Source organism: Meles meles, chromosome 4 (assembly GCF_922984935.1).
Source record: "Meles meles chromosome 4, mMelMel3.1 paternal haplotype, whole genome shotgun sequence".
NCBI lineage: Eukaryota > Metazoa > Chordata > Mammalia > Carnivora > Mustelidae > Meles > Meles meles.
This window is the reverse complement of record NC_060069.1, coordinates 151933704-152077472: the sequence shown is the minus strand read 5'-3', so window position 1 is coordinate 152077472 and position 143769 is coordinate 151933704. Positions and strand designations below refer to the sequence as shown.

The following is a 143769-nucleotide window of genomic DNA, read 5'->3' as shown; positions in this document are numbered from 1 at the left end:
GTGAGAGAGCCCAAGCATCCCTTACCAAGATCATGCATACAAGAAGTGTGATACACTCACGCAATGGAACACTAAGTAACAACACATGAGTGCATCACCGCTACAAGCAGAAACACGATGTAAAGGACAGAAGCCAGCCTCAAAATAAGACCGATCTATTATGTGTAAGCAGGAACCCACAAGGTTAGAATTCAGGGTGGAAAAAAGGACACAGCAATCAGGAGGAAGCCTCAGATCCTGATAAATTTCCATTTCTTGACTTGGGCTCTGGTTGCACCAGTACATTCATTTGTGACGATTCACTGATTATATGTTTATGATGTTCATGTGTGTGATTTAAACTGTTGTGTCTGTAGGTTACATATCAAGGAAAAGGTTCTAAAAACCTTGAGGGAAGACCAGAAAAGCTCAGACATCCACCAACCCCCAGCCTCTGAAAAGCACCCTCAAAGGTCTAAAAATAATATTAATTACTGAGGAGGCAGAAATTGAAGGGCAATACAACTATTTATTTATTAATTTGACAGAGAGAGAGGGAGGGAGAGAGAGGGAGACAGCAAGCACAAGCAAAGGGAGCAGGACAGGGAGAAGCAGGCGCCCCACTAAGCAGCAAGCCTGATGTGCGGCTGGATCCCAGGACCCTGAGATCATGACCCAAGCAGAAGGCAGCCACCTGACTGACTGAGCCATCGAGGTGCCCAGGGAAATACAATTTCTAAAAAGAAATTCTAATTACACCTTTTTCTTTCTTCTTGCTGCATAATTTTGGGTAGTAGAAACAGCTCCCACAGGGAGACGGCGCTGGGAGTGGGGGGAGGTGTGGGAAAGGGGTAGATCTCCTCCCCGGCCCCCTGACCCCTTCCTTTTCTTACCTGACCTGCTCCTGGCCAAGAGGTGAGCTCGGGGCACCCACAGGCCTCCCTCTGGGAACACTGTCCACGGAACGGATGCCCATGTGCTGGTCCTTCTCCAAATTCACGCCGGGCCCTTCTCCGGCCTGCCCTGTGCCCCAGGCCGTGGACTCCCTGTCCCGAGCGTGGTGCCGCTCCTCCAGCGGTAAATGGGGGCACAGGAGGGGAGAGGGTGGGGCCCGGTTTTGGGTTCCTCCCATCTTTGCCTCCAGGATGACAGCTCCCCCTGGGCCCAGATGACACCACGTTCCCCTCCGGCCTCCAGGCCCCCAGGGCTGGGAACAGCTTCCCGGGTGGGCGGCTCGTGGTTGGGGGTCTCCCCAGACTCACTCCCCCCGCCCCACCCCTGCAGGCAGCTCCAGATCCGCCTTCAACACATTCTTCCTCTGCCCGCGTGCGAGAGAAGTTTCTTGTTGGACTGTCTGATCCATCAGCCCCCTCTCCTTCAGTGTGTCTGTGAGTTAGAGATCCTCTGTGTCAGCATGACTTTATGTATTTAAATAAAAAAAAAATGTCGCAGCTTTATTTTATACTATCCTCTGTTTCTGACCTACCAGCTGAGAGTGCCCGTGTCTGCTTTGTCTTTCGTGGACCTGCATGTTCTCCATCAAGGGAAAGTTGTTTACTGGGTAAAATTTTGAAACATCTAAACAACACACAATATCTTAAAACAAAAAGCTTTTTAAAAATACCAAAATCTAAAAGTTGGCTGCAAAATGTAAACTTTCCTAATCTATGAATTTAGGGATAATCTAATGTAAATATTAGGAAGTTGGAATGGGGTGCTGTTGTTTAGGGGTTTTTTAAATGTTTTTTAAAAATGAGTCGAAATTTGTCCAGGTAACTATTAAATTACTCCTACAGACTTCTCCTACTCACTCACGTGTTTCAATATGGTCCCTAGAAATGTCGCTGCTGGGCAGAAGCGGTCTTCTCTGCTGAGACCACATCCATGCCAGATTTCAGCAACAGCTCCAGTCGTGGTGGCCCTCTTCTTTAGGTCAAAATACAAGAATTCTAGGGCGCCTGGGTGGCTCAGTGGGTTAAGCCTCTGCCTTCAGCTCAGGTCATGATCTCAGGGTCCTGGGATCGAGCCCCGCATGGGGCTCTCTGCTCAGCGGGGAGCCTACTTCCTCCTGTCTCTCTGCCGCCTCTGCCTACTTGTGATCTCTCTCTCTCTGTCAAATAAATAAATAAAATCTTTAAAAAAAATACAAGAATTCTATCACCTAATTCTAGAGGATTGGCTGATGTGGACACAGGGAACACATGCACATGGTTGTGAATGTTTGGGACCTGCAGGTGACCCTTGATCCTGGAGCCCTCACAGTGTGATCTTCTTCCTTCCTGGTGGAAGGAATCCCCCGATGACCCCGGGGACCCCCGATACTTCTGGACCCCTTTGGGCGGCCGGTGGAGCAGCGGGAGCAAGAGGGCCCCTTGGAAAAGGCGGGTTGTTGGATTTGATGTTGGCCAGCAGGTGTCTGCGGAGATCACTTCTTAGCTCCTCGAGCTTTCTTTCAGTCAGCACCGTGGCCACCCAGGCTTCTGGAGCTCTCTTCTCACAAGAAGACCTCCCAGGGACAGTGGCAGGTGCTTCTCTCCAGCTCTCTGCCCAGGTCTTTGGCCGTTTTCCCATAGAGGTAGTGAATCTGACCCATGTAGCTTGTGGGTCTACACAGGCTGGCCGGTTTCTTCTCAACTGCCATGAGGGGCCCTTCCTCTTCCGAGGAAATTCAGGCAGATGTGTTCTCGATGCAATTCAGGCAGAATTTGAGTATTCAGCCACGGAATCTCACTTTCAAGCTGTGAATTTTCACGCTGCAAAGATGCATTCTCAGTTTGGAGACTGGTGACCTGTCTTGTAAGCTCTTTGTTCCTTTGCTTTTCTTCCCACGCTCGTCTGGCTATTTCCTAATGTCCCTGGTCACAACTCCAAGGGGACACATGGAAGCCAGCATCATCAGTGACACCCTTCAGATCAACTTGTGCCCGATGGGCAGGGTGATCGCCATTTCCTTCTTCCCTCTTTCGCTGGACTCCCCAGGTCCCAGCACTGGCGTCATCTGCAGGGAGGTCAGGCGGGGGGACAGCCTGCAGCCCAGGTCCTGCCCTGGACGGTGACTGGTAGGCTTGATCTTTTGTGACCGGCTCCGTGCGTGCCTTCGACGACTCCAGCCTTTCTTTCCCCGCCTTTTCCTTCCCTCTCTGCCTCCATCTCGAAACTTCTTGGTTGAGCAGTTCTAGTCATTCTGGAAAAGGAGTTGTTCTCATTAAGCCTGTGTTACATTCTTCCAAAGTCGTTCTCTATCCTTCTCTGATGCTCTTAAGATGGGTTTTTCACCAGGGACTTGGGAAAGTTTAGGAGACTGGCTCTTCCGTGCCTTTTTCAGAAAGTTAACAGTGTCCCGAAGTGACTACCTGCTCAGGTTTGTATTCACTGCGGACAAGCACGAGATCTGTAACCGGCCCCCACCCTGGGCAGCCTGAGGGCATCATTGGGTCGTGTCATCGGTCCAATGTTGTCACTCCTCAGACTTCACTGAAGACCTTTGTCCCAGCACCTTCGCTCGTCTTAGAGGGAGCGGTCTCTTCACGGGGGAAACCGGCAGCACAGTCCCTACCAGCGCCCCCCACCCCATGCCTGGGGAAACACAGGGACACTTGGGCTGTGTGTCCAGCTTCCAGAAATCACCAGCAGCACCCCCCACAGGTGCTGCAGGACCAGCTGGGAAGTTAATCCGGCGGTGCGCAGTAGGGCCCCACAGCTCTGCCTCTGAGTGCCAGCGTCCTGGGGCCACAACTGACCGCTCAGAACCCTATGGAAAGTTCCATCTCTGAGGTCAACAGGTGCCCAGCAACCAGGGAAGAGCAGCTGGGCTGGAGGAGAGGAGGCCTGCCAGGTTCTGGAAAACAGTTCTCCCTAACCGTGCTCTGAAGTAGAAAGTGATCTTACTTACACAAGCCGTGGTGGAGGTGGGAGGTGGGAAGCCCGATCCCAGCCTGAAGCTCGGCCACTCCAGGCCCACCTGGCCCTACAGCAAACCTAGGGGGTCAAAGCAGGGCCAGGTCATGTCCCATTCTGCGAGCAAGAGAAGTCAAGGCAGAGCGATAGAGCCCCTGTCCCTTGACAAGGCTCCTTCTCCTGGTTTAAAGTTTCCTTTTGCTCTAGGAACTCGTAGCTCTACCCACTAAGGTCCAGGATCTTCCTCTTCGGAAGTTCCATGTCTCCTTGTGTGTGGCCACTGTGGGCAGGCAGCGACCCGGGACTGAAAGGTCTCCCCAACTTAGGGACCCTTAACTAAGAGACCAGAATTCCCATCCCAACGAGTCAGGAGAAACCAATGGAATCTGGCAGCATCTTACAATTTCATGGGTTTTCTGTGAAGCCAGCAGGTCCCTGTGCAATCCTGGGGTTCCTGGAAGGCGGGGACACTCCAGCAGGGACCTGGAAACCCAGGCTCCTTCCCCCATGTGGCCCTCCGTCTTCCCAACATGCAGACACGGGGAGTGTCTGCATGTTATCTTCAGAAATGAGCCTCTGGGGAGGCGATCACTCTTCCTCCCAGCTCAATGGCCATCTCTTATTTCATTAAACCACATCTTGTTCTTCAAGCATCTCTCTGGGACACCCAGGCTCAGAGTCTCCGTGATACCCTTTGGAACTCTGTCACGAGCAACTCTTCCCCAGTCCCTTTACACAGAGAGAAACAGGGTAACTGTCAGCCAAAGGCCGTCTGGGGCTCCCAAGGGGTGCCAGGGCTCAAAGAGCGGAGATGCCATGGATGGAGAGAGCAGAGGCTCTGACCAGGCTGCTGGTGTGGAGGGCCAAGTGCCCACAGCAAGAGGTGTTGCTTTTTTCTTTTTAATTTTTCTCAAGATTTTTTTAAAGATTATTTTAAGATTTTTTAAAAGATTTTTTTAAGGTTTTTAAAAAAGGTTTATTTCTTGGGCGCCTGGGTGGTTCAGTTGATTAAGGGACTGCCTTCTGCTCAGGTCAAGATCCTGGAGTCCCAGGATCGAGTCCTGCATCGGGATCCTTGCTCAGTGGGGAGTCTGCTTCTCCCTCTGACCCTCCCCCATCTCATGCTCTCTCTCTCTCACTCATTCTCTCTCAAATAATAAAAATATCCTTAAAATAAAAAAAATTTAAATTAAAAAAATTTTTAAGAAGGTTTATTTCTTTTTAGAGTTTTGGAGCACGAGCCAGGGGGAGGGGTGGAGGGAGAGAATCTCAAGCAGACTCCCCACTGAGCAAGGAGCTCGCAGGGCTCAATCCCGCAACCCTGAGATCACGACCTGAGCCGAAACCAAGAGTCAGATGCTTAACCGACCGAGCCACCCAGGCACCCTGAGACTTTTTTTTCGTTAAGGTTTTATTTATTTGACAGAGAGAGAGAGACAGCGAGAGAGGGAACACAAGAGGGGGTCTAGGGGGAGAGGGAGAAGCCAGCTTCCCGCCGAGCAGGCAGCCCAATGCAAGACTCCATCCCAGGATCCTGGGATCATGACCTGAGCCGAAGGCAGATGCTTAACAGCTGAGTCACCCAGGTGCCCTGAGATGTTTTTAAGAGCAGTTTTAAGTTTAAAGAAAAATTGAGCAGAAAGTACAGAGAGTTCACATACACACCTTTGCCTTCCCCATGAAGGGTCCCCACCATTAATGTCTTGCTTCCATGTGGAGCATTTGCTAGGACTGGTGAGGGAATGTTGATACATTATTACCAACTAAAGCCAGAGTTGAGACAAGAGTTCACTCCTTGTGCCATGCAGTTCTGAGAGTTTTGACAAGTGCACAGTGTCATGTATCCACCATTACAGTATCGTACAGAATCATGTCACAGTCCTAAAACTCCCCTGTGCCCACCTAACCCCCTCCCTCTTTCCTCTGGAGCTGCTGGAAACCATTGGCAGTTTTCCTCTTTCTGATGTCTGCCTGGATATCAACATAGCTACTCTTGCTTTCTTCCCATTAGTGTTAGAGTGACATATCTTTCTCCATCCCTTCTCTTTTCATCTAATTAGGTGTTTAAAGTAGGCCTGTTGCAGACAGTGAATCACTGGCTGTTGTGTTTTGATCCACTCCAACAGTCCCTGTCTTTGAATTCTTATACCACTGATGTTCAAAGTGATCAGTGACACATTTGGACTAATGTTTATCCTGTATGTTCCTGTTTTCCGTTCACGGTCTTTTTCTTTTCTTATCTTTCACTCTTTTTTGCCTTCTCTGGTTTTAGTTGAACATTTTATATGATTCCATTTTGTCTCCTCTCTTAGCATATCATTTGCCTTAAAATAATTTTTTAGGGGCGCCTGGGTGGCTCAGTCATTAAGCATCTGCCTTCAGCTCGGGTCATGATCCGAGGGTCCTGGGATCGAGCCCGTACGAGGCTCCCTGCTCAGCGGGTAGTCTGCTTCTCCCTCTGCCTCTGCCCCTCCCCCTGCTTGTATTCCCTCTCTCGCTGTGTCTCTCTCTGTCAAATAAATAAAATATTTTTTAAAAAAAGAATTTTTTTTAGTAGTAGTCTTTGAGTTTGCAACATACGTTGACAAGCGATCCAGGTTTCTGATGGGTGGTGCAAACCCCTCCCAGCAACGCATTCCCCTTGCCTCCTCCCCATTTCTTCACACTGCTGTGGTCCCATCAATTGTGCATAAGCTGTAATCATACCATACACTGTCACTATGATGATTTGGACCAACCTGTTCTCCGCCAGCTCCATTGAGAATAAGAAAAAGAAAATATTTTATTTTACCTTCATTTATACCTTCTCTAATACTCTCCCCTTTTCATGCAAATCTGGGTTCCTAAACCCAGTCATCTTCCTTCCCTTCGAAGAAATTCTTTCAACAATTCTTGCAAGGCAGGTTTAACCAGGACAAGCTCCCTCAGCTTCTGTTTGTCTGAGAAAGTCTTGGTTTCCCCTTTGTGTTCAAAGAATAATTTGGTAGAGTACAGAATTCTTGGTTGGTGGGGGTTTTTTCTTTAACACTATAAATGTTTCCCTCCACTATCTTCTTCCTTGCCTGGTTTCTGAACAGAAATCCAATGTGATCTTTATCCTTTTTCCTCTCTAGGTAAGGGGTTCCTCACTCCCCACCTTGAAATCCTTTCAAGATGTTTTCCATGTCTCTGATTTCCTGCAGTTTGAGTATGATACACATAGAAGGAGTGAATGCTACTAACCAACGTGGAGAGCTTTATGATCACCGTGTTCCTACAGCACCAGAGTGAGGAATTCCTTTCCGACGCATGCGTGCGTGTACGTGCACGTGCACACACGAGCGCGTGCACACACACACACACACACATACCCCAAACTATGTCAAGAAATTCTAAATCAGAAAAATAAGAGGTTCCCTTGGCATCTGTAAATCTTCCATTTCATGGGAACAAGTTTCCAGACTCTATTTTATGGGATCCTGGAAACACAAGCCACAGTGACCCACGGGCATCCTGTCTATCCCTTGGCCTGGCAAATAAACAATTTGAGTTGTGCAACATGTCAGGTTTCCACTGCGATGCAAAGTTCGGGCCGGGGGCGGGGGGCACAGTCCCTGCCTTGAGGTTCAATAATTCTCTGGAAGGACTCATGGATTTCTGAAAGCCTTATACTTATGGTTATGGTTTATTGCAGGGAGAGGGTACAGATTAAAATCAGCCACAAGAAGAGGAACATAGGGGAAAGTTTAGGAAAGTTCCAAACACAGAGCTGACAGTTGCCCTCTCCTGGTGGAGTCAGGATAGCCTCACTCTCCCAGCGGATATGTGTGATGATCTGTAAAGATCAACCAGGAGCCAACCAGGAGAATTCTCCAGACCTTGGAGTCCTTATCAAAGCCCCTTCTCTTCACCCTGGTTGACCTCCGACATGGCTGACCTCAGCATCCAGCCCCTCGGGAAGTCAGCTGATACTGAGGGACTTGATGCCCCCACCCTAAATCACGTTATTGTTGTAGCTCAAAACCTCAAGGACTCCAGGCAAGCAAACACTCTCCCACCAGGCAAGATGTCCCAAGGGCTTAGCAATCCCCTCCCGGAAGCTGAGGACAAAGACCAGACCTCTCTCTTGGGCAAAGCTGAATTCTTCAGGATGCAGAAGATGAGGGTTCTCTCTCCTCTCAAAGGAACCACATCACACCTCCCATCCCCATCTCTTCACTGGGCCTATAAGTCTGGACAGACTCAATTCCTAGCCCTTTTGTCTTTTCTGGATCAGATATCACCTCCTCACCCTAAGCTAAATAAGTCCCTGAGGTCCGCCAGTGATGCAGGTGGGGGGCTGGTGAGAACTGGAGTTTTGGGTACCCCTCTAAAACCTTCCTTGTAGGTGATACCTAGATGCCTTAAGTATAAGACAAATCGGATTCACTTTTTTCTTTTTGTAATCTTGGGAATTTGTCGTCCAAGGTGTAAGTCATGAGCAGATATAACGTGAAATTTGTAATACTATTTGAGAATATTATACTCTGTTATAAAGGACAGGAAAACAAATGGAAGGGATGAACTTAATAAGGTGAAAGAGAATGAGGAGGCAAGCAGCTTGGGAGACATAAGCAGAATTTATAAGAAATGTTAAGTATAGCAAGAAGTTAGTAACCTGTAAGAAATGTTAGTGACTTAGAAGGAGGAGACAGAGAAGGAGGAGGAGGAGGATAGCCAGAGGGCTGCTTGGTCTTGGAAAGACCAGGTCAGTAGGTATGGGTCATGCCACCTCCAAGCTGATGGCTTTGCCCCTGCATCTCTCCAATAGAAGAAGCATACATGGACCGCAGGCGTCTCCCTCCTGCTGAACCCCTCTTCAACCGGGGCACCAAACCATCATGGTGGAAGGTTGGTTCAGGCCACAGAGAGAGAGAACATGTACGCGTCATGCAACCTGGATTTGGGTGGATGGCCTTTCCACCTCACCGGCCAACATCCTGACTGTGGTAGTGTCCCCAGCCCTTTCTCCCTGCTTCTTGCTGCGTGTTTTAAGTTGATTTAACAAACCAACAAAACCTTGAGAGGTGAGCATCTTAACTTGAGCTGTGCGTGTTCTGCGTCTGGGGAGCACTGGAACTGTTTCCAAGGCAGTGTCCACAAGACCAAGGTAATTTCCCCACCTGACAGCAGGGTTAAGGGTTACAAACGATTACAAGAGACAATTCGACACAGAGCTCAGGGGCAGACTCAGCATTTCACTGACCTTTGAGGAAGGAAAGAGGAAGCCATGGGCCATGCTCCCAAGGCTCTGAGGGCAGCATCTGTCCCCTCACAGCCCAGGGGACGAGCCTGGGTACTGTCATGAATAGTGAATCAGGCAACTCTCTGCCTTAGTGATTCCCACATAGGAGGGAAAAATCATGAAGCCAGGATTTGGGTATTTATTTTACCTCATATCAATTAAAATAGGAGTGTTTTACTTTTTAAAATGAGACAGGGTCACCCTGATCTGTGACTTGTCCTCAGAGAAGTTCCACTGGAGAAAGGTTCAGGATCCAGGACTAAATTTCCTCTCTGTCCAGGTGAAATGATTGAGAAGAAGGGCCTTGGGAGAATAAACGGTCTTAGAAGAGACAGCTCCCCTAAAGGGACTACACTCGGCCTTGAGGGAAACAGTGGGAAGGAAGAAGAGGCAATCTCGCCCTGGGGAAAAAGAGGGGATTGGTTGCTAGGGCTGGGGATTGGATTCGAGAACCTTCCTCCCCTCCTCTCCCCCCCTTCTGCTCCTCTCCATGCCATCCCCCACCACACATCTTTTCCTTAATGATCCCCAATAATTCTAAAATTCATCGTAGGAGAGAGTTCGGGAAATAGATGTGGCCAAAGTCTCTGGGAGAAATGTAAATGAGTAAAAAACTTAAGAAGCCCAACAACACTAGTAACTTCAGAAACAGGATTTTTAAAAAAATTTTATTTATTTATTTGTCAGAGAGAGAGAGTGCGCACAAGCAGGCAGAGGCCGAGAGAGAAGTAGACCCCCCGCCGAGCAAGGAGCCGGATGTGGGACTCGCTCCCAGGACCCAGGGATCAGGACCCAGCCGAAGGCATCGGCTCAACCGACTGAGCTACCCAGGCATCCCAAGAAATAGGAATTTAAAACAATACAATTCCTTTGGAGAGTTTGAAACAACTGAGCAAGATGGTCTCAAGTCTGTCCAAGTCTGGAGACCTTTCATAACTCCCTGGGTATGCCTCAAGATGTAAATGATTCTGATTTTAGACGTGTTTTTTTCTCGCCCCTATGCTAGTGAAATAATACTGTTATATCATCAAAAGTTGCAGGTATCTGGGATTTAATAAAAGCATGGTATCCAGGATTTATTGAAATCGTAACTCAAGGCAGTCTTGTGAGATGACAGTCTTAATTTTCTTTGCCATTGTTCATGTGGAGATTTCATTGGGAGAAATCAGATCCGAAAACCAGCACTGAGTTTTGCAAGAGGAAATGGTCCCATCTGCATGATGCCTGGAGCCTTCTCTTTCTTTCTTCCTTGGACTCTCGCCCCACCCCCCACCCCAGTCCTGCTCCCTCACCTGTCGGCTGGAGCCTGGGCTGCAGAACTAATAAACTACCAAGACCCAGTTACCTTCTTTGTTAACAGCTCCTCCTCTTTCCCTGTCCAGAGAAAATGGACGTTTGGAGGTTCAGCTAAAGAACTTTCTGGTTAGCTCCCCTCTGAAATAAAGCTGAAACTGCCTCGCATCATCTAGGAACAGAAATATACAAGATGGAACGACCACGTGTTTCTTCCACCCTTCACTTGTTGAAGGACAGATTTTTATTCCATATGCCAGAAGGAATTTCCTTTTCTCTTCCCTCTGTCTCCTCCTCTCCGCTAGGAAAGAAATTATCTGTTAAAAAGCAAAGCTCAATCTTCCAATGATGCCGAACTGCCATAAGGCATTTTCCTTGGGCTCTGGTCTATCTACATCCCACCTCCCCAAGGGACAGCTCTCCCAAATATCGGGGACACAGGTTGTGAGGGCCGATCCCTTGGAAAGTTCTGCCACATTCCCGACCCTATGAAGAGGGTGAAATTCTCGTGTTGTGATCATTAAAGGATTCTGGAACCACTTTCCGGGATTAGCACAGGACGATCCAGTAGGATTTCACTGACCGCCACTGTCGTGACCCTTGGGAAAATTCACCGAAATATTTAAATCAAATAGCAAGGCTGCTGGAAACAGAAATGCTGGTGAAACCTCCTGTTGGGGGATCTCTTTCAGGCCCTGTTCTAACCTGCAGTGGTGGTACGTTTTGCCTCAACCTTTGAAGCTAACAAGTGGGCCCCTAGAAGGACCACAGATGCGGGCTTTGAAATTCCTGGTTGTTGTTTTCTTTCTTTCTTTCTTTCTTTTTTTTTTTAAATTCTCGTTTGTATCCGCCCAGGAGCTGCTTGGCACCGCGTGGCTGGGAACGGGCGGGATGCCAGAGCCTCATGGCTGTTCCAATGGCAGATTAGGATGTCTGAGAGGCTGCTTCATTCACAGTTTGCCTGCCCTTGGCCAACGTGAACTCCTCCGGGAACCGCCCCACTGGTCACGTGGATAAGGGGCAATGCCCTGCCACTCACACTCCTGGCTCAGACTCAGTGCGGCTGCAGTCATCAGCCAAAGGGAGCCATCAGCCTGGGGGAAAAGCACGGGTGTAGGGGGCGGGGGGCCCTGGAAAGTCCCGTCCTCTCTGCTAGCAAGCCAGTTGCCTCTGCTGCAGCCAAGGCAAGGGTCCCCCATTATCCATGCAAGCACAGAGGCATCAGCTGGAGGGCAGGGGCAGGATTCTTGCCCAGCAAGGCTCTGGTAGGCTTGTGTGTTTTGTTAATGTCTCTGTAACTGGCCTTCACAGGGCATGTTATGCACTGAATTGTCATCCCCAAATTCTTCCGTTGGAGCCCCAGCCCCGCAATGTGACTGTATTTGGACGTCTGAGCCCAGGTAAATAAAGTTAAATGAGATCATAAGCGTGAGGCGTATAAGAAGAATTAAGTGTCGTTATAGGGAGAGACTCCAAAGATCTCTCTCTCTCTCTCTCTCTGCACTAGCACAGAGTAAAGCCCAGATGAGGGCACAACTAGAAGCTGGCTGTCTACAAGCCAGCACAAGAGGTCTCACTAGAAACACCCCGATGGCACCTTGACCTTGGACTTCCAGCCTCCAGAACCACAAGAAAGTAGTGTCTTCTACAAGCCACCCAGTCTATGGTATTTTGCCACGGCAGGCCGAACAGACGGCTGCAATAGATTTTCAGAGCCAAAACGGGGAAGTCCAGGGCAAACCAGGACACGGCCGTCACCCAACCTAGGGGTCCCGTATACCCCCCATTACCCTTCCTGGAAAGCACAAGGGTACATGCTGCCAGCCCCCCTCCCACCACGGGAAGGCCAGCACTCCTGGCATCATCTCCAAGGAGCTCCGATCAGCCCTGGACTCTGGGCGGCCCCAGGGGCCAGGAACTCCAGGGCACGTCCCCTCCAGGCCTCTGCGGATCCAGCAATGGGCCGCTGAAAGTCACAGGGACAAGCGGGTAGAAACAAAGCACCCAGAAGCTGGGAGATGCATGCACAGGGCAGATAAAAGGGTTCCCTGGATTGCTGGAAAGAACACATAAAGTGTCCCCGGGGAGGGGCCTCCTATCATCCCATTTCAGAGATGAAAAAAGTGAGGTCCAGGGAGATGAAGTGATTCGCCCAAGACTAGAGAGCTTTGGTTTGGGGCACCTTGATTTTAGAGTTCTGGCCTCCAGAACTTACGAGAACAAATGTTGGTTGTTCTCAGCCTCTTGCTCTGTAGCCCTTTTTTACCGCAGCTACAGGAAACTGAGCTGGGGGCGGGCGGCCGGTGGTGGTTAGGGGGTGGGGTGGGGGGAGGATCTGTGATCATGGCCTCGGGGGCATGGTTTTAAGGACCCTGGGCAGCTGAGGGGTGTTTAAATGAGTGGGGACCACAAGGAGAGCGACTGAGATCCCCAGGTCCAGCCTCTCCGGCTTCCTGAGAGCCTGGCCAGTCGCCCGCCGCAGCAACTCCCCGTGGGCCATCAGTCACTGTCAATGCGAACCTCCCCACGCAAACCGAGTCCAGCCCCCAACTGCTGTTTTCTTTTCTGAGCCTCAAGAACACATGTTAGAAATCAAGAGTTCCCTGCGGACCTCCTACCGTGGTATTTCCAAGGCTGGTGATTTACTACGCCCAAAAGCTGAACAGGAGCCAAGCGCACCCCGGGAGCGCCCGTTCTCCCACCGTGGGTCCTCAGGCTCAGGGAGTCGCTGCACCCCAAGGGGCCCACCCAGTGACCTGCCGACCTCGCAGCCTGGAAGTAGGGAGCACCCTCAGGCTGACCTTGAGCCCCTCCCCGCTCCTGGAGGGTCCTCTCGGGGCAGGGAAGCCTTGGCCCTCCTGCAGAGTAGGAAGCTGACAAAGAAAACGACATTTATGGAGAGGTTTCCCTTCTTTTGTTATGTATTTGCATTTTGTATTTTGTATTTGCAGCCAAGACCGCATATGCACTTAAAAAGAAAAAAAAGGCTTAAAGACGCCTGTTTTCTTGATAACGGTACTGCGGTTGCCGAATATCTCATCCCCGGCCCAGTCCCTAGGACGGCCATCCTCAAAAAGAAAACACACACAGCAAGGGCGGGCGACGATGCAGAGAAACTCTGGGCTTTGCTGGCGGGAGAGAAGCATGGGGCAATTCCTGGAAAACAGGACGGCGAGTCCTCAAAAAACTAAACCTAAAGTTATCATATGATCCAGCCATGCCCCTTCTGGGTGTATGTCTAGAAATAGCGGCAGTGGGGTCTTGAACCCATTTCGTGGTACACCCACGCTTCATTCACAATAGCCAAGGGACAGAGGCATCCCGTGTATGCATCAGCGAATGAGTGGGTGAGGCGAATGGGGTCTACCCCTCCGAGGACTGTGAGTCAGCCTTCAAAAGAAGGGGGTCCTGATACCTGCTGTGCCACGGAAGAACCTTCGGGGCATCACGTTACATGAGAGGAGCTAGTCACGAAGGGAGAACTCCTGTGCGACTCCGTTTATAGGAGGCGCCTGGAGGAGTCACGTTCGGAAACAGAAGGCAGAACGGTGGGTTCGTGCGTGCAGGGGAAATGGGGAGTCGGTGTGTAACGCGGAGAGAGCTTTAGTGTTGCAAAATGAAAAACGTTCCGGAGGGGTACGGTGGTGACAGGTGCAAAATCACGTGAACGTACTTATGTCACTGAGCTGCATGCTTAAAAAAGTCGAAATAGTAAATTTTATGTGATGTATATTTTTCCACGATTTAAAAAAAAATGAAAAAGATAATATCTGGGGAAACCGGGCGAAGGGGGCGCGGGAACTCTCGGTGCTAGTTTTGCAGCTTACATGAGCCTAAAACGATCTCAAAATAAAAAGTTAAAAAAAGTCCATTTAAAGAGTAGAGATGTCTTTATAAATGCACAGGAAAAATTCTGAGTACACATCAAATGTTGTTTTTAGGTCATGGGATTTGGAGGAAATTTTTTTTTCCCTTTTTTAAATTGTCTAGACTTGTTAAAATCCAATGGCATTATTTCAGTTGAGGGGAGAAGGAACCCTACTTTTAGAAAGTCCTTGGATACTCTTCTAGTTAAACAGAGAAATGTCTCTTTTGACATCCGAGGGCCAAAACAAGAGTCTTATTTTAAGATCCCCAGCCCCTCGCAAAATTTATTTATAAACACATATTTATAGATTTGTAAATCTATATTTATAGTCGTAAGTAAATTTCTGTTGAAGGAATTATAACCACCATCCCTCTAATCAGCAGTGAGATGAAAACAAGACAGACCAGCTACTAAATAAAGGAAACAGGCGTCAGCCACAGCCGAGGCGAGTGGCCGGATGCTACATCCTGAAGGGGAAAGAATGTCATTGCCACCAAAGGCTAGCGGTCTTGTCCGTGGTGATCAGGAAACTTTTCTATGAAGCTCCATCATGACATAGGGACATAGGGGCTCTGGCGTCTTCCATCATCAGGCCCCTTCAGCCTTTCCCACCTCCTCCTTCACTGGAAACCACCGCACAAAGTGCCAAGAAAAGTTTTCTTGGGGAAATTGGAGCCAAAATTCTCACCTCCTAGCTGACGAGCTGTTATAGGGTAAATAGTGCGTCCTTCTCCCCACCCCCCCAAAAAAGATACATTGGAATCCTAAAGCCCAGTACCTAGAATGTGACCTTATTTGGAGACAAGGTGTCTGTAGAGAGAACGAGGTTAAAAGGAGGTCACTAGGACATCGCTAAAGCAATACGACTGATATCCGTATAAGAAGGGGGATACAGAAGCGGACACGCTCAGAGGGAGGAAAGCGTGAGGACACGGAGAGAAGACCGCGGCCTTCAAGCCCAGGAACAAGCGAGGCTCCCGGAGGCTAGAGAGAGACCTGGGAAAGAGTCTCCTTCGCAGCCCTCAGAAGGACCCAAGCCTGCCAAAGCCTTGATCTTGGACTTGAATGCTCGGGAACCGTGAGATCAGGTGTTTTTGATGTCCGGCCTCCAGCCCGTGGCTTTGCTATGGCAGCTCTTGCGAGCAAATACACTGGCCTTCGCGGCACTTCCAAGCCCTCTGCTTTCCGAACAAGCCGTTCTCAGGCCACTGATGGGGAGGCTCTGCCCTGGACTCAGTCGCTGCTGGTTCAAGCCCCCTTTCCAGACCCACCGGCGTCTGAAGTGGCTGCTTTCCTGTTTGTACCGGAAAGGTACGAGCTGGTCCTCTTCGGCCCTGTTATTTTAGGCTGCTTGACAGACTGGATCCTAGCCCATCCCGAAGAACCCCTCTCTCCATTCTGCCTCACCGCAGCCCAGAACAGAGGGATGCGGGACCCAATGACCTTTGACACCCAAGACGCCAGCTACCCTGCGAGCCCCGAGGGCAGAAGGATGACGGGTTCCAACCAGCCGGTTATTCAGCCTTTCACGTCCCGGGTCGACAGGGAGAGTGGGCACAGCCTCAGATCAGGGTGCGTTTCCCACCCTGCAAGGACTGGATGGTGGCCACTTTTTACTTATTCAACCCACAGCTTGTGGGTTAGCCCGGAATGAAGGAAAAGCAGCAGCCCACGCGCCGCAGTGGGGAGGGTGGTTGGCGAGTTCAAACGGAGCTCCAACTCCGTGCGGTTTGGCAACATGAAGACCCAGCAATACTAACGTCCTCAAGCCTCAAACCTCCTCTGCGTGGGGAGGAGGGACCCTCAGAGAGCCTGCCCCACCCCAGTTCCGCAGGGCCTCCCTGCCTGTGCACCTCCGACCTGCGGCTCCCTGAAAGGGCCGGATGTGGCTCCTCTGGGCTTGGAAAGGGGGGCAGGGGCTCAAAGGGAGCCAACAACTTGCTGGGCCCTTTCTTCTCTGCACTAGCTACATTCTTGGGTGATCTCAGCCCACGTCAAGTCCAGCCAAACGTTAGATCTGAAAACCACAATAATGTCTCCATTTATATGACCATTCAACAAATGTTTGCTGAGCACCTCCTATGTTCGGGGCATGACTGGTACTGGGAATACAAGATGAGAAAGACGGGGTTCCTATGCTTAAAGAGCATGCAGTTGGAGGGAGAAGGGGGGAGGGGGAGAGAGATGCAGACATGTAAGTGACATATATAACCAGTTATGGGAGAATCAGAGAGCATCCTTGCGGTTGACTGAATGATGTCCCTGGGAAAGACAGTCACATCCTAATCCCCGGAACCTATAAGTGTTCTTTTTTATGGCAAAAGGAAACTTTGATCATAGATATGATGAAAAGGCTCTTGCTAGGGGGGAGATTCTCCTGGATTATCCAGATGGACTCCGTCTAATTGCAAAAGGCCTTATAAGAGGGAGGGTCAGGGGTCCAAGTCAGAAAAAAGAGGCATATGATAAAGGAAGCAAAGACGGGTGTGATGTGTGTTGAAGGGGTTCACACGCCCAGGAATGTAGGCAGCCTCTAGAAGCTGGAAAGGCAGGGAGACAGATTCGCCCTTCAGAGCCTCCAGAAAAGACCAGCGCTGACAACACCTTGATTTTAGCCCCGTCAGATCCATTTCAGACTTCCGATCTCCAAGGATGCGAGAGGATACATGGGCGTTGTTAAGCCATTAAGCGTGTGGTGATCCAGGACAGCAGCTACAGGCGGCTAACCCAGTCTCCGAGGTCTCGGGGGTGATTTCTCTTGGTAGGACCACACCTGACACTGTCTTACGAAACAGGCAGGAAAGGGGGCCCAGCAGAGAAGACAGCAGACGCACAGGGGCAAATCTTAGCAGTTGAGCATGGCCGAAGCACCAAGTCGTAGGCAAGAGACAGTGAGAAGTGAGTTGGGGGATGGGCAGGGACCATAGGGCACAGAGCCCTGCGTTCTTGCTGAAGAGTGGGGATTTGCGCTGATGGCCGTCAGGAAGCCAGGGACGGGCCCCAAGCACAGGAGTCACGTGGTCGGGGTTGCTATTAGGGAGAACAGGGGCCAGGCAGACACAGGGTGGATTTCGGGAGACCAGTTCCCCAGACGCTTGATGCAAAGGGGCTTGATGAGAGATGATCAGGGTCAGTGTATAAGCGACTGAAGGGTGGAAAAAGTTAGATCCTGACGTTGGTTGCACGTGGGAGCCGAAGCACGGAATTCTGGCCTGGAGGCCACAGACGGCAGAACAGAGGAGTGAGAGCAGATTCAGAGCGGGAAACTGGTAAGTCGGGCGTTGCAAGGATTGACTTTGAGGTGCCCATGGAGTATCTGACAGACGTCCTGCCAGAAAGGGACAGACACCCACATTTGAAGGTCAGGGAGCTCCAGATGGCGACAACTCTGGCTGGCAGAGAGAAGCTAAGACAATGAGGGGGAGTGGGATGGCGGGGGACGGGAGAGGGGGACACCGTTGTTTAGGAAGCAGGAAAGAGAGGAAGAAATCCAGAGGGCCACCGAGAAGCAGGAATCCGATAGAGAAGACGAGAGTGATGGAACCAGGGTAGGAAAGAGTTTCTGGAAGGAAAGTGTCTTAGCTTGTGCTTAAACAACAACCATTTCTTTTACCCCAGTTCCGGAGTCTGAAAGTTCCCAATCAAGGTGTCAGCAGGGTCAGTGTCTCCTGGCAGATGGCTGTCATCTCGCTGTATCTTCATGTGGCCTCTTCTCCGTCCCCTTCCTATAGGGTCATGGGTTCTATCCCATTGGGGACCACCTTTATGACCTCATTCAGCCTTCTTTACCTCCTTAAAGGCCCTCTCTCCAAATACAGTCACACTGGGGGTTTAGGGTTTTCACATATGGATTGGGGAAGGGGGGCAGAATTCAGTCCATAACAGAGATAGTCCAGGAAAATAAGCAAAAAATGTCCTCTAGAAGGCAGAGTTGGCGGCCTGTCAGTGTGGTTGTGGCAAATGGTCTCCATTCCAACAGCTTCCGCAGCCCGGGGCTGGCTGACTCGCGGCTCCCAGTGGGGATGCAGGGGACAAAAGAGAAAACCAAAAATGTCTAATACACTTGAGAATGAGAAAAGTCTTAACAATGCGGGAGAACAATTTCTGAGAGGCAGTGGGAGAAGATGCCAGAATGCGGTGGTCCGGCAAGGTGAATGGAACAACGTAAAGAGGCAGAGGCAACAAATGGGAGGACATCTATTTTGGGGGGGGGGGGCAGAGGGGGTGGAACAGAGAGACTCTCAAGCGGGATAACCCTGGGGCTCGATCTCACCACCCTGAGATCGTGACCTGGGCCCAAATCAGGTCAGACGCTTAGCCAACTGAGCCACCCAGGCGCCCTGTGAGGACATCTTTAATGATGGTGGATACGTTGGGATGAGAAGGGGAGAGGAGAAAACAGATTCAAGATGCGACCGTGTTGGGTCAAGACAGGGTAGGACTGACGCCTTAGTGTCGTTTATGGGGCTCTACAAAATAAAGCTTTGTGGGGAATTTAGGGGGGCTCCTAGCCAAGTGGCACATGGCCCTTCTCAGGTCGGTGTATTAGTTGGGGTTCTCCAGAGAAACAGAACCAATCAAAAATGTGTAGATATTACACATATACAATATCCATGTCTATGATGGACAGACAGATTTACTCTAAGACATTGTCTCATGAGATAAAGAGGCTGAAAAGCCCCACAGTCTGCCCACTGCAGGCTGACGGTCCAGGAAAGCTGGTGTTAGAATTTAGTCCAAGTTCAAAGACAGAAGAACCAGGGGAGCGTCTGATGTAAATCCCAGCTCAAAGGCCACAGAGGACGGGATGAGATGTCCCAGCTCAACGAGTGAGGCGGCAAAGAAAGGGGAGAATTTCTCCTTTCTCTACGTTTTGTTCTGTTCAGGCCCTCAAGGAACTGGGTGAGGCCCGTCTACACTGGGGAGGGAAATCTGGGTTCTGTGTCCTCCAATACGGTAATGCTAATCTCATCTGAGAAGGTGCTCACAGACCCAGGCCAATCTAACACATAACCTGACTGGCGCTCCCTGGCTAGTCAAGTTGACGGGTAAAATTCATCCTGACGGACAGAATAAACATTCCAACTCTGCCCCGTGAATACATCTGTCTGTCCACTGAAGTGGATTTCTGTGTGCTCCAAGAGGGGGCCTGCGAGGCTGATGGAAGTCAATGAGTCATCTTAAAAGGAATTTGCTCCAACCCGTCTATGCCTGGCGGCGGACGGACCCCCCACACCTGGCAGACAGGTCTGGGCCGGAGGCCTGAAGAGTGTTGCTTCATGCCTGAATGAAAATGGTTGTAGTTTTAAGAGCAAAGGATCTCAAAGTTTGTGTCAAGTGAAACAATGGGCAAGCTAGACATTTGACCTATTACAAAGAAGCATTTAGAGAAGCCAAGGACAGACGGCAAAGAGGAGAGGTCTGGGGTTGTCACGGAAGGCTGAAGGCAGGGAGGAGAGCCGGCTCAGCGACGGAGCACGAAGGAGTGGCCTTGTCACTCACAAGAGCAGTGGAAATGCTGAAAGGTCAGCATGTGGGACAATTCATTGTGAGCATGTTGGCTGATGTGTTACATTCACTTGGAAGAGAACTTGACCACCAGGGGAATTTCTGTGAAAACTTGCCAAGGATTCTGAATGATGAACTTAAAACTAAAAAGCCTGGTCATTTGCTCTGACTGTTCAAGGGTGTTGGGGTGGGGGTGGGGGGTGAAAACATTTTTAAAAGCACACGTTTTTGAGAAACATAGTAATAATCACCGAACATAGTGTTTCCATTATGATCCAGAAGCAAAGCCTGGTTTGTGGTGGAAAACTTCAACATCCCTAAGACTTAGAAGAAACACCCATTTCCAAAACAGAAGTAAAGAAAGTACTCATTTGTTTCTTTCACATCGGTGACGTTGTTCATGCTCGCAAAAGAAGAATTGACCGGATTTTTTTGTACGCATAAGCCACACGCAAATAGTGAATGCTTCCTTTGCGCGTACTTTGTACCAGAGTGTATGGGTGTCTTGTGTATATTAACTAATTCATCTCATTTACCCTATTACCCTCAAATTCCTATTTTGCAGATGGTTCTAGATTTGATGCATCTTCGATCGCACCATGCTAAATGGCAAGAGTGACAAAAGAAAGGGTTTCCTGCCTCCCATGTGGAGTTTGTACTGATAGCCCTGGCTAGCCCTTCATCTTTGGAGGATGGAACTAACAGGTGCTTTGTGAATGGACCAGATGTGGGAGGTGAGGGAAGAGTGTGGTCCACACTCTTCCTGAACCATGATGTTCAGGTTGGGGCATCTGAGATGCCCTTTACTACATTAGAGGGCATAGGAGAAGCTGGTCTGGGGCACGAGATTATTTGTTTTGAACACAGCGGGTTAGTGTGGACCTTCTGTGGGGCTCCATAAGCATACCTAAAACTCCAGAGAAGGTTCTGTTCCGAACAGAGAGTGGGTGAGTGACCTGGGTTTTGTGGAGAGTTACAGGTCCCATCAAGATTCCATAAACCGTGGGCACAGCATTCCTCAGTTGAGCACACCACCCCCCAGCTGTCCATCTATGAAAGTCTATGTCGGGAGGACACCAGGACGTCTACCTGCTTCAGGGTCTGCCTTCCTGGAATGGGCATGCCAGTCACTTTGTGCAGTCAGATATGGATTCCTCTCCACTCCGCCTCTAAGCATCCTGAAGTTTTCACCCAAAATGTCATCCTCTATTCTGGACATCACAAGATTTTGCAGAGTTGACTTCTCTGTCATGCCCAAGCCTTCGTGTCAAGTCCAGATTTGCCAGGCTTCCCGGAGCAATGAATAGCGTTTCCTCCAGAATTCACGTCCACCTGCAACTTCAGAACATGACCTCATGTGGAAATAGGTGTTTTGTGGATGTAATTAACTTAAGATGGCTCTAAGTTCAATGACTGATATCTTACTACAAACAGGCCACATGAAGGCACGAGGGAAGAAGGCCACATGAAGACGGAGCAGACAGCAAGGAGAATTGGACGCCAGAGCCGAAGAATGCCAAACTCTGCCTAGAACCACCGGAAGCTGGAAGAGGCAAGGAAGGATCCTCCCCTAGAATCTTCAGAGAGAGTATGGCCTGCTACACCTTGCTTTCAAACTTCCCTTCTCCGGAACCGTGAGGGAATTAATTTCTGTTGTTTGAAGGCACCGAGTTTCACCGCAGTCCTAAGAAACTAAGCCAGGTCAGTGGGGTGAAAAGACATCCCACGCCCCTGTGCGATACAGCATGTGCAAATGGACAGTGGCTGGAAGATGTGTGATGGCAGGACTCTGACCCACCACCTCTGCAGTAACCAGACTCTAAAGTCAAACCATAGCTTCGGCCACAATCAGCCCAAATGGTCAGGGCTTGGTCGGTGACTACCCCCAGTTTTGCCTCTCCTTCCAATTCAGAACCAACCAGAAAAAGCCAAATATGCTCCCCAAACAGGTCATGTAGGATGTCCCCCTTCTAGTTCGCCTGCTTCCGGCTTCCCCAGGACAACAGCAACCCAGCAGGGCACACTTGAACCCTCCCCTTGATCCCAATGTAAAGCTTTTCCACTCTGCCCGCTGCTGAGTCTCCGCTGAACCACAACGGATGGTTCTGACCCCTTCGCTGCAGTAAGCTCTGATAACTGCCTCTGTTCTCATCGGATGGTCTCTGTTATTTCCATACCTGCAATTTGTGGGCGTGGATTGCTGGGGCCGCCATAACAAAATGTCATGACCTTGACGATTTAAACCACAGAGATTTATTTTCTCACTGTTCTAGAGGCTGACGATCAAAGTACCGGCAGATCTGGGGACTCTCTCTTGGGCAGACAGATGGCAGCCATCTCGCTGTGCTCACGTGGTCTTTCCTCTGTGTCCTTGCATCCCTGGGGTCTCTCTGTGTCATCAAATCTCCCCTTCTTAGAAGGATACCATCAATCGGGTTAGGTTCCACCCTCCCAGCAGCCTCATTCTGAACTTAACCACGTTTTCAAAGGCCCTATCTCTGAATACATCTCCTGCAGTTCTGGGGGTTCAGGCCTCAATATATGGATTTGGGGAGAACTCAGTTCAACCCACAAGAATGGAGGAGGTCAGCTGGAGGGAGACAGGTGTTGAATGCCGTCCAGTCAGCCATATACCTGCCTCGTAAAAATGCCTTATTTGTGTGTAGCCTTTAGATGGTTTGTGCGCAATGAGGTTGGAAGCTTGTGGCAAGACATGAGTGAGGATATCGGCAGTTCAGAGTCGGCATTAGGACACAGAGAGGAGTCTGGGCCTCAGTGTCCTGGCCCCGTAGACGACTGTGAGGGAAAGAGCTGGGCTATGGAGCTGGCCCGGCTTCTCATATAGTTGCCTCACATTCTTGCCAAATCTAAGGTCACCAAGGGAAAATAGTCAAATGGGTGTACATGCATTTGTCAGATGAGGACAATGGCTTTGCCACACAACCAAGGTCCATGATTACTTGTTTCCAGGGTGGCGAATGGACTTAGAGTAGGGGGAGGCAGTGCTTTGGTTGCCACGTGTGAAGGATGTTGGTACCCAAAGTTCATGCCCTATTTATTTTCCAGGCCCTTCATTTTTATGTTTAAAAAGTATTTGAGGGTTCATGCCTGAATTAGGGCAGTACTTCCCTTTCCAGCCATCCACTAATCTAAGTTATTTAACTCCTTTTGGCATTTACCCTCAATCCTATTCATTCATCATTCTATCCACCACCCATCCATCCAACCTCCCACCCATTCACCACTGTCCATCTACCATCCACCACCCATCCATTCACCACCTACCCATCCACCCACTATCTACCATCTTCCAACCCATCTATTTGCCATCCATCCAACCACCCATCCATCTATCACCATCCATCTATCATCTATCCACTCATCCATTCATCTCCCCAATGACCCATCCATCCATCCACTATCTACCATCTACCAACCCATCTATTTACTATGCATCCAACCTCCCATCCATCTACCCCCATCCATCATGCACCCACTCGTCTGTTCATCTCTCCACCCACCTATCCATCCACTACCTACCACCCACCCATCCATCTACTATCTACCTTCCACACACCCATGCATTTACCATCCACCCAACCATCCATCCATTGACCACTATCCATCTATCATCCACCCACTCATCCATTCATCTCTCCATCCACCCACCCTCTCATCCATCCAACCATCCACATACCCACCACTATCCCTCTACCACCCATCCATCCACTGGCCTATTCATCCATTAATCCATTCATCTATGTGTTTAGATCACTGGGTATAAATACAAAGATGAGCGAGACAGTGTCCTAGAGCCCTGGAGGACAGAGCAATGTGTTGACAATTATTATAGTCAGTGCTCCAACGTGTATACCGAGGAGTACTCAAAGGAAGTCAAGACAACTTGGGCTTGGGAAGGTGGAAAGAGCACTATCTGTATCCTCTCCCTTCAAACACTCTTCACAGACTAATTTCCTTCTTTCTGTTATGATCATCACCATATCCACTCTGTGGACCAAAAATTTGAAAGGGGAGCAAGTAGACCCAACATCACGACATCCCCCAAGCATCCCCGCCTTCATTTAAATCTCGGCTCTTTGCCAGGGATGGTGGGAAGAAAACTGACCATGGAGGCAGACATTGCCACCAACAAATTGGGAGTTCTTCAATGCACCGTTTCTCCATTTTGGTGTCAGATACATCATGTAAATCAATGTAAAATGAGGGAGGTTGGCTCTGACTTCTACCTTTCAAAATTATTCCCAGAACTATCCAAAGAAGAGAAGACAAGGAGGGTTAGACTCGCAAGACTCACACTGATTTTGTATCTGAACACTTGACAGGTTAGTTGTAATTTTAAAAAAAAATTAAATTTAAATTAGAATTGAGTTATAGAAACTCTGCTCCATGAGGTTTCTTTGTGCTTATTCTAAGAACCCACATTTTTTTTGGTGCTCTTTGAGGACTGCCCCAAAATCCAGGAGACTGAGGCTAGGGTTGGGTGACCATCCCCCACCCGCCAGGTCCCTGTGATTCTGTGGCTCTGACCCGAATGTTCTAAAAGTGAGAATGGTTCACGTAATTGAAGCGGTCATGGGTGGGAAGGACTCTGAATGGGCTCTTTGGAACTGATTCAGATGACACGATTCATCTTTCATGAAAGAGGACACTTTCATGCCAACCTGTAGTGATACGGTATCATTCAGGTGTGAGTAATGGCAGTGATTCATCTATGAGACACCATCCTGCCTCACGTCTGCTCTAGATTTAGACTTGTTCTTTAGGACTTTCCGCAAGCTCTTTCTTTATCAGTCACGAGAACCCATTTTTGAGAGGCCATTCACAGAGAGAAAGGGGACATGGTTTGAATGGAAAAAATGATTTGCGCCCCAGAGCCATGCTCCGTTCCGCGTGGATGAAGGCAGGGATGAATCCGAGGGTGGGGACTCCATGGCAGGGGCAGACTCGTGACAGGGACGGCTCTCCCGAAGCACCACCAGGTCTGTGGACAGCAGCCATCCCTGAAAATCCACTCAGAGCAATACAGGGAGCAAGGCCAGAGTCTCTCCCCACCTCCAAATTCCCTTAGCTTACATCCTCACCCCAGGCCCTTTGCCCGGTTCCGTTACTATGAATGATGATGCCTTTTCAGCACCTGTGAGCCCAGATATCACAAAAGAATCTCTTTCTCCTTTCTATAGGTGGCTTGTTCCTAAAACGAGCGCCTGCAGTGTGTGGCTGAAATCCTGATTGTGTGAACTGAGTGTCTGAACGACCTAAACTTACCTCGTCTGAGACAACGCAGTCATTTACAAGGTTCTTGGGAAGGTACAGCAGGAGGCCTGAGGGCCCAAGTCTGCGGTGGCCTGTTTTTATGTGCCCACCAGGTAAGAATTGTTGTTGCATGTTTCAAGGGCCGTAAAGAAAACAAACACCAAACTACAAACCCAAAGATGAATATACAACAGAGTATAGTTCCCGCCTGGAGAAATATACTGGAGTATATTTATATAAATATACCGGGAGTATATTTACTACCTGGCCCTTTACAGAAAAGTTTGTGCATCTCTGGATTAAAAGAAGAAATCTACTTGGAACCTGTTGACGCAGGGCCTGGCACACAGGAGATACTTGGAAAGGTGGAATTTCACTGCCAAAAAAAAAAAAAAAAGATATTCCTGGAGTGATTTAGTTGTAAGAAAATGTAAATGGGATTCAGATACAAGAGAACGTTTGTCAGATTTGTGGAGCATATAAAAATGTTCCTATCTGGCCTCCCCACTGTTCTCTCCCCCACTTGGTTCTCTACGGTTGCCATGATGAAGGGCCGGAGTCCGGGCAGCTTAACAGAAACTTATTTCTCTTTAGTTCTAGAAGCTGGAAGTTCAGCTGTCGGGTTTGATTTCTCCTGAGGACTCTCTCCTTGGCTTGTGGATGGTTGTCTTCTTGCTGTGTCTCTCTCGTGGTCTTTCCTCTGTCTGGTGTCCCTGTACGTGTCCAGATTTCTTCTCCTTGTAAGGACACCAGTCAGATTGGACTAGAACTAGGTCTCACCCAAACGGTGGCCTTATTTTCACTCACCTCTTTAAAGGCCCTATCTCCAAAGACAACCACATATTGAAGTCCTGGGAGTGAAGGCTCTCATATATGAATTTTGGGGAAGATAACAATTCAGCCCACAACACCCCCTCTTAAATTAAAGGAAGCATTACTAATTAACAATGCTTTTTCCTTTGTTTGGAACAAATAACCCGTACATACTAAGAGGTGCCATAATTGGGTAATGGAAAGGGAATGGCCAGTCTAGTTTGCGGGGCAGACATCTTTACCTTCCCTGCGACAGAAACAGTGACTGTACCCCAAATATCCATATGTGCCCCCACATCTCTCAGCCTCTGGCTCACAGGAGGGCCACGGCACTATTTGCAGCCCTCAGAGAACCGGCAAGGGCAGAGGAAGGCCTCCACTTCATGCTCTCTCTGCCACAGCAGCCACAAAACCATGTTGGGTGGATGGAGCCCTGGGCCAGAAGCAGCCTGAATCCCTGAGTCACCACAGGGAAGATGGCTGCCCTGGCGTCAGCCAAACTGCCTACAAATTTGTGTGAGAAATAACCTTTATTGGGCAAGTCACAGAGATTCGGGTTTTGTTATCAGAGCAAAGCCTCCTCTATCTAACACATTGGGTCACCAAAGAAGAAGTGAACCCTGACGAAGGGGTCACAGAAGGCATTCTCTCAGACCTGCCATGAATTCACAGTCCAACTTTGGGCGAGCAGCCTTGTTCGTGACATGGGCTCCCTTCCTGCCCTCTTCACCTGGCTCCAGTAATGAGGCCGGTACAGAATCCTTTTTGTTACTCCTGAGGGTTTCTAATACCAGCCAGAGACCTTTCTTTCAAAATAGCTAACGGGTCATCTCCTGAGCAGGGAGACTATGTTGTGTAACTAGCTCAGGCCCTGAAGTCGGACCCATTTCTTTTGTCTACCTGAGAACCATGCCATGTCCTGGCATTGTCTTCTCCGCCAGGTGTCATTGCTTGGTTTTATACCGCTAAGCTCTGACCCACCCCTGGGTTTACTCCATTGCTTGGTTTTATACCACTAAGCTCTGGCTAACCCCTGGGTTTACTCCAACCTGCCAGAGCGGGTTGCCCCAAATGTCTCCTACCCACACACCAGCTCAGACGGAGACAGACCCAAGGAAAGAGAATGCAGAGGCCAAAATACTCCCCGCCCTTCCCCCACCCCAGTCCGTCAGATCTCACAGATCACTGTGTGTCACGAAAACAGGGCCGCAGAAAACAAGTATATACCCCATTCGTCTCTGGAACCAGATGTCTGAAAAGCTCCCTTGACGAAAAAGCTGCCACAAATAATACATTCATTTACTACTCAGGAAATACGCTCCTTTCATTGAGAAGTGATGACATTAAATTGAACTGGCTCCCAGTACTGCTCTGAATTATTCTCACTGTGCCTGGAGCTCACAGGGGGTCCCACAAAGAAAACAAATAAAATAAGCGAGAGGCTTCCAGACCTCCCCCCTCCAAAATATCAGTCTTGCACTCTTTCTGAATTTGTTTCATTTTGTGACATGGCTACTGAGAAGATGTTTTACATTGATTTCATCTAATAAAACCCAATAGCCTTTTAAGAGCAAACACAGGTAACAAAGAGTCCCAGGGGTCGCTGCTCACTTGGAAGATCTGTTGAGACAGAAAGTCTTTCTCTGGTGGGTGGATGGTGGAAAGAGTGTGATGCGCAGAATCTTAAGGAACCGCATGATTCTGATACTGACCTGAAATTGCAAAGACCGGTCTATGGAAGGAACTTAAAGACACCTATTGTAATGACAGCTTGTTCTGCGGTGGACTCCCCACTCTGTCCACGACAGCCACACTCTCACTTCTGCGTGTTCTTGGAGGGGGGAGCCCTGCCTCCCAGACTTGCTCTGGGACCAGCTCACTTAGGGACGCTGGGGAGTCCTTAAACCATTCAGGGCCACAGTTTTCTCTTCCGCAGAAAACTTGGGATTGAAGCACATCATCTCAGGTCCCTTTCTGTTCTGAAATGTTTCTGATCCCTGGGTGGAAAGAGCATCGCCAAAACCCGATACTCATTGTGGCTCCCTGAGCCCACCACACTTTAGGAAACCTCGCATGGCAAAAGGTGCACTCCCACCACGCCATCCTCTGAGCCACACCGTGCAGGGGGACACAAGGCTTTAAGCAAGGTGATATATATGTATATATATGAAAAGCTTTTTGCAGACAGTGACGAGTGAAGTCAGAACTGGGACAATTCAACCCTCCCATCCCCCCTCATCACCCTTCTTCCCTCAACCCTAAAGCAAGGACGAAACCTGGAGGTACTATTCACAGGTGTCATTCTTTATGTGCCGTTTTCAGAATCTCCAAGGGAGATCCCGAGCCTGCTGCAAAAGAGGGAAAATGATTTTTCTTGCGCCACCATCTGCTGTTCTTCGGTCAGATAAGAATTCTGTGGATCGGGGCGTCTGGGTGGCTCAGTGGGTTAAAGCCTCTGCCTTTGGCTCAGGCCATGATCTCAGGGTCCTGGGATCGAGCCCGGCATCAGACTCTCTGCTCAGCGGGGAACCTGCTTTCCCCTCTCTCTCTGCCTGCCTCTCTGCCTACTTGTGATCTCTGTGTCAGGTAAATAAATAAAATCTTAAAAAAAAAAAAAGAATTCTGTGGATCGTACACCTGCTACGAGGGAAATGAAGCGGTGATACAGGAATGGAAGATGTCCCCAGATGCCCTACCGCTGGGTTCCCTCCTGTATGCAGTCCGAGGTAGGGCCACGGACCTTACGTAGAAAACAGTCCGACTGTTGCAAAAACTCACTGTGTTAAGATTTACCAAATGCAAAGAAATGAAGCAGTCAAAGTGAGGGAAAAAGTGTATTTCACAGTCATTATAAAAGTACATATATTTAATAATGGTGACATAAATACGGTCCTTACTTACGACCAAATCGTACAATTACACTTGACTTTTTCCTCCTGGACTTCACGTGGTGATAGGTCAATCATTTCCATTGGTTAACTACAGGCTGACTGAGGTCATGGGCACAGACTAATGAGAGACAGTCATGGGTCGCAGAGACAACACGCTCTGTACTTAACCAAAGGGACGGTCAAGTTTCCCATATAAATATAATAAAATAATAAAGAATTTAACATTTCTTCTTTCACTCGGTTTCATAGATTTGTCAGGTGCTCACATACAAAAAATACAGTTGGCTCCTCCCTTTTTCTCACTTCCCCCTCACCTCTCACTGGGTTCTGGAATAAACCTGAGTTCACAGTTCAAGCTACCAATGATGACATGGTCGGTTAGTTGCATGACCATCCGTGGCTGCTCCTGGATTGAGGAACAGGACACATGTCCCAATGAGCTAAGAGCGATACAGAAAAACACTATGTTCTAAAGGCAAGTACAATACGAGGACGAGACACAGAGGGCAAGAAGTCCACAAGGCACAGGGACAGGGCCTACAAACCTGCAGAGCGGGACACTTGCAAAAACGGTTCCTTCGCTGATCAAAAACCAGACACTTCACATCCATTGGAGAGGAGTCTTTTTCAGATGCTTTTCTTCTCTCTGCTTAAAAAGCTCCATTTTCAATGGAAAGTTCTGGAGCCCGGTCTGGAGCCACAGAGAGGGATAACACCAATACCAGGAACCCGACTCCTTCATACTAAACCCTAGAGCCGGGAGGATCCTATCAAGGGGGAGGCAGCAGCTCTAGGGTCTTGTCAAGACGAGCCAAGACTGGGCCTATCCCAGCGGCTTCCAGGGTCAGCCAAATATCTGCTCTCTCCTGCCTCAGTCAGAATCGTGTAGAGCAGAAGGAGGTCACGATGGCTAAATGAGAAAAGATGAAGAAGCACCCCGCGGCTCCCCGGCCTGGGCTGGCTGCCGGTGGGAATGAAGGCAGGCTTCACCACTTCTCCAGGCCCACGGCCTGTTTCAGACTCAGAGGGCTGAGCGGACTAGCTTTGGGGTGACCACACCTATGGGTTCTGCTCATGCCTGCACGAGCCAAGAGCTGTAGACCCCGAGCCACGGTGTGACCTGTCTCCTGAGCTAACCACAATCTGTCCCGTGCTGGTTCTTCTTCTTTTTTTTTTTTTCCCAATTTTGCTCATGACGGAGTGGCCTCTCCTCCCCCACCAAGCGCCAGGGCCCAGGCTCCACGTGGAGGCGGCCCCAGCAGGCTCCTGCGAGACATGGTCAGACAACACGGAGATCCACAAAGCCATGCAGGGATGGCACAGACACGGAACCGGAGACGCATCTTTGGTTCAAGCCTTGGCAAAAGGTGTGAACACGGGACGCAGACTCAAAGCGCATTCGAGGAATGCTGCTCTCCTCAGAGAACACGCGGAACTGCTTTTCTGACCACGATTCCCACCGCGGGAGGCGGCTCACAGCTTACAAACAACTCGTCCGGCCGAAACCACACTTGGTCTCTTGGCAGCCCCAAAACGGCACTGAGCAGAGGTAATGAATGGTGCTTTCCAAATGCATCCACATTGAACCTTAATGTCTTCTCTCTTTCTCAATACCCGGCTGTAACTCGGTCCCACACCTTCCAGAAGGTTAGGCTGTGTTGGTAAGGTGGTAAGAACACAGGGCCCACGGCGATCGTGCCTTCCTGGAGGCCGTGATGGGGAGGGCCACCAGCCACTGAAAACCTTACGTGGGAGACCACCAATGCCCTCTGCGTGTATCATCTCGTGAAAACATGAGTTTGGTAGGCTCACTTCTCATCTCCCCACCCAAGTTTTTAAAATCTTATTACTTTGATTTGACATCCTCTAAGGAAAAATCATCTTTGGAAAAGGTAAGTCGACCCTTAGCAAGTTTCAACCAAAAAAGATGGCAAATGTGTGTCCCCTTTGGCCTTTGCCTTTCGTCGGGGAGCCACTGTCTGGCTCCGTCTTTGCCCAGCTGCCCCTTCCCACGCAGACTGCTGGCCGAGGCTGCAGCCCACGTTCCTCGGAGGTGTCCGAGGCCTGGTCGTTGTTGAGTCAGCGGCTCCCCGGGCCCTGCGGGGACTCACCTCTACGAGAGGAAGGGAACCGCTCTGGGACAGGGCCAGTCCCCATGCAACAGGCTCCCTGCTGAGAAGTCACAGTCCCGAGAGGCGCCCCCAGAGTACAGCGTGAGCACAGAGCCCATAACAGGCTGGGACATGGGTAGCCCAGAGGCTGATGGCCACAGTGGCCCAGCAGGGGGAGGCGGGCAGAGGGCTGGTGGGCGGGTGGGCAGAAGCAGGACACAGAGACTGCACCTCTAGTCAGACCTCCGCGTGAATTCCGGCATCTCTGGGGTCCCTGTGCAAGGCCGGACTGTGCAGGCTTCGAGTCTGTGGGTGTCAGCCATTCACAGTTGGGAGACAGCATGGCAGGGGGAGAGGAGAGACCCTGAAGGAGGCTCCCATGCGGCCTTCCAGTCTTCACACCCTGATGCGCGTGGGGAGCTCCATTCCTTTGCTTTCCTCACAATTACCCAGAATCCCACCCTGGCCCAGGTCAGCACTGGCCCTTGACTCCGTCGGGCACATCGAAGGAGAGGCTCACAGGGGCCATGGGCTGCAGCGGGGGCATGCTGGCCTCCAGGGGCCGGTCTGCAGACGGCTGCAAGCTTTGCTGGCGTTTCCGCAACATCTGTCCGATGCCCATCATGGGGAACCTGCCCCGGCTTTTCACGCAGTTCGGGCTCCCCAGGGGCTGCGTGGGGCCACTGGTGGGAGCTGGAGATGGGGAACACACGCCCTCTTCCTTTGGGGGGCTGTTCTTTTCTTCGTGAGCAAAGGAGACCAGAGTGGGATGCAAAGGAGTCTGCAGGGGGGACAGGCTTCCGGGCAGCAGGGCCGGGGAGAGCGTCCGCTCACCAGGACTCCCACGGGCCAAGCCCCCAGGCGAGCCGAGAATCCTATAGTGATGAGACGGGGACAGTGGCTCCGTGTGGTCCTCGCGATCCACAGACTCGAAGGAGCGTACCATATCCAGCACCAGGGGGTCTTCCTTGGGGGGCAGGCCAGGGACCCCAGGGCCCTGCTGAGGGGGCTCTGGTCTCTTGACAATCCTGGGGGTCCTGGGAGGGGGGACGGGGATGAACTCCATGGAAGAAGAAGCCACACAATTGGAGTCTGAGGTTTTGCGGAAAATATTGCGGCAGCCGAAGGAATCTGCACCCAAGAAAGCAAAGGACAAAGGAGAGAAAGAAAAGGACATCGTGAGGAGAGTTGCGTCACCTGTGCGAATGGCCATCCCCGGCCTGCTGTGGCCTCCTGACCGAGCCAGACCCTTCCCGGGGAGACCAGAAGGAACCAAGAAGCAAAGGGCTCCGGCGTCCAGCGCTTCCCACAGGGAACCAGATGCTCTTCCTAGGACAGAGGGGATAGCAGGCCGGGGACAGGCAGCCTCCCACATCCTGATCTGCCCACGGCACCACCTTAACATCTGCTCTCCTTTTGGTCACTGAACTCCGGACCCTGCCAATGAGCTTTTGAATGAAAAAGGTACGTGGCTCAGCGGAACCACCGCCCCACAGCCAGAATGACACGCACCCCGCCTGGCTTGCTGCGGACCCATGAACTTGGTCCTCAGACAATTGACCCTGGAAGGAGTGTTTCCCTCGTGACTTTGTTTATTTTTTGTTTTTTTAATTGTGGTAAAAAAAAAATGACATAAATTTCTCATCTTAACCATTTTCGGTGTATAGTTCAGTAGGGTTCAGTATATCCCGTGTAGTTGTGAAATAAAACTCTCAGAGGTAGAAATCAGAACTCTCCCCACTCAACTGGAACTCCCGCTTCTGGCCCCTGGCACCCACCAGCCTGCTTTCTGTCTGTGACTCTGACTACACCAGGTGCCTCACGTAAGTGGGATCTCTGGTGCCTTCTGGGACCGGCTTGTCTCACTGAGCAAAACCTTCTCGAGGCTCACCCGTGTGGGAGCGAGTGTCCGAATTTCCTCCCTCACGACGCCCAGTCGGACCGGAGCCTCACCCAGTTCTAACAGGGGTGACACACACCTCGTCCACACACTGAAGGCCACAAGCCAGTCCCCACAGTGTCCACCTCAAGCAGGCCCAGCCTGGAATCCAGGTTTGCAAACGGGGCCAGAAAGAAAGGGAACTCCCCCAAATTTGAAGCACCGGACAATCAGGCCAAGTTCCTGCGGAGCAAGGACGGCCTCAGCGTCCCTTCTCTGCCGCCGAGCTTTACAGGCCCCTGTCGAGCCTCAGCCGCAGGAACAAGCAGTGAGTCATGAGCAGCCGAGGCCACCGGGCATCCTCTTCGCCTCACATAAATAAATCACAGATCCCGGAATAAATCTCCTCCTCGGGCCACCACAGATGCCTGAGGTCCGCCGGTGGAGACAAGCAAATTCTCACCAACGGCTGACGTCCCCGGTGCGCCAGCCGGCGTGCGAGCATCCCTTCCCCTCCCTTCCCCTCCCTGCAATGGCCATGCGCTCCTAACTGGTGGCCTGGGGTCCCCCCCCGCCCAGTCCTGTGTCCTCCACTTCCCCGGAGATGCAGAGCCTGTGAGGAAGCCTCCCACGCACGTCCTGCTCATCTCCAGCCCAGAGTCACCTGGAAGTCACCCGCACACCGCATTACCACCCACCCCCCCAGCAAGGGCCTGCTCCCAGGCCCCCCACCCTGTGAGCACTCTGGCTGGCCCCTCCTCATCCATCCTCCTCAGGAGGCAGGTGGCTACACGGGTCAGGAGAGAAAATTCTAGAGCCAGGTGGCCCAACGGGAAATCTGGACTCTGCTGCTCACCAGCTCTCTGACTTTGCACGGTTCCCCGTGCCTGGTTCCTCTGCTCTAGAAAGGAGGGTGAGAATAAGCTCACTGGGGTGAGCTAAGAGCCTGCAACAGGGTCTGGCCACACAGCGCATGCTCGGGTGCTAGCGACTGCAAACTGCCAGGCTCTCAGATGCCTCCGGGCGGAGGAAGAAAAATGCAAGGAAACCAATGATGACCGGCCCAGGAAACTACCAGGCACGGAATCCACCTCGAGGGTGGCAAAGTTCTCCAAAGTATCAGCACTGACCGAGACTTTCTTGGGGACAAGCACGAGAGAGCACCATCAAGGGCCCGATGTCGCTGCTGGTGACCAAGCCAGAGAGCAGAAGCACTAAGGGGGGACAAACAGAAGTCCGCCCAGAGACATCCCCTGCCTTCTGCAAGCTCAAGAATGAAATTGAATCCAGTGGAACTTTCCTCCCCGGCTGAGAACCAGGTCTCTCCTAGGGGAACAGGCCCCCTGCTCGGCGCTCTTTGAATCTTTCCAACACTTTCCGGCTCCCCCTGCTCGCTTTCCACACCTCTCCGTGCTGTTCCGGAGGAGGGAGCCTTGTATTTATCAGTTACCCGAGGGATCAAATTTGGATCCTCTAAGGGTTAGGATCTTAGCTCCCAAAAAGCCAACAGAGCAGGGGTCTGAGCCCCCCCACCCGCAGCCCAGAGCCCAGACTCTATCGACCAGGCTTCAGTGCCTCTACTGGGCTCTCTCTCCTGTGCACGCTCTCTCAACACCGTGCTCTGCACCCCGAACTCTGGTCCTATAATACTGAACACCTGTCCCTTGTTCCACAACACTGGGCACCCCCGTCACTACGCCTGCATCCCAGTCTCTGCTGCTGGACTATTTTGTTCCCTGATCTCTGCTCCCAACCACGGTACCATGTACCCCATCTCTGCTCCCACAATACAGTGCAGATGCCCCCACCCTGCCACCGCTCCGCTGTCTCAAAGCCTGGCTGCACAGGCGGCCGTGTGCTCCCTGCTTTCGCATGGGCACAAGAATCGTGTGTGTCCCACGGGCCCACACAGCCATCCGTGAGGGGTACGCAGTGACCACACATCTTGAAACACAAGGGGCCCAGCCCATAGGCCGAGCTGACCCACCTTTGTCGGGGAAGCCGGTCTTGGGGGCCTTGCGGTCCTTCAGCAGTGCTTTCGTGTTCTGAATCTGCGTGATGAGAGAGGCCGGGGGCTGTTTGTGCGCGGGCGCGTTCTTGTCCGGCTTCTTGGAAAACGGCCGATGAAGAAAATCTCTTTTTTCTTGTTCTTTGGGCTTTTCATCCTTCGAGTCAGAAGTAAACACATGGACTCAGACACACGCAGATCTCCGAGGAGATCTGAGACAGCCCAGCCTCCCAAAACTCTGCTCTCAACTGACGATGAACATCGTAAGAGCCAGGGCCCTGCAGACGCTCCGGGGAAGCCCCCTTCCCTGCCAACCACCCCCTCCCCGCCCCCGTCCCGGGGCCAACAAGCCAGCTTCCATCACCCCCAGCTCCCTGCATGGCACTGTTTCGAGGTATTCCAGCAAGAGCAAGATCACCCTAAGTAGGTCAGTAGTTCCAACATGCTGAAGGAACTAAGGCATAGCTCATGAGCACTTCTGGAAATCTGTTGACTTATCTAAATCAGGGCCCTCATATTCAGCCCACAGAGGAGACACAACCACTTCCATCCCTATGCCTACTCGTGTGTGTTCAGTCAAGCCAAGAAGGCGGGAGTCCTGAGCCAGCCTGGGCATTTCTGACCCGTGCCCACCCTTGGTCACGCACGCCCTCGCGTGCATGCTTAGCACCGGCACTATTTAGCCATTTTTGCTCTAAGTCTTGCCTTTCCTGAACTCTACCAGCCAGGATCCCTCTGACAGGAGTGAAGTTTCCTATTTTACGTATCTTCCACCCCACAGCCTCTGACATAAAGCCAGACACACAGAGAGAAGGTTTAATAGTTATTGAAATGTTTATTTTAAAAAAGCCAGTGGAAACCGAACTGAATTAAAATCGAGTTCAAGCTCCTGGGAAGGGAGTGATACGGCCCTGGAGTTCCTTCTCTGGCCCTGAAGAGTGTCTGATGTTTACCCTTTAACAGAGTCCCTGACCTCACCGCCAGAGAGGGGGAAAAAAAGACAGTTATGCATTTTTGCCTTTAGTGTTAAGAGCATTTGCAATTCAAGAGAGCTCATCCATTTTTCATGGGTGTTGTTGAAAAGCTTCTTAAGGAAGCCTCTCTAGTGCTTGGTAGGCCCTTTCTGATGAGGTTTTTCAAAGCCTCTGCAGAGTGGGGTTCATTAAGCCTACTCTGAAAGCAGGAGGGAAGGAATTGGAAGTGGGGGTGCCGTGCCCAGCCTGAGGGTCTCCGTGAGGGCCACGTGGCTGTCCCCAGTAGAGGACCGAGGTGGGAAGAAAAGAGAGGCGAAGCCCAGAGAGCGGTCATTCTCTCCCGTTGCCACTGCAGGCCCTCTGGAAGCCTGAGCAGGGCCAGGAGAGAGAAAGAGCCGGGCACAGGAGCTGCCGAGGGACAAGGACTAAGCTGTGGTCCCCGGGCTCCAGGTCGGCATTGGAGATGGCACAGAGAAGTCTTGTGCTCCAGGTCCCGATGCAGAATGTTACTGAGTGGAAAGAGGGGGCCGCCTGCTCCAGCCCATCTCGGTCAAGGCCACGGTTCTTTACTGCTTCACTCTCCCTGTTTCAATGAAACACCAACAACTCCTTCTCTAACGCAAAGGGAAGCAAGCTTTCACACGCCCCTGTGCCCCAAACATCAAAGGGCACATGAGAGGCTTGTCCTAAAAAGTCTGGCAAAATTTCCTCCTCTCATGCTGTTCTTTCTACTTTTGTTTTTATGGGAAAAGTCACCAGGTCCACTGTTGGCACTCTGAACAGCAAAAAAGGCGATCAAATGCACTTCTGTGAAACACTGTAAAACAGTGTTTGGAAGGAAAGACAAGATTGGCGTTCCCTCCTTTTCAGGACCGGTCCACAACGATGAGTACAGCTTCCTTTGGGCTGCTCTGGGACCCTACTCTTTAGAGGGCTGCCTGGTTTCACGGATTCATTTTAGCTCCTCCCCAGCTCTCTTTGGCTTCTCAAAAGCTGAAGAGTCAAGATGCAAAGTTTCCGGGCCCCAGCAACACCGCTTAACTAGAGTTCATTAGCACGGACAGGTGTAGTAGACATGAATTTTCTGCAGAGAGAACCCAAGGTTGGCTCTAGAAATCTCTCTGGTAACTGATAAAGGGATATTTGGCACCAAACAGAAAGCTGCTATGGAGGGGGTCTAAGGAGGGGGGAAATGGAATAAGGACACCTGCTCGGGCCACCCTGTTGAACCTAATCCCAGGATCCTACACCCTGGTATTTCTCCCAAAGGTCCTGGGACATGCTTCTCCAGCCCAGAAGAATAGGTGATTTCATGGTGACCAGTTTCCTAGGGGGATACCAAGAATTCAGAGTCCGGCAGATCCCTGCCAGGGATAAAATGCCAGATCGATCGGTGTGGATGGTCGACAGCCCACACGAGGGACACGTTTGCACGTCACCAGCCAATCTCAGCGCCCTCCAAGCGCAGGTGACCAAATGCAACCGATCATCCAATTAAACCTTTTCATTTGCATGCCCTATTTTCTCCACAAGAGGATCTGGGGAATGGGATGCGAAACTGCTTTATGTAACAGAAACAGATCTTCAGAGGGACTCATTATGTTCCCCCTTCGACATGCCCACACCCGCTCCCGCGCTCCCCTCCCAGCGATGCTGCTGCCCGCGCGGCCTCTCTGGTTTTCTTCTGAATCTCACTTGCTCCCCACACCCACACCACCCTCCCACCGCAACCAAACTCCCCAAGGCAGATCAGAGAGGGGGACTCCATGAAGGCCCAGAAGCAAGCCCCATACAAAACAGCTCCTGGTTTTCTTTAAACCACTTTCGACCCACTGCCCAAGTGAGCGGACATTTATAAAACTGGACACTTGGAAAATGTGGCATCATAAAGGAGGGTCTACCCAAGACTCTTCTAGTGTTGGGACTGTTTCAGAGAAAAGAGAAAGCAGCTAGTGGCTGATGGTGCACCGGGCTTCTGGAAGGAGCGGTCTGCAGGCCTGACAGCGAGTAGGAAGAGGAAAAAGCAGGTCCTCAGCCTCTGAGATCTGAGCCCCAGCACTGGTCCCTTGAGACTTGTCCCTGTGACTCCAGCCTCCTGCCTTTCAAAGAGCAGGACCCCTCCCCTTTCCTCCTCAGCTCTGCTCCTGTGGGAGTAACAGGGTGACCTCCCGCTGGGATGGCCCAGGGGCCCGGGTGTTGCTTGCCGGTTGCTTTGGGAAAGCCACAGAGATCCGATTTTGCCACAGGGCAAAAATAACAGAGTTGAGAAAAAGAGGGCATGGTTCATAAATTTGGCCATGGAAGCTCTGGACTGTTGCACAGACCACTTCTTATGCAGGTAGGGACATAAATGCATAGCCAAGTATAGAGTTACAGCAAGACAATAAAAAATGGTCAACTAAACCTAGAAAGCATCAGTCTGATCTGAGGGGATTCTGATAAACCCACTCACAACTGGATTCTGCATTTTAATTCCAGAGTGGGATGGGGGAGGGGATATAGAATCCAGACAGCCCCGAGCAGAGAGATCCCTCAACCTTCAGGGTCATATGTCGTGGTTAATTTCAAGTGTCGACTTGGCTAGGCCACGGTACCCAGTGTTTGGTCAAACAGCAGTCCAGATGTTGTTGTGAAGGTTACTTTTCAGATGCGATTAAATCAGTAGGCTTTGAGTAAAGCAGAGGACCCGCCACAATGTGGGTGGGCCTCGTGTAATCAGTTGAAGGCAGTAGAAGGAAAAAGACTGAAGTGTCCTGAGGAAAAAGGAATTCTGCTTCCAGAAGGCCTTGGGACTGAGCTGAAATATCCATTTTTCTCTCGGCATCCAAGCATCTCTCTCTCTCTCTCTCACACACACACACACACACACTCCCTGTTGGTTCTCCTTGGAGAACTTAGACGAATTCATCATAACCCCCAAGTTCTTACCTGCACAGCATGAAATTCAAGGTCTCTTGTCCAGGTGTCCAGGGAGGCCTGTGAAAAGCAACATTTCCAACAATTTAGAAACTGTACCTGCTATTTATCCCCTAAAGTCTATCCCCTACCACTTGCAGCTCTGGCTGAGAATTACTCGTTTCGATGTTTAGAGACAAGAAGCCAAACTCCTAAATCACCACGAAAGTAGGTAGCAGATGCTCTCGGTCATGCACTGAGTAGGTTTTCTAGCTAAGTTTTTAATTAAACTCTAAGACACATAACGGAGGAGTGCTCTAACGGCAAGGGAGTGGTTCAACCAATGCATTTTCTCCAAGAGTAAAAACATGCACGGAATGAGCACCCAGACCAAGATACAGAACCCAACTGTACCCCCACCCGTGTCCTCTCCCAGTCCCCAAAGGTAACCACCACTCCATTTCCAGCAGCACGGAGTGTCTGATCTGATTCCACACTTTATTTTTACAAATTGTGTAGATTTGAAACAAGACACCAAGGGAATATTTTAGTGTTTTCCCTTTAAACTTACTCCCCCTGTGATGGGTTGAACACTGGAGTCCTCACCCCCAGGACCTCAGAATGAGACCTTCTTGGAAGACAGGGTCAGGACAGGCCAATCGTGTTCCCTTTAAGGCTTGGGGGATAGGGATGTGTGAAAGTGCATTCTCCTTCACCTTTGAGGAGGGGGCCCGTTGGGGAGTCACATTTACGGAGGTCATCCAGCCCCACTGCATTGGGACTGGGATTCTCATTAAATGGGGGAAACTGGACCCAGAGACGCACACACAGAAAAGAGCAGGTCAAGACTCAGGCAGATTTCAGTGGTGCTATAAACCGAGGAACCCCGAAGATCCTAGTAACCCCCTGGAGCTAGGAGGCACGGGGCAGGTTCTCCCCTCACAGGCCTCGAAGGGAACCAACCTTGGGCTCGGACTTCTGGCCTCCAGAACTGAGAGACAGGGTGCTGTTGTGCACCCTGGGTGTGATGCTTTGTCATGCTTTGTGACAGCACGCCCCCGCACGTGGGTCCGGTCCCTCTGCCACGCCCTGCACAGTGTCCTTCCCAGGCTGCCCCATGGCTCTGCGCCACAGAGGAGCCCTCCAGCCCGAGCTGACTTTGCTCTGCACAGGAGCGATTTTAACAAACACAGCCTCTCGTTCTCTGCAGCTTTAAGAAGCCAGCTTAAGTAAGATGACTGCCTCAACTTGACCTCCACCCTCGAGGGCAGCTTTTCTTTTCCTTGGGGGCACATGCTCGAGGCATTCTAAGGTGAGACAGATGTCCCACTTTTACAGACATATTTGCCACCTTTTAAAGGAAGAGGAGGAGAAAGGTGGGGAAGTCGTCCAAGAACAGCCCTGTAATCCCATGGGGGAAATTATTTCAGCTTAATTCAGCTCCTTTGTCTCCTAGGAGAAACAGAACCGGAGCCGAGAAGAACAAAGAGGCCACGCACGCTCCTGGGACACGGACATGGCCCCGAGCCACCCCCGAGCCACCCCGGTGCCAGCTAGTGAGTGACCTGAAACCCATCCCTCTCCCTGCGACTTATCCTGGACCAGCGGATGGCGACTGGAAGGAGGCGCGCGAAGGCTCCGAGGGGGCTTTATCTAGAAACCCTGGGCCCCTTCAGCTCCTCTGAACACGTTTTCTAACTGGCCCCATTCCACGCTCTGGGCTCCAGTAGAGGCGGGAGAGACAATCTCGTAACGGCCTGTAACTTAATTAGTACAAGTATGGCTGCCGTTTGGAGAAAACAAATGGCTCATAGAAAATTGAAATGCTCTTTTTCCATTAGCGTTCCTATTGAAACCCTAACCATCAAATGTTTCAACAAGTGTTTAAAACACTCGCTGTGTGTTTTCAGGCCAAACGAGATAATCATCCGAGAAAAATAATCTGGGTGGAAAAAAAAAAAAAGGCCCTTTTCCTATCACAGATGCTTTCAAACAAACAATTGCAGGGGTCAGGTTCAAGGGCGACCAAGGACACGGGCACCAGCAGGGTGACTCGGAGGCCACTTAGGGCACACACGTGGGGCACTGGGTAAGTTGTTACCGGAGTCCCTCAAGAGTCAAATGCAGACCAAGAGGCAAGGGAGCCTCACGGTGAATTCTGAATCCTCTGCACCCCAGCTGAGGTAACAACCCTCAGAGCAAGTGACCAGATGTCCTTCCCTGCCTTAGGGCTTAGGCAGCAAAAGGGATACTCCCTGCTCTTAATGAACTCACAGTCCAGAGTGGGAGATAGACGTGAGTCAAACACTCCCTGAGCAACAGAACGTGCAAATGGGACAAGTTCCAGGACGTGGAATGGGGTGTGACAGCCTGTGGAGAGAGGGGACCCAATAGCAAAGGCCAGAGAATGGCAGGGGTTGGAATCTGAAGACAGAAGATATCAATCAGCAAAGAGAGGCGAGGAGAACATTCTGGAAGAGGGAAACAGGGAGTTCATAGCGCTGGGAGCCAGGAGAGCACAGAAGTCTGAAGGCCCCATGGGTCTGAGCCCACGGCAGGAAGCAGGGCTGCGTGTGTGGGTCTGGGGGACAAACAGATGCGGCGGCCATGTCACCGACTTTGCCTTCCAGGTGAAGGAAGCCTTCGAAGGCTTGGAGCAGGGAAGTGACCCCATCTGGGTATGGATGGCTTGGCTCTGGCTGGTATGCCAAGAAGCGAGAGGCAGGCGTTCATGGGAAAGGGGCTGACCAGTGAGGGCTGTGACCAACATCCAGGCCAGAGGCAGTGGTGTCTGGATGGGTGGGAGGGTTGAGACGGAGGGGGTGTAGGGGGTTTGAGAGGTTTAGGTGTCAAGCGGGCAGAGGGGGGCCAGGAAAAGCAACTCCTATGTTTCTGCTCTATATTGAGGGTGGGGCGGGCACCTGCAGAGGGACACAGGAGTGGGATGGTTCCAGGCACGCTGGACTGAGGACACCTTTGCTCATGCAGGAGGAGGGTTAGTAAACAACAGGCCAGAGGGGTCTGGAGCTCAGGGGAGTCTGCCCCCTACACCACCTGCGCCCTCCTGCCCTCAGCCTGAATGCTGTGCTCGGGCTTGGGGCTCAGCCCCGGAGCACCCCCGCCCCCAAAACTGACCTGCACCCCTTACCACGCTGGCACTGCAGCCTGTCTCAGAGGAAGACAGCCCAGGGTCAAGGCTAAGCCCTCCCACCCCCAGCCATCCCTGGAGTTCCTCCCAACTTCCCCACCCTCACTCCTCCCAACCCACACGGCCTCTCCTTCTCTTCACTGCCAATGTCACCGGCAGAGAGGTCTACCCGCACTGTCTTCACTTCCCTCCCTCCCCTTCTGGAGCCCATGAAATCTCTTTCTGCCTCTGCCACTTCCAGACCCCGCCAGAGTCTAACTAACAGCTCAGCCGACACCACGGACCATTTTACTCTCGGCCTCTCCTGCGGTCTCCTACACGCCCCCCAGCTACCCCTATCATCCTTGCGGGTTCCTCAGCCACGGGTGCCTCCCCATCCCCCCCTCCCTCAATCTCACCGCCCCCCTAGGTTCTGCCTAGACAGGACAGCCCTGCCATTCTGCCCTGCCTCGACGCTCAGGGGTGGCCTTCCCTGGGCTCCTGTCACAATGGTGCCTGGCAGCTCGGCTCTGTGTCACCCGTGTCGCCAAGACTGGCCTGGGCCATGCCCCAGGTACTCTCTGTCACAGCCAAGGAGCCTGGAACGGTGTTCAGTCACTGCCCACCCTCACTCAAGAACAACCCAGGAGAACTTCCTTCCCAGGTGACAGGCCCAGCTCATGCAATCACGAGGATGGAAAACTGAGTCCGAAAGGGAAGAGGAAGGGGGCAGGCCTGTCGGCATGAGGAAGGCTTCCGTACTGATCTCTCCTTAACTGAAAACATTCCGGGGGCATATGGCAGAGGCTCCCGGGGGGGGGGCGGGGGAACAAGCAGATTCCCAGGAGAATCAGTGAGAAGGCAGAGGAGCCACGTTTGACAAAGCACCAAGTGAGGAGTCCGGGACGGGTGGGTGGGGGAGACCTCAGCCTGGGCCCCGGGACCCCGGATCCGGCTTTCCAGGCACAGTCTCTTCACAAGCACATATATCGGGTCCAAAACTGGTACAACTTGCCATATGATACTAGTTTTTCTCTGAAATCAAAGAATCTCGGTGTTTCCTTTTAGATATGTACTGGGTAGCATTCAGTTGCCAGGAACAGGTGCCTGGAAAAACTTGGTTTCATCCAAAACTTTTTCTGTCCCTCATTTACTGTCTCTTTCTGATGCCAAGCGTTATACTCATGTACCTTTTTGAGCACCTATTTTTGCCTTCTGAAGTCCTGACAATGGTTTCCAACCTTGGCCACTCAATGGAGTCAGCCAGGGAGCTTTAAAAAATACTGAACCCCACACCCACCGCCCCCTGATTCCTGCCCCCATGAGCTTCAGTGTGGGGTCTGAGGGAGCAGTCCACACACCCAGGTATGTAAATGCTCCTCGGGGATTCTAACGTGTGGCCACAGCTGAGAACCACAGCCTGACGACTGAGAGATGGTGGCTTGCCTGGAAACCATTTTTCGGGGCTCAGTTAAGCCAGGAAGCATTTGTCTTTTGCTGCTTCTATGTCCCACCATCCTTGGTCTCCTTTCCATTCTGCTCTCCAAATGGAAATCCACTCTTCCTAAGCGATCCTGGGTTTTGCTTTGGGGGTCACTCACCTCATAGGGCTCCTTGGCCGGCCTGCACTTTTCTATCTGGTAGAGCTGCGTCTTGTAGCAAATGCTGTCCTGGATGTCAGATTTCTATCAGAAGAGAAGGGGGGGGGGGAAGCACGGTTTAACCCACAGGAAACAGAAATGTCCATTAAGCAGTCATTAGTTTTTCAGCCAGCACTTGGCAGAAAAAGTGTTGGAAGCGGCCGGCAAGCCAGTTCATTGCGATGCAGAGTCTCATCTGAGGAGGGCCAGCAGGCGGGATGAGGAGAAGCGGGGAGTCCTGGACCCAGAGTCAGGCAGCCTCCTCCTGCTGACCCTGGGCACGTCTCCGCTCTGGGCTGGTCTCTGATTTTTCATCTGCGCGATGAAGGCTGCTCTAAGATGTGAAAGCAGAAACCAAGTATGTGAGCTAGAAAGAATGACTTATGTTATGGAATCATGAGACAGGACAGGGACCTTGTTTATTGGCTTTATTGAAAAACAGTGAGCATCGTCTGCCCCTTCCCCTATGATTCACAGCAATTCATAATACGGCTTAAAGATGACGGCCAACTATATCTAAAACTATCTAGGTGCACCATGGAGGTCCAATCCTGTCTGGAGATGGGTGAATTACATGACTAATCGATTTACCAACCAACAAATATTCACGGAATGACCTTACAGGCTCCAACACAAAATCCATGCTTCTTGGTTCTACAAAGAAGAGATGAGAACTGAGAGAGAAAGGGAGAAACGACCAATAATTAAGTAATAATCAAGGTACATATTTTACTTTTGAGTTCCCTGGTTTCGGTTTTTAAATTATACAAGGCTTGTTAGTAATTGGTTGATGAGATTAATAGCCGGGACAGTGCATCCCGTGCAATTAAATCAGCCGTGTGCAGAAATTGGGGAGCGGACCAGCTGTAGTGTCTGCGGGGATTAATTCACTCTGGTTAAAAGCAGCCCCTCACCGAGACGCTGGTCCTCAGACCAGGTAGGTGCTATGATTGAAGGAACAGGCACCAAACAGACATCATACAATAAAAACCTTCTCCAGCGAGAAGCGCATTAGCTGAGTTTCCATAGAACATTCTCGGGAGACAGAGCCGGGCTCAGCTTTGTAACACTTGCGTGCCACCCCGACGCTGGGCAGAGGGGAGGAGCAGAACCAAGCAGATGGCAAGAAACAAAGACAAATCAAGACACGGCCGAAGAGCTTCAGTGATTGTTTAGGAAGAGCGTGAGTCACCAAAGTTTGTATCTGTACATACGGAGGCAGGCAGCAGAAAGACCTGGGTGGCTCAGTGGGTTGAGCGCCAGGCTCTAGGTCTTGGCTCAGGTTATGATCTCAGGGTTGTGGGGGTATAGCTCAGTGGTAGAGCATTTGACTGCATGATCTCAGGGTTGTGAGATCGAGCCCCGTGTTGGGCTCTGCACTCGGTGTGGAGTCTGCTTGGGATTTTCTCTCTCCTTCTCCCTCTTCCCCCACCCCTTCTCATGGTGCGTGCTCGCTCACTCAATCTCTCTGTCTAAACATAAGTAAATGAATCTTTAAAAAAATAATAAAAAATAAAGTCCCTTGGGGTGCCTCGCTGGCTCAGTCAGTAGTGTGCGACTCTTGATCTTGGGGTTGTGAGTTCAAGCCCTACATTGGGTATAGAGATTACTTAAAAATAAAATCCTTAAAAAACAACAAAACAGGGGTGCCTGGGTGGCTCAGCGGGTAGGGCTCCTGCCTTCGGTTCAGGTCATGAACTCAGGGTCCCAGGATGGAGCCCTGTATCAGGCTCTGCCCAGCAAGGAGCCTGCTTCTCCCTCTCTTTCTGCCTGGCTCTCTGCCTACTTGTGATCTCTGTCAAATAAATAAATAAAATCTTTTAAAACAACAACAACAACAACAAAACAAAAAACCCCAAAGTCCCTCCATCTTATCGATCGGCGTCCAAATAAGTTCTGCCAAAATAACGTTTGAATCGGCTAGCTTGTTTAGGAAAGTAGCAATTTCAGCCTTTAAATATAGAACTGTGACTTTGATAGTCAGCTTCAGGGAGACACTTTCTAAAAACTAATTTTTGAACAACAGTCATCATTTGAAAAAAAAATCAGCGTGTTGATCCTCTTTTCTTCCTTTTACTTGACAGCTATTTAAATTCTTTTTCTTTTTAAGATCTTATTTATTTGAGAGAGAGAGCATGAGAGGGGAGAAGGTCAGAGAGAGAAGTAGACTCCCCATGGAGCTTGGAGCCCCGTGTGGGACTCGATCCCGGGAGTCCAGGATCATGACCTGAGCTGAAGGCACTCGTCCAACCAACAGAGCCACCCAGGTACCCAAAAGCTATTAAAATTCTTAACTACTATCTTCTACCACAGTGGTCCCCAGACGGTGTGACCTTGAACTCAAATGAGTGAAAAAGGTATAAGAAGGCACCTATAATATATGCATATTTATTTGTAACTACAAGCATGTACCACTGTACTAACAGATCACATACATGATAAAATATATATCAAATAGGAATTTAAAAGGATAAGATAAGAAAAAAACATGGGGCATGTGGTCTTCTTATATAAAGGAAATGGGAAGCAGCTTCAAGTCCAATATCTCTTAAGTTCATCATCACGGGAGAACAGAGAACTGGGCAGGGTACAAGAGATTTTCTTACTCCTTATCACATAATAAAATGATATAAAAAAATACACTGTCAGAGCACCTGGGTGGTGCAGCCAGTTAAGTGTTTAACTCTTAGGTTCGGCTCGGGTCCTGATCTCAGGGTCGTGAGGTCAAGCCCTGCCGCGGGCCCTGGGCTCAGTGTGGACTCTGCTTCAGACTCTCTCCCTCTGCCTCCCACACCAGCATTTGCACACGCACTTGCGCGTGCACTCTCTCCCAAATAAATAAATCAATCTTAATTTTAAAAAATATATACTGTGTCAAGGGTCCTGTGTTTCTGGCCTCCACTCCTCTCCTACAGTAGCTTTCCTGCAACGGTGACACCATCTCCAACATGTAGTCTCAAAGCTGAGTATCTGTCCCCATCAGAAGCGTCATCCCTTCACTGCTTACACAAAGCACGTTTTCTTCCCCTCCACAAAACACGGTTCTTATTTTTAAAAGTCTTTTACTGTTGAGAATGCTTCTCCTTATGTACATCTTTCCTTGGGTGGTTCACCCAAGAAGTACTTCTGTGGATAATTTCCCGCTGGAGCAAAGTCTAGCAAATTCCCCAAGCTGAGTCAGCTTAGAAACATCTGCAGTCTCTGCCAACTGTCTGACAAACCTCCCAATGGGCTTCTTCGTCGACCCAGCAACGTTTTCTAGACATCTCCCCAATCTGTTTGCTGAAGAGATACACTCTGACCATCTTGTCTTCTGGGCATTATCGCATGGTCCTTTCTGCCATGGCAGGGGAATATCATCTCCCCAGTTCTAGGCAGATTATCGCCTTTAGCCCTAATACAGAAACCTCACAAAAGGTTTCAAAGCCTATTGTTAAGTGGAAATTTGCGGAACACTGAGTTGCCTATCACATGACTTTAAATAGCACCATCACGAAGGGCGACTCTCACGGGTGAGGGCTTCCTTTTTACTTTCCAGAGAAGTACATATAAATAATGGCCTCCTCATAAACCATGCTTTAGAGATGAATGCCTGAGAGGCACCTTTCCCCAACTTGTAGGACCACAGAAGTCCCCGATGCCTTTAACACGGGAACCCAAGATGCTCAAAGGCAGACAGAGAAGGCAACAGAGAAATTGAAGGGGAAAGTGGCTTGAATGTCGCCCGGTGCCGCCTGGGGGGTTAACTCTGTGGGAGGATGTTTGAAAAACACCGCAGATAAAAAGCACCAGCCACCTGAGAAGCAGGTTTTGCTACTACTTTATCCCACATTCAGAAACCCAGCCTCCCATTAGTTCAAATTAACAGCTCAGATCAAGTGTCAGCAACTGAGAAACACTCCAGGTGTAAGAGCTCCTTTTTCCACGGAGAGCAGAGAAAATTGCCACGAGGGCCCCACTCACCCCTGACAGATAACGCTCGAGTTTCTTGTTTAAGAGGAAGTAGATGGCGAGGATGTGGCAGGCGCGGTTGGAGAGCACAGTGTTGATCACGTCGCTGTTCTTGTAACCCAGCTTCTCCGTCATGTGAAGCACCACGCTCGGGCTCAGGTCCTCCAGGGAAATCCTGCCCAGCAAAGAGAGCACCGGTCACCTCTACTCCTCCACTGAGAAGCTCCGGGACCCCCTTAGGGATGCCCACAAACATGGCGGCACACAGCACCCACTGCCCCCCCACCACCAATCAGGGCCCCCATGAACAATCGTGTCCATCCATCCACTCGTCCATTCATTCACTCGACCTTTTTTATTATGAACAATGTCACACAGACAGAAAGCTAGTAAGAAGAGTATAAATAACCTTTGTGTACCCAAACCAGAATACACCACTGTTAACACTTTGCCCTATTTTCTTCATTTATTTATTTACTTGTGTATTTAGTGCTCAAGCATTTCAAGTCACAGACATCGTGACCTTCCATTCTTACACACCCCAGTGTGCTCCTTTAAGATCCAAGGACATCTTCTGCAGAATCACAATGTCATCCATATACCCAATAACTTAATAATTTGTAATAATCCTTAGTATTCTCTAATATCTAGACTATACTCAAATTTTCCCAATGAGCTTCGAATTTCTTACAATCTGGCAGTCTTTTCTAAAAATGTGTTTATTGGACACAGGTATGGAGCCCACACTTGAGTTGGGTGTAAGCTGGGCTCAGAAAGGAGCACATTCACGAGCCAAACCATACTGCGTTTAAAGGAACAGTGTGAGATCCCACATTCACAGAGGGAACTGGGGGCTCGGGTGTAAAGGAGGGTGCTCTGGGAGGACAGGTTAGAGCTTCCTCACAGGAGTATTATGAAGATAAACTCCTTGGTTAGAACGGAATGCCTGCTACTCATTTATCTACTTACCCACTCATTCACTTACTCATCCTTCAACAAGTCCCTGTCTCGTGGAGTCAACATTCCAGTAGGAAATAGACGAAATTAGTTCATTTAGTGTTCACGAAAATCTTATGAGTGGGTACTATGATGACCCCCATGTTACAGGCGGGACAAACTGAGGCCCGCAGCTGTGAAGTGCACTGCCTCGGGCTCCCATAGGCAAAAAGGAGTGCACCCTCAGGGAGAGTCTGGCTCCCAGTCTTGATGCTAAACCTCTACACTCAGCAGCTCTCAAATAGACAGACACGAGGAAGGACTGCAGAGAACAAGCAAGCAGGCTGGGGAGTGTAGCATGTGAGTGAGGGTAGCGGGGGTACATCATCAACTAGAACATTCTAAAGCCCTTAAGAGAGCTATAAATAGGGCAGTCTGAGCAGAAGGCAAACACAACCGGCCAGAAAGCTCTGTAGTCCACCAACCCTCCACCAAGGGTCCAAGGACGCTTTTTATGGGACCTCAGACCATAACACCCCGAGAAACCACACAGGACAAGTCCATAATGATACAGAAGAGGAAACTGACTTGCCGAATTTACAGACCAGCTGAAAAGGGGGGCAAGAGCAGACCTCGGTCCGCGGCCCACCTTCCACCCCGCATCGGTGTAACCTATGGCCGCACACTCCCTCGCTAGACACGTTATTAAGTGCCATTCAGAGAATGCACCCAAGGAACCACAAAATCTGCCCTCCCCTCCTCGCTGGCCACAAAATCAAATTCTCGATAACGGATGGGGTAGGTATGTAGGAATGACCAGTGGTTAAAAATAATAATAATAATAATAATAATAATAATAATAATAATAATAACGTTTGTTTAAAAAGAATGCAATTACTTGAACTTTGACAAAGCACTTACTAAGGCAGAAGGCTCCATTTTGGAAACTACCCAGCAATGCCTGTGTGGGCGTGGCCCTGCCCCTGGCCAATCAGACCAGGGCCCTGTACCTAGTTCTTGGCCAATCAGAGTACGGCCACATGGCCTCACCCTCTGGCCAATCAGATCGCGGGTACGTGAGCCGCCCCTGGCCAATCAACCACCGCGCCACCCTCGGCGGCAAGTCCTGTATCCCGCCCTCTACCCAGAGCAAGCCCAGGAAGGGAGAGCGATCAGGGAGAGGGGTGCCACCAGGGTGGGGTTGGGCGATGGAGGTGAGACGGGGGCAGTAAGCAGGGTCAGGCACCCCATCTCTGCCCTTCATATCTCCTGTCCTCAGAAAAGAGAGCTCTGCCAAAAGACACTGTCGACTCCGTTGACTGGGAGTACTAAACATTTTCAGTGAGCAACGTGTATATTTGGAAGTCTGCAATATCAGTTATTTAATTGTTTACTATCTCCCCGTGTTTGAACAATGTAGACCCTAGTAAAATATTCCAGAACACTAGCCAATGACTTCCTTTCCCTCCCGCCCACCCCCGGAGCTAAGTGGACGGTGGGAGACTGTCCAGGCTTGAGCAAGGCGATGGAGGAAGGCAGCCAAGGTCACCTCCCTAAAAATATCTGCTCCTAGCACAGGGAGGCTGGCTCCCTGCACAGCAAACTGTTGACTGACTGGCATGAATATTTATTATAAAAAGTTGACTTTTAAAGATACTTTCCTCTTGCCTTTTGGAGATCAACTTGGAAGCCGAAATGACTTAACAGAAGGCTTTACAGAAGAGTGATATAAAACATAAGCCCCGTATTTTCGCTCTTTCCCAAAAGTAAAACATTTTAACAACATCTAAAATAATGACATCTGAGGCTAGGCTTGTTGGGAAGCTATAAAATATACTTTATGATATAGTCTGTATTCCTTTCCCTGATCACATGCTCTGACTCCAATTATCTGTGTTCTGGTCAAACCAGAAAAATAACTATCAAAAGCACTGTTTCTTTTTAATTTTTCTTTCTTTCTTTTTTTTTTTTTTTTGCCTTACACATTTTTCAAAGTCAAGACTAAAAAACCAACCTCCTGCAAGAGTTTCTTTAAATCTCTTTAAATTTCTTTAAATCTAAAACTTTTAAACGGAACATGATGTTGCCTCTGGTTCAAAATGAGCAGTGGGCTGTGTATAAACAGAAAATAGCAAGTGATTGTTTTCTTTAATATACATGATCTTAACCGTTTTCACAGGCCAACTAATTCATGGGCAGCCTTTATGTTTCTGACCCGAGTCCAAAGGCAAAAAATTGCTCACCTGGCAAAAACCAGTGGAGAATCCTTGCATTTAAGTTTGAATTTACAAATACTATCACCCGTGGGAAACTATAGTATGAGACGCCACGGTATGATTCTTTGTCAATGACGATGCGGCCAACAAGGTGGGGGAGACTGGACTTCCAATACCGGCTTTGCTTCCTCTGAACAGCTGCCATGGTGAGTGGATTGATTACGTTCATTTAGGCAGTGATTACATTAGCTTAATGACTCCATGTGGCTGCCACCAGCGCCCCCTCCTCTAAGGGAAAGCACACCTGTGCGCTGCCGTCCTTCGCGAGCACAGGTAATGAGGCATGGCTCCTCGGCTTTGCTTTCTGTCTCACGTTGAGATGATATTTCTGGTGTCTGTTTCAGATACGGGCCAAGTGGAGCTGGTGTTGGAAACCAGCAAATCTATTTCCAGGTTCCCTTGGTAACCTAAGTAACCTAGACTTTGCTTAAATTACATCTCAAGAGTCAACTGCTAGAATTCCAGAACGCTATGGAGTGAAACCACCTCATCTACGGCCACAGGGAGGGTAAATTTGGCTCAGTTGCAGGGGAGGCAGACTCCACCTGTGGCCTCTTAAATTCTTCAGGAACTTTCTCCCCAAGACAGAGCCCTGCTTGCCCATCCAATTTGGAGAACTCAGTGCAACAGCTTTCTTACAGCTTGGTGGATATTTCTAGAACTTTCTGGACATTTTGAAAATACCTGTCCCCCTTCATCAGCAGTCCTTGTTCTCATCTGGGCTTCAGACCAGAGTGAGCAGGCCCAGGCCCTAGAACGTGGATCCCAGGCCTGGAAGGTATTTGACCCATGTGGTTTTCATGTTTGCTGTAAACGAACCAAGGTGAGAGTCCTCATGCCTTCACTCGGGGCAGTTAACAATACGTCCAATGAGCAGGCAGAAAGCACAAGGCAATGTTTTCTTGTACTTGTTTTCAAATCTGTAGTCAGCACAGCAACCGTGGAGACGTGTGTGGAGGTGTCCCTCAGGGTCTCCACGCTGTGGATCCCTGCCTGAAAGCCTCACCTGAAGCGTTCTCCTCTTGGAAGCTGTACCGGGGAAGCCCTCACAGGAAGTCCACAGGGAAACATGGCCTGAAGCAACTGTCTCCTTCTACTGCCTCTTCTTCCTGCCCCCAACATTCTAAGCAGGAACTCAACATCGGAGCAAAGAAGCAGCAGCAGAAGGGCCGGAGGGGCAGTTTGAATGGGAAGAGCGACCACCCCGCTGGGTTCTGCCTGAGGCTGGCAGGACGGCTCGGGAATGGATCTCACACACACTCAAACACAACCGGATACCCTCACAGACACACTCACACACACACATTCACTCAGGCCACAGCTAGTCCCAATGGTCCCTTTGTGTGAATTAGAAAGAGGGGCCACTCTGAAGATGCAAGTCTCCAGGGCAAGTCTGACAAGGAGACTGTGGCACGGATTCCAGCCTCCACCCCACCCTCTGCTGGGTGTGCCAAGCCGGGCACACTCGGCACAACCACATGAAATGGCCCCATCTACACTTCCTCTCGTGTGCTGAGGGTATGCAGGCACGGAGTGGGGGGTGGGCCGTCACGAGAAAATGCAGCTTTTCCTTAAATCATCTACCACTTCTAGAAGGATTCAGGGCTCCTAAGGCAGCCCCATCCAGCCCGAGAAGGGGTCCCTCTGTGTGTACTTGGTTACCTGTTGGGATAGGTGACATTACACGGCACTTTGCCCGTGTAATTCTCATTAAGCCAGCGGTTCGCCAGTGCTTGCTGGATATTGGGTCTCTTCACAGGATCTGGTTCCAGGAGAGAGCGCAGGAAGTTGATGGCGCCTGGGAAGACATTGGGCAAACAGAGCCATGTTACAGGCCAAACGCAGATGCCCCCAAGACTCGAGGCGGGCGGTCCACCCCCTCTCCTGAGTCACGGCTGGCACTGGTCTATTCCCTGGATCTCCAGGTGCCTCAAGTCCAAAGAGCTTAAGATATCTGTCCAAGGGTACACGGTGAAGCAAGAACCAGTTCGGGTCTCCCCATGCCCCACACTTCCCAGGACAGACTATGTTCCAAACTCGTAGCCCGTCTCTAAAGATAAGCCCAAGAGCTATTCTATTTCCAGGCTTGAAGGGATAAAAGCAAGTAAAGAGAAAATGCTTGTCCTCAAGTTGGATTTTTGAGTAAGTACTCAGAAAAGAACCAGGGGGTAAAGGCACTCTAAATTATACCCTCTAACGTACCCCTCACCATGTAACACAGTCTCAAGACACCAAAAGAGGTCCTACTTTCCTTCTGGTCTTTTTTTTTTTTTTAGGGTGGGGGAGGGGCAGAAGCAAAGGGGAGAGAGAATCCTAAGCAGGCTCCACGCCCAGCATGGAGCCAGATGCAGGGCTTCATCTCACAAGCCCAAGATCACGATCTGAGCTGAAATCAAGAGTCAGACACTTAACCAACTGAGCCACACAAGCACCCCTGGTTCTTTCTTTTAAAGGCATTTTGCGTGGCCGCCCACTTAGTCCCCAGACTCTGAACGGACAACACAGGGCCCAGACCAGCCAGAGCCCACACGGCCAACCCGATCAGAGAGCCAGGTTGAGGGAAAGTGTAAGGAAACTCTGTAGCAGCCCCCCAAGTTTCAAACGCCTAGTTTGTGTACAAAGTTCCAGTAAACCCATGTGCCCTTTCCTTTTGTGCCTTCCCTCAAAATGAAGGGGCTGCTTGGGCAAAATGTACGCCATTCAGGACTGTCCTTATTTTGTAGCCAACCGAAGCTGGCTGTGGTCACATCAGCTATGCTGAGCGTGGTATGTAAGGAAAGAGTATGAGAAGCAACTGACAAACTATACGATCCTCCCAGCCCCCTTTCCTTTCCATTCCAGGCGAAAATGATTTTCAAAAGCCCTGGGTCTCTTTTCATTAGATGAGTGCTTAACAGAACACCTGCTGTCCACCTGGGCACTAGGGATAGGAAAGCTGATTCATCTCTAAGTAGGTATTTGCATCCTTGAAGACTATAACAATGTGGGACAACGGCATGATGTTGGAAAACATGCGTGTAATTCACAAGAAGGTCACAGGCTCTCAGACGGCTAGCAGGAGAATACACATGAACACATATGGGCAAAAAGCCAGGGATTACTTCCAAATGAAGATGGTCTGTCTTGCTTGAGTTGTGGGGTGACGATTTTCTTTTCATTCTATGTTCCTTCTCTTACGGAGAAGGAGCACAGAATCTTGTATCATCTTGGCACTATAAAAAATATCCTTTTACGTAGCTTTGTCCATGATATTCAATTTCCAGTATACCTAGTAATAGACTCCAGAACATAGTCCTAATTGGCTTCTCCTGCTGCTTGCCTTATGTGCACTCTCTCTCTCTCTGACAAATAAATAAATAAAATCTTAAAAAAAAAGAAAAAGAAAGAAAGAAACAACTTTTACTTGGTCATGCCACCAGTAACTCCCCCAGTGGGCTCCCATCCAGTTGGTGTGGTCACCAAGAAGGTCATTTCTCATTAAGAACGGTGTGGGTAAAAATATATGTGCAGACACCAGCTCGCTCATGAGGTACATTTAATACTCTGAGTTTTATAGTGGGGTCTCCAAATAAAACTTTCCTAAAATATTCTTCAGTGGTATGAAAAGCAAGATCTCTTAAAAAAAAAAAAAAAAAAAAGCTCCTCTTTCCAGAACCTCTAGCTCCCTTCTCTCGACTCCCCAACATTGCAGGAGTCACCTGGATGCCAGATCAGGGCTGTCTATGGGTCAAACAAAAAAGATGTGGGCTTCCTCGATTGAAATGTGGAGGCTGCGAGTTCACGACGTTTCTGAGACATCTCTGTCGATTACCCTCAAAGGACCTGTACAACAAGGCTACCGCCGGCCTTTTTCAGAGTATGATTAACCAGAAATGCTAAGAACAGATTGGATGTGTGTTTCTGTTCTATTTTCAGAACCACGCGCTTGCCATCTTCGCAAATTGCTGATGAGCACAAGTAATTTTAGTTCTGATCTCTACTGATGAATTTTATTTCTTTGGACATCACCGACATTGCGTTTCCATCCAAAAAGGACTTTGAAAATATCAGGAGAGTTCTCCAAAGTTTATCTTAACAATCTTGAAAATCCCAATGTTTCGTGAGCAAGAGGGATTAAAATTCTCCACTGTCCTGGAAAGCCATGGTGGGCACAGCCTCTCATGGCTCTCCACTCTTCTAAGCTAGTCATGGGGTCTCCATTCAGGCCCCAGGGTAGGGATGACCCACACAGAAAGCTCTCTCTCTGAGCCCCGTATCACATGCAACACACACTTCTCTGGTGCAAAACCTACTTTCCTCCAGGAGGCGTCTGCTTTCCATAGTCTGGACCGGTTAGTGTGAGCACCTTGACACCGTGCCTAGGGAAAGGGCTAGAGGCCACAGACACAGCCACGGGACCTTCTGTAGAAGGGAGCCCATCAGAAACAAGTGGAGTCCCATCCCCACTCGAGGCTCCTTCCCTACCACCTCCGAGGCAAAAGCAACAACAAGTTATAAGACAGCTGGACCTTCTCAGAGATCTCCGTTGGCGCTGGCTTCTCAGAGATCTCCCTTGCAACTGCAGACACCTCCCCTTCGGCTTCACTTCCCTGACTTTGTGGTATGAAATTCTCCTGCTCGGAAATGACTGTCTGGAATGTGGAAGCACCATCGCTGAGATGCAGAGATGTAAAGACAAGCTGTCTGAAAAATATGTAAGCCATGAAAGGCATTCCCGACGCTGTGATACGCCAAGTGCCAACAAGCCGAGAGAGACTGTCTAGAAGCAAGAACTGGAAAGGTCCCAGAAGTTTCAGTTTCCAAGCTATGTGGTAGAGATGAGGGGCAATTCTTCGAAAGCAAGCTTGAAGGACTCACAAAAGCAGTAACGCTGTCTTTTTTTCTTCCAACTGAGCAAAAATGCTCCCAACTTAATCTAAAAAAGAGTACTACGATACAATCGATGTATAGAGATCATTGCAAATATGAGTGACAGAGTCATTAAATTAAAGATGCACTGGTGAGGGGCACCTGGGTGGGCTCAGGTTAAGCATCTGCCTTTGGCTCAGGTCATGATCCCAGGTGCTGGGATGAGCTCTGCCTCAGACTCCCTGCTCAGCCGGGGGTCTGCTTCTCCCTCTCCTCCTGCCCCTCCCCCTGACTGCGCACACACACACTCTCTCTCTGTCTCTCTCAAATCAATAAATAAAATCTTTTAAAAAATAAATAAAATAAGGGTGTTGGTGAGAGACTTAATGAAACTGGCATATTTACATCTGGACATCCCAGTTCTGACATTACTCAGAATATAAAAGCAATAATAAATAATTCCCCCAAATCTGGGGGGAAGGGAAGCATCTTATACCCAGTAAAGTAAAGGGAGGAGGAAAACCCAGGTTTGGGAGTTGAGCAGACATAAATTCAAAAACAGAGAAGCTACAGAAGTGCATTGAGACTCAGTTTCCTCACTGATACACTGGGACTAAGAGTCTTTACCTTGCAGGATTATTATGAGAACAAAAGGATAATGTGAAAATGACTTACATATGGCCATTCAGCTATTCTTGTTGCTGGAGAGCAAGTATTTCTGGAGATAAATGAGATAGTACCACACGGTATCATACATGGAGGTGGGCCAGGCTGGTTGGGAAGAAGGGGTAAACCCAGCAGGGTATAAAGGGCAAAGGGCTGGAAAAATGGGGGGTTGTCAGGAGGCCAGGGGCTCATCTCCAAAACTGGGGTCCTTCACTGTGTAAACAAGATAAGACGGCCAGCACGGAGCTCAGGGCCCCAGTGGCTCGGGTCAAGTCCCATCCGTGAGCAGGCAGGCGGATCTATGGGCTGCCTTCTGGAGCCATACACTTGGACAACCCAAGCCAGCAGCCTAGATGCCCTGAGCAAACACCACGCTTGATAGCTGGCATGAGCCCTTGTTGAGGAGAAACAGGAAAAATACTTATATATCCCAATAGTTTAAAAAAAAGGGGGGGGGAGGACTCTGGATTCCTTAATTGGAAAATTAAATATAGAAATGCAATTCTATATTGGGTGGCTCCATCGGTTAAGCAACTGATCCCGGTTTAGGTCCGGGTCATGACCTTGGGGTCCTGAGACTGAGCACTGTGTGGGGCTCCGCACTCAGCAGGGAGTGTGCCTGTCCTTCTTCCCCTGCCCCTCTCACAGAGAGAGAGAGAGAGTAAGAGAGAGAGAGGCAGAGAAGCAGACTCCCCACCCAGCAGGGAGCCCAACACAGGGCTCGATCCCAGGACCCTGAGCCAAAGGCAGACGCTTAACCGACTAAGTCACCCAGGTGCCCTTAAATAAATGAAATCTTTTTTTTAAAAAAAGATGAAGAAGAAGAAAGAAACGCAATTCTTGCTTGTTCACGCTTGCAAGTCAAGACAACAAAGTCCCTTAGGAATGTGAAGATCTTTAAAAGGCACACACAGAGCTTAAGGCCAAAGTCAAAGCTGTCGGCTCAGAGCAGGAGCCAACCCCAGTGATGCTAAAATTGCTCAGAACATTTCTAATATATCTTCTTTGGAATTTCTTCTGAACTATTTTTTAAACACCTTCGGGGTGGAGCTTTTTCTTCTTTAAGGTAAATTTAATTTTCACAATCAGAAAACGCCTAGAGCCCAGCCTGCTAAGTCTGGGTAAAATTACTGGGGTTAAAACGGTGTTGGTTCTTTGCCTTTTAAACATTGAGATATTGATTTGAGAGAGCAGGAGCACGAGGGAGAGAGAGAGAGAGAGAGAGAATCTCAGACTCCATGCTGAGCGGGGACCCTGACGCAGGGCTCGATCCCAGGACCTTGAGATCATGATCTGAGCCAAAACCAAGAGCTGGACGCTTAACAGATGGCACCACCCAGGCACCCCAAAACAATGTCAGTTCTGAAGTCAGGAGACTGACTTCTTGGGCTGCTGAGCTACTTGCCCTTGTCCTGCTGCACAGCCCATCCCAGGGACCATGGGCCAAACCACCTGCTCCTGTTACCACAGCCCGTGGCTCATGCTCATGCTGTTCAATAGATGTTACCGGTTTTCTGCCTCCTAGACACACAGTTGGGTTGTATTTCCCCATCCCCTTTAGTAGGGTGAGTCGGGTGATATACACTTTACAAAGCTAGGACTTATGAACAGCACATTGGTGGGAGACTTAATTGCTAAACGAGACATGATCTAGACTTCTTGTTTCCTCCACATGGACCTGGTATGTTTGAAATGGTAGCTGCTCCAGCAGGCTGGGACCCCGACTGACGAGGAGGGGTGGAATCCTCCAACTCTGGACTCAGTTCTCCACAGATCTGTGGCATGAAGGAGAAATAAGTCTTTGTCGTCTGAAGCCACTGAGATTTGGGGGCTATTTGTTACTGCAGCACAGCCTGGCCTATCATGACTAAAATAACAAGAAGCTTTTCTCCAGGTCCTTAGAGTCTTCCTGGGATTCCAAGTGAGCTCTGTCTGCCTTTCCCAGGCGTAAGGGTACAAAGAGATTCTACCCTCCCTGGCCAAGGGGAAAGCACACGCCAAATTAGATCGTTACATACAAGAACACATTTCAGCTTGAATTCCATTTGGCAAGCATAAATTCAAGGTCAGCTTCATGGATGCTTTATAAACTCAAGAGAAAAAAAATGCATAACAGCGATAAAGTAAAAATGCTATAATTTAAACCATGTATCATAAGTTGAAATAATTACTGGTTTGTTGTTTTTTTTGGTTTTTGTTTTTGTTTTTTTTGGTCACATGCCTTATCTCAGTGAAGCTGAGTTTATTGTTTATATCCTAAGGAGCCAATTAAATGATTGCCAGGGCCAACCTGGAGCCAGGAACTTGAAGTGAATCATGACCCAAACAAAAGAACAAATTGTGCTAATTTACTGGATCTGAAATCAAATCTCAACGCAACCCATTTACTGAAACGTGAACCACCTGAAATTCGAGAGTACTTGCCAAACACACCTGACGATTCAGTCTAATCAAGTCACTGAAACTACATATGTTTTAAAACTTTCGAACAGGCTCCAAACCTCAAATACTGAGACAAATCACAGACCAAGCTTGAACAAAAGCAATATTTCTTTACAGGGAATTGACCAAGGAAAGCACAATAGGATGTGATTACAAATGCTTTCTTCAAAGACAACCTTACAATATGGTGAGATTTAAAACAATCAAGGCTGCAATTATTTTTCCAAGATCCTTTCGATGAGTGTGTTTTGTGCAGAAGGAGGAAGGAGGAAGTTGGGGGTTCAGAGTTGTAATGGAGAAGAAAAGGACCAAGGTGAGATGAAGGGTGGCTTAGCCATGGGAAACTCAACCACCCCTGAGTCATAGTTTAATCCCAGGAAAAGGCCTAATACCATTTCTGCGAAGTAAATACTGCTTTCATGGACAAACCAAATCGGATAGGCACACAAGTCCTGGAACCCAGAATCCACAGCAGTGGGCACCTTACCTGCGGAGAGCTGGGTGGGGAGGGGGTTCATTTCCTTGTCCACCATCTTCTGGTACAAAGCCCTCAGGCTAAAAGGCTCCACCGTGAAAGGCAGGGTCCCGGTCAACATGGCATACATGTTCACGCCTCTAAAGAGAGAGACACCAAAGCATGAGACCAGAATGAGGCCCCCGGGAGGGTAAGACAAATAGGGCAAGGGCTTGGCGAAGTTTCAGCCCTGTCACTTTCATGCTGACCTCAAGAGCCCTTCTTTCTAGAAAACTCGGCGCCACAGTGAAGGAGCAAAAGCAAAAGGCATGGGTAAAAGCTCACCTGAGAAGACTTGGACAAGGGACTGTGGAGATCAAAGGAGGCTAAGGAACTTCTAGAGCTGCCCCCTAAGGAAGGGAAACCATGTCCTTCCTTCTGGAAGGAAGTCCAGACGAAATTCTGTAGAAAACACCAGCAGCGTGCTAGGAACACGCTAGCATGAGTGAACATGCTCGCTAACATGAGGGAAAGTAGTCTTGCCATTATGCAGTCTTCCAAGGATGGCTTACAAGGTGGAGCCTGGAGGAAGGCAGACCAAAAAATATAGGGCAAGATCCTGCATGGGGGGGGGATGACGGGGGCTAGTCACAGCCCAGCTGGCAGGCCTGGTTCCTGGTCAGCCCTTCAAAACAAAAGTCTCCTCCCCCAAACTGGCCTGTTGTTCCTTGCGCCTGTAACTGGAGAATTCCATGGGTGGCAGGGGTTGGTGCGGAGTGTCTTATTTTTTTATGCCACTGTTCATTGTGAGATTCGGCCTCGAGCCCTGGTGCCCATAGGTCAGATGTGGTCAGAAGACCTTCTGAGTGGGCTTAACCGCTCATATCCAAAGCCAATGGCAACATCTTCTTGGAGGACTTTCATTTTCCTAATGTGCAAACCCAGGATCATTTTGATGAGATTTCCTGATGGGGATGAAACGCCTGCCTCGCCAAGAGGTCGCAAGCGTTCAAAAGGGCCCGAGGGACTATGTTTTAAACACAGGCAATAGGATTTCCAGTGACAACAAATCCAATGAGACCGATTGAAATGAAGACCCGTGGGGCCCAATTCCACGGAGGCACTGCTGAATTACAGTGCCCCGATGACGGCAGGTCCAGAGCCCACAGGCTCCAGCCAGAAACCATTCTCAAATTGCAGGCGTAACTCTTAAGACCCAGTTCCTCCTCTGCAACTCACAGTGGAGTTAAGGAGAGATACATAAACGTCCAGGCGACAGACACTTGCTGGCCCACTCTCCACCCCGGGCAGTGGTAGAGGTGCTGGGCAGCGGTGAACCAGACAAGGCCCCGCCATCTTGGATGGTGGGAACAGACAGTCAACAAGTCAACAGGTGACTAAGCACAATCTCTTCAAGCAGAGATGAATGCAGGGGGTTTAAGAAACTGCTGCTTCTGACCACAGAGGTGTTCAATTAAGGAAGAAAGAGGTCTTTAATGAATACTTAAAGACAGGTGGCCTCTTGGGGGAGGGGCAAGTATCTGAGAGTGAGCTTCTGTGTCTTTGGGATGGGGATGATAAGCTGGGCGGATGAGATCCGGAGACAGGAATGAACCAGGCACACACAGAGCCCTGTAGAGCAGCATTTCCCCGTGCGTTTGGTGGAACGCCCTCCCCAGGACAGGAATGGATGTTGGGCAAATGCACGTTCCACGGCCAGACAAGCTGCGGAGCAGTCATCTGGTATGAAGTGGCTTTTAGGCGCTCAGAACGGGGAGAAGGAGCCTGGGGCAGTAAATCGGCAGGCTGCTCTTGACAGCTGAGTGAGAGGGACGGCAGGCCAGAGAGAGAAAGGCTAGTCAGTGACAGACATCAGAAGGAAATGTGCCAAGTTGTCCCCAAACCTGGCAAGCGGGCCGAATGGTGGGAATGGTGACAGAACTTAAGATGCCGGGAGGGGCGGAGGGATGGAACACTAGGGCTGGAACTAGGGCTGGAACACTAGGGATGGAACACTAGGAACACTAACGCGTTTGAGGACTTAAACTGCGAGGCTGCGTCATGGGAACGTTTGAGCCAGAGCTAAACATCCTGGCTGGGAGGATTCTTGGAGACCAACAAGAGAGAAAACTAGGAAGACCCTCTCCACCCAGCTGTAGAATTTCTGCATTCGAAAGGTCTTGGACACACGGCTTTTAGAACAGGAAACCCTCCCAGAACATCCACAGAGTTCTTGTTGGGGACCCCTGAACCGCCTTCAAGACCGCTGTTCCCAACCTCCCCAGTGCAGCTCATTCCATTCAGGGCAACTCTAGGCACGAGGAAGGCATCCCCATACTAAGCCACGGTCTCTCTCTTCTCCCCTTTGGTTGTGGAACAAGACCGGCCCTCTCTGTCCCTGCTCGCATCTGGGCACTATTGTCTTGGTCTTAATATTCACACCTAGAGCTGAAGAGCCTCATACTTACACAATATCATTCCCCCCAGCAACACGTAAATGTTTTATAATACCCAAGGGTACAGTGTTTCCCAAACTGAGGTATATAGGACACATCTCAGGGCTTCTATTTTTGAGTTTCTTTTGGCGATATACATCCTACAAGTCTCAACCAAGGCCATCGGATGGCCACCACAGAACCAAGTACACACTGGATTTCCGAGCTTGCTTTTGCATTTGTGTTTACTAATACACAACCTTTGCCCAAATACAGCACTCTTCTTGTCACAGGCTAATGAGAAAGGAACAGAAATGAACTCTGGGAGGAGGGGCTCCCAATGTGCGAGGCATCACCTGGAAATGTTGGATCTGCCAATTCTGGGGCCCCGCCCAGATTCTCTGGGGATAGGACTGTGGTTGTGGGTTGTGGGTTGTCACAAGCCCTCCAGGTGCTTCAGAGGCAAGGTCAGGTTTGGAAGCCACTGGAAGGGTGAAAATGGGGGAGGGGGGAGAGTTGAATGATCACACGCAAGGGGCCGACCAGCTCAGAGCACCTGTGCCCAGCAAGGAGAAGTACGCCCAGACCTCTTAGAGTAATTCTGTTCTCACAGCACCCGACTAAGGCTGCCCATTTGACTATCTGGGGATTCTTTCAGTCTTGGTTATATTTAATTTGTAAATTAGTTTTGGGTCTTTATTTGTGCAAGGCAGTACACAAAAGGAGTTTAATCTTATGTAGCCTACATTCACATACATTAAGCAACACAAATAAAATATAAATTACTCAAGTCAAGATAAGTAACTCAACTCTTAAATAAAAAGAGCTCAAGTCAACACCGGGGGTTACCAAGAACGTATACTGTTCTTCCCTTTCAAGAACAGTATACGATACTCCAATTTGAAGAATGCTGCCCTGTGACCTTTTGTATTTCCTCTTGTCTTCAGGGGACATAGAGCTTCCTGTCACAGGTGGAGAGAATAAAATAGTGCCACATTCTGTAGGAGGCAGGACATTACGGTCATGGAGGGAAATCCGACTGAAGGACATAATATGTAACATGAACATAATATGTAACAAGAGGACCAACTCTAAAGCCTTTATGAAAGTTTCTTTCTGGGGCTCAGTCGGGTAAGCGGCTGCCTTCAGCTTCAGTCATGATTCTAGAGTCCTGGGATCGAGTCCCACATCGGGCTCCCTGCTCGGCAGGGTGTCTGCTTCTCCCTCAGACCCTTCCCCCCTTCATGCTCTCTTGTTCTCTCTGAAATAAATAAATAAAATCTTTTAAAAAAGAAGAAGAAGAAGAAAGTTACTTTCTTCAAGGTGTCTTTGAGACATCTCCTTGCCACCAAATGGCTTCAAAAGAAGACGTTCCGGTCACCACCTTTCTCATTATGTGGCTAGGACCCCAGGTAAAGGAAAAAAATGCTTGTTTTAAAGACAGTGAGAGTGACCCTAGGCAGAGGAGTCCAACCATGATGGAGCGAGTTGTTTTTATAAAAACAGATTCTTTTACCAAACCGACTCCCAGAATTTCACGTCGCTTGGAGAAGTTTATCATCAGCATAAACAGTCACAAGTCGTTAAAGAGGACCCCGCGGTCTCATCCAGGGTCCCTCCTCTACAAAATATCGGTAACAACAGTACCTCCTCTTCGGCTATATGAGGGTCAAATGATCTACGCTAAAGAAAGTACTGGATTCCAGGCCTGGTACAGCCTCAGTGCCTGATCAACGTGATCAACTTCATTGCTAAACTTTTAAAAACCACAGATACAAAGCTACAATTGTTATACAGTTGTATCCTGTTGCCAAATACTAATGGAAATCTACGTGAAGAGTCATTCTGTCCCAGGAGATTTTATAAAGAAACTAGATGGAATGTCTTCCTTCCTCTCCTCTAGACTTTTCATACATGTTTAATATCGGGATAAAGGGAAATCTCCTCCCTCTGACATTTCAGAAGTATGTGAGAATACCAAGGGAAAAATGCGGAATGCAGTTTATAAACTTCTGTAATCCCACAGAATTAGTAGGAGTCCCAAGACATGTTCAGAATTTCCTGATATGTCTTTTGAAATATGGTCCAGGGGCTTTCTAACTGCTCCGTGGCAGACATGGGGCCCCCAGGAATCACAAATAGTTTTTTTGCTTAAGACTTTTTAAATTTATTTAGTAGAGAGCGCGAGTGGGGAGGGGCAGAGGGGGAGGGAGAGAGACTCTCAAGCAGACTCCACCCAGGTTGCAGAGCCCGACATGGGGCTCAATCCCACAACCTCAAGGTCATGACCTGAGCCGAAACCAAGAGTCGGACGCCTAACTGACTGATCCACCCAGCGCCCTGAAACACAAATAGAGAAAAAAAAGGGATGAGAGACTGGAATGAAGGACGCAACAAACAAACACAATATGGGTTTTTCCAAACAGAAAGAAATAAGGCTCAGGCAATTCCTAGATGACAGAAAATCCAAAGGCACTGGCCAGTGTGGAATGTGCTGGCGTCACAAGGGAAAGGTAAGAAGACGATGGAGAAAAGGAGGAAGATGGAGGGATGGGGAGTCTCTGCGATTAAGTCAGGAAGCCCAGTGGTGGTCCTCCTGTTGAGTCAGATAATGACGTACTCCCTGGAGGAAAAGCTGGAGTGTTAGCTGTCTTCCGAGAGAGGAAAGACAGAGTCGGACCCTTCTGGAGAAGTCGGGCAGCTCCTTTAGGAGGACGCAAGGGACAAAGTAAGGGACAGAGCTGTGCTGGTCCCTGGGGGTGTCTGGCTGCTGTTCCCACAGGGCCAGCGGGCAGCTTCCTCGGGAACTGTCCAGTTTATACCACAGCGAAGCGGAGAGAACTTCGGCTGACACACCTGGCTCCTGTTTGATTCTTCAAGAAAGGAATCGCCTCCGAAAATTTCAAAAAGAACTCTCTGCCTAAAAGCAACATCTTTCGATCTTTCAGCATCAACTTTCAATACAATTTCTGATTTAAAGTCTTGAAAGGAGCAGCGCCTGGGTGGCTCAGTTATTAAGCATCTGCCTTCGGCTCAGGTCGTGATCTCAGGGTCCTGAGATCGAGTCCCGCATCGGACTCCCTGCTCAGTGGGGAGCCTGCTTTTCCCTCTGCCTGCTGCTGTCCGCTCTCTCTCTCTCTGTCAAATAAATAAATAAAATATTAAAAAATAAAAAATAAAGTCTTGAAAGTAGACTGGGAACAGATCTGTCCATTTGGAAAATCTCAAACTTCATGACTGCTCCTTAAAATGGACTGTGAAGAAAGTAATTTATTGTGGATTTTAACACTTATTCTTCCCTTTTCCTTGCTCCTTTCCCTCTTCTATTTTACATGCACAGGCTGGCTACCAAAAAAAAAAAAAAAAAAAAAAAAAAAAAAAGCCTGAGATTTTATAACTGAAAAATTTCAGAAGCTAAAGGAAATCTCTCTGGTAAAAGTCAAAAGCCCTAAGCTATACAAAAGAAGTCATAAGGTCTCCTGTTTCTTCCTCCTTCTCCTGCCATTTTGAGGGGGTATAAATGGAGAAAAAAAATGCAATTTCTTCCCCATTTGACCACTTGCAGTAGCTGGTGATATCTGGCAGTATTTACAAAAGGGAATCTAGGGGCGCCTGGGTGGCTCAGGTCATGGTCCCAGGGTCCTGGGATCGAGCCCCACATCAGGCTCTCTGCTCAGCAGGGAGCCTGCTTCCCTTCCTCTCTCTCTCTGCCTGCCTCTCTGCCTACTTGTGATCTCTCTCTCTGTCAAATAAATAAATGAAATCTTAAAAAAAAAAAAAACAAAAAAAACCAGAGTCTAAAGCCTAAATGCCTGAGCAGGCTGGTAACAAGATGGCTCCCATTCAGCCAACTTGTCTACCAAAAGGGACAACAGTGGGGAGAGATTTTTCCCACTAAGTGAAAAGAGATTCAGTGACTGGGGTGGTGGTCTGGGTGTGTTGTACACGACCCTCCAAGAGGCACAGGTCTTCACATAAATACCTCACCCCCTCCCACTCCTACCCCCCACCAGGCACTCCCAGGAGAGCAAGGAGCAGCTTTGGTTGAAACAATATGGCATTTCCAATGTTTTGGGGATTGGACTCGCAATGTCTCTTTTCCTTACTCTTAGAGATTCACCGAAATTCGCAGAAGGGCACTGTAATGTTCTGAAAATAAAGTTAATTTTTATTCTTTTCATTTAAAAAGTACATCTGCATTATTTTTTTCTTTTCAATTAGCATATATGCCACTCTGAGGAAAAGTCAGTTAACCATAAAAATGGTTCACTACCACAGAATGAACATTTTTGGTCTCATGTCTGACATCTCAAAGTTCACTGGGGATCAAGATATGCCAGTCATCTCGATTAAAGGTACGACACGAATGATTTGAAAGATACTCATAAATGAAAATGAAGACCACTGAAAATAGTGAAAAGCCCCAAGATAGCATACACCGTTTCCCACTGACATTGTTAATGCCCGATTCACTAGAGGAGGAGAGTCCTGGGGGCCCCATTTATGGAAGGAGCTCTCCTTCCAAAGATTTCCATGAGTGACAAGCTGGTTTTCTTCCCAAGTCAGTCCCAGAAGTCTTGGAGAAAGGCGCCATCCATCCTTCAAAGTCCAAACCTCTGGGAGGCAGAAGTTTGCTCTTGATTTGAGAAGTGAATTCTTCATTCTGTTGTTTCAGAATGATAAAAAGGATGTTTTATAATAACAGTGTCTGACCCAGAAAGAAAATTGGTTCCATTTTCACTCTCTTTCTTAAACGGCCTTTTAAATTAAATTCTCTTTGGGTTTTCCATTTCCAACTCTGCCAGCAAAGTCGTGGGCACCAAACAGAAACCCAACCAGTATTTCAGACACAACACCCCAAAGCAGTGGAAAATTAATCTCTTAAAGAAGTTTCTGAAGTTTTTCATTTTCTCCAGGATCAAGAATGATTATAATCAGGTTTTCATATGTTCAAGCCTCTGCATACGCTGTTCCCTTTGCCTGGAAATCTTCCTCTCCTCTCCTCCACCTGGCAAACTTCACTTGATGCCTCAGACGCAGATTAAACTCTCCTCTGATGGCTTCTTGAACTCACCCACCTACGCAGCTGGGCCCCCTGAAGAGCCGGAATTGTTTACAGGTAATGCAAGTAGGTAAGTATGTGTGTTAGTGGGCCCAGGCCACCATGACAAAATACCAGAGACGGGGTGGCTCAACCAACAGACGTTTTCTCACAGTTCTGGAGCCTGGAGCCAACATGGCCGGGCTGTGGTGGGCTCTCTTCCTGGTGGTAGATAGTCGCCTTCTTGCTTTATCCTCACTGTCGGAGAGCAAAAAAGCTCTCTGGACTCTCCCTTCTAAGCACCCTTACCCCATGATGGGCACTCCGCCCTCATGACCTCACAAAGGCTCCACTTCAATTCCTAATTCTGGGGAATTTGGGCTTCAATGTATGGATTGGGGGGGGGGGTAGGCTACAGTTCAGTCCATAGCAATCCATAAGTGTGTTCGATTGCAAAACAAAACAAAAACCCAAATCCCACACATTCCGTACCACTCCCCCCATCACAGGGTGGAAGCTTCATTCTCTCCCCTTGATTCCGGGTTGGCCAGGCAGCCTGCTTTGCCCACTGAAAGGTTAGTAAATATGACACAGACACTTCTCTAAAAGCGTTCATGCACCAGGGCTTGCCCTCTCTTACTCCCGGGGGAATCTTCCACCATCACCTGAATGAAATTCTGCATATTTTGTGGTCTTCTTTGTTTCTGGTTTTCATACATCTAGTAACTTCTTACCTATGGGTAGCAGCAATGCTTGAGAATTTGGATTTACAGTCGAACCACATGGGGCTCTCAGCTGGGAGACTGATGGGGGCTTCCACTTGGCTGGGTAAGGGATGACCAAGAATTCTGTTGGTCTACTTCATTCGTCTGTTAGTGAACTTGATTCAGTACAGGAATCACTTCCTACTTCCTGGGAAGGAGAATGGCTCTTGAGATCTGGAGTGGTGAGTTTTGACTCATCAGTTTACTTTTGGCCTTTCCCAAGATTTCAGAGCTTAAACAACAGAAATTGATTTTCTTACAGTTCTGAAGGCTTGAAGTCCAAGCCAAGAGAGTCAGCATGGTTGGTATTTTCTGAGGGCCAGGAGGGAGAACCTGTTCCATGCTGCTCCCAGAGCTTCTGGTGGTTTCTGGCAATCTGGTATTTCTGAGCTCGAAGATGTAGCATTATGGCGTCCCCCTGTGACTCTCTTGTGTCCCAATTTCCTCCTTTATAAAGACATCTGTCAGACTGGATTTTATGACCTCGTGTTCACTGGGTTACCCTTATAAAGACCTTCTCTCTAAATACCATCACATTCTGAGACACTGGGGGTTAGGACTCCGGCATATCTTTTGGGTAACATGTTGTTACCCACCTGCTTATAATTTTCCAGCAGCTTCTCACGACCTTTAGGGCGAAACCCAAACCCCTTCCCATACCTCTCCTCCCCACCCCCACCCAGCCTTGCCACATCCTGTTCCCTGTGCCCTGGGCCTTTCTCCCTGACACCTCCCCCTCCCCACAGTTCAGTTCTACTCATCCTAAGGATCTGGCTTTGAGGTCTCCTCCCCTGGAGGCCACCCCCATCCTTCTTTGCTGTATCCCACCTGCCTCCTCCACAGCCGTTCCCATACCCAGCTTACAGCTTATTTAAAAACCGTCTGTCTGCCCCACTGGAACGTAAACCCTATGAGAGGAAGCACAACGTAGTAGAAGGAGAAGCAGTGAAAAGTGACCATTTAAGACCAACGCTAGCGTCAAGCCAGCCTGGTCAAATCCTGGCTCTATACCCGATATCAGTGCCACTTGCCTGAGAGCCCAAGACTCCTCGGGCCTCAGTTTCTTTATCTGTAAAGTGGGATCATAGAGCACTCCCTTGAAGGGTTGTTAGACAGATGAGATGAGTTAATACTTGCAAAGCCCCCAGAGCACTGCCTCTCACTCCGTCCAAGGGACATGAGCGTTAATAATGACCTTTGCGGGAGCAGGGACTGACCAAGGCTGTTTGGCTGTTATACTCCCCGTTGTGCACTCAGAATTCGGCACAGTGCCCGGCTCAACCCGTATTTGCCAAATGAACAAATTGCTAGTAAGCTATCTCTGGCTCGCGTGGCTTCTTTTTGTTTTTTAAGCTCTATCAACAGCTTCTAAAAGGGGCCTCACTGATGCCATCCCTGCGAATTAGGCATGGGTTCTGGGGCCTCATCCCCTAGAGAACGTTCCAGGGTCAGCTAACCCAGGCTTGCTCCAGGGAAATCTCATTCATAAGAATAAAGCAGAGTCCTTTGCAGCTAAATAGGGCGAGACTCTCCTACCACAACTCCCCACCGCAGGGTACCAGCACACCGAGTCTCTGGTCTACCTGGGATTCCCCTCCAGAGCTATGCCACAATCAACTGAAAGACCAAGGTGTATGCGGCGTGTTACTTTCTGTCAAACACTTCCCCATACATCACTCTCTGACACCAGGACTGAGAGCCCTGATGGGTGCTTTTCAAAAGACCTGAGGCTGCATATCACCTTCTTGGGGGCGGGGCGCTGGGGGGGAGGCAACCAAGTGGGAGGTGAGTGAAGAAACATCCAGCAGCTCCAGACAGCCCAATGGTGACAGAAGCCAGCGTGGAGGAGGGGAGGGAGCATTCCGGGTCACCCCCGTCCCTCCCGCAGCTTCCCCTCCACCCTCCCTCTTCTGATGCCACGTTCCCCAGAATCACTGCTTCTGGCAGATGGAGGGGGGCACAACAGGTGGCAGGAGACCAGGCCCCTTTCTTTGAATCATGGGGTCCCCAAGAACTGAGAAATAGAGCTCCTGGGGTCCCTAAATGTGGATTTCTTTCCCAAGTCCAGGGTCTTGGCAGGAGGGGCCGGAACGAAGCCTAGGCTCACACCTGACCCTCACCCCGTGCTGCCTTTTACAGCTAGTGCCTTTCATTGCCCCTTGGATTTCCCCAGACAGGAGAGACGGCTTCTTCCATCCTATGGTCAGCACAAGGGGACGAGAGGTTCCACGCTGGTGAAACGTGCCCAGGAGCTTCCCCGCGGCTCTGACAATCCACAAGGCTCCTTCCCTCTACCAACACTTCTAGACAGAGAGGAGCTGCCTGCTTTTCGAGTCACGGAGCAGAAAGGTCCCCCTTTGTAGGCTGAGCCTCGTCACCATGACAACTTGTGCTAACACCCCTCCTTCCATCCCAGGGAGAGCAGGGCCGAGGACATTCTCGGGGCCGTTATGCCGCCCGCCCCACCTGTTCCATCGTGCCTCTGAACCTCTTGGCCCTCCAGGCTCCCTGTGCTCCACAGCCTTTTTATTTTAATTTTATTTTTTGTGCACAAATGGTCCCTGGTATAGCTCTCCATTTAGCATAAGTGAGTTCCCCGACTGTTAAGGAGAGAAGGTGATTACAGACTCTAACATGTATAGTCCTCCCTTAATAAATATCTACATGCGGGGCGCCTGGGTAGCTCAGTGGGTTAAAGCCTCTGCCTTCGGCTCAAGTCATGATCCCAGGTCATGATCCCATGATTGAGCCCCGCATCGGGCTCTCTGCTTGGCAGGGAGCCTGCTTCCCTCTCCCTCTCTCTCTGACTGCCTCTCTGCCTACTTGTGATCTCTGTCTGTCAAATAAATAAATAAAATCTTTGCTAAATAAATAAATAAATATCTACACACGTCAGACACGCATGAGAATTCTTCAGCATTGAAAGGGAGAAGAATGGAACTCACCTCAAGTATCGACTCTGATTCCTTGGCAGTGCCTTCCGACGGCTGTGCTAAGAAGGATTCTGAGGCCCTTCTGGGCCCAGAATAAAGAGCCCGTGAGTCCCCATTGCCGACCAAACAACCCAGGGCACCTCGAGGAGAAGGTTTCCTCTGCTGGGACTCCCTGCCCCCACTCGCACCCATTCCAGCACCTCCCTCAGGGTCCCCTCCCGGGAATCTGCCTGGTTCAATCCGCAGCTCCACCACTTAGTAGCCCCGCGACCTTAAGAAATTTTATTTTTGCCTCTTGCGATGGGTTTCTTCTTCCGTAAAATGGGGATAGCGGAGAGTAACAGCTTCGCTGGGTTACCGTGAAAGATAAGTGCCATATACCACGCATGGGGCAAAGGTTCCCTTTTCTCCAAACTGGACGGGACGGGAAGCAAGAAGGGAGAGAAGTAGGGGAATTCCAGAAATGTGCGGAATCCACACACTCTGGGTTCAAACAAGCCGCCCTCATCGCCAGTTTCCGTCCTAATCAGGAGCCCCCTCTGTCTGTCTGCAGCCCATTTCCCCTCGGTGAGGAACTTGATCCCCACGCCAGAATCCAGGACTCTGCACGGCTCCCCGTACCATGCACACCTGATGCTGAGGGGCTCACTCAGCGTGGGGACCGTGGGGACCATGGGGACCCGGACTCAGCAACGCCCCAGCAACCCCTGACTCATCCCTTCGGCAGTGACCGAGTTTGCCCCGGGAGGCCCATGCTGTGCGGGACACTGGCGAAGCGGACCCATCAGGTCCCCATCCTCACACAGCATCACTAAATGGATTCACAAATCATATATGCCAGCCGCCATGGGTGCTAGCGAGGGCTTTTGCAGGGTGAGGAGACAGCATCGTGGGGGCCTTTCTCACAGGGAACTCATTCTGCAGGGGGTGGGGGAGGGACATTGGATTAAAACCAGAACGTGGGAATGGACAGGCCACCTGAAGATCCGGGAAATGGCATTCCAGACCCCGGGACTAGCAGATGCAAAGCCCAGAGGTGGGAGAGATAAAATAGAGGCCACTGTTCCTGAGGACTCGTGAGCAGAGGGTTAGGTAGGAGGCGCAGGCGGCTTGCTTTCTGGAACCTCTGGAAAGCCGTGAGATGATTTTAAAGCAAGAACAGTGTGGAGATTCCTCAAGAAATTAAAAATAGAGCTTCCCTATGACCCTGCAATTGCACTACTGGGTATTTACCCCAAAGATACAGATGTAGTGAAAAGAAGGGCCATATGTACCCCAATGTTCATAGCAGCAATGGCCACGGTCGCCAAACTGTGGAAAGAACCAAGATGCCCTTCAACGGATGAATGGATAAGGAAGATGTGGTCCATATACACGATGGAGTATTATGCCTCCATCAGAAAGGATGAATACCCAACTTTTGTAGCAACATGGACGGGACTGGAAGAGATTATGCTGAGCGAAATAAGTCAAGCAGAGAGAGTCAAGTATCATATGGTCTCACTTATTTGTGGAGCATAACAAAGAACATGGAGGACATGGGGAGATGGAGAGGAGAAGGGAGTTGAGGGAAATTGGAAGGGGAGATGAACCATAAGAGACTATGGACTCTGAAAAACAATCTGAGGGTTTTGAAGGGGCAGGGGGTGGGAGGTTGGGGGAACCAGGTGGTGGGTAATAGGAAGGGCACGTATTGCACGGAGCACTGCATGTCATGCAAAAACAAAAAATACTGTTACGCTGAAAAAAAAAAAACAAAACAAAAAAAACAAGGGAACCACAGGACTGACTCCTGAAACCAGAACATGAATTCTGGGAGCTCAGAACTCTGTTTTCTTGTCTCCCCAGCAACGGAATGAATTTTGGCAAAAGCCTCTCCGGGGGTCTGTGCAGAACCAACCAGAAGGCACAGAGGTGGGAAGCCAGGCCCCAGGAATTGCTTGGATATCTGTCCCAGAGCAGGTAACACGACACCCTTCTCATCGAATACTCAGAGGTTATTTCATTAAAAAAGGGAAAGTGGACGCGGCAGGAGGGAACTGTCCATAACTCACATGGACCAGACGTCGATTTTGGGGCCGTATTTCTTCCTGGCTAGAAGTTCAGGCGCAGCGTAGGCCGGGCTGCCGCACTGCGTGCTGAACGGGTCCGAGTGGCCCAGGATCCCCGCACAGTTGCTCAAACCAAAGTCTGCAAAGAGGAGAAGACAAAACCGGCTCTGAGTTAGAAAACTGTGAAACAGAAGAAGGAAGGAAAAAACAAAAACAAAACAAGCAAACAAACAAACAAACAAAAACCAAAAAAAAAAACAAAAACCACAAAACAAAAAAAACCCCAACAACCAGAGGGCAGCAGGAAAGGAAACATTCTCTCCGGCTGACATATCAGTCAGGATCCCAAAGGAACACCGGCAGCTGCAGACCATAACCTCTGGATACACGTCTCAAGCCTGGAAACATTTGACGTCAGGCCTCACTCTAAGATCCAGCTAGAGCTAAAACGATGTTGTACCAAAACATATTTTCATCAAACCTTGCAAATGAGTCATCTAGGAATAAAAGAGAGGCTTCGCTTTCTAGGACTAAAGGCAAGAAGAGAGGACGAGCGGAGGCCTCGCAGTCAGCAATCTGGCTTTCAAGGGGCCACGTGGGGAAATGCGGACGGAAGGTCCGTTTTCTCTGGCTGGGTCAGCATCACCCTGGGTGACATGCGATCCCCCCATGTAGACTTGACTTTTTCGGCTCCATGTTTCATTATACGAAAGTCATTGGAAAATGCTCCCAATGCACGCAGCCCTAAGTGGGGATTGGAAGAGGGAAAACTATACCCCGGACGATTTAGACAACGCTGAGTGTTGGCTGGGACGCTAACGCCAGGAGACAGCTAAGCGATCTCCTAGTGTTGCCTTGTTCTCAGATGAAAGAAGCAAAATGGGAAAAGAAGCAAACGGGAAAAGCCAAGAAGAGCCTGATGCATCCAAAGCTTTTCTTTTGTGTTTACTTTTTTGATCCTCAGGATACGGCAACTGACAGGTGATCAGGGTCGTCAGTGTCCTGTCCTCCTCTGACACCTTTCCTCAATCTTTGCTGACCCCCAGAATTCAGATCGTGGCTTCTCCTTTGAACTTCAACGTGAATATTACGGTTCTCGTCCCCCAAACAGGAGACTCTGCCCCCAGGGCTCAGGGGCCAGAGACTGGCTCCATGTGTCTTGAACAAAACCCTTGTCTTTTTTCCTCAACCGGCAGGATTTACACCTGTTTTCATGACTGTGTTCTCTCCTTGACTAACGGGCCACCATCTGCACGCGCATGAGTGCTCTAACCGCTCCGGAAGGTTCAGGAACAAAGGAAGACAGGACAGGGCGCAAAGGGACTCTTCTTAAGTCCACGAAGTGACTCACACCCCGGGTCAAGAGGCGCCACTAGAAATTCTCCCCACAGTCGCAGGCTAAGGCTGTGTCACGAAGGAGCGTTCCTAAACAGAACCCCCACCAGGCAGAACGCTGAAAACTTCAGGACTCCAGACTTGGAGACGGAGAACCAGACCCTACCCCGGGGACTGGCAAACCACCCGGGGATGCTGCTTGTGGACACAGTTAACTCTTCCTTTGTTTTTGGTTTTTTGTTTTTTTTTTTTTTTAATTTATTTATTTGACAGACAGAGATCACAAGTAGGCAGAGAGGCAGGTAGAGAGAGAGGAAGGGAAGCAGGCTCCCTGCTGAGCAGAGAGCCCGAAGCGGGGCTTGATCCCAGGACCCTGGGATCATGACCTGAGCTGAAGGCAGAATCTTTAACCCATTGAGCCACTCAGGTGTCCCTTTGGTTTTGGTTTTTATGATTTCATGTTTTTTTCTCATGATTTCCCTTTGCTCCCTACACTCCCCCCCTACACCTCCACCCAGCCCCCATTTCCTCCCCCCTCTCCGACCCTCCCTGCCCCAGTCCATACAGTAGGTCCCACATAACCTGCCCAAAAAGGCCCCTACAGGAGCCATGGGGCCCCCAGTTCACCATCTCAAGGGTAGATCTCTGTGCCAAAGGATCTGAGGGCGCCTGTTCTCAGACCTCTCAGACCGTGTAGTATCGCCTACACGGGAAAAAATTGTAAAGGCGAATATTTTCATAAGAGGAAAAATCATAGCATGCTTGAAACTGGATGGTTGCTTAAATGTTTTAGATCTGCAAATCATCCTAAAGGAATTTTAATAAAACAACAAATGCAGAAAAAGCACCATGCAATAAAGATTACACTGTTTGGGGGGCAACATTTTAAGGGAAGTTTCGCAGTCCTGTTAGAGGCCCGATCTCCTAGGAGTCCCGTAAAGTTTCTCTCTAGATTTCTGACATTAAATCAAAAGACGCGGTGTCTAATCTCAGCGGGGTGCCATTCCCAGCAAAGGACCGCCTCATTCAGGTCTCTCCCTCCACCCCCAGGGCTAGGGTCTGTGAAGAACTGCATGACACCAAGAGGGCAGGGCTAGATAAGAGACCAGGTCACCCCCCGACCCTCCTACCTGCCCCCCTCAGCTCCCCCCTACTCCCCCCCCCCCCCACCGCTCCCAGGCAAGCTGGAGAACACAGCGCCTTGCCTTGTCACGATCAGTTTCAAGAAGGTAAATTAGCAGCTGATCTGGTGCGGGAAGGAGAGATCCGCATTTAAATGACTTATTAACGTTGACCTCGCTGGAAGGGTTTCATTTAAAATATATCATAGAGAAATAACTGGTCCTTTTCACACCCATAAGGGTAATTATGAAAATGTTATGCACGTGCCTATAATTAAAGTGATGAAACTAGAGAGAGGTCCGCCTCCTGGGGTGCCACCCAGGTCTGCCCCAATGAGATCTGGTAAACAGAGAAGCCCACTAGCCTCAGCTTTCCGAGAGCCACGAAAGAATCCCACAAAAGGCCCCAGGGAACGCTGCTGTGGGACACCGAAGGGCAAAACCGTTCTAAACGATCAAACATCAGACTACTTTTTCTGAAAGGGGGAAAAAAAATCTTGATTAAATCAGCTCTTACCTCCAGTTAGCTCTAGTTTATTTGAAACATGGCGGACCTGGCTTAAGTAAATGCATTTAAATCAAATTATTTCAAAGAAGGAAAACTATTATACGAAAGAGCTATAATCCATCTATGAAAAATAAGTAGGTAATTCCTTTGAAGAAAAGGTTCAAAGAGCTTTCAAGTTGCAAAAAGACAGTCACAGAAACACGGAGTCCAAATGGCTTGACTCAGGGGCAAGAAAACGCACACGACCCCGGATCTCCCCTCCCTCCAGCGCCCACCACTCGCTTCATGATTGACCCATTGGGGAAAAAAATGGGGAAAATCGGATACTGGCCAACACTAGGCAATTCCCAGTTATCCTCTCTGCTACTGCCGTGTCTCCTCGGATTATGGGTGTGCGGTAGGACTTCTGGTTTATGCTGGTCACGAGGGAACTGGAAGCCACATAAAAAACTCCAATAATGGGAAATCCAAAGATCAGAACCTCCTTGCCAGCAGTCTTGGAAACTGTAGTCTCTGACACCACGGACAGGACCCGCTTGCATCCCGGCTTGGGTGCCCGTCCATTGGCTGCCATGTTGAGCAGAGATGACTTGAGGCATCTGAATCCAAATCCATCATCCCGCTCTCCTCCAGGGGAACCGTGGGCTCCCATGCACGGAGGGCTTGTCTTCCTCTCACTTGCACGGCTCTGCTCTGAGAGGGTTTGTCAGGCGGCCAACCTGTGAGCTACTTATCCCCGTATCCGCCATCTACAGAGATTGGTTCTTCCAGAATCTTCTGAGCACCCTTCTAACCAACAAAAAAAGTTGTGCTTTTCAACACTGCTCATTCCACAATACATTTCTAGTGTCATACGTGATTGTCTAGGACTATCACTTGGGGAGAAGAGAGAGAGCGAACCCCCAGGAGAAGGGAGGCAAGAGGGAAGGGAAGGGGCAGCGGGAGTAGCACCAGGGTAGGAGAAAGATACAGCCCCTGGTGACCTGCCTCAGCCTCAGTCTGGACAATGCACGGGGGACGTGAGCTTAGCCTTTACTATAAAGGACATCCAGCCTTCACGTGGCCTACTTTCTTACGATCTACTGGAAACCAGAACCAGTAAGACATCCACAGGCAAATCAGTGTCTGTCTTGTTTAATGCTTTTGTATTTGGCCCTTGGGACAACTGAAACGCCATAGTGAAACAACATGATAAAAAGAAAATTCACTGAATTCTCCATTATAAAGCATCTGATCTTTAAAATCTTTGGGGGAAGATTTAAAAAAAAATGGTTCCCTCTGGTTAGTTTTCTAAAGATCAGTATGTTCATTCATTAACATCTGTCGGTGGTGTTTAATCAGCCAGCCAAGGACTCCTGGTTTGAGGAGCCCAAGAATCTAATTGGGTTATTTGAATGACATGTTTCAGAGAGTCTAGAGATGGTTTTTAGTAGTTGCCAAACAAAATTTCTTTCTCGGGGACAAGAGTTAAATTCATACTGTTCTATTGATCCTTCTCTTTTCTCCTAATATAAAGCCTTTTCAAGCCATCGAGATGGGAAAAATGACTTGCAACTGAGGTGGGAAAAACAAAGAAAAGAGAGGAACCCATGATGGGGCTCACATCTGGGTGTAAAAATGATGCCATGAGACTTTTGCCAAGAGCAATCATTCAGGCAAACAAAAACGGAATTCTTCTAGAAAATGAGTCATGGAATGACCTCACTTACGGACCCTGAATTATGAACCAATTATGACTCAGTCTATCCTGGAACTTACTTTTGATTACCTTCCTTCTAAATTCTCCCTCTGTGGGGATTTCTCTCTGCACACCCACCATTGTGCGATGGGGCTTGGCTAAAAAACAGAGCGTTAGTTCGGTTCACTTTTACTTCGGCGCCCTGATTTTCACAGAAAGGGAATTCAGCCATGGCTAAGCTAAGAGTAGGACTTCTGGACACAACTATTTCCCATTATTTTTAAGAAGTTTTATGGTTAATCAAAATAAAAATAACCACTGTAAAATTCGGATCCACCTGAATGTAGGCAAAGCTGAACTCTGGACATCCACAGAACACGGAACCAACAAATACTTACTTGTCGCTGTGAAATTCATTTTGTGGTCACTTTAGAGTGTTTCTACCTTCCCAATTATGGTTATTATTAAAATTAATTTTCACTTTCAAAACCATTATTAAATAATTGGAGGTAAAGGGAGGTGACCTAGAGTATTGTCTGGGATGAGAAACGGATATGAATCATGTTCAAAGTCAACAATCCAGCAATAAATAACTAAGAATTGACAACACAACACTTAAAGGATAATCTTGCTTAAAAGAAAAGAAAAGTCATACCAATCAGCTTGATATTATTGTCTTCATCTAGTAGCAAATTCTCTATCTTCAAGTCCCTGAAATAAACAAAACCACAGAGCATTTCAGATAAGGCATTTGAAATCGTGGAGTAACATTTTGCTTCTGAAGGCAAAGGAACTGTTTGAGAGCCACTTTGAACCAGCCCAAAAAGCCTGCTGCCAAAACTCACACAATCGACAAGTAAATATTTATAAATATGATACAATGAATGGCTGCAGACTGAAAAAGCCAAAGGATTTCAGAAAAGCAGAGAGCACTGAGGGCAGAAAGCATCCTGAGAAGTTTCCAGAAGGAGTGGGAACAAAGCTAAAACTTGGAATTTAAATAAATGGGGTTGGGAGAAACTGGAAGAATATTCTGAGACAGACACTGCCTGTAACAGGCGGGGACATACCGGTGTGGCCACGTGTTGGTGAGCTGGTAAGCGACACCAGCCGGGGGAAGGAACAGACTCGAGGAAGCAGCCAAAAAACCAAATTGAAAGATGACAAAATTTATCAGTCCTTCAAACTCCATCCATGGAGCTAAAGTGTCATCTACAAATTGGCAGGCGATGATCTACTTACGCAAGCAGACATCATGGTGGGCAGAAAAATGGACACCAAAGGATGTCGGCTCCCAATGCCTGGTATTACACCTGAGTGGATGTTACCGTTACATACCCAAAAGGAATGAAGTTTGCAGATGGGGTGAAGATAGTTAAATAGTCTGTGGGTGATTCTGACTGATCACGGACACTGAGGGGACTCGAAGAGTGGATGGGAGAAACGTGTTCAGGCTCAGGCTGAATGTGAGGTGCCTGTGGGACCTGTGGGAGCCGACTGTAAGCTCCTAGCCAGCAGGAAACAGGGCAGCCTTGCGCACCACTGCACCCCAGTACCTTTGCACGTCCCAGGCACTCAGTCAATACAAATGAGTCTACTTTACCAAAGAGATTGTTTAGGATTTCAGAAGAAAAAAATGTGAGCAAAAGTATATATTTGGTCATCAAAACCATCTAAGTTGATGATTACAGTATAAGCATCTTTAAGTTGTCAACTCAGACACACCATGAGTATTATATATATAAGAACATCTTTCTCTTCAACACACACACACACACACACACACACACACACACACACACCATGTTCTCTTCCATGGTTTTGAAACACACGGCATTCTTGGTCCAGTTTTTCTATTTTTCCCACTTTGAACAGAGCCATAGGCAAAAGAAATCCTTTTTCCTCATATCTCTACTGTAAGGAATAGAATAGTGTAATCACAAGCAAACACGGCAACGGACCACACTATATCAAAGTCATGGGACAAAAGGGAGAAGGACTTTTCATAAACAGGAGGGCAGGGTCCCATATGTCATGAGAATGGTTGTTCACAGCTTGGTCCCAGCCAGGCCAGCTCTAGCCAGGAGCTAGAAATCTGGATTTTATCCCAGTTTTTAAATGTTGGCAACAAATTCACATTCAAAACAGTAACAACCATGCTGCATGGGCCAAACTTGCAGACAAGACATGGCCTGCAAACTACCAGGTTTCAACCTCAGTACATGGGGAGGGGAAGCTGAGTCTTGAAGGGACATGAGATTGCCCAGGGAGAGAATGGGGAGCAAAGGAAGGGAGTCGGGAACACTGCTGTCATGGGAACGAGCAAGGGAAGCACTGGGAAGCATTTCAAGATGGGAAGAAGTCAAGTGCAGAAAAAGGTGAGCTCTAAAAAGTGTCCAATGTCTTTCAAAATTGGAATGTGGCTGGTAGCCTTAGGGCTGGACACTTGGATGAGAAGGATGGTCTGAGTTGAAACTTGCAGCTAGGGAATATGGCTATCCTCCAATCTGCATACAGCCACCCACCTGGGGGGCGGTGGTGGGGAGAACTGGATCCTTCCACTTGGATCCAGTTGAAACAGTACACAGATTATCTAAACACCATGTCAGCATTTAAAATGTATGATGTGGGGTGCCTGGGTGGCTCAGCGGGTTAAAGCCTCTGCCTTCAGCTCAGGTCATGATCCCAGGGTCCTGGGATCGAGCCCCGCATTAGGTTCTCTGCTTAGCGGGGAGCCTGCTTCCTCCTCTCTCTCTGCCTGCCTCTCTGCCTACTTGTAATCTCTGTGAAATAAATAAATCTTTAAAAATTTGTAAAAAAAAATAAAATAAAATGTATCATGTGGGGCTCCTAGGTGGCTCAGTGGGTTAAGCCTCTGCCTTCGGATCAGGTCATGATCCCAGGGCTCTGGGCTTGGGGAGCCTGCTTCCTTTCCTCTCTCTCTGCCTGCCTCTCTGCCTACTTGTGATCTCTGTCTGTCAAATAAATAAATAAATCAATCTTTTTAAAAAATAAAATAAAAGGTATCATGCATGTCCAAACGCAGGGTAACCCCAAATATACAATAATCTCCCCCTCGTTTTTCTAATGGGAAGACTCTGTCCCCCAGTAAAGGATTTTTGGAAAACACAATTATGTAATTTTTTTAATGCAATGGAATTATCAAATGACTATCTAAGAAGCTGCACTATTGGCTTTAAGAGCATATACCATAACATTAACTTCAGAAATATTGTTCCCACACCCTCACGGTTCATGAAACAGTTTCATTGAAATGCGTCACAGCCAGGCCAGGATGACAGAGTCTTCTTGCCCTATTACCAGAGTGGCAGGGTCTTAAAGTTGACTGGATGTTTGTCACAAAGCACTTTTTGAATCGCTTGCTGGTAATCTTATTGCAAGCCATTTAAATAATAAGCGCCCATTTAAAATCTCTATAAATTAACCACTCAGTGAATTGTTTTCAGAGTCGTCTCCCAAACCCTCACAATGGTGAGGTCCAGTCATAAGACGTTATCATTAAAGCCCTATAAAATGTCCTGGCCTCCCTTTCTCTCTGTTTCCTTAGGAGATTTCTAGAGCTCCCTAAGTCCCTAAGTGAGTCCAGGTGAATGTGGCTTTTCCAGTAGTACTTTGTTGTTGAAAATGAGACACTTCCTCTTTTTGGAGGAGAACCAGGACACGATCTAATTTGACCTTATATTCAAGCATATACGGTAATTCCAAAAAAAAAACCTGCCTGCGTGCACACACCACAGTGGGCCAGCAATAGCCCAAACTGTGATCCTGTGAAAACTGATTATAAAGCAGTAGTGCTATTTAAATCTAAAGGAAGGCCACAGTTTGTTTCTACAGAAATTCAACCTCCTTCCCTGGAAAGAATGGAAGCCACACTAAGGCATTGAAGGAGAAGTTTGGTTCAGAACATACACTATGGAGAAAAACAATTTAAAGAGGTGAGGTATAGAAAGCAATTGCTGAGCATTATAAAGTGAAGCTGGATAATTCTGGAACCATAAAAGCTTAGAGAACAATCACAATGATTAGAAGAATGATATAAATGGGAGACTAAAAATAAGAAAAAAATGCAAAAAAAAAAAAAGCCCACTTTTGAAATCAGGAAAATGTCATAAAAGCAGGGGAGGAAGTATAAAATGTAATGATCAGGCAAAATGAAATCAGTTTTCATTTTCACCCACCACACCCCAGAGTAACCTACTTCAAGCCCCGCGGCGAATGCTCAGAGCAAACATGTTCACCAGCTGTATGCCCCTGTATCGCCCTTTTGTCAATGTGTCTAGAAGATTTCAGCAATCAACCAATCTAACTGCCTAAAGATTCCATGACTAGTTAAAGGCGAGCTCCATTCGTCTCTGTCCAGGAGATGAGTGAACCTAATCCATCCAAATGAAAGGAACATTCGACCGCTTTTGGCTTCATCTATTTCTACCTCCCACCTTGTCTTTCGAAAGATCTAGAAGGAGGGGGAGAATATTTTCCTCCTATTAGGGAAAAAAGGCATTAGAATCATATTTTTAAAAGTACTTTTTGCCTAGTTATTAGCTCAAAGAGTCAAAAACGTGTGGACATAAATGTTCCTTGCAGCTTTATTCATAATTACCAAAACTTGGAAGCGACTAAGCTGTCCAGTGGGTAAATGGATGAACAGACTGTGCTCCACCCAGACAATGGAAAGAAATGAGCTATCAAGTCAGGAAAAGCCAAGGAGGAAGCGCAGTGCGTGTTTCTGAGTGGAAGGCGCCAGTCTGCAAAGGCTTCACACTATGAGATTCCAACCATGGATCCTTGGAAAAGGCAAACCTACGGAGACAGTAACAAGATCCCCGATTGCCTGGAGGAGGAGAAGGAGGAATAGATGAAGCAGGTTTATTTTACAGCTGGTGAAATTATTCTTTATGATACTGACATCATGCATTTGTCAAAATCCACAGAATTATACACCACAGAGAGAGACCTAAACCACTGGCTTTAGTTACTAACGATGTATCCGCACCGGTTCATGAGTTCCAACTAAAGTACTGCACGATTACAAGATCTTAACAGGGAAAACAATGCGGAAGTAGGGTGGGAAGGCGTGTGCAAACTCGATGCTTTCCGCAGTTTTCTGTAACCCTAAAACTGCTCTAAAAAAATAAAGTCTCTAAATTCTTTAAAAAGTAGCTTTTGGGGGGGGCGCCTGGGTGGCTCAGTGGGTTAAAGCCTCTGCCTTCGGCTCAGGTCATGATCCCAGGGTCCTGGGATCGAGTCCCGCAATGGGCTCTCTGCTCCGCAGGGAGCCTGCTTCCTCCTCTCTCTTTCTGCCTGCTTCTCTGCCCAGTTGTGATTTCTCTCTGTCAAATAAATAAAATATTTTTTTAAAAAAGTAGCTTTTGGATATTTTCCCCCTTTCCCTAGGAGTTCAGTCCTGGGAACGTTAGGGCCACAGTCACAAGTGCCTCACCCAGGATGTTCGCGGCAGTGGGAGGATTCTTATACCTGAAATTAATAATGAGTCCCATTCAGCACAGTGGGCCACTCAGACCCTCTGCCTAGATCATCCACAATGACCAAAGGAGCCATAAAATCTTCCCAAGAGGACACAAAACTGAGAGACACCTCTTTGAATAATAAAAGAGGGATGAATCTATTCATAAGGTTTTAGTGTTAGCGATTACAAGGTAGCTTTAAAAGACTGATAGGCTTCTGTTATCCAGAAATCCTCCCTGTGAGCCATGTGAAAAGCATAGCGCTTATGCTAGCTCCACCCCCAAGAACAAAATATTCGTCTAAGTGTCAGATTTGACATGGGGGAAGGAAGGTTCTGGACGGCTGACTGGTTCTCACTTGATGATGGAGGTAATGCCCAATTTCACAGTAATGCTCCTCGATCATATTAATCATTTTATGGACAGGAGAGAGAAGTAGGACACTCTTCCTACGGTCCTGCAGGGTGAGGAGTTTCTCCTAGTGGTAGGCAAACTGGAAATTTGGAGTAAACTTGTAACTCAGGAAAAAAAGGGAAGGAAAGAGAAACGCCCCACGGATGGAGGGAAATAGCTTTTCCTTGGCCAAAGGAGCTTCAAAGAGGGGTCAAGACAAGCAAGAAAGAGGACGGGGCGTGCCCCAATATAAGGGGGCACCAGAGGATCGGTTTACCTAGACAATGTGGGGCAGGAGGGGGCATGTGTCTTGGGAATTTACTAAAGGAAGTTACCATGTGTCTTGGGAACAAAGGAGGGAGACCAGCCCCGAAAAGTCCTCCCGGGGTACAGGCACAGACCCTCCTCTGGAAACTGGGCCATTCTGGGAAACATGCCCAAGGGTCTCTCATCACTGCGCTCTGCAGACCTGACCTTGGGTCTCGGGGTGTAGCATGCTTCAGGAAGGGGGAGACTGGGGAGACTGAGAGGGCCCAGGGGAGAGCCCTAATCACCAGCCCTTTGTTCTAGTTTATTTCAAAAGAACAAGCTCCAACAGGACTCGCAGTTAAAGGCTCCCCCACAGGCTACAAAGCCCTCACGCTCCCCTGCTCCCCTGCACCTACTCGTTTACCCACACGGTCTGGAGGCTAGCCACCAGGAGCTCCAGCCACAGGCCTCCCAGACCGAGGGGCGAGGGGCGTGTGTTGACTCTGTTGCCATAACAAACCTACAGGGCCCCAGTGCTCAGCGGGTGAGGGGAGGGGAAGCGGCTGCTGGGCCCCTTCAGAGGAGAGGCAGCCAGGAGCAGTGCCAGGAGGTGTGGCGAGGAAGTGTGTGTGTGTGCGAGTTGTGTGTGGATGTGTACGTGTGTGTGCATGCGTGTGTATGTGGGTGGGCAGGCATGTGTATGTTTGCACCGGCATGTGTGATTATGGGTGGGCGTGGGTGTGCACATGTGCACGCGTGTGTGCATGTGTGGCTGGTGTGTGAGTGTGCATACGTGCACGGGCGCATGCGTGCATGGGTACGTGGGTGGGCGCGTGAGTGTGCATGAGTGCATGTGTATGTGGGTGGCACGTGAGTGTGCATGAGTGCACGAGTGCATGTGTGCAAGTGTATGTGGGTGGCACGTGAGTGTGCATGAGTGCACAAGGGCATGTGTGGGTGGGCGCATGAGTGTGCATGAGTCCGTGTGCGCGCGCACGCTTGTGTGTGCACGTGGGCGAGCGTGTGTGTGTGCACACATGAGCACACACGCAGGCACACACACCCAGAACACTGGGATGCAAGTACAGGAAGAGGCTCTCCCGGGCTTCTCCAGGCCCCACCCAGCCCCGCAGGAAAGATCAAAGGTCGGTCCCTCACAAACCTCGGGCCTAGATGGAGGGACCCCCAAATGGGGCCACTGGGGAGGAGGCAGAAGATGAGAGTGAAGAACCGGGCGTAAAGTGCAGCCAGGGCTCAAGGCCGGCGAAAGCAGGGGGCCGGGCGGCGTGAGCCGCGGAGGAGTAGGAGAGACCCAGGGCAGAGGCCCTGAGTGGTCTCAGGGGAGACCCCGCAGCAGCGGGGGACAAGGAGAGACGGGCTCTCTGACCCACCGCCCTGCGGCCCTGGGCAAGTCATTTAAACACGAAGCGCCTGATTCTGGTCTGAAAAACGGCCCCCCTCATGGCAGGCCATGAGCAGGAGTCGGTGCGCGAATGTGCCCGAGCGTCTGGTGGCCCGTTGGAGGCCAGCCGGGAGGCCAGCCAGCAGCCAGCAGGAAGAGAGGAGAGGCTGAAGCGGAGGGTAATAACGGCGCTGAGCCTAGTGCACCGGGGGGCCCAGCAGAGACTCGGGAGGGTGATTAATTGGGTGATAAGCAAACAGCATTGGGGGCCATTAGCCCTCAAATGAAAGGTCAGGGAACAGGAGCCCAGGGGGTGGCCAGAGCAAACGCAGACAAGGTTAGGTCTAGAGGCGAGCTCTGTGTCTGTGGAGATGGATTTTAGCAATAAGCTAAGAATAAAGTATCCAAGAAAAGCACACAACTCCCCAAAGCCATCAGCATTTTGCAGGAAACAGGAGAGGGTTTTTTTTTTTTCCGGGTTAGGTTTGTCTTCAAAAGCACTGTATTAAAAGCAAATGACTTTTTAATCACTGGTTTACTTACAATATGGGCATTTTGATACAACACAAGAATAATTTTTAAGCATGTACCTGATTCATTTTTTCAGAATGAAACCTTTTATTGAGTTCCTACAGTGCTCCAGAAATGAACTGTTTATAAAATCAAAGATCCGTTTAGTCACTAAAAAGATGCGACTCTACAGATTGTGACCTGAAAAATAAACAAACTGGTACTAAGTCCATGAGGAAACTCCCTTGAAATTCCAGGGACAGTATGGAATATTCCAGAATGACCATGGACCTGGCTACCAGAAAACTTCCATCCCCAGGGTCAACTCTGACACTAGCTGTGCTCATTCAACCTCCCCATCATGCCTTCAACGAAGACTTGCTGCGAGCCTGCCGGGCTCGGGGTTGAGCTCGCTTGTGACCTGTGCAGAAAACAGATATCAAACAAAGTCAGTCACTGTTCAAGAAAAGTGTTTGGAAAGCAAAGTGGAAATGCAGCGTGAGTCTACGACCAGGGCAGCCTAGCCCAGAGAGCCGCCTGGAGGAGGTGAGCTTAGGGCAAGGACCTGAAGGATGAGCGGGACGAGTGTAAGCCCAGGACATCGGGGAGGCTAAGCGCTCAGTTTCCCAGGCACAGAATGAATGAGGTGGGCTCGGGAGCGACGAGACCATGTGCTCAGTCCCTACTGTCTCAGTTTTGACACACTACCTGAACTGACTCATTCAGTCCTCACCACTGCCACGTGAACTGGAAAATCCATTATCCCCATTGTGGAGGGAGGCACGAAAGCCCAAGTGATTTGCCCCAATGTGGCTTGTAAGTGGCACAGCCGGCAGGTGGGGGTGGGTGGTCTAGCTTCCGAATCAACGCCCCTGACCGCGGGACACCCCACTCCGCCAAGCTGCTGCGTTAGAGCTCTGTGAAGTCTCATAGTTCCGATCATATTTTTAAAACCCAACTGAAACACAAAACCTTTGATATAGATCACCAGTGCCTCTGGATAGGTGCTCTCTCTCTCTCAGCAGAAGGCCCTGGGAGCCCAAACAGTTCCTAATCTCCTCCGCCTTCCCCTCCCCCACCCGTCTCCAAGAAAACCCTTAGGTTAAAAGAACTCAAGACCCTTCCAGTGCTTCTTGTCAGGCCCAAGAGAACAAAGAAGCGTCCCTCTCTTTTCCCCCGCATTTCTCCTGAGCACAGAGGGCCCTTTCCCCATACTGATGATGAGTTTAAGGTCATGCATGGCCTTGGGAGCAGCAGCCCTGACGTCCGTCCAAACACGGGCTCGCGCTCCCTTTGATCATGTGTCTCTCTGTCCTGGTCCCGCGGGGCCCCATGGCTTGTCTCTTCCTGCTTAGGGAGGGCGGTATTGTGTGACCCTGTTATGTTTTGTCTGTACAGTTTGATTGGATTTTGTTATTTTGAATGAGCAGATGAATCTCAAATTAGCCTCCCGGTATAATCACACTTTTCACTGATGGATGTTAAGCATCGACGCTCCATCGACAACAGGCAAATCGTCAGGTTTTGGCATCGTGCTGGGTAAGCACGTTTGAGGGAAAGAGAAAAGAGAAACCAAAAACTCTTAAACGTGGAGTATCTCAGGCGATCCTAACACAGGGTAATGAAGAAACGGGACCACACTCTTCTTTTGTAAAAGGTCACCGTCGCAGCCCCCTTACAGCAAAAGTCACAAAGGTATCGGCGGGTCCAGTTTACAAATGAATTTCTCTGCCAGCTCAGAGAATCTGCTAGATAGACTTTTTCGAGATTTGCTTCCTTTAAATGATCTTTTAGTAGTTCTGAGTAGATAATTAAACATTTAGATCCCATGTCCCAGGAAACGAGGGCTTTGCCAAGCATTAAGTCGATGAGAACCCAAGGATACAGTATCAGCCTAATCAGGAATTGCGCATTTAGAGCACACTCTCTGACCCTGTGACCGAAAGCCCTTCCAATCACTGCATATGCACAACCACCAAAATTCATCCTGAATCCTTTGGGCTGATCCAATCTATTTGCTCCGAGATCTGCCCACCAGCGACTCCGGGCCACCCCCAAAATACTACATTCTCTTACTCGCTTGCAAAATCTAACTTCAAAAGAATTATGAAATTCATTCCATCTCTGCAGCACAGAGGAGAGAAATTTCCACTAAGGAGAGGGACTACAGGGAAAAGCACACCAGCAACAAGCTAGGTCCGGTGTGCTAAGAGCCGGCGATACAGAATCCGGGAAAGCCACAACAGCCAGCTGAAGTCACCCGTTCTCATGCGAGGTCTCCACCACCTAACCCCCATCGACGTCTGTGCGCACTGGCGCTCTTTACCATGATTTCTAGAGAGAAACAGGAAGAACTCCTCCAAAACAACACCCAGCTTTCCAACCCTCCCGAACTTTAAAAGATCTGAGCCTCTGCCCTTGCGGGCTGACGGATCTCTTTCCAAGGAGCGAGGAAGAAGTAGAACGCCAGAGATCAGAGGAAGAAAAGCGCCCCGTCTTTGCTATCAAAACATTATTAAATTCATTCCTTTGACATTCTGACAGTAATTGCGCTGAGAGGGACTGGAATTCGTTAAAATTACTTGAAAAGGGGTGTTGAGAGTTTTCTGCATGAGAGGCCGAGGCCGGGGAGTCACGCACAGCCCTCCCTGGCTTTCCCTTGTGCATCCCCGAAGGCCTGCGACACTGGGCCCTCCTCTGGGGTCTGACAGCACGAAGCCCTTGTCACAACACCCGAGCCCTCCCCCTCGCCCGCCCCCGCATCCAGGTTCCGCTGTGGCCAGCGGGGTCCGTTATCCGGGCTGATTCATTCCCGAGGCTTCTGTGTCCTTGTCATCGCCATAAACACAGCGAGAACCAGGCACTCACCGCTGTCATTCTCCTAATCATGGCAGAGTGGTGACAGGGCAGGCTTCGCACCGGTATTGTGGGAGAGAGCCAAAAATAGTGTGATTCACTTAAAGTTTCTGAATGTTCCCTTCCTTGCGGATCTCAGCTCCAAGAGTTCGAATGAACTGTGATTTCATGACGACACAGGTGACTAAAAATATGTTCACGGAGAGAGTCTCTCACGTCGGCAAGGGAACGGTCCACTTACAGGGTGCCTGGCCAGGGCCGGCCCTGGAGCAGCCCCGAGCCAGGGGACCTCCCCCTGACCGGTGTCCCAAGGCTTTGCCCAATGGGGCAGAGCATCCGAGCCCGTGAGCAAGGAAAGCCCTCTTCACCTGGAAAGCCTACAAGTTCTGTCTGCCTAGAGCTGCCCTCTGCACCCATCAGAAAATGAGTGGCTTTCAAACCCAGAACATGCACCATGAATTTTTAAAAATATGTGTCTGGTCCAAAAGTCAAACACAGAGCAGCCATGTGACCTAGCAGGTGCGCTCCTAAGGCAGAATTTTGCAGAAGGGAAAACACATGCTCATGCTATAACCCGTACACGAAGGTTCACAGCAGCCAAAAAAGGTGTAAACAGCCCAAATGTCCACCAGTTGATAAACAGATAAACGGGGTCTCTCCACACAACGGACTAGTACGCAGCCATAAAAGGAGTGCTAATCAATGAAACAGGGCCCCTAATTTTTCTCAACAACCCAGAGTGATTACTGATCATAACTTCAAGAAGGAAGAACTATGCATTTTATTGGTGAAGTCCACGTTTCCTTGGGAGGGAAAGACGGCCACTTTAAAAAAAAAATTTTTTTTTTCCTACATCCTTTTAATAAGAGTGCTATTTCCATTCCCTTCTCCTTGTGAAGCTCCTCAGGAGGGAGCAGACTGTTTCAAGAAAAGTTTGATTTTTGTAAGCATTTGCAAGGTAGGGTCTGGCTTATGGGAAAACCCCTCCCTTGCAAGTGCAAGGTCACAATTTACAAGCTGATTCAGTTCAGCTGAATAACACATCTGTGGAGCAATTACCACAGGTAAAGCAAATATAATGAAAGTATCATCCTTGGCAGGAGCCGAAAAACCATCTCATGCCACTGTAACACTGATTTTTCTTTCAGACTCCCGAGCAACTGGGCTCATTACTCTTTGCAAGTCAGAGGAGCAGCCAACACAACGTGGCTGTTCCTACGTACCGAGCCCGCTTCCAAGCACGTCTCATATATTCACTCATAGCCTTCTCTGTTAACCCTTACACCAGCCACAAGGTAAGTATCATTATTATTCCCATTTTACAGAAGAAGAGACTGAGGTTCAGAGTGGCTAAGTCACTTGCCCTGGGTCACACAACTGTCAGAGGGTAGAGCCAGGATGCAAACCCAGGTGCTCTGGCTCCTGATGTCACTCTCTTAACCCCACGACGGCATTAACCCAGGCCACAGAATAATTCCACGACACACGCACAAGACCCGTAAAGCCCCCTGCAATCATTCAGCCTTGTGCAGAGCAGGCAGAAGCGCTGTCCAGCCGTTCAGCACAGAGTCGCGATGGCGAGCAGGGCGGGGCCCTCACCTGTGCACCACCCCAGCCCGGTGCAGGTGCTCCACGGCAGAGATGAGCTGCCTGATGTATCTGCGGGCTTCAGACTCCTCCAGACGCTTCTTCTCGTAGATCTTGTGCATCAGGTTGCCCCCGGGACACAGCTCCATGACCAGGTAGTAGCTGTTCTCCGTCTCCAAGATATCGAGGAGCTGCGTGATGTTGGGATGACGGATCATCTGCTGAATCTGCCCTTCTCGCCGAAGGTTCTTGGTGACGTAAGTGTCCTTTTTGGCTCTCTTCTTGTCAATGACCTTTATGGCCACCTGAGGAGACACCGAGAACACGGCTGTCGTCAGGCCCTGCCACCAAAGCTTGTTCCCCTCACCATCCAAAAGAACCCCGGGGAGATACAGAGCTACTCCTCTATCCCGGGAGAAAAACCTGATTTTAAATGGCATCAAGGGGATGGGGCACCTGGGTGGCTCAGTCGTTAAGCATCTGCCTTTGGCTCAGGTCATGATCGCCGGGTCCTGGGATCAAGCCCCGCATTGGGCTCCCTGCTCAGCTAGAAGCCTGCTTCTCCCTCTCCCACTCCTGCTGCTTATGTTCCCTCTCTCGCTGTGTTTCTCACTCCGTCAAATAAATAAATAAAATCTTTTAAAAATTAAAATAAAATGAAATAAAATAGCATCAAAGGGAAAGGGGAAAGCTGTAACATCAGGAACCAGATCCACTTATTAAGGAAGAGAGTGAAATTAGGCCAACGTCAATGGTCATCTGGAAGGTGCAGTGAAGACCACGCCCTGAAATGCCAAGTTCAACTCCAGCCAAGGGCCTCTCCTGGTTCCCTCTCAGGCTGAACCGCCATCCATCCAGGGGGCTGGGTTCCCCGGGGAATCCACTTCTGAAGGAGCAAAATCAGCCCGATCTTCAGTTCTAGGCTGTGGTTGGGGACCTGGGGGATGCAATGCCCTCTCCTTCCTCCTGCCCTTTCCCTGCCCTGCCCCAGGCCCCCTGGCCTCCAGCATTCACCTCATTCTCTTGGTGAGTTATGGTACAGGTAGCTCTTGGCCCTCCATCAGGATCCCAGCTACCCACAGGACAGCCCTCCTGGGTCACTGCCCCACAATCGACACGTCACACACACACAGACCCTCCAGCTTTGTATAAAGGCAGGGAAAGAGTGGGGGGATTTTGCCTTTTCCAGCCAAATCCGCACCCCTTCTCTTCGGTGGCGTTCACCCCCTTGCTCACTGTGCCCTAAAACACACCACTGATTTTGCCTTTTATGACTTCGCTCGTCTTGCTATGCGACCAGCCGCTGACATCATGTTGGTTCCTTCTGCTGCGGGCTCCTCGCCCTTCCTTCCTCTCTGCCCATGCCACCGATCGGGTTTATTCGGAACCATGCCTCCAGCACCCGGACGCACTGTCCCTGGGACCCCAACAACCCAAGGGACGCTCTCATGGAAGACTACTGAGTCACAGGGTACAGGACCCAAAGAGTGGCCCTTCCACTTGTATTTATTCCTTTTGTGTGATTATATTTTATAACTTTCATGATATACTCAATACATTAGTACAGAGTTAGGACAGAGATCAAAAAATGAATGATTGGGAGTTGACTGATTTGCAGTGAGGTGTTCACACATTATTTTCCTGACACAGGTTTATGACTAAAAATAATTAAGTCAGGGCGCCTGGGTGGCTCAGTGGGGTTAAGCCTCTGCCTTCAGCTCAGGTCAAGATCTCAGGGTCCTGGGATCGAGCCCCATGTCGGGCTCTCTGCTCAGCAGGGAGCCTGCTTGCCCCTCTGCCTGCTGCTCTGCCTACTTGTGATTTCTCTGTGTCAAATAAATAAAATATTTTTTAAAATAATAATAATTAAGTCTTGGGGGTGCCTGGGTGTCTCAGTCGGTTAAACGTCTGCCTTAGGCACAGGTCACGATCTCAGCACCCCCGATAAAGTCCCACATCAGGCTCCCTGCTCGGCGGGGAGTCTGCTTCTCCCTCTGCCCCTCCCTCCACTCATGCTCTCACATTCTCTCTCACTCACTATCTTTCAAATAAATAAGGAAAATCTTTAAAAATAATAAAATAATAATTAAATCTGGCCACCACTCACCTGGACTATGACATCAATGTCCTACCTCATTTCCCCGGTGCTTGTCTTGGCTCCCCTTGAAGTCACTCTATGCTCTGCCCTAAAATCACTGGGTCTGGATCTCTGATTTCTTGGGTAAATCTCTTCGGGACCTGCCACTGCCTACAGGGCAAGGTCCACACTCCATGGCCCAGCACTCAAGCACTATCACCTGGGCCAACCCCGGCTGCCCTGGGCGGCCAGTCTCCTCTTTCTCCCAAACACACACCGGGTTACCCTCCAAGCTTTTGCTCACGCCACATACCACCCCCCACCCATCTGAACACTCCAGTCCTCAAGCCATTAACTCGAGTCCCACCTCCCTCCCAGAGGGTGCTTTCACTCCTTTTCCCTCGGGCCCACCACAGCCATCATCTGGGGTCCCCCTGAAAGCGCCCATCCGTTGAAGCAGGGACCACGCTCCTCTCCATCACACACACTCTGCATAAACAGTAAGGGACCAACAGATTACTACCTGAGCAAATCCCAAATAGCTTAATTTATTATCTCTTCCGGAGAGCAGAGTCTCACCTTTTTTTTTTTTTTTTAGTTTGTAATTGACATGCAACAGCACAGCAGTTTGGGGTGTACGACATCCTGATTTGAGACGGTGTCGAGCCTACAAATGGATTACCACGATAAATTTGGTGAACATCCGTCACTACACATAGTTACAACTTCCGTGCTTGTGTGATACGAACTTTTCTGTCCTGTCTCGGCAACTTTCAAATACACAAGACGGTATCGTTAACTAGAATCAGCATGCTGTCTGTTTATGAACCTAGGACTTACTTCTAACTGGAAGTTTCTGCCTTCTGAACCCCTTCATCCACTTTAATGGGGGATCTTCAGGTCCTTAATCCAAAGATATGATGAAGAGGGAACAATCAGCCAATGCATTGCACAAGCTGGGGGTCTGCTGTACCCCAAGTCAGCCTGGGGCTGAGGTTGTCCCTCCACAGCAGGTGAACCTACACTCCGGCTGCGGTTTGGTCCCAACGAGGTCAGGAAGTGCTGGACTAAAATCTTTAAAAACTATACTCATTTGTGACCCCCCAAAAAAGAAAAAAAAAATAGATACACAAACACACGCGCAAACACATGCCTAGACATCTACAGACATCCACACCCACACACACACTCCTATGTGTGCGCACATAAGTCCCTGCGTGTACGTATCCATGGACTCCTGGGGGGAGAGAAAGGGATGCTGAGAAGTACAATTAGAGTCTCTCTCTGCTCAAGTCTGTGTGGCAATGTTTTAAAAATTACACCCTCTGGCAATGAAATTCTTCAAAGTCCTATGAACAGACAATAGTCTGAAAGCCAGGCGGTAATACGATCTGCCCTTTTCAACAGAGCATACAATAATTATGAGGATAATTTATTTAGCTCTTCAATCGCCTGTCGTAGGTTATATAAGGGCCACCCAAAGACTTCGGGTCCTACTCCCTGGAATGTGTGAATGTGGCCTTATTCGGAAAAAGCGAAGGATTTTGAGATGAGATTAACTGGGACTCTCTGAGTAGGACCTAAATGTCAGCTCAAGTGTCTTTATGAAATAGAGGGGTGGTGGGGCGGGGGGCGAGGGGGCATAGATTTCACACAAATACCCAGAGGAGCAGGATGTGGGAAGAAGGAGAGACACGGTGAAGGCCCACAAGCCAGGGTGCGCCTCGATGTCAGAGCCATCAGAGGGAGCACGACCCTGGCAACACCTTGATTTTGGTCCAATGACCTTGACTTTGGACTTCTGGCCTCCAGAATGGAAGAGAATACATTTCTGTTACTTTAAGCCACCAAGTGTGCGGAGCTCTGTCTCGGCAGCTCCGGGAAACTAGTGCACCAGATGTTCCCCCTGTCATTGCGTACCTTGGTTCCCACCTTCTGTTGGCTCTGAGAGCCCCCTGGTGAAGACCTCCAGCCCCCAGGTCACCGCACGAACCCCCCCTCTCCATTTCCACTCACCACCCCGTCCCCAGGCTTTTTAATTCACCCGCGACACTCATCCCCTCTGCCTTGATAATACTGAAAATGGAATGCCATTCTTGATTACAGCATTCGGTTGTCATCTGTAACAACCGAAGTGGGAAACACTAAGCGGGGAGATTAAGGGAAAGGCAGTCAATGATCAGCAAAGGGAGGGATCTAACTGAATTTGACAGTAATCAGAGATCTGCAGGCAGAGTAGATCTAACGCTGATTCTACCAGGTGGAAGCCTGGCATGCTGATGGGTCTGAAAAGAGAAACTGCTTGAGTCAGGAGAGTTTTTAAAAAAGTAAAAATTAGAGGCGCCTGGGTGGCTCAGTGGGTTAAACCTCTGCCTTTGGCTCAGGTCGTGATCTCAGGGTCCTGGATTGAGCCCCGCATCGGGCTCTCTGCACAGTGGGGAGCCTGCTTCCTCCTCTCTCTCTGCCTGCCTCTCTGCCTACTTGTGATCTTTCTGTGTTGAATAAATAAATAAAATCTTAAAAAAAAAAGTAAAAATTAAATGGGTACAGACTTGCTGAGGACCAAGGCCAAGGACCCAACTGGAAGCAGTTGTTCGGGGAGGGCGGGATGGGGTTGTGGAGGGAGTGCGGAAGCCTGGATGGCATCCCGAGCACATCAAGAGAAAAAGTCTTGCTGTGGAAGGTGAATTCAAGGGTTCCAGATCTTCATCAGAGTCAAGTCGCAAAGTCTCCAGAAATCTTACAAAGGAATCCGGGTTCAAAGATTGCCCCCAAGCTTCCAAGATGAGTCTCCGAGTCTTACGGTGGGGGGGGGGGGTGATGAGCAGAGAGAGAATAACATGGCTCCAGCGGACTCCAGCTGAAACAGGCTATTCGCCAACTTCTCTCATGGAAGTAAGAAATTGCATTTCTTACAACCTGGCAACTCCTAGCGTCCGCCCCACCCACCCTCCTCCCACCAAAAAAAAAAAAAGGACCTACCAATGATGGGTAAGATCAGAAAATTTAAATTGCTAAGCTCCGAAGAAATGAAAGGAAATCCCCCCAAGGCCAAAATAATGAGTATATCTACGATAACTGGGTGGCTAGGGGGTGGGGAACAGAAGACACAGGAGAGGGGCACCTGGGTGGCTTGTGGCTTGGTGGGTTAAACGTCCCACTCTTGGTTTGGGCTCCAGTCCTGATCTCAGGGTTGTGAGATGGAGATGGAGTCCCGAGTCAGGCTCCGCTCCCAGCAGAGTCTGCTTGACATTCTCCCTCCAGGTCCCTCTGCCCTCCCGCTGTGTTCTCTCTCTCTTTCTCTCTGAGATATGTAAATAAATGTTCGGGGGCAGGGAGATGCAGGAGAGAGGGGGTACCTGCAGGCGAGAAGACGTCGAGGATGCAAAGGAAGAGGTCGAGGAGTCCACCAGGCATGGAAGGGGAGGAGCAACTTGGGAAAAGGGGAGGAGCAATGTGGGGAAAGGGGAGGAGCAATGTGGGGAAAGGGGAGGAGCAATGCGGGGAAAGGGGAGGAGCAACATGGGGAAAGGGGAGGCACTAGATAAGTTGCAGAGAGGAATTAGTGCTTAATGGCCTGTATTAGGAGAAAAAAAATTCCAACACTGAATGAAGGAAACACAAAGTCATCTGACCCCGTCATGACACACGCTCGTTCCTAAGATAATGGGGACAAAGCACTTAGTACGATGTCAGGCACATGGGAAGTGCTCCTTCAATTGATGCTCTTACTCTTATTACCATGTTACTTTCACTGAAGCAGCCTACAGAGAGGGTGAAAAGCACTCTGGCTTAGCTAAGCTAAGATTAAAAAAAAAAAAAAAAATGTGCATTTCCGTCCCCAGCCGATTAAAAAAGACACCTGACCCGCGTGTCGGTGTCCTGAACTCTCTGGAACGGAGCTGCTTTTAAATCCCAAGGCAGTGGTTTCATAGCAGCCTAGTCTCTCATCTTCTTTAAATATTGACTTTGTTGAGACCGTCTACATAGGACCAGAGTTAACGGGAGCTCATGCATGTGAGTCAGGGAGAGGCAGAGGGGGAGGGAGGGAGAGAATCCTCAAGCAAACTGCCCGCTGAGTGACGAGCCTGACGCAGGGCTCGATCCCAGGACTCCCGAGATCACAACCTGAGCCACAATCAGTAGTTGGGCGCTTAATGGACTGAGTCACCCAGGCGCCCACAGAATGCTTTGGTTTCTTAATGAATAATGTATGTGAAACTCAAATGACTCTTTTCTTCTTCAGCAAGCATTTATTAAGCGCCTAAAATAACACTTGACGCTGTTCCAAACGCCAAGTGGTATACTACGGAAGAGACCCAGATCTCCAGACCCTCCTGTGGAGAGAACTCGGATCCTTTGTCGTGGTTCAAGATCATCATCTGTTCTGGACCGAAGGGGGTCCTCCTGCTACAAAATGTGTGTATGGAAGCCAAACTCCCCAGGAGACTGTATTTGGAAAAAAGAGCCTTTAGGAGCCATATAAGATTCAAGGCAAGGATGAGGGCGGGGCCCTAATCTAGTAGGACTGGTGTTCATATGAGAAGAGGAAGAGATACCACAGATCTCTCTCTCTCTCTCTCTCTCTGCACATGCATAGGAGAAAGGTCGTAGGAGGACGCAGCAAGAGGACAGCCATCTACAAACAAGAAAGGAGGCCTCACCAGAAACCAACCCTACTGGACATCTAGCCTCCAGAGCTTTAAGGAAATAAGTGTCTGTTGCTTACACCTTCAGTGTGGCCTGTGGTCACGGCCACCCAAGCAGACCAAGAGATTATCCAAGCATCAGAGAATTCTATGGGATTCCCTTATCCTGCAGAAGAATGAAAACCTAAGTTAAGAGCCAAGGGAGAGTCCCTTCACCAAGAGCTGGGGCCAGACCTGTTTCTTTCCTGGTCTCACCTGCTTTCCACCCTCCAGCAGGTGATGGGGAGGCACAGCACGTCAGCTGGACCTGCGGACTCCGAGGCTCCAGGGCCTTGACACCAGGGCCTGTCTCTGCCACTTGGTAGCCTGGACCTCTCTAAGCCTTAGCTTCCTTACTTTAAAAAAAGAATAAAAATTTAAAATGCAGGGAAGGATAATAGTGCATACCTCATAGGGATGCTGGAGAGAGAAACGAGGCCACCCAGGAAGAGTGCTCAGCACCCAGAACATTCACGGAAGCCCTTAATAAGTGTTCCCTGCCAGGAGTGGCGTGTTTGTGCAAGAGGAGTGGACACAGAGCCAGGAAGGCCCGCCCCCAGGCTCCCATCCCCACCGCTCCCTGTTGTCCTCACAGGCGGGTCTGGGGCCCTCAGTCCACCCCCAGTCAGGAGGTGAGAACCGTCTCAAGCTTCCGCCCCAGGCCTCTTCCCTCCTTCCATGATGATGGGTGCATGCGCTGCCCGCTAGGCTCTACTCCCGGCTCCCCCACTCCCGTGCCCCCTATGCTGGTGAGACCCAACACCCATGTCACGTTCACACTTCTTTTCTGAGCTCTATCTCCACCAACCCCTCTGGGCTGCCTCCCCAGTCCTGCCCCCATCCCGGGCCTGGAATTCCCTCCCAAAGGGCTGCTTTTCCCTGGCCGGGCCCCACTCCCTCCTGACCTCAGAGGACAGTTTACTTCTCCAGCCAGGACTGCCCCAGGTCACCGACACCTCCCCAGCTCTCACGCCCACCACACACAGCTTAGGACACCTCACTGAGCTCTCTAGGGTCTGGAGATTGCCTCTCTTTTGGGTCCCCCAGCTTCTAGCTCAGTGCTTGGCTCCTGGAGAGCTACTGGGGGAGAGAAAAGAAGGGAGGGGGAGAGGGAAGGAAAGAAAGGAAGGCAGAGGGTCCCCTCAGTCTGCCACAGGTGGTCAGTACAGTGGCTTCCTGGGTGCCCCTGCTCCTGCTGTGGGTAGGTCTAACCACTCCAGCCCTCCTCATCCTCCGCTACAAGACAGGCAGACCAAAATCCTTCCCTCCGACTGTGGAAATGCCGCCTATGGACGTGTTTCAGCTTGTGCGGGATTATGAAGCAGAGACACAGATGAGCCCTCTTCGAGAAATATCACCTTCCAGGACGGGCTTCCCAGACCTGTCCGATTCCAGCTCCGCCCATGCCCTGTGCCCCCACCATGGCACTCGCCATCCCTCACTCTACCCTGTGCTTTTACTTTTACCCTGGCTGTAACGTGCTGTCCCTACTTCTCAGCACAACATTCGCCCACCTCCACACCCCCTTCGCAGACTCTGGGCGGGGCCCCTCTCCGCTTTTTTCAAGCCTCATGCTTTTCCTAGAACCCTCTTCTTCTTAGAACCGCCTTCTTGCCATTAGTCGCACTGTCACCTCAAACGGTGGCTTGCCCTTGTGTGCCCAGTGCCTGGCACAGTGTCAGGAACAGAGGAGCTCAGGAAACAGGTACGAGAGCAAAGGCATGAGCAAGCTAAGGGTAGCGGGAGACAAGGAGCGAGGACGGATGCCTACAGCCACCCCCTGTGTTCCCTGGGGACGCCACCTCAGAATCGACAGAAGGCACATAACTTAGACTAAATGTTAGCGGAAGCAGATCAGAGGACACTGCACAAAGGGTATCCCTGGCGGTCCTCTCTGGGCGAGTCAGAGAGAGAAAGAAATTTAGGATCACTGTCAAGCTAAAGGCAGTGGGCTGATGTCCCCTGCTCCCCACGCGTGGACTGAAACCGCCCCGCCATCCTCCCCCATAAAGCCGTTTCCTGCTTCCCAAGCATCTGGCTGAGTATAAGAGAAATCACTAGGGAGAGAGGCGCCGTGACCAGAGTTAAAAGGTGCGTCTGGGACCCCTGGCATTCCAGCGCAGATCTGTCACTGTTCACCAGCCACTCCCTGGGGTCACCTAAGTCCCTCTCAACGCCACAGCTAATTCTGGACTGGGCATCGGCCGGGGAGCCTTTCTCCCTCCCAAACTGGTCTGACTCACCTGTCACTTTCTCAAGAGCAATTAATCGGGGGTTGGGGGGGGTGGACAGGAAAGCTCTCCAAAAGCAAGGATCAACCCCCATTTCTCCCAGAGGAAGAGCCAAAATGCTGACGATGCCCGCAGCTCCCCACAGGCGGCCAGCTCGCTCCCTGACTCCGTCACCCTCTGGCCCCCCTCCCATTCCCGCCGCTCACCCACTGCCTCCTTGCCGTTCCTCGGATGTGACAGGAGTATCCCCCTGCTGACAGCTGTAACCACCAAGCCCTTAATACAATCCCCTTACTCCTGCCTGCTCTCCCCACTTAGCGCTGGTTACTGCTTAAATCCTACACCACCGGCTGATTGAGTGTGGGATCAGCCTGACCCTCGATGCCCCAGAGGGGAAGGCACGGTTCTCCGTCTTCAATGACATGCTGTCACCCTCCAGAAGGGTCTCCGGCATGCAGACAGCACTCCAGTATTCCCAAAGGAAGGAAGGAATGAGTACAGTGTGGTTGGAAGAAGAAGACTCTAGTAACTACATCAGAATCTGTTATAGACTGAATTGCGTCTCCCCACCCAATCCATCTGTTAAAGACCTAACCCCTTCTATGACTATTTGGAGACAGGGCCTTTAAAGAGGTAATTACAAGTAAACGAGGAAATGGGGAGGGGGTCCCCTCATCCAAGAGGACAGGCAGCCTTCTAAGGAGCAGAAGAGACACCAGGGGCTCAGAGCACAGAGAAAAGAAGGAGGCCGTGTGCAAGGCAAGCACAAGAGTCTCAGGAGAAACCGAACCTGCCAACACCTTGACCTTGGCCTTCCAGCCTCCAGAGCTGTAAGAAAATAAATGTCTGTGGTTTGAGCCACCCGTGAGGGCAGCTCTAGCAACCTAACGCACAACATTTACGAAACTTATTAGCAGTAATTGAATGGCTTACTCTGTATTGCATTCTAACAATGAAGTCTGGACCAACAACGCTGGACGAAATGAATCGGGCAAGGGGGTGAGCTGAAGGGACTGTCCCTAAAGCCGAGGGCCCAAGGTCTCCGAGGCTCCAGGCTCCGGCCCGAGCTGATGCACAAGGGCTGAAAACTGGAGCGATTAGCATGACCCAGTGGGGAACTCTGAAAATAAACAGGTTTCACGCCTTCTTCCCAAGAAACGGTGTGTGTAAACGCATCCGAGTGGAACGGGGGCCTGTGTGCAGGATACTCATTTCGCAGAAAGCAGAAAATATCGTTTGCTGGCTTTGTAATTAATTTCAAGGTTGCTCTGATTCACAGAGAGACGATGCTCGACAGCAAACACACATCGCTGTCTATTACAGGGGTGCATTAATTGCTGCTAGGGACGCAGCCGAGCGCGACAGCTTCTGACCCCTGGTTCCCCGCTGGCCACCCTCCCGCTGCTGCACACTAAAATCTGTCTTCTTGTAAATGAGGGGGGAAAGTTTCCTTCCCCGGTTTAAACAGCAGAACTCATTAGGACATGATTTGGCAACAGTAACAGAACCCTGCGCCAGGTAAAGGCAAAGAGCTCAACTCCGGTGCATAGGGGAAAAAAAAAAAAAAAAAGCCGGCTTGCAAGGCATGCCCACCCCGTGGACTTCTGAAACCAAGGTGCTGGGATTCTCTGTGCCGGGCTCCAGCTTCTGCTCAGAAAGCAAATCACATCCCGACGCCCTAGAAATAGCTTGCTGGTGGGAAACCAGAAACTGATTCCTACAAAGAAGGAAAAATGCAAACAGGAGAATTTTCAGATGGCAGGGTGCACTGGAGGAGCCCTGTACCAAGGGCAGTAGCTACGCAAGCTGGAATTCTTAGCCAAAGCCCCTCTATGTAGACAGAATATGCCCGCCGCTTGGTCATCAAAATCCACAGAAAAGTAACCCCAAACTCCGGTGCGCAGAGTTCTCCACAACTCGGGAATCTCCAGGGGAGAAGTTCGGATTAAAACAGGTAGTGCTAAAATCATTTCTCTTTGGCTTTGGAAAAGGGTCCAAAGACCCAACCTGGCAACAGAAAATAAGTTTTTTTTACACCGCGGAGAGTTAATCTGGGTATTCCCCACCAGGCTTGGCTCCCAAAGTGCCAAATACATTGAATCCATAAATGCCTAGGTTAAAAAACTGAATACCCGGTTTTCTCCAATGCGCTCTAACTCCGATCCCCCAGCAACCCCTTCCTGCTCCATATTCCTTCCAGTTTGGCCCTGGTTTTAATTACCCAGAATGTCACTTGGTGACAATGGGGAGGAAGCCACAAGTGACGTCATCTGAAAGCAAAGAGATGGATGACTGCACAACAAAGTGGGCTGGTTAGGCAGGACCGCCCCTGGTCATCCATCACTATCAACGTGCTGAGAAGAGCAACTTCCCCACTGCCCAAGTGGATGGCCTGCACCCCACCCCGCCCTAGCCAGCCTCACCAAAAATCACAACCATCCCTGTTCTCTGTGCTCCTGTCCTGGAGGCCATCTCATCTCCACTCGTTGCCGGAGCCATTGACTCTTTCCCTTCTCCCTTCCTGGCAACCAGTCACCAAGTCTCCTCCAGTAGCTTCCTTCCTTGCCATGTCTATGGCTCTGGCGAGCCTTTTAAGGGCTTCCCTGCCCTCTTTCAGGTCTCCCCCCTTCTCCACACTGAGGCATTAGAGGCCTTCTAGGATGGTTAAGATCATCCTTTAAAATAAACTTGATTCCTAAATGAGAAATTGAAAAAATCCTTCTCGATCTGGCACCAGCCCCCCTGACCTTCTCCTCTGCTTTTTTTTCCCCCTGAACATTTTATTCTGACTAGCTTCTGTCCTATCAACTTTCACTGACCCGGCTGTTTTTGGTCAAATATTTTCACATAAGAGTCACGGGGAGACATACGGTCCTTAGGGTCTTGGTGGTTCTTTTTTTATTAATTCTTTCGCTAAGACACCTACCACAAAATAAACCATTACTAAGTATGTTCATAATGGTTGTGCGGCCATCACCATCTTCCATCTCCAGAACACTGTTCATCTTGTAAACCTGAAGCTCTGTCAATCTCTTCAACAAATGGTCTTGGGAGAACTGGACAGCTACATACAAAAGAAAATGAAACCGGACCACTTTCCTATACCGTACACAAAAATAAACTCAGACTGGATTAAGGACTTAAATGGGAGACCTAAAACCATAAAGAGCACCAGAAGAGAGCACAGGCAGTAATTTCTCTGACATCAGCCATAGCAACATTTTTCTAGATATGTCTCCTGAGTTAACAGAAACAAAAGCAAAAATAAACTCTTAGGACTACATCAAAATATAATCTTCTGCTGAGCAAAGGAAACAATCAACAAAGCCAAAAGACAGCATACTGCATGGGAAAACATATTTGCAAGTGACAAATGATAAAGGGTTAGTATCCCAAATGTATAAAGAACTGATACAACTCAATGCCAGAAAAAACAAATAATCCAACTAAAATATGGGCAGAAGACGTGAACAGACATTTCTCCAAAGAAGACATCCATATGGCCAGCAGATACATGAAAAGGTGCTCAAGGTCACTCATCATCAGGGCAATGCAGATCAAAACCACAATGAGATTTCACCACATGCCTGTCAGAACGGCTAAAATTAAAAAATGCAAGAAACAACAAGTGTTGGAGAGGATGTGGAGAAAAAGGAACCTTTGTGCACTGTTGGTGGGATTGCAAACTGGTAGCAGCCACTATAGAAAGCAGTTTGGAGGGGCCTCAAATAGTTAAAAATAGAGCTACCCTATGATCCAGTAATTCTGCTACTGAGTGTTTATCCAAAGAATGCAATAACACTAATTCAAAAGAATATATGCACCCCTATGTTACTGTAGTATTATTTACAATAGCCAAATTAGGGAAGCAGCCCAAGAGTCCCTTGACAGATGAACAGATAGGATAAAGAAGATATGGAGTATGCATACACAATGGAATATTACTCAGCCATAAAAAAGAATGAAATCTTGCCATCTGCAAAGACATGGATGGATGCAGAGGATACAATGCAAAGTGAAATGAATCAGTCAGTGAAAGACAAATACCTTATGATTCCATATGTGGAGTTTAAGAAAAAAAACAAACAAACAAAGGATAAAAGAGATAAACCAAAAAAAAAAAAATAGACTTTATACTGTAGAGAACACACTGATCCTGGCCATTATTGTGAGTGGCTGTTAATGAGATAGGTTACATTTTTTTTTTTCATACTTTGCAACGTCTGACACGTATATGTTACACTTCAAGCACGTGTGAACTTGGACAGGTACGTTTCCAGGGTTCAATAGCCACAGGCGGCAAGTGGCCAGGGTGTTGGAGAGCACTATCCGGGCTCGATAGCTCTGGCCGAGTCACTTACCCTCTGAGCCCCCGACACAGCGCCCTACCTTCCTGAGACAGAGCGCTCAACAGAAAAGTCTGAATGAATGAATGAATGAATGAATATGTAAAGAAACACTCCACTGTCTCATCTCATCTATAAGCTCTGTAGATTATTACCCCACAAATTTGTAGTGAGGCTGAAATCACACTTTTTATTTCTTTTTATTTAAATTCAATTAGCCAACATATTATGCAACTGATAAATTACTGCACTACATCATTAGTTCAGATGTAGTTCAATAATTTATCAGGTGCGTGTAACACCCGGCGCTCATTACATCACGTGCCCTCCTTAACGCCCATCTCCCAGTTACCCCATCCACCCGCCAAGCTCCCCTCCCACAACCCTCAGTTTGGTTTCCTACGGTTCAAAGTCTCTCCTGCTTTGTGTCCCTCTCTATTACCTCACATCTTTTAGGACAAAACCAAGGAAGGAGGCCCAGCACTAAGAAATCCTGGACAAAAAAAAAACCTAACCCCAATAAACCTCAGATTGCTCATCTGAGGGGGCAATAACGGTGGCCAAGGTACATCGCGCCAAGAGCTCGGTACACAATAACCATTCATTAGCTGTAGTTACAACTGAGCAAACACAGCGTCAACACAGTGGGGTAGGATATGACTGATCTCAGCAGATACCACTAATGGGGGAGAAAACGAAAGTCAGTAGTGCTCGGGGAGAGAGGGTTGTGTCATGGAAACCTGGAGGGCTGGGCTCCTCCAGGTGCAAAAGCTCTGCACAAAGTGGGGAAGGGCAAAGGCCCAGCGGGGGGCAGGGGGGTGCTCCAGGAAATGGGAGTCGCAATAATAGTTGTGCATTAACTGAGCACAGGAACCCTTACGAGCCGTCCCATCTCTGGCCCCCCGGGCCTGCTGGTGACCCTTTCCCATGAGGTCCTCAACAGACGTCTGTGGATGGCTTCCCCACGCCACGTGCATGCCCAGCTTCCTTCCCTTTCCGCTTAAATCACACGCTGAATGTCAGGGCCAGCCCCAGTGCCTGTGTTCATCAGGAAGAGAAAGCCAGGTCTTTTTTCCACTCTGCTCTGATTTATACATGTACATTTATGGTGTCAGTCTGGATAAAAGCGGAATTTGTGTTCCTGCAATGACACCATAAATCCTCCTGGCCTCCGTTCCACTCACCGGGAATATTGAACGCCGCCTTCACCGACAGCAGATAATGGCTCTTAGGAAGGGCAAGGAATTCACAAGCAGATAACAAGGGAACTCGGTGGGAGGTGTGTGCGTGTTCGCACGCATGTGTGCACAGGATGGGGATTGCGGGGAGAAGGCCTGGCTGAAACCCGAACCCCCCGCCAAGGGCTTGACTCTTGTTTCTTTTAAATACATCTCGTTCTTTCCGTCGTTTTAATAAATCTCTCCCAGTGTGTTCGTTTGCAAAGGCTGCTATAGCACAACCGCTTAAACGCAACTGAAATTTGTTTTCTACAGTCCTGGAGGCCAGAAGTCTGAGATTCAAGTGTCAGCAGGGTTGGTCGGCTCTGAGGCCTGGCTCCGCAGCCTACAGATGGCTGCCTTCTACCTGCGCCTTCACACGTCTTCCCTCGTGCCTGTGCGTGTCCTCATCTCCTCGCGTAAGGACGCCAGTCAGACTGGATGAGGACCCACCCTAATGACCTCGTTCAAAAGTAATTACCTCTTGGGGTGCCCGGGTGGCTCAGTGGGTTAAAGCCTCTGCCTTCGGCTCAGGTCATGCTATCTGACCTGCAGGGTCCTGGGATTGAGCCCCGCATCGGGCTCTCTGCTCCGCAGGGAGCCTGCTTCCTCCTCTCTCTCTGCCTACTTATGATCTCTGTCTGTCCAATAAATAAATAAATAAATCTTAAAAAAAAAAAAGTAATTACCTCTTTAAAGATCCAAATCCAAATATAGTCACAATCTGCCCTTCTAGGGGTTAGGACTTCAATGTGTGAATTCTGTTGGGGAGACAACTCGGCCTGTAACCCCCACCAAGACATCTCACAAATGGGAGTATAAGAAAGGAAGCAACCAACGAGCCCAAAGGAGACTCACCAAAACTTGCAAGTGGGAGGTAGTGTGAGCTGAGGAAACTCAGTTCCAGTCATCACAGCACTTGGTTTCTTTTTATCTCTGTTACCTGTTTTCCCTGCTTTGTGAATTTCAAAATACTTACTACTCCAGGTTATTAACTTTCCTTTTTTTTTGGGGGGGGGTGGGTAAGATTTCATTTATTTACCTGAGAGAGAGAGAATGAGAAGGGGGAGGTCAGAGGGAGAAGCAGACTCCCTACCGAGCCGGGAGCCTGATGCGGGACTCGATCCCAGGACTCCAGATCATGACCTGAGCCAAAGGCAGTCACTTAACCAGTGGAGCCACCCAGGCACCCAGTTATTAACTTTTCTACAAATGAGCATAGTTTTTAGGTATTTGGACATCTACTTCCTGCTTATCTTTGGAAAAGGAGGCCGCCATCTTTTTATTTGCATGTGTCGCAGTGGATTTTCTTCCTTTTCTTCTCTTTCCTTTTTTGGCTGCTTTTAGTGATACATGAAGTTTAGGAAACATCAGATAGATATGCTTCCTACTCTCTACCATTCGTCCATTTAAGGTTTAGCAAAGAAAAAAAAAGGTAATCAGGGACAGAAAGGGGCAGCAAATCAAAAGAAATGAAATCTTGCCATTTGCGATGACGTGGATGGAACTAGAGGGTATCATGCTTAGTGAAATAAGTCAATCGGAGAAAGACAACTATCATATGATCTCCCTGATATGAGGACGTGGAGATGCAACATGGGGGATTTGGGGGGGTAGGAAAAGAATAAATGAAACAAGATGGGATTGGGAGGGAGACAAACCATAAATGACTCTCAATCTCACAAAACAAAGTGGGGGTTGCTGGGGGGAGGGTGGTCAGGAGAGGGGGGTGGGGTTATGGACATTGGGGAGGATATGTGCTATGGTGAGTGCTGTGAAGTGTGTAAACCTGGCGACTCACAGACCTGTACCCCTGGGGCTAAAAATACATTATATGTTTATAAAAAAAATTTTTTTTAATTAAATTTAAAAAAAGGAAAAAAAAATAAGTAAAAAGAAAAACACAAATGTTAAAAAAAAGGGGGGGCAGCAAAAGTAGAACCAGCTTCCTGAAGCAGATCCATATCAGAAATCTGCCAGAATTTCAATCTTTGACTATTAAAAAAAAGGGGGGGGGGGAGTTCTTTGTAGCAAATAGTCACGACCTGAATACTCAGGTAGAGAGCCGTGATTACTTGCTTAGCTTACAGGAGTGGGGGGACTCGAGATGGTTCTAGGAAGAAACAGAACTGGTTTTTGGCTCCATCTTCCTTAAAGAAGTCTTCGAGCCTCTTGTAGTGACTGCAAGTTATCAACTGGGAAGGTCACACCCATGCCCAACGGGGCTGTACTTTCTCTTGCTATTGTTGAATTTCCTTAAATGTCAGTGTGTTTCAGAAAGAGTTCACTTAAAACCTTTCTCTTATTTTCTCGAAAACCCCTCATTTGTGAAAGTACACATTTTTATTAGCCAATCCCTCTGAAAATGTGACCATTTAAGAAAGGATTGGGAGTTCCATTTTGCTTCCATTAACGAGAGGGGCTTAACTATATTTAGGAAAGGTTTTGGGGACTTGCCTGGGGTGACACAGTGTGGCAATTCCCCGACTGGCACAATCATTCTGATTCTACACGGGACATCAATGTTCAGAATCCTTGTAAGATGTAGACATTTTATTCATCATTTAGTCAAGTGCCTGCTATAAAAGGTTATTTTTTTGGCAAGAATAAGTTAATCTGTTCGGCCAAGAATGAAAATTATTTTCAATTTAACACTATTTTCAGTACCTCCCAAGCATTTTTTTCCTATTCCAATGGCAAAAAAAAGTACCTAATGAAGCAATATTAAATAGACACGTACAGCAACATGAATATTTATATAGTCAAGTCCAAAAAGAGAATCATTTCAAGAGAGCAATCATTGACTTCAAAAGGATGTTTCCCACTTAAAAGTATGTGATCGCTAACTCTGAAAATACATTTTAAATTCTGAGGTGCCTTTATGAAATTTTTCCCTGACGCATTCCTGGGACTGGGGTTATGATTCTCAGTTTGTGATTTCCTGTGCTCGGGTCCCTACTGCGAATTTGGGTCAAGTGCCAGTTATCTGCTTCTTCCATCAAAATTAATCGAACTTTGTTATATCAAAATCAGGCTGGGAAGGTGTTAATAGTGTCTTTTACAGGAGACAAGACAGACTGGAAAGCTCGCCTCTCCCCCTCCATCAAAAAAACAAAACAAGCAAACAAAAAGCTAGACATTTTGATCACAACCATAGCTTTGTAAAGTAGATCAGTAGTGATAATCTCATTATATTGAACACATTTTTCTCATTACATCAAGAAAGGATTAACTAATAGCGGAATAGTATTAAAAATTCATGTTGTAATTAGGCCTGGGTCTCCACGGTCCAGATCAATCGAACGATCAAGGCAGACAACTGTCTGAAACTTAAGCTACAGAAATAATCAAGTGACTGGGGATCCATTTAGTGATCCAAATTACATAGTTTAGTTACCTATAAGCATTAAATTAATGAGCTATTTGGACAACTGCCATTTCTCTGTCAACTGCTTAGTAGGAAAACAAATAAAAAGGCACACGTATGGGCCACCGTCCCCAAGCCACATAAATCTCAGCTGGGGACTAGTCCCATTTAGCAAGCACTCGACAAGCAAGACTCCGTAAGACCCAGTACATACATTGTCCCTTGAAACTCCCACAGCCTTATGGAGAAGATCCTCTCGTTCTTTTTACAGAAGGGCAAGTTCTTGGTTTACACAGATTCAGAAATGGACATCGCCCTGCTGGGCCGTGGTACGGCCTGGATTTGACGCCCAACCCACAGCAAAGCTGCTTCTCATCGTGTAGACGGGGCCATGGGATCAGGGTTGGGGACCAAGCTGGGCTAACCCAGGCTGATTAATGTAAATGGCTCCACCAAGAAAAACAAAAACATATCCTCCTATCGACATGGATCACTATAAAAGCATAATTCCCAAATCTCTACATACTTCCACTGCCTCGGGAGACCTGCTTGGCATCAAGGGCATAGTTCAATCACCCCGATCATCAGAACTTGATGAACAGAGAAGAAACGGCCTGGGTGGGAGAGTGTAAACAGAGAACAGTGAGTTACAAGTTTAAGCATTAGTGAAACACAGATGTGACTGATGTTAGGTCCTTATCTCTGAGCTCTCAAAAGCTCTCCCTGGTAGTTCCTGCTGGTCCCCCCTGACCAGGAGAGCAGGCCTGACCCCTACCTGACGCCCCAGACCAGGCCGGTCACTCTTGCGAGCAGCCTGACGCCCCCACAGGGCAGAACAGCTGGGACCCCATCCACAACAGACCCAGAATGGCTCTCCCAGGGACAGGAGGGAAACAGTGTGGACAGAACAGTCACCCCCTTCTCATCTCCATCTTCTCTGAAGAAACATCTCCCCTGACGTGGCAAGCTTCAGCACCTCACCCAAGTCCGACAGGCTCCAGGCTCACAAGAGACTTGCTGCTGGGTACTTACGGGCTGAGTTGCGTCCCATCACCCCCCACCCCGCCTGCCAAAATTTCATGTTGAAGTCCCAACCCCCCAGTACCTCAGAAGGTGGCCTTCTTTGGAAATAGAGTTGCTGCAGATGGAATCAGGTAAAATGAGGTCATGGGGGAGGGGCAATCCAATATGGCTGGTGTCCTTAAAGGGGGGAAATGGAGACACAGAGACACACAGGCAGGGAGAAGACAGAGGTCACAGGGGTATTGCCACAAGTCAAGGAGCTACTGGAAGCTGGGAGAGATGCACCTCGATCACAGACTTCTGACCTCCAGGGCTGCATGAGAAGATGTCTCTGTTGTTCCAGGCCACCAGGGCTGTGGTCCTTAGTTAATGGCAGCCCCAGGACACAAACACAGGACTCTGAGGTTACCTGGATCCCCTCCATTCTGACACCCGGGAAATTCTTCCCAGCCGCTCTGTATCCAATCCGTCAGAAAGTTAAACATAAACCACAATCAACTGGCGGCTCACTTTGGATAAAGGCTGATTTTCACAGTACTGATTAACTTAGGTGTCACGCAGGCCTCCACAGAGGGATGTTGTCCAGAGGAAACCTCTGGACCGTGACCAAGCCTTAGAAATGCAGCCCGAACTTCCACAGGAAGACAGACGTCTGTTCTGCAGAGGGGCCCAAGGACCACCCCGTGCGAAGCCTCAGGCCAGGCACCAATGAGATGTTTCCTTTCTCTGCCTCAAACCTGGTTCTACCTCAATAATCGGACAAATTGGCAAGGAAGCAAAAGGCCGCTCACTTAATGTCCCCAACGCACAGGGAGCATCGGAGGGGACGTGGGCAGGTGAGACGGAGACAATGTGGCAGGCTGGGCACAGCAGGGCCGGCCCATGGAAGAAGGGGGCATCTCGGTGGGGCTTGAAGGGCAGACGGGCAGGAGGGGGCGGGCAGGACCCCAAGAGGGACACTCAGAGGACAGAGAACCTTTGCCAGGACCAACACGAGGGGGGATGGGCCAGAAACGAGAACACCGGCCGAGGACTGAACAGAGAGCCCTGAGCGCAGGCGCCGGAAGGGGGAATTCACTGTGTAGTAAGGGAACCAACCAGTCCTGGGTTTTGGGTTTTGTTTTTTTTTTTAAGCAGGGCTATAGCATGATTAGAGTTATTTAGAAGTGGTTAAGATGGATTATGGCCGCGAGCAACGGAAGATGCGGGGAATTAACAAGGACTCAACCTGATCGTGGCCCAGGGAGGGGTCAGCAGGAGGAGACATCGAACAGCAACATGGACCTAGAGCTCACGGGAGCCGCGAAGGACCAGAGAGGGGCTGAGGAGGATGGAGACACAAGTCGGTGCTAAGGCCGGACGGGAGCAGCAGGGGAGCACAGAGAGATCGAGAGGCACTGGGCTCGGTGGCCGCAACAAATAAGGTTTGCAATGTACTAGGGGTCAAATTAGGTCCCTGCAAAAAGACACGTGAATGTCCTAAGTCTCTGTCCTTCCCAACGGGACCTGATTTGGAACCGCGCTCATTGCTGGTGTCATTAGTTCCAGCAAGGTGAGGTCAGACGGGAAGGGTCCCTGATCCAACGAGGCCAGTGTCCTTAAATGAAGAGACACGAGGAGAAGGCCTTGGGAAGGTGGAGGGAGCCTGAGTGAGGCCGTTGCAAGCAAAGGGACACCCATGGACTGCTGGCAAATCACCAGAAGCTGGGACAGGGACGAGGAACAGTCCCCCACAGGTTTCGGGGGAAGTGGGACCCATTCAGACCTCTAGCCTCCAGGAATTTCTATTGTACTAAACCACCTGGTTCATGGTGCCGTGTCACAGAGAGGCCAGGAAAGCAACACAGAGGGTGAGAACAGATCTAAGTAAGGCCGGCTCACCAGGAAATCGCTGTCAGCCTTAAAATCACTTCCTCCACAGCATCGGTGCGGGAAAAGCTTCTCAGCTCATGCTCCCGGACCTATAGAGAGCAGGGGTAGGAGCGTGATAACCTCAGAGCGATTTAGCATCATGAAACCTGTCTCTGCTATAGCATACATTATAAATGTGCGCAACACGAAGCCACAAAGGAGAGTCAGTTCACAAATGGTGTTCCCCACGGGACCCCTGACCAACTAACAAGGCACACCGGCTGAACGCTGCGTGGATATTAAGGGCTCTGCTTTCAAACCAGCCTCTTTCAGGAGCGGCCAATGTCGCCCTTGCTCTCCGCCCTCCCAAGTTCACTGCTGCACACCAAGCTAGTCTCACAATCGGCCTCTCTTCACACTTCCGGAAACCTCCATCCCACCCCACAGCAAAGTCTGATGCTCAACTTCTCCATGAGAGTGACCAACACAGGCCTCGAGAGTCCCGAAGAAAAGAGAGCCCACAAAACTCATGTTCAACACACCTGCCTTTGCCCTAATAACACCAAGGACTGTAATAACCACAAAACATAAAATGAGTGTGCCCGGTGGGGATTCACCGCAGTCAGGCAGGTAAACAATAAGGCTAAGAAATACTGCCCTGTGTTGCTCACCTCCTTGCTTCCCATGGAAGCAACACTGGTCCCCCATGTCTCTCTCTTCCCAAGGGCATTGTCACTCCAGGATGAGCCCCAAGCACCCCTAGCAAGTTCAGTGTCTCAGAAAGCTAGAAGATGGGGAGCGGAGGCGATGACGCCCCAAGGAAGGTGCGAGAAGCACTGTCCACCCAACACCCAAGGAACCCCAATGCCTGGGCAGTGGACCTTTTGGTCCCAACCACTCTACTTCCTTCACTGTCCCCTTGACTTTGCCTGTCTCTTGCTCTTTGTTTGGAGGGTCCCAAGGCCATCTGGGGCTAGTGAATGTAAGACAGGGTAAAGAGAGAAATCTTGCAGGCGGTTATGGATTGAATCGTGTCTCCCAAAATACGCTGAAGTCCCCCACACCTGTGGATATGCGACCTCATCTGGAACGAGGGTCTGTGCAGATGGCGAAGTTCAGAGGAGGTCATTAGGGTGGGCTCTAACCCAGTATGACTGTGTCCTTATAAAAAGGGGACATTTGGACACAGACAGGCACACACACAGAGGGAAGATGCAGAGAAAATGCCTTCTACGACCCAAGAGACACCTGGGACTACCAGAGGCCAGAGAAAGACCTAGAACAGATTCTCCCTCACAGTCCTCAGAGGGAACGGAACTTGCGGCAGCTTGATTTTGACTTCCAGCCTTCAGAACCAAATACATTTGGTTTGTTTGAGACACAGAGAGAGAGAGAGAAAGAATCCCAAGCATCAGAGGAAGGTCCATGCCCAGTTCGGAGCCACTGAGCACAGTGCCTCCTGATCGCCCTCTCCGTCTTCCCTGCTGCTCCTCCTGTCCAGTCTTAGCAGTGACTCATGTCCTCCGTCTTCCCCAGCCCCCCTCAGGTCATTTGCGTTCCTGTGAGCTCTACGTCCACACGGTCTCTCTTCCTCCCTCTGCCCCTCCCCCGTGCTCTCTCTCGCTCTCTGAAAGAAAAGTAAAAAAGAAAGAAATCCCATTAGAAATTTAAAACACTTTAGTCTTCGGAAGGCTACAGAAAGTAAATATATCAGGAAAATAGAAATGCTGTTGGCATTGAGTTCACAAACTTTTCAGGGGGTTGGTTAGCTGGTTGGCTGGTTGGTTGGTTAATTGACTGATTGAACTATTCCCACACGGAATCAGACAGCACGTGGCATCACTCAACAAAAACAAACCCGGAGTTCAATCAGCAATATTAACTTCCTACTGAGGGAGGGGGTTGTTTCCAGGCATGATCCTACGTGGATTCAACACCACTGACTAGAGTGAAGATGCCCAGTGTGATTCCTGAGGCTGGTCCTCGAGCTCGGGACCCCCAGCAAATAGGGATAGATAATCACCGTGTTTGTTTTCTGGGGCCACCGCGACAAAATGCCGCAGACTGGGGGCTTAAACAACAGCACGTATGTTCTCACAGCCTCGGAGGCTGAAGTCCAAGGCCGAGGTGTTGGCAGGGCTGGCTTCTTCTGAGGTTGCTCTCCTTGGCTTGGGGATGGCCGCCCTCTCCCTGTGTCCTCACATGGTCTTCCCTCTGTGTGCGTGTCTGTGTCCTAATCTCGTCTTCTTAGATCGACACCAGTCGGATTGACCTCATTTTACCATAATCACCTCTTTCAAGGCCCCAATCTCCAAATACAGTCACATTCTGAGCGACTAGGGGTGATGACTCCAATGTAGGAATTTGGGGGGACCCCATTCAGCCTCAACAAACACCTACACAGACACGAGACGTGAACCTCCACGTGAGGACTCTCAGGCCAACGGCAGCCTGACAAGCCCCACAAAACACCAGGCACCAGCTCACGAGCCCTTCCGGACACAGAAGCCACGCTGAGCCACCATATTTAAAAGGCTGCTTATGCCCGGGCACCAGTGAGGCATGGCCCACCCAGCTGTTCGTGATAAATCAGAAGTCACTTTCCTAATGCTGAAATTTTCCTCGGTCACACCAAGATGGATGAGCCTCTCAGATTACACACAAAGAAACCCAAAACCATCATGGTCTTTTCCAGGGAGGGGGGAAAAAAAAACACCACTTTTCAAAGACCCTTTGCTTTTGACTCTCTCCACTTGCAAGCAACGGTCACCGACCCCTTATTAAACTGTCACACTATTTCCCCATCCAAGGAAGGAACTGTGCAGAGGGGACTGATGAGTGATCAGCACACTGGGGGGATTTTTCTCTCGGAGCTCACAGAGCAGGGGCTCCCAGGCCCCAGCGGAGCAGCTGCTGTAGCTCTCGACACACAGGAAGTCTCAGCCCTGGGCCCCTCCATCAGGTTGAATGATGACTCCGGAGACAGATGGGGTCACAGGGCTTGAGGCTCCAGCGAAGGGCATTTCCCCCAAGATCTCAACTGTTACATTTGCTGGAGTATGTCTTGTGTCTCCTGGGCAGTGAGTGACTCAAACAGACCTGAATTTATTTCTCATCTTGCTTATCTTTCTCCTCCCCGGCAAAGCCACAAAGTAGACTTCTCCAGACGGGCACCAGGACTCAGTCTGCAGTTTTACTTAAGATCCTCTAAAACCCCCGAGGATACTTACTCTGTCACTCTTGAAGGAAAAATTCTCACCGTAAGGCTGTAAGTTCTGTTTGGGGTTCACAGCTCCATTCCCACTCTGGGATCTAGCGTTCTTTGAGGGAAGATCTTATTCTCGTGCCTTTCACAAAACACTCGGTGCCTTTCACAAAAACACCCAAACAGGGGCGCCTGGGTGGCTCAGTGGGTTAAGCCTCTGCCTTCGGCTCAGGTCATGATCTCAGGGTCTTGGGATCGAGCCCCGCAACGGGCTCTCTGCTCCACGGGGAGCCTCCTCTCTCTCTCTGCCTGCCTCTCTGCTTACTCGTGATCTCTCTCAAATAAATAAATAAAATCTTTTAAAAAATTTTAAAACACCCAAACACAAAACCACAAACATGTAGGGGGCCATTTGGGACAGAAACCCAGACTCGCTTGGTTTACCATCCTGTATGCTCTGATGTATATATAATCTCTTCCCCCAAAAATGCTTTGCTCACCAAATCAGGCATCGAGGAGCCACAGCCACTTAGAGGGAGCCCCTTTTTCCAACGGGTCTACCCAGAGGGAATGCCTTTTTCTAAATGGTCTGCCTAGTCATACCTTTTTCTAATTCACACAAAAGCCCATACTGGTTCCCACCAGCTCTGCATAAAGAAGGCAATCAATAAATGTTTTAATGAAAAGACACACAATCATCTCCAATGACCAAGTAAAGATAACGCTTTTTTTAAAGATTTTGTTTATTTGTTATTTACTTATTTATTTGAGAGAGAGAGCATGCGAGAAAGCTCGAGTGGGTTGGGTGCAGAAGGAGAGGGAGAGGAAGAATCTTAAACAGGCTCCACACCCAGCACAGAGCCCCACATGGGGCTCGATCTCCCGACTCCCAGATCGTGACCTGAGCCCAAATCAAGAGTTGGTTGCTCAACCGACTGAACCCCCCAGGTGCCCCAAGATACTGCTTTTTTTATTTTCTTAAAGATGTATTTATTTATTTGAGAGTGAGCATGCATGCAAGTGGGGGAAGGGGCAGAGGGAGAGGGAGAGAGAGAATCTCAAGCAGATTCCCCCACTAAGTGCAGAGCCTGATGTGGGGTTCGATCCTAGGACCCTGAGATCATGAGCTGAGCTGAAAACCAACAGTGGCGTGCTCAAACAACTCAGCCACGGGGTGTCCCGAGATAATGCTTTAAAAAAAAACAACTGGTTACACCTGGAAAGCTTCTCCAGCAGTGACCATTCTGACCTCACAGTACACCTAGCAAATGGCTTTAGATTAGGAAATCTATCTTAAAAAGGACGTTCTGAAAATGGGAAGGGTTTTCCATGGGTGTGGAGGGAATGATTTCAAAGAGCAAGAAGTCATCAGCTTTTTTCTGTTTTCCTCTCCCTTCCCCTAAGCCTTACATGACCTTCTCTTCCACAACAAAGAGATCTCAGACACGCTTTCTTCAAAATCTGACATTTAATACTTAAACTCCAAAATTAGCCCTAATTCAAGAAGTATGCCTGTCCCAAAGGCAGCAGGAAACAATCGATAGTCTATTTGCACATCCTGGGACCAAACTGGCAGCCAAATGTGGCTGAAAAGGTACATGCATAAAGGAGCCTTTGGGTTGAGGGAAGTTTGGGAGACACTGTAAGAGCCGGAAACACAGAAATTTCAGCGATAACAGTCCAAGACAAAATCCTCATCCCAGTCCTGGAATCTAAAGAGGTCTTAGATCACAGCAGAAATAACGGGGACCTCCAGCAGAGAGCCAGTGGGAAAACGTAGCGCTGTATCTTCAAAACCACAAATGTAGAAGAAATCATAACCCCTAAAGACAGCAAAACATTTTGTTGAGTGTTGAGTACAGAGTTGGCTACCAAACCAAAACGTCGGGAATTAAGTTGTCCAATAAATGTTTCCACACCATACCGATCTGGTAACTCGGTGGGGAATTACCGTTAGATTTCCTCTTTCTTTCATCGTTAAAATAACTTCCTACTGTTAAAGGCTGCTCTGTCCCGAGAAAGTGACCAGAAAGTAAGGCCAGTAAGGATTCAATAATCAGACCTTCCTAGCACTCTTAAGAAAGATAAGGGATCCATTAATACTCAGAAAGTGCTGGAAGTAAAAACCAATCAGCAGAGAAGCCATCGATAGTACCAAGCTGTGAGGCAGAGAGGAGGGCAGACAAAGGAGTAGTCCCAAGGAGCCATAGAAGCTGCTGGAAGCTCCAGGCAGAGGAGAGAAGAGGGAAGTGGGATTCTAGGAATGCAGGCATCTAGGCCCCCTGCGGTGCTGAGTGGCCCCTCAGGTCCTCAGGGAGGTGTTGACTGCAGCCCTGAGAGGCACAGCCCTAATCTTCCTCACTTCCCTTCACGCCTAAAATAAAACTCCGTCACCCAGTGCTGTGAACTCTGTAAACCTGACGATCCACAGACCTGGGGCAAATAATACATTATATGTTAATAAAAACAATTAATTTTTTAAAATGAGTCTCTTGTAGACACCATTAAAAAAACCTCCATCACCCATGATAACTCAGTGAGCATCTATTTCTCGCCATCTGAAAAAGCCTCATTCATACCTACCTTAAGGTTAAATACAAACGTGAAAGTCTAACAGAAGAGAATAACCAACTGACACGATATTGAATATATATATTTTTTAAGATTTTTATTTATCTGACAGGCAGAGATCCTAAGTAGGCAGAGAGGCAGGCAGAGAGAGAGTGGGAAAGCAGGCTCCCCGCTGAGCAGAGAGCCCGATGTGGGGCTCGATCCCAGGACCCTGAGTCCATGACCTGAGCCGAAGGCAGAGGCTTAACCCACTGAGCCACCCAGGTGCCCCGATACTGAATATATTTTCAGGATAAATATGTGCTTTATACAGACGTACATATATAAAATATATTTGTGTGCACTGTATATATGTATATTATATATGTATATCACAGACACGTATATGTGTATGCATTATCTATATGTATATATGTGTATATATGCTTTTATGCTCAGGTATATAGAAATATATATAAAATATCAAATCCCCATTGAATACCTATGAGTTATTAACTTTTTTTTTTTAAGATTTTATTTATTTCTTTAGTCAGAGAGAGAGAGAGAAAGAGCACAAGCAGGCAAAGTGGCAGGCAGAGGCGGAGAGAGAAGCAGGCTCCCCGCTGAGCAGAGAGCCCAGTGTGGGACTCAATCTCAGGACCCTGGGATCATGACCTGAGCCAAAGGCAGTGGCTTAACTGACTGAGCCACCCAGGCGTCCAGAGTTATCAACATTTTATAGACACAGAAGCTAAAGTCTGGAGGCTTTGAATACCTTGCCCAAGATCACACAGCAAAGTAGCAGAAAGGTGATAGGGACCCAAGATAGGCATCCCCCTAAAGCCTGTGCTTTAGTACATGATACCATTAGATTCCATTGCAACCAGGTAAAAAATATAGTCAAAAATTCCCACCCAACAACACAAAGAGTTTTCTGCACACAACAATGAAACACTGGCAAGAGTCATACACTATTTAGCAATAAGAAATTTATAAAGCCAAACTAGTAACAAACACTCTAGTTTACTTAAGCTTAAAAAATAAAAGAAAACCGGGGAGGGGGGGGGGTGGAGGGACTAACTGGTTGGACTAGACAAAATTAAAATTTCTCTCTGCCCTCCCTCAAAAAAGAAGGAGACACAAAATGAGTCAAAAGACAAATGACCAGTTAGGAGAAAATATTTGCAAAGTATCAAAAATAAACAACTAATATCCTTAACATGTAAAAAGTTTGCAGAAATCAATAAGACAAACAGAAACATGGGGGGTGCAATATTAGCAATAATGAGTAGATGAAGAAATACAAATTTTCAATCAAGTACACAAATTATGCTTATCCCTAGTAATTACCAAAATGCACTTTTTAGAAAGTCCCTTCCATTGATTGTGTCACTTGGTATAATCTTTCCAAAGTGCAATTTGGCAATATGCCAAGAGCGTTCGAAGTATTTATCCTAAGGAATGGCTTCCTGATGTACATACAAGGATAGTAACACAGTATCGTTTATGTAGGGAAATGCTAAAAATAACCTCAATGGCCAACAGCTGGGAAAGAGGTTGTAAAGTTACAGTAACTCTAACTAATGGAATGTAATTATCACCAAAAATCAAATTTTTAAAAGAATAGTTAACAACATGAGAAAATGTTCTCATATTAAGGTGGGGAGAGAGTAATAAGAATGCTGGAATCTCAATTTTGTATCGAATAAGTTCAAAGGGGGAAAAATCAACTATGTGTACATGTATCCGTATACATAGCTCTGCTCATGTGTACGCAACCCAAACAGTGATTACTGCTGGGTTGTGTGATGATGGCTGATTTTTATTTCCCTCTTTGTGTTTCTGTTTATTTCTCACAAGGAACCACAGATAAAAATTCATGTTTATTTACTCAAAAAAAAAAAAAGGCCATTGTTCTAAGGCATCTGAAAAAAAATGGAAGTAAACAATGAAGTGTGATTAGGGCAGTGTGGTGGCAAGGGGCTGAGTTAATGATGAAGAGAGTGTCTCTAAGTAGCTATGCAAGAAAAAGGGCATGGCAATGAGGAAATATTAGCCCAGGGCCTAATTGATTAATAACCTCAGATATTCTGGAATGTACCTGTGATTGACCTGGTTCAAAGAATTTTAAAACACTTAAATACCTGGTCAAAAGTGGCTTTACTTATTTATTTTTAAATATTTTATTTGTTTGTTTATTGAGAGTGTAATTGTGTGTGCGGGCGCACTCACGCGCGGCAAGCGACGGAGGGAGGGGCAAGCGAGAGGGGGAGGGACAAGCAAGGGGGGAGGGACAAACGAGAGGGGAGGGAGCGAGGGTCTTGCGCCCACTCTGCACTGAGCATGGAAGGCCAGCTCTGGGTTCCAACTCACAAGCCTGAGATCCTAACCCGACCTGAAACGAAGAGTCAGATGCTTAACCCACTGGGCGCCACCCAGGTGCCCCCAAAAATGCTTTTAAAAATTATTTTTGAAATATTTACAGTTGGTCATCTGAAGAAATTGTTTTCTAGTATATGATTTGTATTTATTTTTAAATAAATATCCCCTTGGAAATCTGGAAGACAGTCTTCTAAGTCTGGTGATTGGAAAGAAACTATTAGTCCACACACTCTCGGGTGCTTGAATGTAAAGGCCTTCTATGACAAAAAAAGAAAGAAAAAAACCTCATTCTTGATCCAGGGGAAGGGCATCTCAGAGTCATGAATCAGGTGAGAGTACAACAGTCATAGAGCTGTTCCCTCCAGAGGGAAATTCACGTTTCAAACATTACACCAAATTGGGCTTGAAATTGCAACTACGGCTCACAAATGTTAGTTTTTAATAGAATGAAATGTCATCCTGTGGGAATGACACTTTAGAAACCTGGAGAAGTGTTTTCAAAACAAGTTTTTTTTTTTTTTTATTACTATTCTTAAATACAAATGTTCAACTGAGAACTGAGTCAGAGACTACTTTCTCTAATTAAATTTTCACCCTGGAATAAAGACTACACTTAAGAAAGCAAGGCTTCTAATCGGGGCAGCAGTAATTCCAACTGAAAACCAGATTACATCAGTGAGAACACTTACCTTTTCCACTTGGTTTCACTAACGTGAGGCTCAGATAAAATTCTAGAACATTCTGCTCCCAGACCCCACAGCCAGCCTGCCCTGACGCCTCTCCTCACCTGGGCACTTCCTCATTCCATTCCCCTCAGATACCCCTTCTCAGCCCAGACGGAGCTTGGAAGAAGCTGGTCAAGGTCCAGCTGGTCTGCATAATAAGGACGGTGGAAGCCCTGGGTGTTTTGCTTTGTTTTTAATAAATGTGTGTTCACTCTTGCAGGAGGGCAGTTTTACGAGAAGACTATAAGGGACTGTTCGGTGAGCTACAGAAGACATGGACTTAAACACAACTTCACCATTTGATCCAAATTCCTCTCTCCCTTCATGGAGATTTCCCTCCCTCCAGCACAAACCAAAGTTACTAAGACTAGGACACTGGGGTGGCTCAGTTGGTTAAGTGACTGCCTTGGGTTCAGGTCATGATCCTGGAGTCCCCGGATCGAGTCCCTCATCGGGCTCCCCACTCAGCAAGGAGTCTGCTTCTCTCTCTGACCCTAGCCCCTCTCATGCTCTCACTCTGTCTCTCTCTCTCTCATTCTCTCTCTCTCTCAAATAATTAAATAAAATCTTAAGAAAATCTGATGCTAAAAAATTATGCATTTATATTTAGCATAGTATGATACGCTTTCTATCTAATATAGATACACACACGTTGGCGTACCTGTATAGACATTGATGTATGCCCGGCATACACACATATGCACCCACGCACGTGCATGCAAGGCTCAAGGTCCTCATGTCCTAGTGAACTTATAAAAGGTGGCAGACCACAATCGCTGCCCATGCTTCGAGACTCGGAGGGAACGGTGAACCTGGCACAGTAGAGTGAACAGGTGGGAAGGGGACCCTTCACTACCCGGGACCACACATGGAGACTATCATCCTCAACAAGCAGCGCCCCCTCCCCCGCCCCCCAGCTATGCCCAGGACTTTGGGCTTTGGTTCACTCATTGCTGACTCATGACCCGATTAGCTGCTCACGAAAACTTTTATTCGAAAACCCTCGGTAGGATTCCAAACACTCTGATGAATTGTTCTCTTGAGCAAATCTGGTTTTGCCGTGATCTGACGGGTTTCCCAAAATGTGGGATTTTCACTGCTAAACTTGAGAGAGCCCTGGGCACCACCGGATGGCGGGTCACTCTGCAAAGTTAACACAAAAGTACCTACCACAAAAGGCCCCTGTAAGGGAGAAATTACATTACGCAGCAAAGCACCCAGGACACAGCCTAGCAGACTGTATGAGATCCATAAATGTTCGTGATTATTACATCCGTGTGGGGAAAGCAAAGAGCGGGCATTCTTTTCTTTCCTGTAGGGTTTTGGTGACTCAGGAGCTCCTGAAATCCCTGTGTTGCTCTGGGTAGACAAAAGATTCGCTGGGAGTATAATTTCAGCCTCCATAGAAACAGCGAGACTCCCCGAGGGCAGGTGCTCCCTCTGTCCCCCAGCACCCCACTCCGTGCTCCATGGGTGCCCATCACTGCCGTCCATCACCCGTGTTCTATTCACAGAGCTCCAGCAAAGGGCACAAAGTGACCAAGAGAGGAGTGTCATGGAACAAGAGTAGCTAAACAGAGGCAGAAAGAAAGCCAGACCCCTCACCAAAAAGCCATAGTATGGGATGTAAGACAACGAGATAAAAATGTAAGAAGTAACGCAAATAGGGAGACGAAAAAGCATCCAACGGCTCAGAGAACAGGCGAGAGGAGCAAGGACTGCCAAATGTTTTGGCAGCCATTTGGCTTCAGAGACTGATAAACTTATTAAAAAATTATAGTCAAAGAGACAGATCCAAACCTCCATATATCTCCATGGGAAACATCCAAAAAAATGTATGTTTGCAAATAGCAACTTCGCCCATCTGTTGCAGCGTTGGTACATTTTCCCAGGAAAGAGCTGAGGGTCCATTAACAGTCCCGTGACATTGCAAAATATTTGTTTGCTTCTGGCTGGTCACTTGTCGCTCCGATGTCTAGGTGCCTTCCTTAAATCACTGCCGAAGGCACAGCTGTTCTGGGGCTGGGATCTTTCCCAAGGAACGCCACCTGGACAGCCTGTCCCCTCTACACATCCTCACACAGGCAGACCCGTGGGCTGCAAGGAGTGGAGACACGGTGCCGGCAGAGTCTGTCCCTGCTAAGTTGGGCACTGTCGTCGGGACCCTTCCCTCCTGTCCCAGGAACATCAAAGCATTCTCGGATGCACTAAAAAAAATATTGACAGAGGACCTTCTCTGTTCCAGGTTCTAAACACCAGGGAGAGAGCAGTGATCCTGTCCCCATGGGGCTTACAGTCCAGGGCAGAGACAAACAGTAAACACATCCACACATAAATACATACCATGGGGTCAGGCAGTGTTATGGACTGAATTTCAATACCCCCTCCCAAATTCATACGTTTAAGCCTTGTCTAATCCATCCTAGCTACTATACTAAAATGCCATTGGCTGGTTGGCTTCTAAACAACAGAAATTTATTTCTTACAGTTCTGGGGGCTGGAAGTCCAAGATCAAGGCGCTGGCAGATTTGGGGTTTGCTGCGGTGTCTGGTGCTGTGTTTACTTGCTGTGTTCTTGCTGGGGTCAAGGGAGCTTTCTGGGGTCTCTTTTTACAAGACCATGAGTCTCACTCATGGGTGCTCCGTCCTCATGCCTAATCACCTCCCCAAGGCCCCACCCCCAAATGATCACACTGGGGCGTAGGTGTCAGCATATGAATTCTAGGGGGATCCAAGCATTCGGACCGTAGCAAGTGCTAACCACAGTCCCTCAGAATGTGACCTTGTTTGAACAGTCTTCACAGAAGTAATCAAGTTAAAGTAAGGCCGTTAGGAGGGGCTCTAACCTAACATGCCGGTGTCCTTCTAAAACCGGGAAATGCAGACACAGAGACAGACGCACATACAAGGAAGACAACGGAAGAGTCACAGGGAGAAGCCAGCCATCTGCGAGCCAAGGAGAGAAGCCCCGAGCGGATTCTCCCTCACAGCCCTCAGGAAGAACCAACCCCGCCCAGCACCTTGATGTTGGACTCCTAAGCCCCAGAACTCTGTGACAGTAACTTCGTGGTGAAGCCATCCCGTTGGTGGCACTGGGTTACAATAGCCCCAGCAAACTAATGGAGGGGATGAGAAGCACTTTGAGGGAAGACAAAGCCTCTTTGGGGGCAAGGGGGAAGACAGTGACAAGCGCCATGCTGACCTCTGTGATTCCAAACCCCAAGGCCTGCCGTTCATGCCACCAGCACTGCTCTCCAGGGGGCTTTCTCGGTTAGATAAAACACCCCGAGGGTCCCAAGCCGTATTTCTACCATGTGCTTACCCTTAGGGCATGTTATGCCCGAGTCAAGAGGGGGCCACTGCTCCTTTAATGGTTCTCATCTCCCTCCATATTCCCCTCTTTCTTTTTTTTCAACCGCCCACCATAAATTCTATCTATTGCCTTTGAGGTTATGGGACATGGGTTCAGAGCTGTCCCGCGGACACCGGGCTTGCAGCCCAACTTCCCCCGCTTCAAGGCTAAGGAATTTCCTCCCTGTTATTGCTGGCTCCCAGCTGTGAGCCCCCCAAGAAACGGCCCTCAGCAAGTGCCCAAGGCCATGCCCCCTTCCCAGAGCAGCCCCCCTCCAGTGACAGGTCCCCTCACACCAACTCGGACACCTGTGTGAGACCATCTCAGCACCATGGCCCTGGCAGAGACCCCATGCATTGGAGCCCAACTCCTCCCCCTGCCTGATGCTGCTCTGCCCCTCCTCACCACTCCCCTCCAAAGTCCCAGTGTGAGGATACTCCCAGAGACCACATTCTTGTCCCCCTCAAGGCCTGCTTCCCAGGAAACCCCGGGCAACACAAGCCTCACAGTCTTCAGGGGCGCTGCGAGCTGCACTGTGTCTCAGAAAAAGACATGTGTGGGTCCCACTCCCAGTACTTGTGAGCGGGACCTTATGAGAAACAGCATCTTTGCATGCCATCAAGGGAAGACGAGGTCCTGCTGGCTCAGGGTCGGCCCTAAATCCAAGGACTGCGGTTCTTATAAGGAGACACAGATTTGGAGACAGAGGTGACACACGGAAGGATGAAGGCCACGTGAAGACAGAGGTAGAGACTGGAGCCGCACAGCCACAAGCCAAGGAATGCCAAGCACGGGCGGTAAGCACCAGAAAGGGGAGCAGCAAGGAAGGATCCTCCCCTAGACTCTAGAGGGGCCCTGGCCTGGCTGATGCTTGGATTTGGGACTCCTAGCCTTCAGAACTGGGAGGGAATAAATTTAAGCCACCCGGTTTATGGTTATTTGTTATGCAGCCCTAAGGGGAGAGAAGAGAAGATCAGAGGGAAAAATCTAGTCCCCGTTCCTCCGCGTCATCCGTACGGGGAGTAAGAACCCCAGCAAGTGGCTTCTTACCTGCCCAGGGCCGCTGCAAGCATGTAGTGAGAAAATGCATGGCGGGCGCTGGATAAACCACAAAACACACGACACCACACCCCTGAGGGCTAGTCCTTGTGATCACAGAGAGGCAGTAGCCCTTCCTTCCCTCCAACACGTTATCAAACTCCTCTGGTCCTACTCAGGCCCCATGGCTCACCTCCTTCCTACCGGTCACCCTACCAGACAGCGGCCCCCTAAAAGAGAGCACAAAATTCAATTCAGGTCTGCAAGTGGAAGTGGGCGGGGGGGGGGGGGGGGGGAGGCGGCCGGCTGAGCAGAAGAGCTCTCACCAGTTTGCTGAGAATAAGGCTTGCAGGTTTGTCTATGCATTTCCATCAGCCAAGAGAGCAGGTCACCGAGTTACCCCAAATAATGGAGAGGGGGCATATGTCCCAAGGGAAAGCATACTTCATGCCCAAACTACCCGGTCACTGTGGACACCCAGAGCCTGCCCATCCCCTGGGGCAGCTGCCACTGGCCCACAGCAGGCAGATCGCAGTCATCGAGCCCCGCCCCCCCAGCCCTTACGGTGACTCAACACCTGCAAAGAAAATTGAGGGTTGGATCGCTCTCCGTGGGCTCCGCGCAGCACTGTGGTGCCGATCCCTAAGCTCCCTTTTAAGCCCATGGGACCTGCACATCGATGAACACTAAGTCCGGAGCCCTACGTGCCAATTTCCACCCTTCACGCGTACTTCAAAGAAGATGAGACGGGGCAGGAAGTTCAGAAAGAATGTGCCCGCAACTGCGGCATCCAATCTCGGGAAATTACAGGCATTGCCTTGTCACGCACGCCACGCTGAGCAGGTGCTTTCACCAAACGCCTCCTTCTTGCCAAGAAATCCCTGCTGCAGATTAATAGGAATTTCCAGTTCTCTAAGCATTTCTTGTTCCTCGGAGCTATTACCCCTAAATTTCTAGCACTTCAAAAAAAAAAAAAAATACAGGATTTAGCACCTGTTTGTTTCAGAAACACTTGCTAAAAACAGATCTGCCAAAAGGCCATCTCTAAAATTAGTCATATTTCCTGTTCTGCAAAACATAGTAAATTGTATTTTTAGTAACTCCTTCACTCCAGGTATCTGGCACTGTCGTGCTCCAAGCATAATTATTGGCAACTTACTAAGCAGGCAACCCTTATTTTTAGCCCTGAAATAGCTCCAACAAAAGTGATAAACAGGTTTATTTTTTTTTAACCAAGGGTTAGAACAAGATATTTAAACATCTTACCCAATCATTTATGTACCCAACTTTATAGCTTAGAAAGACTTAATCACTAAAGGAGGTGCTCTGTGGCATCAACCCCTGTCCCCTTTTTGTAGTTTTGCCTCTAAAACTAGCTCTCTACCTGAAATATGCCGTGCTTTTCTCTGTCAGCCTTTCCAACTTTCTTTTGGTGAGTCTTTTAAAAAAAAATGTACTAATAACATATTATGTGCCAAAATGATACATTGCATAGGTATCGGGGACCAATTTCAGGGGCAGTGAGTACAGCCTCTCTGGGTCTTTCAAAGTCATCACTCAACACCCCCATTCATCAACTTTGCTCTTTGTCTCAAAGCTACAGTGAATTCTCTTCAAAATCCGATTTTGTGGTCCCTTTTCCTCCTCCAGTCATCAGCTTCCTGGAGTCACAGACACTGTGCCCTAAGAACACACCAGTTAAGAGTCTCACATGACCAAGTGAATTACTTATTTTTAAAGCCACATGAAGAGAGATACCATCCACTCAAAGCTAAAGGAGGAGGACAAAAGTAGATGTCACCCAAACCCATTCTTTCTTTTCAAGCAGCAACAGCGCCACGTAGATCCAAATGACTTTCAAACAACTTCAGAGGGAAAAGGCAGGGAAAAGACTGTCCAGCAGACAGCAGTGGCTGAAGGAAGCTTCTAGATGAGACAGGATTGAAGGCTGAGATGAAAGTCAGGGAAGAGTGGTTTTCTGTCATCTTGGACCGTTAATTCCCAGCAAGCCGGGGAGAGAGGATATTGCCCAAATCTTTCTGGAAAGGCGCACCGAGGTAAAACATAATTCACACACACACACACACACACACACACACACACACACATCCCTTCATCCTATGCACCTAAACCAGCAGCACTCTGGATTACGGCACGAATCACCCAAAACTCCATGCATAGTTTGAGTGCAACTATGAGGCAGGCCAAATGTGGGTACCCCCTCTTCTTCCCTTTCTCCATCCCACCTTTCAGCTTCTGCATGAACGGATTCCCCATCACAAGATGCCCCGGGTCCTGCCCCTCGGGGGATGGCATAGGGCCGTGCATCCATTTCTTACTACAGTGCTCATGACTTAATTTCCCTCCCACTGTGGTCTATGTCCTGTAAAAAAAGAAGACAAGGCTAAAAGTGGAGGGCTCTGTCCAAAGTATACACCCCAAAAAAGGGGGCAGTATTCGGGGGAGAGGCTGGAAAGGGTCATTCACATCACCCCCTGGGAGGGACACCTCATTTCCCTTCCCTCGGGGTACTCTCACCTTAAGGTCTCCCCTTGCTACGTTCATGTAAATACCCCTTCGCCAGCCTGAAAACCCTCTTACATATCCCCTTGTGAAAAGAGGGCAAGGCTGCACATAGCAGGAGGCTGACTTCACCTCTGTTTGGGCTTAGTAAAACAGTATGCAGAGGGCAAGTGTGGATGCGGGCTCGTGAACTCCGTAATCCCTCCCAAAGTCATGCATGTGTGTGCGTGTGCATGCGTGTGCGTGCAAACACACACACATTTTAATCTCTGCGATCTGCCAAAACCCTAATCTGTTAGTTAAGCATGAAAGGTGTTGGATTTGGGAGCTAAAAGCTATGAATGACACCCATTGTTTCCTTAAAGCCGGCAATTAAGTGAACTAAAATCCAGATTTCTCACGATGCTTGTACTCCCGAAGCACTGATTCTCACGACTAGAGCCAGTCAAGCCCTGGAGAATGACAACTTGACAGCCAGTTAATGGTTTCCTCCCCTTCCGGAGACTAGCTGAGATTCACTTAAGAAAGGTAAGACAAGGGGCACCTGCGTGGCTCAGTCAGCTGAGTGTCTGACTCTTGATTTCCAGCTCAGGTCATGATCTCAGGGTGGTGGGTTCAAGCCTCCGGTTGGCTCTGCTTAGCAGGGAGTCTGCTTAAGATTCTCTCTCTCCTGGGGCGCCAGGGTGGCTCGGTGGGTTAAAGCCTCTGCCTTCAGCTCGGGTCATGATCTCAGGGTCCTGGGATCGAGCCCCACGTCGGACTCTCTGCTCGGTGGGGAGCCTGCTTCCCCCTCTCTCTCTGCCTGCCTCTCTGCCTACTTGTGGTCTCTGTCTGTCAAATAAATAAATAAAAATCTTAAAAAAAAAAAAATTCTCTCTCTCCTTCCCCCTCGGCCGCTCCCCCCCACCACCCGCCAGCTCACTTGCACTCTCTCTCTAAAATAAATAAAATCTTGAAAAAAAAAAGAAAAGAAAAGAAAGATAAGACGGGAGAGGAAGAACATGGACACCTAGGGGTGCAGAACGCCCATTTGGACCCCATTTAGGCAAGAACTCCCTGCATTCCAGCTTGTCCTCTGGGCCCAGCACGGAGCTCCTGAAGCCCCGAGTAGAGTCTGAGCTCGGAGTGCATCCTCGCCCGGTTCAGCCAAGGCCAACAGCCTTATGTTACAGAGCAAAACGCACCAGTGAGGAGCCAGAGGCACAACGGGGCATGGGAAAGTGGAGAGAGAAGCCAGGAGAGGCTGAGCAGCCGGCCAGGCGAGATGAATGGGCCGCTAACGCTGGCCACATGCTATCAGTATACAGTCTCGTCTCTCTTTGCTAAGTTTCAAGCAGGAACGTGGGCCACCAGACAGAATCCTATATGTTTCAAAGGAAAAACAAAGGTCTACTACCCATGCCAACAGGAATTTGCCCAGGCATGGGGAAGTGAGCCCGCTGTAGTTGGCGAGGGGGCCTCGGCCGTGCACCCCAGCCGGATGTGTAAGTTGGCCGGCCCACTACAAACCAAAGGAGGAAAGTATGCTGTGCTCCCCTTGGACTAGAATGAGGTTAGGAGTGTTTTTTCTTTGTCTTTGAAGAGTTACTTCAATTCAGTGAGTTCATTCTGTGCACTCCCTTTTTACATGGAAATTCAAGCAAGAGGCACTTTTTAGACTACTCCCTCTAACCCCACCTACGCAAAACAAAGGTACCCCACCAGAATGGGGAGCAGCGAAGGAAGAGAGAACAAACGACAAGGGTGATGGAGACCTGCACTCAAATACAAGGGGCTTCCGGACCCAGTGGAGAAAGGAGCAGGAAAACCAAAGTTAGGTGAGGCTGGGGACAGGAAGGCAAGGCAGTTCACCCTAGAATCAGAGCTCCACAGTCTGGCACTCCCAGGAACTCCCAGGCTGCCCAGAGGATCCCAAGTCCATGGGCAGAAGGGTAGGTAGGAAGCCTACAGCTTCCCTCTACCCCATAGGCTGATCCCTTCCTGATCAATGAGCCACCAAAAGGGCTATTCCCAGGCCAGTGCTGGAAGACTCCAAGCCTTGGGGGGGTGGGGGGTGTGCACCGGGCAGACGAGGAGTGGGGGGAGCCTTGAGTCTGAAATGACCATGAGCTTGCCCCAAACTTGGGCAGCTGCCAGGCAGCCTCACCACTTGGGGTGACCCAGCATCTGGGCCACTCCCTGCAAAACAAGTCATCTTATCTTGGGTTTCTTCTCGCAGATCCGAGTTACAACTTAGAGCTACCGAGGCAACACCTGGCCAGGGGTTCACAACCATCTAACTTGGGGGGGGTGGGGCTGTGCCCCTTCCGGTCTTTGGGGCTCTTCCTTTGCTTTCCCTTCTTCCTGGAAGATCTGAAGGCACCTCCCAAACCCCAAAGCCTGGGGATATCAGTGTGTAGTTCCGTACCTGCAGCTCCCACCCAGTGGCTGAAGAGAATGGAGGAGGGATGGAGGGAAGGAGATGGGAATGGTTGGAGAATGGAGGGTGGGTGAGATCGGAAAGCAGGGGTGGGAGGGAAAGGGAGTTGGAAGGCGGGGGGGCGGGGGGGGGGGAGGCAGAAAACCCTCATCTGAGCACGAAAAACTTCCCTAGCTGTCCCAGCCTACAGGTGGAAAATGTCCCTGGGCGTCTCGGCCTTCCCCCACCTCCTAAGCCCAGGAGGGGAATCAGAGTCTAAGCTTCCCCAAGGGCTGGCCAAGCGGCTCCCCCACCCTCGGAGTAATGGCCCACGCGACACAATGGCCTGACTCCTGCCCCTCCACGCATCCGGGGTCCCTGCGGGGCCGCAAGAACGCAACACCTCCACCATCCCCCCCACCCCGCGCTGGCGTCCACCAGGCGGCGCCCTTCGAGGAGCAAAAAGGCTGCGGGTGGCTTCGTGGGTAAACCAGCCGCCCCCCGGGGAAGCTGACCCCACACCGCCCCTCGGGAAAGGCCGGTCGCTCGGTCGCGGGGCGTGCGTGCGCGGTGGACTCGTCCCCTCTCCCCACCCGCAGGGAAAGGCAGGGGGAGAGGGGAGGGGAGGGGAGGGGCCCGGCCGGGACTGCGCCGCCTGACTCCCGGTGCAGTGCTCCCGGCGGGGTCCCCTCCGCTCCTCCCGCCCCGAGGGCCCGGGGACCCCGCGCCCCGGGAGGCTCACCTTCTCTCCGGTCAGCACGTGCAGCCCCTCGCGCACCTTGGCGAAGGAGCCCTCGCCCAGCTTCCTGCTGCCGATGAGGTAGTTGCCCACTCGCTTGTGGTGCTGGAAGTCGCGGAGCCGCTCGCGGGGCACGCCGCTCACCCAGGCCGGCAGGAAACTTCCCTCGCAGGCCGCCGCCGGCCTGGCCGCGTCCTCGGCGCCGCCGCCGCCCCCGGGCGCCGCCGGCTCGCCCAGCAGCCCGTCCCCGGCCGCCGCCGGCATCGCGCTCGACCGCGGCCCGCCGGCTCCGCTCGGCTCCCGCGCTCGCCGCCCCTCCGCCGCCGCCTCCGGCTGTCCCGGCTCCTGCGCCGCCGCCCTGGGCCCGGCCCCGCCCGGCCCGCGTCTCCCGCGCCCCGGGCCGCCGCCGAGCGCCGCACGCAGACAATAGCGGGGGACCGGGGACCGGGGACCCGCCCCCGAGAAGTTCTTCCTCGGAGGGTCGCCCGGGCCCCTGCCAGCGCCCCGGGACCCCGGCCGGGTCCCGTCCGGGGGCTGATGCCAGTGGCCCCGCTCGCGGGCGCCGGGAGCCGGGCTGGCGGGCTGGGGGCGCGGTCGGGTGCCGGGTGCGGGGTCCCGGAGCCGGGGCGCCTCCGCAGCCTCCGCCCTGAAGCCGCCGTCTGGCCCGCACGGGCTCGGGGCCGGCTCGCTCGCCCTAGCTGTGCACGGGGGGACGGCTCCCGCCCGAGAGCGGCGCGCGGCGGGCTGCAGGCGCCCTCTGGAAGGCAGCAGAAGAAAGCCCCATTCAGTTTGAATTTGCAGAAATTCAATCTGGTCGCGGGCGGCGGGAACAGATGCGAGCTCCACTCCGCAGCCTGTGCACTTTCAAATCCCTCGTAGCCCCTCCTTCGCCGCGCGCAACAGCCAAACTCGACCCTCGCGGGAGAGGGGAGGGCCCGGGGAGGGGAGCGGCGGAGTGGGCGGCGGAGTCACCTGAGCGCCAGACAGGGGCACCCCGCGCGGCCTCGGGCCGCCCCAGTCGGGCTGCCTCCGGCTGCGCCTCTCGCCCGGATTCCGGGCTTGTGCTTTCTGGACCTTTCCGCGATGAAATCCACCCCCAGCCGCACCCACCCGGGGCAGGGGGAGGGGAGGGCGGAGGGAGGGCTCTCGAACCCCGCGGACCGGGCTTTGGAGTCGGAGGTCCAGTCCAGGGCCCGGCACACAGTAGGGCCCTGCGGACCCTGGCTGGATGGAGAGACGCCGGGTGCGAGGAGGGGTGGGGAGGCGGCGGGGCGTCTGTCCGGGCTCGCACGCAGACCCGACTGCCGTGTTGGAGGAGGAGCAGCCGCAACAATAGTAGTGGCGCCAGCAACGGAGGGACCCGGGCGCCCGCTGCCTCTGCGTGTAGGTTTACACCTTTGCTTTCCATCGAAACGCGGCCGGCGATGGCCGGAGGAGCTGGATCCGCGCCCCCCCCTCCCCCCGGCTCCTCAAGGCTTTTGTTCTGAGCGTGCCGTGACTGTGCTCATCCCTCATAAACAAGTGCGGCTGTCCTGGCGGCTCTGGTTTTCTCCTGCGTCCCCAACGCCTTCCCGAACCCAAATGAGGAATCTCGGGAGGCAGGAGCTTGGGGGGGGGGGAGGGGGGAGTAGGTAAGGGGAAGCATTTACCAAACACTACTTGTTGAGCGGCTAGATAAAAGGCGTCAGCGTTTAATACAAACTTAACCCCGGGTGCGACATCAGAGTTGAAAGGAGAATTCGGTCCTAACCTAGTTCCTTTCTTTATGGACCCCTCGGTGAACGAGTGTGGCGAGATCCCCGTCCGCGCTCTGAGATGGGGGAGGGGGGACACCGCCGTCATCAGTCCAGTTGGGGGCTCTCTGATCCATCTGAAAAGCGACCCAGAGAAACGCCTCTCTTGAATAGAAGAAATGTTTAATATGCTATCATCTGTTACTCAGAAGTTAGGAGGCACTAGCCTCCTTAACGACTAAGCTTGTGTTTTCTGTCAGTCTTATTGTCCCCATTTTCCAGTATTACATTTTTTTAAGATTTTTTTCCTAGGATTTTATTTATTTATTTGACAAACAGAGATCACAAGTCGGCAGAGAGAGAGGAGGAAGCAGTTTCCCCCGTGGAGCAGAGAGCCCTATACGGGGCTCGATCCCCAGGACCCTGGGACCATGACCTGAGCCAAAGGCAGAGGCTTTAACCCACTGAGGCACCCAGGCGCCCCAAGATTTATTTATTTATTTTTAGAGAGAGAGAACACAGAGGGGAGGGGCAGAGGGAGAGAGAGTTTCAAGCAGGCTCCTGGCTGAGGGGTGAGCTGACCAGGGGCTCCATCCTACAATCGGAGATCATACCTGAGCCGAAACTAAGAGCGGAACACTTTTACCCACTATGCCCTCCGAGGTGCCCCCCAACATTACACGTTTTTCAGATGTTTTTCTTGCTGTGCTTTGGGACTATGCCCACACCCCGTCCGCACAATTTCTGCAAGGCCTGTCCAATCGCTTTAATGTGTCTGATTCAACAATCAGAGTTGAGGACAGAAACATGGGATGGAGGGAAGCGGGGGAGATGTATGACCAGTCCAGAGCCCCGCAAAGTAAAACGGTCAACAAATGTCTGGTGAAGAAGTTCGACTCCCTTTGGGGTCATAACCATTCTGAATTTTCTTTCAGAAAAGATTTTTTTAAAAGATTTTATTTATTCATTTGACAGACAGAGACCACAAGTAGGCAGAGAAGCAGGCAGAGAGAGGAGAAAGCAGGCTCCCTGCTGAGCAGAGAGCCCGATGCGGGGCTCGATGCGGGGCTCTATCCCAGGACCCTGGGATCATGACCTGAGCTGAAGGCAGAGGCTTTAACCCACTGAGCCACCCAGGCGCCCCTCAGAAAACATTTTGGAATTTCCCCAATGTTGTTTTAATAGAGTGTGATGTTTCTTTCTTTTTTTTTTTTAAGATGTAATGTATTTATTGGAGAGGGAGACAGAGATAGTGAGAGAGGACAAGATCGGGGAGAAGCAGGCTACCCACTGAGCAGGGAGCCCGACAGGGGACTCCATCCTTGGACTCTGGGATCATGACCTGAGCCAAAGGCAGGCGCCCAACCAACTGAGCCACCCAGGCACCCAATAGAGTGTGATGTTTTAAAAAAAATTTAGGCCACTGTCTCTGTATGAAAATTTGGATGTTCCTTTTTTTATGGTATAAAGCAAATTTCAGAGTCGGTTCATCAAAGTCTCTTCATGGCCAAAAAGATAATAATAATAATAATAAAGTCAGTTTCAGGCACAAAAATGGTGGAATATGTTTACAGTAAAATAGAGACTTTTCTTTCCTTTTAATTATCCTCTCAAGGTAGAGGTCAGAAAAGGGGTGAAGAAGAGAGAAAATCCAGGCCCATTAAATCTTTTTCAAACCTTGATGCCTGGATTTGATTCAAGTTCACTGCTAATTCCATCAGCTGGGATGGATGCCAAAGAGAAGTCCAAATCCTATGCTTGCCTGGGTTTAGGAACTGGTGTTTGAACTACAGGTCCTATTCTCTGAAATGATCTGGTTTGAGAAGGAATTCCTTTATGTAAGACAAATTCGTACCCAAAACAATCTACTGCCCTCATAATAGATATGCAGAAAACATCTGGTTGAAAAGCAGTAGTCCAGCATCCAAGGTGTGCTCTGAATTATCTATAGACTTCTCATCGCCCTGCGGGATCTCTCTGGCACTTGTCTTCATCGAGGATCGGGCTTTTGCACCTTCGCTTACACCACCCCCACCCCCCAGTCCGCTGCCTCCCACCCATCTCTGCCCAGTGCAGATGTCCCCTTTCCCACGATGCCCTCCCCCCGTCAGGCAGCTACAGGAGGCTCATCACTGCTCCCGTCCCTTACTCTAGGTCATTGATTTCACATTCTCTTTCTTCTCTGTCAGACTCCCTAAAAACAGGAGCTGTGTCTTATTTTTACAATTTTATTTGCCCCAGGACACCTAACAGAGTACCCAAGACATGGTTGTTGTCCAATAAATATTTGCTGAACAAATGAATGAAAGTAAGCGTTCGCTGATTCTCCAGTGAGTAGAGTTTGATGGCTCCTGACTGAGAGACTCCATCTGTCTTGGGGAAGAACATGCCTAGTAAGTTTCCAAAAGTCTTTGCAGTTATATTGTTGGTTGCCTTGGCTGGTGGGGGAGGGAGTCAACAAATCAAACATCCTGTCTTGCCAGAGTTGAGCCATTGTCTCCTTTGGATGAGTTAACCCTTTAAGAACCATGACCAACTCCAGTGGGCTGGAAAACCACGAAAAGGTTTGTCCGTTGACTTGTCCCCACCTCTCCCTTCCTTGCCATCTTCCTGCCCCATCTCCTCCCTCCAGATGGCAGGCGACTGTCTCTCTGCTCCCACAGAACAGCCAGCTCGGAGACCCAGCTGGAAGCAGTCAAAGACAATTAGAAGTAATCAGGCTGGCACGGGCAGGAAATGAAAGTTGGCTAGAGGGGGTGAGGCAGGCAGAAGCTGACTGGTGACTTGGGCAAGGGACACGGAGAGCAAAGCGAAGACAGCAGGCAGGAATGGATCCATGCTGCCTGGAAGACATTTTGTGAACTCTGTTCTCATTAATTCTCCCCAAGCCAAGCTCCCCATAAATACTTGAGGCGCCATTTGCACCCAGGTCCCCAGAGTTCAAGGTCCCTCTCTTCCTTCACGACCCCCTGATGTTGAGTGTCACAGTGCGAGGCTGAGGAGGGAAGGATTCCTCGGAAAGAAAGGCGTGTGTGGAAGCAGCCTGGTGTGGTGCTGGTGAGCAGGCTGCCGCCAACACCCTGCAGTGAAGTACTTCTCTGAAAATGAATCGTGACTCACCACCCCTCTGTGCCTTGGTTTCCTTCATCTGTAGAGCCGGAATGTTAAGGAAGCACGAAGATTAAATGAGATGCTGTGCACGAGGCATTCAGCCTGGTGCCTGGCACTTAGCGGCAGAAGGTGACCTTTATCAACACCTCTTTCGATACCTTCATCACAACACCGAGGGAAGTCCTTGGAGAATGCCCCAGAATTCCACCAGCACAGTTGTCCTTGTTAGGGAAGAACCCAAAGCCTTTTCTCCAGGTTGGATCTCTTCCCTGAATCCAGAGTCGTGTAGCTTCCACGCCCAAGCCAAAACCATCTCTTAAAAATGGGATTCGGCTCACTTCGCTTTGCCACCCCAAACCCTTTCGCAGGCCACCACCATGAAAAGATATCCCAAGTGACTCATCCTGGTGGTGCCTCCCTCTTCGGCGCCTGGCCCCCCCGAGACCAGCTGTGCCTCCCTCGCACTCCTCCTTCAAGCCACCAAGCTCTTTTCCACGTCAGAGCCTTTGCCCTTGCTGCTCCCTGCACCATCAACACATGGCTTCTAGAACTTGGAATGGTGTGTCCCTCACATCATTCAGGCTCTGCTGTCTGGATCAGAAAGCATCCTCTCCCCACCCACCCACCCCCCATTCCTGGCTCAGCATTTCCTCGTGCCATTCATCTAGCTTATGTGTTTACTGTCTCTTGGTCCCTCTAGAATTTCAGGTCCACAAAGCAAGGAATTTTCTGTCTCCCAATCCCTGTGCACACCTGCTCAGCAACACCTCTGGAACCTCCTATAACTCCTGCAAGAAAGGAGAGAGCCCCGGACTCCGGTTGGCACGGCACCTGGAGGGTGATGGAGTGTGGGCCGTGGCACCAAACCCACCCTCTTGTGACAGCTCCCCAGCACCCCTGAGCTGATATTTGGGACCAGAATTTGAGCAAAAGGCTGATGGCTTGTCCTACAAGAGCCAGGCTGTTACCATGAATGTTTCCCATCAGTCCTCAAGAGCCAACTGTCCCAGCTGTTTCAGTACAAAAACGGTATCCCTCACCTCCCAGCAGTAGGGGAGCCCAAGGCTTCCAGACTCCACATTTTGAGATTTGCCCTTTCCCTCCAAATTCCAGACAGAGGCTACTGAGAAGGAATGGAAGGTCAACTATCCGATAGAAAAAGGCCCTCACAACATAATCCTCGGGACCGGTTCTCCTTGCATGAATTTCTCATTTGGAAGTGGCTTTTCCCAGATCATGTCAAGTCAACGCAACATCCTTCCCATGACCTACGAAGCATCCTGCTCTGTGAGGGACCCGTACTCCTTCCCTCGTCTCTCCACGTCTCTGACCTCAGTTTCTCTGTTCACGCTACCCCCACCACGCTGGCCTGCACGCTGCTCCCCACACCTGCTGGCCCGTGCCCACAGTGGGCCCTGTCCCTCATCAGCTCCCTGGAATATCTTTCTTCCAAACACCTGCGGAGCCGGCGCTCTCACCATCTGTGGGTCTTTGCTGGCATGTCACCTGCTCTGCAAACCTAAGTCTGACCTCCTCATTTGCAATGCTAATTTCCCCCAAATCCCTATTTGCCCTTCTCCACTTGATTTTTCTCTGTGGCCCTTAACACCACGTGACAAAACCTATGTCTCCCTTGTTTATTTTGTTTGCTCTCTGCCTTCCTTCCTATGGGATGGAGGCTCCCTCAGGGCTGGGCTTTTTCTAAAGTGCTTGTAGGCACTTAGGAAGAACTCCATACAAATTTGTTGCGGTTGAATGAATTCTTAATTCACAGGGTCTCCCGCTGCAGAAGAGGAGACCATAATACATGAGAAAATTGTGTGAAGAGTTCTGCTGGAGAAAACATGCATCATAAAGACATATTTGAAAAAAAATCAATATTCATGCCACAAAGATAAACCTCCATACCAAGCTCCACATTTGTATTATGGCAGGAAAGGAAAGGCTATTATTAGCACTAAAGGCTTAAAATGTATGGCCTCCCATTTATGGATGCTACCGCCTGTCCATTTCCTGCTGGGGTCGGGGCAGGATCGGGTGGCTTCACAGGGTCTGCAGCGGGACCTGGAGAGGGAGCACACTCAGAGGGACAACTCTCAACTGTGACCAGCGGGTGGGGAGGCGGCGAGAGGAAGGGCTGTCGGGAAGCCCGCGGAGTCCCCAGCCACCTGTGGGGTCATTCCCGCAGGCTGACTGCGGCCGAGAAGAGGCAGGCGCCCCCTGCTGGTTGACTCAGCTCCGCTTTCGCTCCAGGGCAAGGAGCCGAGGCCCAGGGCAAACCCGGACAGAACGCTGACCACTACTGTGGAAACCAGAACCTTCCTCACCAGCTGGCTCTGTGACCCCGAGCAGGGGTCACCTGTGATCATCAGTTTTTCTCCATCTCTAAAGGGAATAGCTCACGGGACGGGTACAAGGATAAAATAAGGCAGACGTAAGTGGAAGTGACACAAAAACAGAGACGATCTTGGTTACTGTTGTCTTAAGCCACCATGGAAGGTGTCTGTGTCTGGGAGGTAGATTAGAAAACAATGAATTTATAAATGAATAAATAAATACATACAGTTGAAGAGATGGGGTCGGCTAACGCCTCTCAAGGGGGTAGTTTGCTAGTCATCATGGGCGTGGCTGTAAATATCTCTAGGCTTTGTGCCCCCTGTCTTAGGTCCATCCACATGCCCCTGCCTCAGCCCACCCTTAACCCTGGACCTGACCTTCCAGTTTTTCTCCTTCCCCACCAGGCTTTCAATCGACTGACCCAGTCATGCGTTACTGCCCAGGGGTCTGCGTGTAGAGAGAGATGGATGGTAGATACCCTCCATCTAGACCAGGGAGATAACCAGGGGCACCATGGAAGCCCCACCCCTTCGAAGGAATTCCCTTCACTGTGGTCTTTAAGGCCAATCCGTGGGCAGCCGGAGTGCAGTCACGGTCTATTTCTGGCGTGTGCCCACACACACACACCATCCAAGAACCAAGCTCATGCTTCTTCCTCCTCCGACAGTATGTCTTAAGGGGATCTCCCTTTCCAGTGTAGCCATGGGTGTGAGCTGGTGTTGGAGACAGCGGTGCAGGTTACAGAGATCTGAGCTGCGTCCAGGTCACCGAGGTCTGAGCTGCGTCCAGGTCATGGAGGTCTGAGCTGCATGCTTACCTTGCGTCCGGCTTGCGCCAGGCTTCCCCTCCTCACGGTCGCTTCCGGAGACCTCATGTCTACCCAGCCGTGGAGGCTGCTGATCACGCGGTCTTCTAACCTAATAACTCAGACAGAATCCAGCCTGTGATGAGCAGCTCTGGAGGCATGGTCACTGGGGGGTCCCAGGTCCAGATGCTCTATCTCTACTGGGGTCCAGGAGCAATGCACTATGAGCTCTTTTCTAAAGAATGTGAAATTCCCCACTATAATGGCATGGCCCATCTACTCTAGGATTCTCCCACTGGGACCTACTGTAAGCTGCTCACGGTGGTCTTTCCCCACCACTGATGTCCCTAGGAACCTAGGTTCTGCTGGCTCGAATGGCCCAAGCAAGCCTGGACACTGGCACTATATTCTGGATCTCCTCCAGATCCTTCCCCTGGGCCTGGCAGTTGGCAGCCTTTTGTGTAACCCAGTCTGTGGGTTGGAAGAATATTCCCGGGCATGGAAAACACCACCTCCAGCAATTAGAGGACCTACAAACACTGTGCTTCCTTCTTTGTGGTGGGAGATGGGAGAGACAGTCATGTGTCCTTTATCATGGAGGGCTCATTGCTGCAGTCCTCAGACCACTGGATTCCCACAGTGAGGTCGCCGTCCTCTGAAACTGGAGTTTATCTTCCATGATCCGGAGCTCACGTGACTCGTCAATGCTCCCACTACACTTGTTGCTTCTTGCTTCTATTGGATTGGCATGAGGCATTGCTATAGTCCTCTTCAGGGAGTCCTGTTCAGACTATATAGGACAGAGAGTGAGACGGTTAACTTAACCCGAAGGAAAACTACATATAGATATGATTATCTGTTCTAAATGAATGAAAATTGTGGGGGTTTTTGGTCCTTTCCCATAGTGATGGAAAAGAATACATTCACCAGACCAAGGGCCACATACCAGGCACTGAAGACTACGCTCATCTGCTTTAGTAAAAACTACCAGACCAGACGTAGTATCACCGATGTGTGCTACTTCTGGCTGAGTCTGCAGCAATCCACTGTCATGGTCTGGGATCTAGAGGCTCTTGCCAGGGCCAGGCTCATGAATGAAATGAGATATGCTGGGGCCATTGTACCTGCATCCTTTTAGTCCTTCAGGATGGAGCTAATCTCTTGTGTTCTTCTTGGGATGCCCAGCTGGCTTGGCCTTCCCCGCAACAAGACCTCTTACCCCATAAGCCAAATAATCAAGGTAGTGTTTGTGGCAGTTACCACATATGCCCATTCCAATTGTACATGTGGAAACTGGAAGCATCATGAGTCCATGGATATGGTGGACCCACGGCGCACTGGACATGGGTCAAGACTCCATTTATTTATTTATTTATTTTTTAAAAGATTTTATTTATTTATTTGACAGAAAGAGATCACAAGCATGCAGTGAGGCAGGCAGAGAGAAAGAGAGAGAGGAGGAAGCAGGCTCCCCGCCAAGCAGATAGCCAGATGTGGGGCTCGATCCCTGGACGCTGGGATTATGACCTGAGTCGAAGGCAGAGGCTTAACCCAATGAGCCGCCCAGATGCCCAAGACTCCATTTATTATCTTATTCCCGTATGACTCTGCTCTAACAGAGGAAGGACCCACGATGAGGATCTAGGTGTCTGGATACCAATTCAGACCTAAAGAGTCATGGAAATATTTGGGTATTTCCCTGTATTAACTATATATTACTGTGTAACAAACTGCCCCCAAACTTAGTAGCTTAAAACATCAATAAACATTCCTTATCTTGCAGAGTTTCTGCAGAGAAGGAATCTGGAAGCGACTTACCTGGCCAGGATTTCTCTTTAGGTTGCAGACAAGATGTGGGCTGGGGCTGCACTCAGCCGAAGACTTGACTGGGGCTGGAAGATCCAATTCCGAGATGTGCAGTTGAAAATTCATGTGGCTGCTGGCAGGAAGCTTCGGCTCCTGGTCACATAGGACCTCTCCAAAGGGCAGTTCAGGTATCCTCCTGCCAAGGCATTTGACTTCCCCCAAATGCAGTGATATTTAAGAAAGTGATATTTAAGAAAGAAAGTGATATTTAAGAAAGGGCAAGGTGGGAGCCTTAATATATTTTCCCCCTATTTTGTTGTTTTAATTAACAATTTAAAATTGCATCTATTTAAGGACTACCACTTGATGGTTTTTTATATTGAACTCTGAAGTGTTTAGGACAATCAAGTTAACGAACAGACCCATCATCACGCATACTTGTCTTTGCATGTGTGTGGTTAAGATCTTCCCTTTTAGCAAATTTCAAGTCTACGATACAACATTGTTAGCTCTCATTACATTGTGGCCGCCAGATCTCTGGAACTTATTTATATTGTATAAACAAAATTTTGTACCCTTTGACCAACTTCTCCTCATATGCCCCTCCCCCAGCTCCTAGTAACTACCATTCCACTCTGTGTCTATGAGATTGGCAATTTTAGATTTCAAAATCTAAATTTTAGATTTATAAGTAAATGACAACATGCAATATTTGTCTTTCTGCCTCAGGCTTATTTTCCTTAAAACAATGTCTTCCACGTTCACCGATATTGTTGCAAATGCCAGGATTTCCTTTTTGTTTACGGATAAATAAATTCCACTGCTTATATGCACTTCACTTTCTGAATTCATCCCTGGGTTGTTTCCATATCTTGGCTATTGTGAATATTGTTGAAATGAACATGGGAGGGCATATATCTCTTCAAGATAGTCATTTCATTTCCTTCAGATACATAACCAGAAGTGGTATTGCTGGATCGTAAGGTACTTCTGCTATTTTTTTTATTTTTTTATTTTTTGAGGAGCCCCCGTACTGTTTTCCATCACAGCTGCACCAATTTACATTCCTACAAACACTGCACGAGGTTCCCTTTTCTCCACATCCTCCCCAACAATTGTTATCTTTCGTTTTACTGAAAATAGCCATTCTAACAGGGGTGAGATGGTATCTCATTGTGATTTCAAGTTGCATTTCCCCAATGATGAGTGAAACTGAATGCTTTTTCATGTACCTGTTAGCCACTTGTACATCTTTTGAGAAATGTCTATTCAGGTCCTTTGCTCATTTCTTAAAATATTTATTTATTTATTTGAGAAAGAGAGAGAGAGCTCACGCACAAGCAGGGAGAGGGACAGAGGAAGAGGGAGAAAGAATCTTGAGCAGACTCTGTGCTGAGCCCAGAGCCTGATGCGGGGCTTGATCTCACCACCCTGAGATCATGATCTGAGCTGAAACTAAGACTCAGATGTTCAACCGACTGAGCCACCTAGGCACCACCTTGGCACTGATTTTCAAATCAGATGATCTGTTTCCTTGCTGTTGGGTTGCATGAGTCCCTTATATTGTGAAAATTAACCCCTTATTAGGTACAGAAACCGTATTTTCTCCCATTCCGTAGGTGGATTTTTCATTTTGTTAATTGTTTCCTTTGCTTTGAAGAAGCGTTTGTTTGAGGCATCCCATCTGCCTATTTGTACTTTTGTTGCCTATGTCTTTGATGTCAGATCCAAAAAAAAAAAAAAAATCATTTCCCAGCTTGTTAGACCCAGTATCCCAAGACAGTGTTCCCAAATTGATGAGATCTTCCTTATCCAATTTTCTGTTCCACTCCCCTTGATCCAGCACCTGCAAATCCAGTTCTTTCCATTCTTGTCTGGCTTCTGCCAGCACATGTTGGCTAAGTCCTACAGCTGCTTCAACGTATGATCACATTGCTCCCGCATTCAGACCAGCACTTCACTGGCTCTGTTATGCTGTGACTTATCCCTAGTTATTGGCCTCTTGGCCAGGAGGGGAGATTAGACCAAGGCTTTGTGTCACCCTCAAGCAAGAGGGAGAGACTCTAAGCCTTAACAGGGAGATGAGACTACAACAGTAAAGGTAAATGAGCTCTCCAGTGCCAAGAAGGACATGAAAAGTAAAAGAAATCTGGAAACTACATGCCATTTTTAGACCAAAAGCATAAAATTCAACATATCAACCAATCTCAAAAGAGAAGCAATGAAAATAGGCACGTTGATGCTTATAACATATAACCAAATGCACAATAGCCAGTTCAGAGTCCAGATTTGCAGCAAAAAAATGTATTAAAGATTTCAATGAGGTCCACCTTGCAGGAAGTAAAAAATACAGCTTTTCAGTGATACAGTACACAGTACAAAAGGAAATAGACATAAAATAAAGCTTTGGTGACTTACCGATGGTGTGCATTTGTCTCTAAGAGAAGGCTGAAGATAATTTCAGGGAAGAAATACCCCAGCACCAAGAGTAAAGCAAAAATTCAATGGAAATAGGCTGAGAGGAAATGCTGGGTGTTTTCCCCCCATTTCATCCTCAGGAAAAAGAAATGTGAGAAGGAGCTGTCATTCATGAGTTGAGACAGTGGAGTATTTCTATTTCAATTTATTTATGCCATCCACGAGTTTCTGGGCTTCCTGAAATTTTAATTAAGAATAAAGATATTTGGGGGGTGCCTGGGTGGTTCAGTCAGGCAAGTGTCTGCCTTCAGTTAAGGTCATGATCCCAGGGTCTTGGGATCAAGCTCTGCATCGGGCTCCCTGCTCAGTGGGGAGCCTGCTTCTCCCTCTCCCTCTGTCGGCCTCTCTGTCTACTTGTGCTCTCTCCTACATCTCTGTCAAATATATAAATAAAGTCTTTTTTTTTAAAGGAATAAAGATATTTTGGAAATTTTTTCATAATTTTCGCAAACTCTAAGTAGGATCAGACAACTATGACATGGGCCTGAAACGTGGTGTGGGGACCCTGGAAACATGTGGAACTCTTCACAGGTGGCAGGAGACGTGCTCAATTCCAGGGTTTCACGGAATCATGAGTATGGATATAAGCCATTATCACTACATAGGGAAACTTCTTTTCCAAGGGTCTTCTGGATCTTATAAAAATGACAGGAAGTAATACAACATTCCTAAGTGTCCAAGGTTATCCCTCAGAGCCCAAACATCCCAGAAACCTTGCTGACCTCACCCAGCTAGGACACCTTGTTTCAAATGCAAACTCCTTGAATTATTCTAGTCCCAAAGTCCTCCCTGATACAAAGGACAAATACCTTGGTATAACAGAAATTTGCTTGGTCTGACTTAAAAAAAACAAATTTTAAGTGAAACTGTTGAATGAACGTAAGTGAACTAATTTGAATTGATCTGAAAAAAAAAAGTTGTTTATTTTTTATTTTTTATTTTTTTCTTTCACTGACCTATTTTATTAATGACATTACTAACTTACAAAAAGAATGCATCCATGTTTGTCTCTATTCTTATGCTTTCAAATCTTTTCTATTAATCTTATTTATATATTTATGCTAGCTAAATAATATATTTTTATTAGTTCCAGGGGTGGAATTTAGTGACTCAAAAAAAAAAAAAAAAAAACCTTCACTCATTAGTCATTTTACCTTTTCAATTCAATTTGTACCCACTTCGTGCAAAGATTTTCACATTCTTCCCAGAGCCCAGAGAAGTAACTGGGAGAAAGTGCCAATTTTCCTCAGTTACTGGTGAGAAAAATGAGAAAGCAAATTTGAGCCCATAGTCACAAACTCAGTCATGGAAAGCTGTAGCTGAATCAACATTCAAACTATGTCAAAGGATTCTTCATGATGCCCAAAATCACATAACCGACACAGAAGGAGGACGCGTTTAAAGGGCAAGATCTTAGAAAGACATAGGAGGAAACCCCTACTCAACAAAGATCTCAGTGCTATCCATTCACTGTTGGCATCAGGAAGAATGACAGTGTCATTGAAAAAGAACCCAGGTACAAAAGAATCATCTGCTACTGCAATAATCCTGCCAAAGAAAATGACTGTAGATCATCTCGATGAATGCAGAAAAAGCATTAGACACAATTCAACATCTTTTCGTGATAAAAGCTTCTGACAAACTGGGGATAGAGGGAACATATCTCTACATAATAAAGACCATGTATGACAATCCCACAGCTGACATCACACTCAACAATGAAAAACTGAAAGCTTTTACTTTAAGATCAGGAGCAAGAAAAAGAATCTCCACTCACCATAGTACTAGACAGAGCAATAAGCAAGAAAGAAAAAGAAAGCAAGAAAGAAGAGAGAAAGAGAGAAGGAAAGAAAGAAAAGAGAGAGAGAGAGAGAAAGAAAGAGAGAGAGAGAAAGATAAAGGAAAGGAAAAAAGAAATAGAAGGCATCCAAAGCAGGAAAGAAGGACAAAACTTTATTTGCCAATGATTATATAGAGATGATATATTATATAGGGAGAACTCTAAAGGCTCCACCAAAAACTTTAGAACTCATAAAAAATTCAAAAGTCATAGGATGCAGAATTAATGTATACAAATCAGTTGTGTTTTTATACACTAACAACAAACTGTCAGAAAGAGAAATTAAGAAAACAATCCCATTTATAACTACATACAAAAAAAATACTTAGGAATTAATTTAACCAGAGATGAAAGATTTGTATACTGGAAACCCTAAGGTACTGATGAAAGATCCACATAGATGGGTGATTGCAAACTTTATTGCCATTAAAAGATTTCAAATTGCATTCATGCTTCTGCATACATGTAATGAAAAATGGGCAAAATAATGAAGACTGATATTTCCCTAAGTTGCTCTGTTTAATTCTACCGTCTGATCCTTCATAATGCTGCGTCTCTAATTGTACACAGGTTAGTGATCTCTAAGAATATGGAAGTTATTGCTCA

At 49.2% G+C, this 143769-nt stretch overlaps 1 protein-coding gene across 2 annotated transcripts; it reads right to left on the bottom strand.

The window, feature by feature from the left end:
- Window positions 1-28727: 28727 nt before the first annotated feature.
- Window positions 28728-129341, bottom strand: HUNK (hormonally up-regulated Neu-associated kinase). 2 transcript variants are annotated; one of them, XM_046003908.1, is made up of 11 exons: window positions 129057-129341; window positions 89355-89647; window positions 77515-77570; window positions 72221-72356; window positions 59027-59154; window positions 52246-52381; window positions 47384-47546; window positions 43382-43465; window positions 38687-38734; window positions 34764-34941; window positions 28728-32028 (listed from the first exon to the last, which is right to left on the bottom strand). In XM_046003908.1, the coding sequence occupies exons 1-11, from the start codon at window positions 129315-129317 to the stop codon at window positions 31370-31372; spliced, it is 2142 nt and encodes a 713-aa protein (XP_045859864.1). In that variant the 5' UTR covers window positions 129318-129341; the 3' UTR covers window positions 28728-31369. The 2 variants fall into 2 exon arrangements, with proteins under 2 accessions (XP_045859864.1, XP_045859865.1); XM_046003909.1 differs by lacking the exon at window positions 129057-129341 and adding an exon at window positions 118969-118995.
- Window positions 129342-143769: the final 14428 nt, after the last annotated feature.

Bases quoted from the DNA above. Each gene is read 5' to 3' on its own strand.
- HUNK (XM_046003908.1), bottom strand. From the start codon at position 129,317: ATGCCGGCGGCGGCCGGGGACGGGCTGCTGGGCGAGCCGGCGGCGCCC. The intron at 47,547-52,245 runs GTAACCAAGTAC...TTTGCTGGGCAG, and splicing joins AATGTCACCTATCCCAACAG to GATTTCCCTGGAGGACCTGA. The intron at 38,735-43,381 runs GTGAGTGACCCC...TGCTTTTCACAG, and splicing joins CGGCCAAGGAGCCCTATGAG to GCCTCCCTGGACACCTGGAC.